Genomic DNA, 142,440 nt, shown 5'->3' with positions numbered 1-142,440 from the left:
AAAAAAAGATACCTCAGTGTGGCTGAGCTGGGGTCAGGAAGGCTGACTGGGAAATAGTCCAGATTGAATCATGTGGGCCAGTGGTTCTCAGCTGAGGGCAATTTCTCCCTCCAAGGGATGCTGGGCCATGTGCGCAGATATTTTTGGTTGTCACAGTTGGAGCTGAGGTCATGTTGGCATTTTGGCGCTGACGGGTAGAGGCCCGCGATGATGCTAAACATCTTGCAAGTTCAGGACTGCCCCTACATCAAAAAAGTGTCTGGCCAAAATGTCAGTAATGTTGAGGCTGAAAAATACTGGTGGAGGGCCATGCAGGAACTTCAAGTTTTATCCCAAATAAGCTGGGAATTGGGAAAGGAGTACATCAAGGCTGTATATTGTCACTCTGCTTATTTAACTTACAGGCAGAGTACATCATGTGAAATGCTGAGCTGGATAAATCACATGCTGGAATCAAGACTATGGGGAGAAATGTCAACAACCTCAGATATGCACATGATACTACCCTAATGGCAGAAACCAAAGAGGAACTGAAGAATCTCTTGATGAAGGTGAAAGAGGAGAGTGAAAAAGTTGGCTTAAAACTCAACATTCAAAAAACTAAGATCATGGCATCCAGTCCCATCACTTCATGGCAAATAGATGAGGGAACAATGGAAACAGTGGCAAATTTTATTTTCTTGGGTTCCAAAATCACTGTGGATGGTGACTGCAGCCATGAAATTAAAAGTCGCTTGCTCCTTGGAAGAAAAGCTATGACCAACCTAGACACCAAAGCCATCACTTTGCCGACAAAGGTCTATCTAGTCAAAGTTATGGTTCTTCCAGTAGTTATGTACAGATGTGAGAGTTGGACCATAAAGAAGGCTCTTGAGAGTCCCTTGGACTGCAAAGAGATCAAACCAGTCAATCCTAAAGGAAATCAACGCTGAATATTCATTGGAAGGACTGACACTAAAGCTGAAGCTCCAATACTTTGGCTACCGGCTGCAAAGAGCCAACTCACTGGGAAAGACCTTCATGATGGGAAAGATTGAGGGCAGGAGGAAAAGGGGGCAACACAGGATGAGATGGTTGGATGGCATCACTGAATCAATGGGCATGAGTTTGAGCAAACTCTGGGAGATAGTGAAGGACAGGGAAGCCTGGTGTGCTGCAGTCCATGGCGTCGCAAAGAGTCATATATGACTGAGTGACTGAACAACAACAACAAGCTGGGGAGTCACCTGTGGTGTGAGTAGACGGGTAAGAGAGTCTAGGTTATATTTTTAAAGTATCAGTTTGGTTTCCACATGGAGGACAGACTAGAGGGGCAAAGACTGAAGCAGGGACCTCTTAGCAGGCTTTTATAACCATCTGGGCAAGAGATACTGCTGGTTTGAACTAGGATGCTGTGATAAAGGTCAAAAGAAACAGTCTGCTTCTGGATGTATCTTGAAGGTTGAGCTGGTAGGATCTGCCGATATTGTCAAAAGGAACTGTAATCATTTAGTCTTCTTACTCTACCACCTACATGCCAAGCTTATTCCTGCCTTTGTTCTAGCTATTCCCCTCCTCCTGCCCTGGAGGAGCACATCAGAATTTGGATTTCAGAATGTCAAGTAAGAGTTTTTCTTGACCAACAGAGCACTTTCTTCTTGAAAGCTTTTCTAGTCCACGCTTCAACAATCCACACTTCAGTTTGAAAGTCACACCTCAATTTAACCCTCAGTATGCTTTCTACTGCATAAATATGTATTGAGATATCATATTTTATGGTTAAAGCTGACTGGGTGCTTGCTATCACCATTTAATTAATATTGTACTGCTGCTGCTGTTGCTGCTAAGTCGCTTCAGTTGTGTCTGACTCTGTGCGACCCCACAGACGGCACCCCACCAGGCTCCCCGATCCCTGGGATTCTCCAGGCAAGAACACTGGAGTGGGTTGCCATTTCCTTCTCCAATGCATGAAAGTGAAAAGTGAAAGTGAAGCTGCTCAGTCGTGTCCGACTCTTCGTGACCCCATGGACTGCAGCCCACCAGGCTCCTCCATCCATGGGATTTTCTAGGCAAGAGTAGCGATCAAGAAAAATGAATCAAATGTATAAAGTAGAAGCATAGGGAAGGAAGAAACAAAGTTGCCATTATTTGCAGATTACATGATGGTGCACATAGAAAATCCAACTGAATCTATATCTGTGATTAGAATTGATGAGTTTCAATATATAAAATCAACTGTATTTCTTTATATTAGAAACAATGATTTTAAAATGAAATTTAAAAAGAAACAAAAAAATTTATAAGGTACTTAGGCAAAGCCTAACAAAAACATGCTGCTGAATGTCTATCATGAGTCCAAGACACTTACGGGGAAAAATTATAAAAATTTAGTGAAAGACACTTACAAAGACCCAAACAAATGGAGACATATACTATATTTAGACTTGGAAAAGTCCATTATAAAGAAGAAATTTCTTCCAAAATCAATCCGTAGATTAAGTGTAATTTAAATATAAATCCCAAGGGTTTTTTTTTTTAAACATGACAACCTGATTCTAAAATTTATATGAAAATGCAAAACACCAAGAATAAGCAAGACACTCTTGAAGAGAATGACAATGTAGGGAAATTGTGCTACCTGTTATCAAGCTATAATCATTAAGAGAGTTTGGGTTTCTCACTGGAATATACTCTGTTCTCGAGAACCCAAGAGTTTGGCCTCTCTTCCAAAGTCTGCATTCTGTGACATCATGTTGGTAGCCTGAAACTGGTCATGGTGAAGGTATTTAGACCCCACCAGAAATCAACATATGCTGCAAGTCAGGGCTTTTTTAAGTGTACAAGAGAGGAGAGAGAAGAGCTGTCTGCTAAACACACATCAGCACACCCCTGAATGAAGCCCAGTAGGGATTCCCAGAACAGATCCACACATTTAAGAACACTTGTTACCTGACAGATGGGTATGTCAGATCAGGAAAGAAGGGACGGACATTTCATTAAACAGTGCTGGGAAAATCAGCTATCTGTGCAGGAAAAAAATGGAACTGATACCTCATTTCACACCAATCCCCCAGTTAATTTTAGGTAGATTAAATGCTTAAGTAGAAAAGATAAAAGATATAAGATTTTAGAAGAAAATCATAATTATTTCAGTGCAGGAAAGCTTTTTTGTTTTGTTTGTTTGTTTGTTCTGGCTGTGATATGTGGCTTGTGGGATCTCAGGTCACTGACAGGGGACTGAACCCAGGCCATGGCAGGAAGGCACTGAATTAAGCACTAGACCACCAGGAACTTCTAGAAAAGACTGTTTGATGTGGACCATTTTTAAAGTCTTTTTGAATTTGTTACAGTATTGGTTCTGCTTAATGTTTTTGCTTTTGTCTTTTTTTTTTTTGGCCCTGAAGTAAGTGGAGTCTTAGTTACCCTATGAGGGATTAAACCCTTACTCCTTGCATTGGAAGGCGAAATCTTAACCACTGAACCTCCAGGGAAGTCTCTAGAAAAGGGTTTTTAAATAAGAAAAGACTGATAAATTTGACTATATTAAAATTAAAAACTTTTGTCCATTAAAAGACATGATAAAATTAAATTCAAACCTTATAACTGATAAACATGTTTTTGACACACATCACCAAAAAAGAATTTGCACCCAAAATATTAAAGAATACCTAAGAACAATGAGAAAAAGGTACAACAGAAAAACAGACAATAGACTCTACTGGATTTTCCCTTTGGTGAAATACTATGTGGTCAATAAGGATACAAAGAATATTTGTATTTCAGGAAATACAAATACAAATATTTGTAATTCAGGAAATTATTTGTTATTTGTAATTATTTGTAATTACAAATTATTTGTAATTCAGGAAAATATTTGTAATTCAGGAAAATGTGAATTAAAACCACAATGAGGTAAAACTTCATAGCCATCAGACTGGTAGCAATTTTAGAGTCTGATAACATCAAACACTGGGGAGGATCTGTGGCAGTGGTTACTCACTCTGAGAAGGCAGGAGTATAAACTGAAACACCACTTTATGGAACAGCTTAGCACTTCACAGTAAAGTTGAAAACACCTGTGTGACCCAGAGATTCTACTCCTACGTACACACCTATGCTAGACCACATGTCCATCAGAGCAGAACGGAAAGATAAATGGTGGTATATTTATACAACAGTGAAAACAAACGACATACAGCCTCATCTCACCCCTGACAGATGAGAAAAACAGAAAGTTGGGCAACAGAAGCAAGACTGAAAGGAATGGATACAGTATGATTCCATTTACACAGAATTCAGAACAGTCAAAACTAAAAAGTATATTGTAAAAATAACAGTGTATCGTTTAGGGAAACGTTTATATGTCGTAAAACTATTTAAAAAAAAGCAAGGGAATACGCATTGCCACGGTTGGTGGAGTGGTATCTCTGAGCAGAGAAGCTGCATCCAGGGAGGGGCAGATAGGTGTCTCCTAAGTTTCTCTCAACTTGGGTGATCAGTAAATATCCTCACTTTATAATTACTCTTTATATCCTACGTACACGTATTATACATATTTCTGCATTAGACATTTCACGGTAAAACAAATGCACAAGTACATCCAGCGCCTGCCTTGTGCAAAGACACTGTGGATGCAGAGCTAAGACTGACTCAGATTCCATCACTACTCGGCTAAAATGACTCCCACCGAGGTCACAGGCTTTACTGTCACTCAGTCTAACAAACATGTCCATTCCTTGTTCTCCTTGATGTCTCAGCAGCATTCAGCACTGCTGACACCCCTCTCTCCTTGGAATGGTGTCTAACCTTGGTTCTCTTGAAACCACATTCTCCTGGCCATTCCTTCTCAAGATCCTTCAGTGGGCTTGCTTCTCACCACCTAACCACTCCATGCTGGAGTTTCTCAAGGATCATCTCCGGAACCTCATTTTTAACACTTCTTCTCTCCCTCTCTAGACATTCACATCCATGCTCATGGTTTCAGTTATCTTCTGTACATCAAAGATTTAGATCTCCAGCCAAGACCTCTCCTCTGAGATCTAGGCTGATGTATTCCTTATCTAGTCAATCTCTCTCTCTACTTGGACGTTCCGAAACCCTCTAAATCTTAACCTGTTGAAAGGGAAACTTATGATTTCTCTCCAAAATGGGTGTTCTTGGGTTCCCTCTTAGTGAACAGCACTGCCAGTAATCCTGGACAAATATGACACCATGAGAGTAAACAGCCCTTAGATGAAAGGCTATAGTAAACAGTAAACAGATGAGAGAACTTGCTCTTTTCTTTCTACAAAAGAGTTGAAAACAAAGAAAATTATTTTGGTTACAGCTCTAAGTAGAAATGAAACCTTTCAAAAAACAACATCACCTGGCAATTTAGGTTTCCTCCACAGAGGGAGCTCAGTAAAGTTAGTTCCTTTCCCTCTAATTACAAGCGTTTCTCAAACACAACAGTACTCCTATATTTCACCTTCCTCCTTTCAACCCATTGTACACATTTTCTTGTCTCTTCTTTTTCTCTTTAAAAAACACTATAGTTTTGTACATAATGAGTTCTTAAATAGTTTGATTTTTCTTCATTATCAGTTTCTACTTTTTTCCTGTTTGTCCTAGCGCACCTCTCCCTGACTGAATGAGAAGATGCTATTTCAACCAATAAACATTTACTGGGCACCTACTGTGTGCATTCTGGGACAGAGTGGTGAGCAAGATAAGATTCCTACTCTCATGTGTTTTTATCTGGGGCAGAAAGCAAACAATTAAAAAGCCACTCATTAGGGAATTAAAATTGGGTCACATGATTGGGTCAGAGAAGGCAATGGCACCCCACTCCAGTACTCTTGCCTGGAAAATCCCATGGACGGAGGACCCTGATAGGCTGCTGTCCACGGGGTCGCTAAGCGTCAGACAGGACTGAGCGACTTCACTTTCACTTTTCACTTTCATGCATTGGAGAAGGAAATGGCAACCCACTTCTGTGTTCTTGCCTGGAGAACCCCAGGGATGGGGGAGCCTAGTGGGCTGCTATCTATGGGGCCACACAGAGTTGGACACGACTGAAGCGACTTAGCAGCACATGATGGGGAGTGACTAGTGGCTTCATTAGGCTAGTGGTCAGGGAAGGCCCTGCGGAGGGTTATGGTTAAAATTGAGATCAAACTACAAAGACAGCAATTGTGTTCCAGAAAGAGTGAGGAGTTGGTGCAATGTCCCTAAGGCAGAAATAGACTTAGCATGACTGATGTCTACACAGCAGACAAGACAAGTGGGCCAGTGGTATAAAATGAGAGGAATGCAAGGCTTAGATCACACAGGGCTGTGTACAACCAGGGTAAGAACCTGGGGTTCACTCTTTTAGAAATATATTATTCTTACGCCTCTAGGTTCTATAGGGATTCTCTCACTTTCTTTCTCTGCACCCTCCACACCACCCTGTCATGCCACGCAGCATGTGGTATCTCAGTTCCTGACCAGGGCTAGAACTTGTACCCCCTGCAGTGCAAGCGTGGAGTCCTAACCACTGCCTTTTTATTTTCTTCATCAGTCTTCATAAGGATTTTTAATCCTATTAGTCTTTGGGTGCTTAGTAGCTCAGTCGTGTCAGACTTCTTGTGACCCCATGGACTGTAGCCCACCAGGCTTCTCTGTCCGTGGGATTCTCCAGGCAAGAACACTGGAGTGGGTTGCCACGCTGTCCTCCAGGGGATCTTCCTGATCCAGGGATCGAACCCACAACTCTCGTATTCTGGGTGGATTCTTTACCACCTGAGCCACCAGGGAAGCCCTATTAGTCTTTACAAAGCACCAATTCTTGGTTTTGCTGATCCTCTCTATGAATGTTTTCTTTTTCATTAGTTTCTGTTTTTGCCTTACTTCCTCCCTTCTACTTTTTGGGGTTTAATTTGCTGTTTTTTCCCCCTACTTCTTGAGATGGGTGAGTTTAAAGGAATAAAATTCTCTTTAACTCAACTTTATTTATACCCCAGGAGTTTTTTATATACAGTAGTTTTCATTATCATTCAGTTACTTCTAATTTCTACTGTGATTTGTTCTTTGACCCAGGGGTTATAGAGAAATGGACTGCTTAACATTGAAATATTTGGGGCAGAGTATGTGTTTTCAGTCACCCTTTTCTTATTGTTCTTAATTACACTGATGTCAGAGAGCATAATTATGTGCAGTTTTAATCTCTTGGAATGTGTTGAACTAGCTCCATGTCCAGGACGTACATGGTGAACTTTTATAAGTGCCCCCACACGTGCCCTTGAAGAAAATACATACTCTTTAGATGTTAGGTCGCTGTTGTCTAGTCGATAAGTTGTGTCCAACTCTTTTGTGACCCCATGGACTGTAGCCCACCAGGCTCCTCTGTCCATGCGATTTCCCAGGCAACTTTCCCATACTGGAGTGGGCTGCCATTTCTTTCCTCCAGGGGATATTTTCAACAGAGGGACTGAACCTTGTGCCTCCTGCACTGGCAGGCAGATTCTTTACCACTGAGCCACCGTTGTTAGGTACAGGATTCTATAAAAGTCCATCAGTGAAACTGATTGTTATTCAAATCCTATATATTCTATTTTTTAAAATATACTTATTTGGCCGCACCAGGTTTTAGTTGTGGCATGTAAGATCTTCATTGTGCGATCTTTAGTTGTAGCAGGTGGGATCTAGTTCCCTGACCAGGGATTGAACCCAGGTCCCTTGCAAGAGAGCATGGAGTCTTAGCCACTGGACCACCAGGGAAGTCCCTATATCTTGTTTTTTCGACTACTTGTATATCAAATGCTGTGAGAGAAATGTAAACATAAAACACCTCAATTGTGAATTTTTGTCCTGCAAATTCTTGCTTGCTGTATTTTGAGTCATTTTATTGGGTAATTACAAAATTTTAAATTTATATATATTCCCGATAAATGGAAACTTTTATTTTTTTGAAGTGATAACTTTTACCTCTAGAAATGTTTCCTGCCTTAAGACAGTTTTGTTCATTATTAGTATAGCATTATCAGTTTCCTTTTGGTGTATATTTTCATGATATATGCTTTTTCCATTTTTAAAATTTCAAACCTTCTGTTTATTTACGTCAGTTTCTCAACCATGGCGCTGCTGCCACTTTGGACCAGCTAATTCTTCGTGGTGGGGGCAGTCCTGCCCACCACAGTTTAGCACCACCCCAAGCTACTGCTTGTCCACAGTGCACCCCCTCCTTCCCAGCTATGACAGCCAAAAAAACCTCCAGACACGCCAGACGTCCCTTTGGGGGCAAAATCACCGTCAGCTGAGAAACACTGGCTGATGCTGCTATCTTAGGTAGTCTTCTGTAAACAGTATACAACTCAATTATTATTCAGAGTGACAATCTTTGTCTTTTAATGGGAACACTTTGTCTATTCACACTTAATGTCATATTAGTAAATTCTCAGTTTTTGTTTGCCTCAAAATATCTTTCAGTTTCCTTCTGGGATGTCCACCTGAGCCGTTTTCCTCTGCTTTGGTCCACTGACAGCGAGAACAGAAAGAACGGAAACCTTCAAAACTACCAGAGGCACGGCAGTGTGATTCTACTTCCGCTGCAGAACACTGGCCAGGCCATCTGGTGATTTTGCACAAGCTAAAACATCTCCTCTGGGCATTTGCTGCCCCCCTGGCACATGGCTTGGCAAGTGGAAGATATCCTTGTAGGAATGAGAAAAAGGCACCCTTTTTCTCTGGGCAGAAGCAGCTCAGAGCCAGGCAGCGTTCTGGTGACTGGAATGAGGACTAGACTTTTGCTTCCATTAACTCCCTGGCAGGAGGTCCTTGTAAAGCAAACCATCTGCAGAAACAATTACGGAAGTCTTGGTCTTCTGGCTTCCACTGTCGATATTGAGAAATTAGCCATCAGCCTGTCGGCTACTTCTTTGAAGATAACATTCATTTATCACAGGTTTGTCTTTGGTTGTCTGCAGTTTCACTATGATGTATTTTAAGTGCGTATTTCTTTTCATTTACCAGCTTGGGACTCATTGCTGCTGCTGCTAAGTCACTTCAGTCGTGTCCGACTCTGTGCGAACCCATAGAGGGAAGCCCACCAGGCTCCCCCGTCCCTGGGATTCTCCAGCCAAGAACACTGGAGTGGGTTGCCATTTCCTTCTCCAATGCAGGAAGGTGAAAAGTGAAAGTGAAGTCGCTCAGTCGTGTCTGACCCTCAGTGACCCCATGGACTGCAGCCTACCAGGCTCCTCTGCCCATGGTATCTTCCAGGCAAGAGTACTGGAGTGGGGTGCCATTGCCGGCTTCCTGAATCTGTGGATTGTTGTTTTATATTAGTTTGAAAGAATTCTCAGCCATCATCTCTTCAAATATGCCTCTGTCTCCAGCTGCTTCTCTTTACCTTCTGGGACTCTCACTAAAAGCATGTTAAATCTATTTAGTCTCCTATTCTATTTTGTATATGTTCTACCATTCTCTCTCCTGCAATATGGGTAAATTCTTCAGAACCATCATTCGGTTCTCTCCTCAGCTGTGTATAATCTGTTGATTAATATATTCACTGAGTTCTTAATTTTGGTGATTGTATTTTTCACTTTTGGAAGTTCTATTTAGTTATTTTTCCAATCTGTTACAACACTTTTTATAGATTCCAGTTCCTGGAGATATTTTCAAGCTCATTAAAAAAATTATTTACATGTAGTCAGAGAGTTGTTTTAAAGTCTGCCTGAAAACCACAATATCTGAAGTTTTTTGTGGGACTTTATGTTGTCTGCTGTTTCCATTGGTTATTACTCAACATAGCCTGTTATGTTTTAGAACTGATTATCTTTGACTGCTGGTTATTATACTTGGAAAAAATCATTTTTGAGGTTGAGTCCTTAGGATAATGGTACAGATTTCTATAAAGGATTTTCTTTTACTTCTGCCGGGGATCAGGGGAGATGACTAGTATTCATTCTGGCCTAAGTTGATAAAAGTGTGAGGCTCCCTGGGTCACCTGTGTCAACAAACCTGAACTGCTCCAGGGCTGGTTTACTTCCACTTTACTCTGACACTGAAGGTATAGCTCTTCATGGTCCCAGTTTATGAAGGGAAGGGCTTATTAGATTTTAAGTTTTGATTCCTGTCTCCCTTGTCCTGTAAGGCTACCAACAACCCAGTTTGATTTCACAGATATTCCTCCCAGACTAGCAAGTGTTTTTAGAGAAAAAGAGGCTTTGAGTGCTCAGCTTATATTTCTGAGTTCTTGCTTTACCCAAGATTTTGACTCAGGTCTATAAATCTTGCTACTTTGTTAGCTCTTCAGTACACTTAAGAAAATTAAAAAGAATATTTCTTTCAACTTTTATAGTTGTCCTCAGTGGTCCTAATTACCTAGCCCAACATTATCAGATATGAAAATTCCTAGATTAAGTGAGATGAGAAGCCAATAGAGGACTTTGAAATAAAGGAGGAAGGTAATCAACTAAGTTTATTTTGGTCACATTTTGTCAGACTCTGTTTATAAGCAGAAGGGATAACATATTTAAAACATTAACCAAGAAAAGAAAATAACAGTTTGAATTGTGTGAATTTGGTATTTGCACGTCTGCTTTACAGGATTGTGTGTTTTCTCCAGACTAGAAAGTAAGCTCTTGAAGAGTAAAGATCCTGTTTCGTGAGCATCCATTCCTTTCTCTAGGACAAAATAAAACGCCAGTCTTCTTGTCTTCTTTGTCACCCTCCTGGGCCTTCAGGCCACCTTAGGAAAACTACATTCTCCAATTCATCTCTTCCCTCCTCTCCTACCTCCTTGTGGTTGGGCATTAGCTGAATACTGAGAGCACTGAAAATGACTGTACATCAAGTCTGAGGATTTAATCAGAGTGCAGGGATGCGTGAATAGGTAAATACAAACACAGAGTCTGATACTGTCCAGTGATGTCCAGCTTACAATGATATCCAGCTTCCATGACTTTCCTCATATACTCATTGGAGGATCTAAAATAAAATGTTAGCAGCATCACTTTGGGGTGGTAGGATAGCAGGGTTTTTCCCCCTTGGCTTTGCTTATTCCCCACCCCACACCTTCTATAATGAAAATGGATTCTATAATAAGAAAAAGTGATTGATTATAAAATAGAGTTCTTTTCGCTTATGGATACATCTAATCCACCACCTCAGACCAGTTATTTCTGGGTCCAGTCCATCAGATTAGCAGAATAGTCTATATTCCCCTAATTCCATCCTTTTACGATGCTTAGTCCAAATACAGCCTTTCTCAGCTTTTCGGGCCACCCAGAATACAGAGGAACACTTCGTCATCAGGAGTGGGTAGGTGGGTCATAAAATATAGGTGGCTCATAGATATTTGTTGAACTGAAAGCAGCTTGCTAAAGTCAGAAATTTACCCACATAATGGTAACAGAATATCACATATTTAAAATATGATCATTTTCTACCAAATAATCTACATTTTATACTATCCTTATAGCATTATATGTTCTCTTATACCCAAACTATATAAAAATGCTTTCAGAGAATCACCACAGGGAAAGTTATGGTTATGATGGAAGGTGAGTCTGTTCTACATACTTGGCCATTCTGTGAAGAGCTGTTCAGTAAGGCTTAATGGCCTCTCCGGCCTCGCGGGTGGTCGGGGGCAGTGGATGAGACCTGCCCCCACACCTTTACAGAAGAAAAACAAATGCCTGGAATGAACTGGAATTTCCAGGAGAAATGTCTGAGCTCAGTTCAAGCCCCTGTAGGATAACTGCACTGATGCCATTTCAGTGCCGTTTTATACCTTCCTCTCCCACCCTGGTTGGCATGACTCCTCGTCTGCTTCCTCCCTGGCTCTGCTGCTATGCCTTGGAGAGCAGACTGGTCTTTGTGAATGACTGGCTCAGGGAGCATGTGTGGGAGCAGCCCAGAGCCTCCCTCCATGGGAACAGGAGAGGAGAAACTAAGAATGGGCTGAGAGCAGCGGCTGAATGGAACGGGTCATGCTGCTTCTGAAGCTGAAAAGGCCAATCCTGTAAAGGAGTCGATGAGAGCACCTCATCGGGTCTGACCCCAGGGGCCGTGTGTGCACAGAGAGGGATGCGAAACGCAGCTATGCACGTGAGCCAGGCAATGAGACCCAGGGCTGCTCTCCAGACACACTTATCCACTCATCTGTTTGATTCAATTTTATTTGTACAAAAGGGTGACTAAGGCAAAAGCACACTAAGCCTTTCGAGATCATGGGCTATGCAAATAGAACCTTAATGGAAGATTAAGTCAGCTGAGGTCCCCCTTCAGTGCTTTTCCATTTGTGGGACTGGAACTGGCAGAAGGAGGCGATGAATCACTCTTACTATATTTGAGTGGCTTCCTTACAAAATTAGCAGGTGCTATAAAAGAGCAGCCCCAGAAATACCTAGTAACAAACAATAAAGATATCTTCCTATAAAGAGAATGAACATCATATAATGGTCACGGTTAAAAAAGCAAGAATGAAAAATCAAGGCCCCAACTATGCAGGGGGGTGTTTACTGTTTTTCTTTATCACCAGATGAAGAACCAAGACTTTCTTTATCTGGAAACTTCTGCTTATCATGATTACTACTCCAAAATAATTTCTAAATACGCACAGAACTACTTCTCAACAATTGTGTGTTACCCAGCTAGCTTCAGTATCTAGTACATTCATTTCTTTAAAATATAAGATCCCGATAGAGTTAAGATACTTTTCTGTGGATTATAGGAGAAATAAATGATTAGGAAAGTCGCTCAGTCATGTCCAACTCTTTGTGACCCCATGGACTATACAGTCAGTGGAATTCTTCAGGCCAGAATAACGGAGTGGGTAGCTGTTCCCTTCTCCAGGGGATCTTCCCAACCCAGGGATCGAACCCAGGTCTCCTGCATTGCAGGCAGATTCTTTACCAGCTGAGCCATAAGGGAAGCCCAAGAATACTGGAGTGGGTAGCCTATCCCTTCTCCAGAGGATCTTCCTGACCCAGGAATCAAACTGGGGTCTCCTGCATTGAAGGTGGATTCTTTACAAACTGAGCTATCAGGGAAGCAGGAAGTCTGTGTAAGTACTACTGATATATTATCATGACATTGATTCAGATTTCACTAAAATGTATTTAAATTATTAATTATGAAGACTCAATATAATCATTTGTTTATCCCTTTGAAAGGTGTATTGTGTTGTTTAGTCGCTATGTCCAACTCTTTGAGACCCCATGGACTGTAACCCGCCAGGCTCCTCTGTCCATGGATTTTCCAGGTAAGAATACTGGAGTGGGTTGCCATTTCCTTCTCCAGAAAAATGTATTACTGTTGATTATTATGTCTTTAACATATAGCTCTATAATTGAGAGAAAATTATCCATGTTCCAGGCCAGAATACTGGAGTGGGTAGTCTTTCCCTTCTCCAGGGGATCTTCCCAACCCAGGAATTGACCCCAGGTCTCCCACATTGCACGCAGATTCTTTCCCAGCTGAGCCACATATAGCTTTATAATTGAGAAGGGAAGCCCAACATATAGCTTTATAATTGAGAGAAAACTAGGGAATAAGCCTAGAGATTTTAAATTACTTTAAGATATTGCCAATTTCCAAAAAAAAAAAAAAAAAATTGCAAGGAAATATGTGCTGAAATAGCTCTATTTTCTTGTTCTTACATTAAGAAATCACCAGGTTAATAGACTCAAGATCTGATGACCCCTACAGATGAAGATAAAGCACTTAACAAAATTCAATAACCAATTGCGACAGCTCTAAGCATACTAGGGATAGAAGAAAACGTCCTCAATTTGATAAAGGACATGTAACAAAAACCTACCACTAACATCACATTTATTTAAAGACCAAATATGTTCTTCCTAAGATTGGGAACGATTCAATAGTCTATTCAGTACGATACTGGAGGTCCTTGACAAAGTTAGGGAAAAAGGCACAGAAACTAAACAGGAAGAAGTAATACTGTACTCATTTGCAGACAACATGATTGTGTTTGTAGAAAAATCCTAAGGAATCTACTCAAAAAAACCTATTAAAGTGAATTTATCAAAGTCACAGGATACAATAACAGGAAGAGGCAATTTGACCAAGCTGCCTCAAATAGTAAGAGAGAAGCCAGAACTCAAACCCAGGCAGCCTGGCTGTCAAGTGTTCCTCTAAGCCAATATCACTGCCAGGAAAGTAGATAAGATTGTATGAATTTGGTGTAGCTAGAAAACAAACATAGAAAAACCATTCCATGATAGCAACCTCAAATGTGAAGGCTCTTTATGAAGATCATGTTTAAAATACAGAGTCGCAACACTGTTAGGCTCTGCTAATGGTGACTGCAACCTCAAACTAAAAGGTCTGTCTTTGAGTGACAAGTGGTATGGTACTAAGAATGTATCAGGTTTTTTCAGTTAAATTGGCCTCTGTGGAAAATAACATATTGTCCTCATTGCCTTATTGTTGCTTTGTTTCACTGCATGTAAATTATGAACTTTGAATTCTTCTTCTAATGAAAGACACCTATTGTCTCTCCAACTCTGTCTTGCGCCTCTTGTGGCCCAGAGTACATGATTGCAACATGAATGGCCCAAGGCTATGTTTATGGTCTATTGACAACAGAATTATGGTGCTACTGAGGGGAATATAGTACGGCATTGTGAGAGGTAGCATGGTGTGGTGGGAAAATTTGAACAAGTCGTTTGGTATCTCTGGATCTCAGCTTTTTCACTGAATACCTAATGTATAGCATCAATAAAAGTTGGAATTTATAGGGTTATTATAAAGATTAAATGAGATGCCTGGCAGATATAATATGCTAAATAAAAGTGTAAGCATGATACACCCACACTCGCTAACTCTGTTTCTCATACACACACACACACACACTCATGCATGTGCAAAGGTTAATAGCTGAGGTTGATTTATTGGCCATAATGTGGCCCAAGGATAGACTGCTATAATTGGCTTCACTTATTTTCAGTGTGGCCAGAAAGAACTTGGAGAAAAATATTCGTTCTGGGGCCAGACAGTCAGTAGTTGGTGGAAGGTCCCACAGTTCAAACACCATCAGCATTTTCTTTGACCTCACTACACTTTTGATCTTTATCTCAGCGGTTCTGAATGTTTCACTCCTTGTTTGAATGTTGGGATGAGCCGTGAAACTGAACATTTAAACACTGAAGACCGTCAACAAAGAAGGAATTTAAACAGATAGTGGGGCAGTTAAGGAGCTTATTAAAGCCAAGATGGAGCCGGTTACAGCTCTGTACAACCACGGAACCTCAGTAAATCACCATCTGGGCAGTCTCAGCTCTATTTTGAAATTCCTTTTCAACTCTCTGCCATTCTAATAACCATGAATTAGTCTCTCAATCCCCCAAACCCTATTTTGATTTACCTAGATGTATGGCTTTGTTACTTTAAGTATAGATCTTCTTTTTAACTATCCAAAAACCAAGTCTGAAGTGATGGAGTTTCTTTAAAGAAAGGACCCCAACAATCAACATGTAAAGACTCTAGAAAAGATGTTAGAGACTTTCACTTAAAAACTGGAGAAACAAGGACTCTCCTTCCTTGAAAAACTAAAAAAGTGGACAAAATACATAAAGCAATGTTTTTCAGACGCTGGCTGGCAGACGGTGCAGGCCTGTGATCAGAGAAAAGAGAAACAAAGTGAGTCCTGAGTGAACAAAACAAAGTGAAACTGCCTGGAGGTTCTCAGTTTCCAGAGAACGTCCCAAGAATGGGGAACCGAAACAGCTCAGAGCTCTCGCTGGGCTGAAGAGAGCAAGATCAGAGATCCAGGAGGGCACAATGGCTAGAATTTGTGAAACAAGAGAACCGGAGAGATGGGTGCTACACTGGAGAAGGCCAAAGAGAAAGAGGCACGCACTCCGCAGTTCTGTTTATAGACAGGCCTCCCTGGAGTCTTTGGCTGAATACAGATCTGCACAGGCATGAGAGGAAACTACTCAATTTTACTATATAAACGAGTTAGGAGACCCATTCTCAGAGTTCACACAGGGCTGGGAATAGCTGTGTTCACATCGGAGTAGATAGACCTTGTAATATACAAGGAATGAGAATCTTCAGAAGGGTATTGCCAGAGTAGTGGGAGCTATGTTAGTCCTAGAATAAAGACTGCTTTGGACCCACCATAACAAAGTTTAAAACCAGTCCCTGAAAGGATCCAACTGATTCCAGGTAACTTAACTACATTCTAAAGCAAAGTATAGCAAACAAGAATATAAAATTAACGCTGTCCAGTATCCGATAAAAACAACCAGGCAGGAAAAGAAAGTAATGAACCAGAAGAAAACAATATAAATAAAAACACAGTCAGAAATGACAAGGATGAAAGAACTAGCAGACAGGGTTGTTAAAACACCTATAATAAAAATGTTCCACATGCTCAAGAAGTGGAGGGAAACAAACATGAGGACAAGAGAAAAGAGATGCAAAACCACAAACATCTGGAGAGTAGAACATACCAGCGCAAATCACAAATACACTGAATTAGATTAACAATAGAGTAGGAACCTCAGAAGTAAATGTAAAGACACCACATTAGAAACCATCTGAGATGAAGCACAGACAGAAGACAGAATAAAAACGGACAGCGCACCAGTGAGCTCTGAGACAGCCTCAGCAGTGTAACACGCATGGAGTTCCAGAGGGAAAAAGAGATCTGGGAAGAAAGGGACAAAGAAAAACATTTGAAGAAATAATGACTAAAATTTTTCCGAATCTGATGAAAATTATAAACCCATAGGTCCAAGGAGCTCAAATCCAAGCAGAATAAATATAAAGAAAACAGTTCCAAGGAACATCATAATCAAATGGAGGAAATGATAAAAAGAAAATCTTAGAAGCAGCCAGAGAAAAGAGACACATTACAGAGAACCAAAGATAAGAATTATAGCCTATTTCTTATCATAAAGTATTCAAGCCCTTAGGAAACGGTCAGACAGCTTTAAAGCACTATAAGAAAAAAAACCTGTCAACTGATAATTCTTTACTCAGTGAAAATTTTCTCAAACTGAATGTAAAATAGAACTTTTAAAACAGAAAAACATGGATATAACTAATTCTAGCACACCTGCACTACCAAATATGTTAAAGGAAGTTCTTTAGGCTAAAGGAAATTGATAAAAGATGGAAATGCAAAGGAAAAAAGATTGTCCAAAACAGTAAATAAGTAGGTAAATATAAAAGCTGTTTCTCAAAAAAGATAATTATTTGAGACAAACGTAGTAACGTATTAAATAAAATATATGATAACAGCACAGATGACAGGAAGGGAGAAAAGGAAGGATACAGTTTTAAAGTTCTACCTTAGACATAAAGTGATATAATCTTGTTTGAGGACAAAAACATAGGCAATAAGTCAATAATCAAGATACAATGAAGTAAGAAATAAGAAACTTGAATAATCCAAACTCAGGCAAAAGAGGGGAAAAAAGAACAGATGAGATAAATAGAAATAAAACAGCCAGATAGTCAATTTAAATGCAACCATATCAATAATTACAATAAATGTATATTGTTTAAACATTCCAATTAAAAGGCAGAAATTTTAATATTGGATAAAAAGCAAGCTCCAACTATAAGCTTTTTAAAAGAAACCTACTTTAACGGTTAAAAACATATATAGGTTAAAAGTAAAAGGATAGAAAAGATACACCATGCACACAAAAAGCACAGGAAAGCTGCATTGCCGGGAGCCAGCATGAGGAACTCCGCCCATGGCAAAGGTCATGAGGAACGAGGCTTGGCATACGCAAAGGCGTGATCAAGCCTCAGGAAATCCCATTCCCGAGCATCTAACCCCAAAACCAGAGTCTGTTTTATGCTCTCACCTACACCTCTGACTTTACGGGGGGCTCTCCCCCATAACCGTTTTTCTTGGAGAAGGAGTAAACGTGCAGCTCCAAGGCAATAAAAATTCCTGGGCGTAACAAGAGTGTTTCAGCTCACGGACTCCTCTGAAGGTTATCTAGCCTGCCTGTATAGGTTCGTCTGGCCACATGTGATTGTTTACAGCCTCCCAACCTGAGAGGCATGAGATGTTTTAGACTTATTAAAGGCAAATTCTTTTGGGGAGTTGGAAATTATTAGTATAGTGGGTTGGTTAGGAATTATATTGGCGAAGGGTTTTTCATTTGTTGTGTCAATAATTGCTGCTAATACCCTACTCTGGGTGGGACAAGGATGTCTCAGGTCAAACCTCTCTGCTGACAGACTAGCTTGTGTGACAGGATTATCCATACTCCTGCCACATGATTGTTTACTACCTCTCAACCATAAACAGCACAGAGAGTTGTGGAGTATTTTGAGAGTCTTAATTAGCATAGGGCTTTTTCTTCTTGTTGAGTCAATGATTGCCGCCAGGCCTCCATATCCTTAGGCACCTGGGAATATATTAATCAATACATTTGGACTATAGAAAAGGAAATATAGTAGTTTTTGATGTTAGCAATACTAGACTTTTTGAGTTAATGGATTTTCTCTTTTGTAATAGATCACTGTACTTTGTTATAAATCACTGTGTGCTTGCTATGTAAAAATGTAACTTTATCATATCTTAAGACTAAATAGATCTTAAGGGGAACATTGGTGAAAGGATTTTCATTTGTTGGGCTGATGTTTGCTGCTAAATCTCCATGTTCCCTACCCTTATAATGAATATAACTAGCATATAGGAAGAAATAAGTATTAACCTTTAAGCATATAGGAGAAATAAGTATTAACCTTTAAGACTAATCATGTCAACCTTGGGTTAAATAAATTCCTTTCTTGATTGTAACTCACTACACCCTCACCCTATAGGAATGTAACTTTATTTGGAGGGTGGTGCCTGGTTTAAGAAAAAACACCCTTGGAAAAAATAAGTTTTTTGGTTATCAGAAAGAAAGGATCATAAAATCCCTAAGACCTTTTTATGTGAAGCGCCTGATTTTGATAAAGGTCAGGACTGCTGACCCCCCCTCACCGTGACTCTGTATTCATCCCTATGTGTAACAAAAGGTATACAAGCAAACCCCAAAATAAAGAAATCGGATCAGTTTCCGGAAAGACTGATTCCCCCATGTTGCTTCTTTCTTGCTCCCGTTTTTCTGGCTGAATTCCCATCTGGAGCATGAATGCTATTCCACGTAATCCAAGTTATTCAGCCTCTTTTTCTCCACTAATCTTTCTACTACACTATCCGTTTCTAATCTCTCTATATCTGTGATTAAATATGTATTTTTCCAAAGACGCCGACTCCGTCCCCACCTTCGAATCACCCTGGATCCACCGGGGCTGGACCCCGGCACTGCATGACCAAATCAATATCAGGCAAAGCAGGCTTCAAAACAAGAAATATTACCAGGAGAAAAAGAAGATCATTTCAGAGTGATAAAGGGGTCAAACTCATCATGAAGGCTTATAATCCTGAATGTGTATGCACTCAGCATCAGAATATCAGAACACATAAAAGTTATAATTGATAGAACCAAAAAGAGAAAAAAACTCACAGTTACAGAAATTTGAATACTCTTATCTTAGTAACTGATAAAACAAGTGGACAGAAAAATTTATAAAGGTATTAAAGTCTGGAACAACATTACCAGTCTAATTTAGTTAGACCACTATACTCAATGACAACAGAATACACATATTCTGGATCATAAAATAAGTCTCAATAAATCTGAAAGAATCAAAATCATACAAGGTCCATTTTCTGAGCATAACAGAATTATATTTGAAATCAATAATAGAAAGATATTGAGAAAATCCCTCATATTTGGGAACAAAACAACATGCTTCAAAGTAACCCATGGATCAAAGAAGAAATCAAAAGGGAAATTAGAAAGTATTCTGAACCAAATGAAATGAAAAACATTACATATCAAAATTTATAGACTATAACTTGGAGGAAATTTTGTAGCATTAAACATATATATCAGAAAAGAAGAAACATCTCAAATTATTAATCTCAGCTTCTACCTTAAGTAGACTGGAAATCAGTGAAATTGAAAGCAGAAAAACTACAGAGAAAAGTCAACAAAATGAAAAGCTAGCTTTGAAAAGATTAATAAAATTTGATAAGCTTCTAGTCAGCCTGATGAGAAAAATAAAAGAGAGGAGGCATAGATTATCAGTAATAGGAATGAAAGATTTGGCAGACATTATAAGGATAATAAGGGAATAGGAGCAATTTTGTGCCAACAAAGTAAACAGCTTAGGTGAAATAGACAAATTCCTTGGAAGGCACACTCAAGAAAACACAGATAACCTGAATAGCCCTTTATTTATTAAAGAGCCTGAATCCTTGGTTTAAAACCATTTCACAAAGCAAACTCAAGGCCCAGATGGTTTTACTGGTGAATTCTATGAAAGATTCAAAAAAGAAATAATACCAATAATATATAAACTCTTCCAGGGAATAGTGAAGAACTTCACTTTTGGAATCAGGCCTGGGTTTGAGGCCTGAGTTTCTGTCTCCATTATATATTAGTAATATTATAGTGGACAAATCATTTCACTCCTTAAAGCTAGTCTCTTCATCCGTAAAGTGGGAGTAATAAGAAGAGTATTTGCCTTGCACAGTTGTTGTAAGAATTAAATAAGAACTCACATAATGTCCCAGCATGGAGATGAGCACATATATTAGGTACTTGATAAACTGTAATCACGATTTATTTTTATGTAACAAATACTATTCTCATAAAACTCTTTCACTCTATTATAAATAGAAATATTGTCTCATCTTCATTTATTAATTTTCAGGGATAGAGGAGTATTTCCTTAGTCGCTCAGTTGTGTCCGACTCTTTGCGACCCCATGAATTGCAGCATGCCAGGCCTCCCTGTCCGTCACCAACTCCTGGAGTTCACTCAAACTCACATCCATCGAGTCGGTGATGCCATCCAGCCATCTCATCCTCTGTCATCCCCTTTTCCTCCTAACCCCTAATCCCTCCAAGCATCAGAGTCTTTTCCAATGAGTCAACTCTTCGCATGAGGTGGCCAAAGTACTGGAGTTTCAGCTTTAGCATCATTCCTTCCAAAGAACACCCAGGGCTGATCTCCTTTAGAATGGACTGGTTGAATCTCCTTGCAGTCCAAGGGACTCTCAAGAGTCTTCTCCAACACCACAGTTCAAAAGCATCAATTCTTCGGCGCTCAGCCTTCTTCACAGTCCAACTCTCACATCCATACATGGCCACAGGAAACACCATAGCCTTGACTAGACGGACCTTTGTTGGCAAAGTAATGTCTCTGCTTTTCAATACGCTATACCTTTCCTTCCAAGGAGTAAGTGTCTTTTAATTTCATGGCTGCAATCACCATCTGCAGTGATTTTGAAGCCCCCCAAAATAAAGTCAGCCACTGTTTCCACTGTTTCCCCATCTATTTCCCATGAAGTGATGGGACCAGATGCCATGATCTTCATTTTCTGTATGTTGAGCTTTAAGCCAACTTTTTCACTCTCCTCTTTCATTTTCATCAAGAGGCTTTTTAGTTCCTCTTCACTTTCTGCCATAAGGGTGGTGTCATCTGCATATCTGAGGTTATTGATATTTCTCCCAGCAAAAGGCCGTAACACCACATAAAAAAAGCAAAGACAATAATGCAATCTGCAATTCTGATATGCATATCTTTGGGGAAACAAGAAAAGAAGAGCAAAGAAAGTAAGGATTTCATAAGCCAGGAAAGGACAAGAAGTAGGGCCCAAAGAGTCAAGTGTGTGACTGAGAGTGCTAACATACAGCACTGGAGATTTGGGGGAAATGAGAGAAAATTAAGGATTTAAACAGCTAAGTCTAAAAAGGGGATACAATCTATTCATTTTCTATAGGAATTCGTGAAATGGTTGGCATCTTGCACTCTGGAGAGATGAAGGTGGAGAGGTGGGAGTTATGATGGGGACAGTGTAGTGAGTCATGAAGAGCACAGACAAGACAAACACACACCAGATGCCTTTACACCCAGACACCAGCACTGGGACTGAAGTGAAGTAGTGAATAGACCAGGAAACCTCCAAACTCAAGAAAGCTTGGGTTCAGGGCAAACAAAGCTCCGCAAGCAACTCCAAGACACAGACGGTTGTCGCCTCACATCCCCAGCAGTTAGCCCAGCGCCCTGCATGACACCAGTAAATCCGGGTTGAAGGAACAGATGTGAATATATATATTTGATAGTAAAACTACTGGCAGTAGAGAAGCTGAGCTGGAACAGAATTCCTCTTTATCCCAGGGTTCTGCCTCCTGTCTCACTACTATCCAAACCAGCCTCCACATTGGGGGTGTGATCCTTTGAAAAGAAGAATCTGATCACGTTTCTTCTAAAGTGTTTCAACAGCTCCCTGTGGCCTTCAGCACGAAGTCCAAATTCCTTGGCCTGAAAACCAGCCTTCTGTGTTTGATGCTGGCCTACTTTTCAGTTTTGTTTCTGTCCTTGCCCAACATATGTCATGCTCCCATCACATAGGACTACTGAAATCCCCCACGTGTACTACAGTCTCACATGTACACCCCACCTTTGCACATGCCGCTCTCCTCTCTGAGGTGCTCTCTCTGCCTGAGGCACTCCTCATTTCAAACGTCTCTTCCTCCAGATGGTAATACTTCTAAATTAGATCTCTCCTCTAACCTTTCAAAAAATGAAAGTGAAAGTTGCCCAGTCATGTCTGACTCTTTGCAACCTGGTGGACTATACAGTCCACAGAATTTTCTCCAGGCCAGAATACTGGAGTGGGTTGCCATTCCCTTCTTCAGGGAATTTTCCCAACCCAGGGATCGAACCCAGGTCTCCCGCATTGCAGGCAGATTCTTTACCTGCTGAGCCACAAGGGAAGCCCAAGAATACTGGAGTGGGTAGCCTATCCCTTCTCCAGGGGATCTTCCCAACCTAGAAATTGAACCAGGGTCTCCTGCATTGCAGGCAGATTCTTTACCAACTGAGCTATCAGGGATACCTTGTCTATACTTCTATTAGAGCACTAAGTACAATACCATAATTGATGTTTCCATGTCTCTCTTCCTTCATAAACTTGCAGACTGCCAGGACTGGGTTCGAGTCATCTTTGCATCCTTCGCTACTAGTATGGGGGTATGGAAGCTTCAAAAATGTTTTTTGAACAACAAAACAGAAAAGGACAGACTTTAAAGGCCAAAAGTAGAAACAAAGCGTAAACACTTGGGTGAGCAAGATGTAGCAGTGCTGCTAAGAGACGCTTGAAAGTGAAAGCCACTCTGTTGCGTCCAGCTCTCGGTGACCCCATGGACTTCTCCAGGCCAGAATACTGGAGTGGGTAGCCGCTCCCTTCTCCAGGGGATCTTCCCAACCCAGGGATCGAACCCAGGTCTCCTGAACTGCAGAAGGATTCTTTACCAGCTGAGCCACCAGGGAAGCCCAAGAGACACTTAGGGATGCACAAGTCCCTCCCTATAATTAGAAGGCTGTGCCACGGATGGCGGCTACAGTGCTCCCCTCCAATTGTCTCTTGTTACTGATCAGAGACAGAATTTGGGGCTGGATATACTGGAGGGCTGGCCCAGTATGGTACTTCTTATCTTATATTTTCCCCAACCATTTCTCACACTCATTTTGCCTTTGAGAAGGCAATTTCATTTTCATACGCGTTAGTGTCACCATTTCAAAATGTTCCAAAAGCCAAGTTCCTCTGTCATGCTCTCATTTTGTCTCTTACTGAACAGTAAGGGAAATTTCAGCACTAAATTAAGGATGAAAATATTCTGAGCCCAAACTTAATGTACAACTTTAGGGAAGTTATCCTACTCCTCTCCATTGCAACAGTCTCCTCCTTAAAATGCAATTGACCCTATATCCAGGAGGTTACAGGAAATAGTAAAGGTGTTCCCGTGCACCTTACAGGTATTAACCCATTTAACTCTACAATCCTTTGAGGCAGGTACTATTATTATCCCCATTATGCACAAGAAGATGGAGCACAGAGAGGGTGAAGACTTGAAGAGGGCTGTGAAGGTGGTGCTAGTGGTAAAGAACCCGCCGGCCAGTGCAGGAGACATGAGACACATGTTCGATCCCTGGGTCGGGAAGATCCCCTGGAGAAGGGAATGGCAACCCACTCCAGTATTCTTGCCTGGAGAATTCCACAGGCAGAGGAACCTGGCGGGCTGGAGTCCATGGGGTCGCAAAGAGTCAGACACAACCGCGTGACTAACACTTTCACTTTTCAGAGGATACAATTGCATTTATGCTTTTTCTACAAAAACATAATTTTACTTTTTTTAAAAAAGCATTAAATATGTAAGTCCATATCACCCTCCCCTCAAAAGATTAATTTAGACAAAATTTAAGGAACATCCACTATGTGCCGTAGAGTATCGTCAAATTACTATCAATCTCTTATAAGCATATTTCCTGCTGAATAAAAATATCTGTGAATAAATGAAAACTCTTTCACACATGGATTCAGAGAAGCGCTGCATTTCCAGATGTTTCTTCAGAAGGAATGGGTGCCTTATAATAGTCATGTTTCCCCTGGAGAAAATATTCATTCCCACTTCAAGAAGGACAACTCAACTCCTCAAGTCTCTGAAAAGCCTACAGCCACCTTTCTCTGTATCCATGGTTTGTACATTGGTTTCTTCCCCCATCAGAAGGAGAACACAGGAAGATCAGGTTACACTGGTGTCTTGGGCCTGTATAAATTCCTGGGAGGTTCTCTCTTCTGTTAGGAAAAGTTTCCCTGGCAACCATATTTACACACTCAATTCCCTCCCCTCCTCTGATTCGCTGGTTGGTATAAAAATTAATTTGCATTGAATCGCTGAAGCTTACAAGTTAATCAGTTTAACAGACTCACAAAATGTTAGAATTTGGTTTCTAGTCAGAGCTTGCTTCTTTCGGGGACTGTCCCCTTTCTTTTGAAATCTGAATTGCAATTCTGTTCAGTTCAAATATTTTAAAACACATCAAATATGTATGCTGGATATTTCTGGTTATAGGTAAAGAAAAGAAAATTCTCCTAATGGCATCTGGTCAATATTATTAGTTAAGGAAGATTAAGAGAGGAGGATGTACTTTACTTCTAAATTAAGCAAGATCAGCTGTGATAGAGTTAGAAGAGACGAGTCAAGGACCAAGACAAAAATGTCTGGGCCCTGTGAAATGATGAATTCAGGCCTAAGATTCTGGGTGATCAGAGCTCAGGACCTGGGTAAAGGAATGTGATATGAATATTAAGAATAAAGTGTCCCTAATTCAATCACCAAGTATTTATTAAACATCTAACAGTGCTTGGTGCTGGGAATATAGCAGTGGATAAGCCAGACCCAGGTCTTGCTTTCATAAAGTTTATAGTCGAATATTTCAATAGTGAACCAGCATTGGCTTTGGTATTGAACCAAGTATCTTTGGGCTAGGGGCCCATTATATGATTTCCTACCAGGGCCAGAATTAGTTTCAGGATGGAGCAGGAACTTCCAGACAGAAACAAGCTCAAAAAGTCCTCTTTGGAGAAGGTGAGTTGACAAGTCAAATCTTTGACATATACAGTGATTTTTTTATATCTTCAACAACAATGACACGCAAGCTTCTAGACAAGAGAGATGAAGAATGTATTTATCACAGGGCACAAAGTTAGGGACTTTGTAGTATACATACTAAAGAAGAGAGTGTACATAAAAAATTAAATAAATAAAAAGCATATAAAGGTGTCAGCCATTCTTAAGTATACTCAGCAAGCATTTATTGAGCATCCTCTATGTTCAAGAGTTTTAGGAACTGAAGCTATAGGTATGAAAAAGACAGGGTGCCTAGCAATTATAACAATGTTTTAAGTGCTATTAATAAGATGTTACAGACAGGTCTAGGTTTGTCTGACAAACCTAGACAGCATATTAAAAAGCAGAGACATTACTTTGCCAACAAAGGTCCGTATAGTCAAAGCTATGGTTCTTCCATACTCATGTGTATATGTGGGAGTTAGGCCATAAAGAAGGCTGAGTGCCAAAGAATTGATGCTTTTGAACTGTGGTGTTGGAACTGTGGTGTTGGAGCAGACTCTTGAGAGTCCCTTGGACTGCAAGGAGATCAAACTAGTCAATCCTATGGGAAATCAACCCTGAATATTCATTGGAAGGACTGATGCTAAAGCTGAAGCCCCAATACTTTGGCCACCTGATGGGAAGAGCCAACTCATTAGAAAAGACCCTGATGCTGGGAAAGATTGAAGGCAGGAGAAGGGGATGACAGAGGACAAGATGACTGGATGGCATCACCAACTTGATGGACATGAGTTTGAGCAAGCTCCCGGAGATGGCAAGGACAGGGAAGCCTGGCGTATGCCTGGCAGACCCTGTGTGCCCTGGGGTCTCAAACAGTCAGACATGACTGAGGGATTGAACAACAACAGCAGAAAGGAAGATCAGAGAGCAAGGATACAACTCATTAAAAGCAGATTGGGAAGTGCTTCTGAGATGTAATACCTTGATCTTAAAAACAGAAAAGGTTGTTGTTTTAGGCTGATACATCCGGGAATAATTGTTTAAGCAACAGACAATTACTGCAGTGCCTCATGGAGACTTTGTGAGCCACACGAGCAGGAGACCGTGGAGAACACCGGGCCACCTAGACTCTTTCCTGACGCACACTATAGGCCACACTCTGAATCTCTTCATGTTTTTAATGTCACAGATTCTTGGGCTCATGATGGGACTGGAGTGAAAGGAAGTAGCTTGTTCTGGAATGGGAACGACGTTGGTGATAAGGAAAGCGACACAACTGCAAAAGCCTGCCTGAGATCCTTCACAAAGGAATCTATGTTGGCTGGTGCTAGGACTTGGTCAAGCGGTCAGCTAGTATCAAGTGGTGTCAGGATTTGGTCAGTACCTGGTCAAATGATTACTCAGAGAGATTGGGAGCGGGAGGAGCCTGAGAATGAGTAAATGTTGTTTTCTAGAGAGCAATAACCATGAACCCAGAAAAACTTCACTTGTTGTCAGTTTCAAGTAGTGATTATAAAGTCTAAGATAAGAGACAATACCAAAACTTAAGTGTTTCTGGTTTTCATGGTCCATACAGGTAGATGAAGGAGTAGAGTGGCCAAAAAAGCCAAGAAAGGGATAGTAACGTTCATGATAAATGTGGGGAACAGGGCCACATGTTTCAAACCTGCTGGGTAGTCCCCAATGGCACCAGTCTGGTTAAGAAGTTATCAGATAAGGGCAAATACCTGTTCAACCCCAATTTTTGTTTCAGTAGGTTTTGATATGGTCTTCCCAGCTTCCTAGAAGTTGGGAACATCTCACTAAACAAGAAATAGAAATTTACTATTTCTTACTTAAATTGGGAGTAACAACAGGATCAGGACAGTAACTCGATCCAATCATACTCTCATGATATGATGAATGAGGTTCCAGAAGCCATTCTGGGTAAATAATTCCTTGCCTCTTTTTTCTTTTCATACTGGATATCTATTAATACTTGAATTTCAAAATAGCCCCCTTTTGCCCTTTACATCAGGAGTCAAAATGAAAAGACAGGAAAATGTGATGGTGTACCATGATACAGCAAGGACTTCAGGTTATGCAACCAAAAGGAATTATCAGGACAAAATGCTTTCATAGCTTTAGGAGGGAGTATTGATACATTTGGGTAGAACCACTTTCATATCAGTGCAAAATAAAAGGGCAGGTCTCCTTGATAAAAATTATCAAGAATTTCAAGAGAGCAACAACAGAGCATTCAACTGAGTGTGGGGTCTGTATAAACTCAGGGCCCCGAGAGACTGCACAGGTCACACACCCATAAAGCTAGCCTGGCCTTCAGGGACAGTATAGTATGGTCCTTTTGTAAAGCTTGAGAGTCAAAGCTGGGTCCACATCCCATCTTTGCCCTTCATTAATTACGCGATCCAGCAATTCACTTGGCCTCTCCATGCTTCTAGTAGGTTGTATGGTTGCAGTCCAGTACTGTGAGGATTAAATGGGATAATGAATAGAATGTATACAAGGTGCTTAACACAAGTAAGCACTCAATAAATGGTAGCTATCGATTATTGTTCAATGAAATGTACAGGTAATTCTCAAAGCAGTAAGTTTAAGAAATGAATTGCTGAACTGCTGTTAAGGATACGAAAGAATGAAAATGATATTTCAGGACAACTAAAATAATGAAGTAGACAGAAAAGAGCTAATCTCTTCCCTATTTATCTTTTTCCTTTTACTGTCAAACATGCAGAAGGTAAATACATGCTGTCTCCATTTCTTACCCACATGTCATCCCCTCATCCTCTTTAATCTGGTATTTAATAGCCCTATGGCTATCCTCCACAAAATTGAGGTTATTTTTTAAAAGTTACTAATGACTCCTGTTCACTAAATAGAATTGACATTTCCCACTTTTTATTTAAAATTTCATACTGCTGATCAATCCCTTCAGCTTGAAACCCTCTCTTTGCTTCACTTCTACAATAATATACCCTCATGGCCAACAGCATGTCTGATAGGTATCTATCAGGTACCTAAATAAATGGCCATGAAGAGGATGCATTTGTGGGGTGAATAAATTAGATGATTCTCTTGTTTCTGTGATATTCCTTATTTTCCACCATACTGATCCATTTCTTCTTACCTCCTTGAACGCAGGCAATCTCCATGCTTAGCCTTGGTCCTCTACACCTCTATTTCTATGCTGTCAGACCACTAAGAATCAAGCGGGAACTACACTAATCACATGGCTTTAATTATCACCTACATATAAGACTCCCTGACTTCTCTCTTTTGAACACTAGTGCCTCCCCCATCAGCTTCCAAATAATTAGGGGATGCACCCGCTTATAAATTCCAGTATCACCTCAAGATATCTAGCACTTAGCTTTTCCTCTTGTCCCCCAAACTGACTTTTCTTTCTATCTGTCTTATTTCTGTTGATCTTGTCACTCAAGTTCAAGGCTATACTTGATTCTTCCTTCCTTCTTGTTCTCCATATCTATCAGTAAGAGTACTGTTCATGCTTCCTTTATAACAGTGGTCTCCAACCTTTTTGGCATCAGGGACCAGTTTCATGAAAGATACTTTTTCCATGGACCAGGGCTGGTCGGGGGATGGTTCCAGGATGATTCTCATAAGGAACACACAACCTTGATGCCTCACATGCTAAGTTCACAGATGGGTTCAAGCTCCTATGAGAATCTAATGCCACTACTGATCTGACAGGAGGCAGAGTTCAGGCGGTAATGTGAATGATTGGGGAGTGGCTGTAAAAACAGATGAAGCTTCTTTCCCTTACCTGCTGCTCACTGCCTGCTGTGCAGCTGAGCTAATAGACCACAGCCCAGGGACTCGGGACCCTTGCTTTATAACACTTATTGAACCTACCTCTTTCTATTTTCACTGCCATCATCCTAATTCCTTCTCCCCTCACATCTAAACGATTTAAATAACCAGCTAATTGGTTGTACAGTTCTCTTTCTACCCCTTCTAAAGTTTGTTCTATACACTGTTGTTGAGAATCTTCTCAACATACTACTTTTATAACCCCCATTTCCTTAACCAAACATCTTCAGACTTTCCATCATACAGGATAAAGCCCTAACACCTTAGTTTGGCATTCAATGCCTGTTAAAATCCAGTTTCAGACAGAAAACAACAAAATACTGTAAAGCAATTATTCTTTAAAATCCAGCTTCAATCAACACTTCCAATCTTACAACTTCTATAGTTAAATCTTCTGATTTTGCCACATTTTTCAGTTTTATCAGCTGACCCCTGGAAACGTTCCTCCATGCTCCAGTCCTGTGTTTTATGAACATCTCTTCTCCTGTCTAGAAATCCCTCCCACTTTCCTTCTCTGTATATAACAAAATCCACCATATCTCTGAAAAAAAGCCTTCCTTGAAAATCATAGTCCACAATGATATCTTTTTGCAATTCTGATAATATTATACGTTTAGTACCTTGAAAATTTACGGAAGTATGCTTTATACTGAATTCTCACAAGTTTATAAAGTAGGTGGCATTATTACACACAAATAAACAACGTCAAATAACATGCCCAAGCCACACAGCAAGTAACTTCTAGAACTGGGATCCAAATCCTTGTTTAGCTGAAAATAACCCCTGGACTATACCACCTCTCTCATTTTCCTGTCTCCTCCAAAGCCCAAAGACAGCACAGTATTTACACACAAGCAGGTGCTCAGTAAACATGCTGATTGAGAAGACTGCTTAAGGAGCACCTGTGATTCTCAGCACTTACAGAATTGTCAATCTCCGCAGAGCAAATTAAGCATATCAACCCAGTGTCATGTTCTTTATGAGGCTTGATCTATAATTGAGTTCAAGAGGGGGATTTGCCAAAAATTCACCATGTTCCATTCTAAAAATAAATTTTGATTTCAGCAAAGCTAAAAGGCCCCTTCTCTGAGTCAAACATTAGGTGAGTTCCGGGGATGAGGTCTACTTGACCATCTCTGGGTACACCCTTCCTCTGTTTCCAAATGAGCAGGAAGCAAAAACAGGCTGGCTAAGCTGATGGCTTATGAGAGAAAAATGGACTATTTACAGTTCTAGAAGCAGAGGCTAAGGCAGCAGAACAGTATTTCCTCTGCTCTGGTAGCTAAGACCTCAGTAAAAGAAGCCTAATCAAAGTGAATCATGAGTGGAAACTGGATCAAAGAGGATACTGGTAAGATAACAGTAAAAAGAAGTAAGAACAGAATGAAGGAAGTACTGGAAATATTCGACTGAAGAGACGGTGGTGTCCTTTTCTTCAGTTGCTTGAAGCTGTCAGATCCAACTCTGTTGTCCAGTGCTAGACCGCTAACAGCAGGCTCTATCATCTCTGCATGACTTATGGTCTCAGTCCCAAACTGTTTGTTCTGACCCACATCACAGGCCAGCTCCTTCCAGCTTCCCATCTGATTACTCACTTCCCAAGGTTTCACAAATCTGACCTCACAGACTGGATGTTCAGCGTGGCTTCCCTGGGTATGACCCATATTGCTCCCTTACTGTGTAGTTTAGACTTGCCCTCCTGGGATGGTCTACGCCCAGTGTTCCAGTCCTCTACCTTGGAGCTATAGCAAGTGACTTCTTTCCCACCTTCATATGGTTGGACCCTTCTTGGAAAGATATGAGTGATAAAGACCAGGAGTGAAGCTCAAAAAAATGATGAGGAAAAAATGTGGGGGAGAAGATCAACAAGATGGAATCTATCACTGGAAACTGTGGTGGGAATTAGAAATTCTAGGTTACTTTGTCAAGAAAGGAAAAAGGCTATGGCTGCATTAAAGCCGTTGCCTAGAGATACCACACTCCTAAAGGATCTAGGACTTCCCTGGTGGCTCAGACAGTACAGCGTCTGCCTACAATATGGGAGACCCGGGTTTGATCCCTGGGTTGGGAAGATCCTCTAGAGAAGGAAATGGCAACCCACTCCAGTACGCTTGCCTGGAAAATCCCAAGGATGGAGAAGCCTGGTGGGCTACAGTCCGTGGGGTCACAGAGTCGGACATGCCTGAGCCACTAAACTAAACTAAAGCATCTATATTCAGTTTCCTCTGCTTCGGCTGCTGTTTCTGTTCTTTCCAATCTTCCCTGCAAGGCAAACTCCTATTCATCCTTCAAGACCTTACTTAAACGTGTTCTTTTCTGAGAAGCCTTCCCAGATCGTCTCACACAGCTATCTGCTCCCTCCTCTGTGCTACTTTATGGACACATCTATTATGCTGTTACCACTTTAACTGGCAATTTTATTTCTGTCTCTCCTACTACTTCTCTGAGGACAAGGATTAATTATCTTATTCATCTTTGCATCCCCAAGACATAGCAGAGTGCCTGGCAAACAGCAAGAATTTGTTGTTGTGTGATAAAAGACATCAAGAGCAACATGAAAGTGAAATTTGCACTTCACTTGCAAAAATCAAATTGGTTCCTGGTACTTTTCATGTGTAATTGCACTTTCCCTTGATTCAGAAGAAAGGACTTTAGACTCAAAAAAAAAAAATTCTATCGATATCACTGGTCATGTGCACTGGTGAGAGAAATAGCCGTCTTCCCCACCCCCCCCCAACCCCCACTTCCAAGAAGCTCCCAGAGCAAGCTTAGTATTAGTGGCACATGGCCCATCCTACCATTTCTATTGTAGTGAAAGCTAAATTACACTGTAAGCCTAAAGCTGCCACCATTCTTAGTGAATTGGTGGTGGTGAGTAATTAAAAAAACACACTTCTCTAGCAGACCTAATAGGGGAGTGAGGGAGGAAGGTAAATTTAATCCTGGCCTAATAAGAAATTTGTTAGAAACTCACGCAAACAGCCGCTTCCTCTGGACATGACAGACCCGATCCAGGTGTCCAGCAGTGACCTTTTCCCATGAGTGTCAGGTCATCACCCAGCACAGAAAACCAGGGCCCAGAGCCTTTCTTGGGCATCCCTCCTTCTGAAACCTGGCAAATCTTGGGGGGCCTGCTTTTCCTTTAGGGGATTGTCGGCTCCTCCCAGCACCGACAATCCCCAGATCCCTTGGCTGGTGCCCCCCAAGCACCGCTCTTGCCTTCGTCCCACTGGGGCCCCAGCTTGACTCCGGGTCAAAAGTGCCAGCGGCTGGGCTGTCAGGCCGCGGCTGGGAGGGGGCGCCGAGGTCAGGCCCGACCCCCGGGTCTCCTCGCACTCCGCGGGACGCGCGGAGTAGACGCAGGCCGCGCAAGGCCACGGGCTACTCAGGCGCGGGCCTCTGGGCGGTGGGGGTGGCGGGGTGGGGGACTCGGCGCCCCCACCCAGAGGAACCGCGCGAGTGCGGGTACTCCAGCCGGTTCCCCGCAGACCCCCGCGAGTCGCGGCCCCAGAGCTGCCCCGCAGTCCTCGCCCGGCTGCGTCCCGACCCCGAGGGCGCGCGGCGGCAGGTCGATCCGCTCGCCCGGGTTGCTCGGCCCCCACGCGGGCCCCACGGCGCGGATCCCGGGTCAGGCCGCCGCCGCCTGCCTGCCGGTGCCCACGGCAATGCCCCGCCCAGAGCGGCCCGGCCCGGCCCGGCCTTGACAGCTGGGTGCCCAAAGGGTTAAGCCGGCAGCGCGGCGGCCGGAGTGCCCCGCGCGCTGCCAGTCCGCCGCGAGCCGGCCCCAGCGCGCACGCGCCCGCCCGTTACCTGCGGTCGCGTTCGCGCTCCTCCTCCACCTGGCTGCTCTCTCCCGGGGGCCGCCCCTCAGCCCGCCCCCTCGGCTCGGCGCCGCGCACCCTGCTGGCTACTCGGCCAAGGCCTGGGGAGGAGGGGCGTGGGGGCGATTACCATATATTAGCATACCAGCGTGCGTCACGTGGCCTCTCCAGCCAATTGGCACTGTGGAGAGGCGGGGATTGGGTTGAACACGCCTAGGTGCTGCTCCGGGCCTGAACCGGTGGCCATGGCAACGTCTGGGCGGGAGGGGGTGAAGGGGGGAGGCACAGAGCATCTTCCCTACCTGAGTCGGTGTGAAGGCATCCCCACAATTCCCACCCCGTGGAAGGCGAGGCGCTGAATTTGGCTCCTTTGGCTCCTCTCAGAAGCATTCAGATTCAGCAGACATTTATCGTGCGTTTACCATGGGTCTAACACTTTTCTGCAGAATATGATTCCCTGGATAACCCTGGGATGTCTGTAACCCCACTTGGTAGAAGCGAAAGAGGAGGCTCAGAGAGGGTAGGTCACTCACCCAAAGTCACAGAGGCACACTGAATGACACAACTATAGAGACTGGAGCCCAGTTCTGACTTCAGGGCCCCCGAGTTATTTTCTCCAGTAGGGGTCTCCCAGCACCTCCTCACAATTCCAGGTATAGCAAGCAGCTGGAAGAATCTTCATAGAAACTCTGTACAGGGCTTCAATGTTTCCTTACAATGACCTTTGAGATTAGTAGGCAGAACAATGATGCCCAAATTGCAGATGAGAAGAAATGAGGCTCTGAGAGGTGACAGTGATCTATATTTGGTCAAACAGCTGTTAAGAACTAGTGCTTAATCACTATGATTTACACTCAAGCTTGCTAACTTTATAAACTTTTAAATTCAAACACGATGGTATTGCTATGACTATTTTACATATTAAGAAGCTGAGGCTTTGGGAAGTTAAGTAAATTGCCCAAGGTGGCACAGCTAGGAAGTAACAGATAAGGGTTCAAATCCAGGTTTATCTGGCTCCAAAGCTAGTCTCCTAGAGTCTCACTGGGACTAGGCTCATTTAATTTAGATTCAGACTTCAGAACTCCTTCTCAAACAGAACTTTCTCTCCTATCCTCTTAAGATGTGACCATGTTCTCTATTAATCTTGCAAAATATTACATGACAGGTGATACACATTAAGGTCACAGAGGCTAAATATTAAAGGAAAACAGAGTCACCCCTGCAGGTGGGTTAAGGACACTGTAATTCTCAGCTCTTCAATTTTAGCCCTGGGGAATGTGATAGTTTGGTGAAGGCAGAATCCCTTAAAAGAATAGGCACCTACATTTAGGCTTTCCTCTACTTCTTCCTCTAGTTTAGCTCAGAGGATCTCTAACTAATTATTGGACAAAATAGTAATACCTCAAACCAAATATACTAAACTTTATAGGCATTTTAAGAGATTAGCAAATGTAATTTTGCCTGTAAGTACATTTAGCCTTATTGGGCTGACTTAAAACCCAATTTCCTCCTAAGCTGTGATGTTTGGTGTTCAAGAGCCCAAACTTGGAAGCAGACCTAACTGGGTTAAAATCCTAATTTGCCTACTCACTAATAGTGTAACCTAGGGAAAGTTACTTAACTGCTCTGCCTCAATGTCCTCATTTATAAAATAGGATAGGAATGGTGTGAGAATCAAATGAATTAATGAACAAAAAGTATTTAGCACAAGTTATGGCTTAGAAGTAAAACCTCCTTAATTGTTAGCTGTTATTGAGACAGGAACTTGCGCAGGAACAGACAACTCACATGTACAGAATCTCTCAAGGTTTCCTAGCTGGCTTTGGAATTCTGGAGCTGTCTCTCATCCCTTGTGGCATATTAAACAGCCTGTTGTGCTGGTGAAGGCTTGTTATCTCTCCAAATGACATCCTCTCTTCTTAGGATCATAAATAATGCCTGGACTCAAAGGAGCTGGTTTCTCCTGAACATCTCCTAGCACCAAATTACCGGAGTGGCTCCTTGCAGAAAGGGATCTTGATAAACAGTGGAGCCATAAGTCAGGCGTCTTGAAACACTTTTATGAGCGCCTTAATGAGGGAGATGAGCTGTCATCAGGAACTCTTCCCGACCTTCCTGGCCACAGGAAATGAGTTCTTTGTGCTCAAAGGGTTTCCAAAGCTGAGGCGTAAAGAGTTTTCAGGAAGTGGGGCAGTGATGAGAAGCTGTTGACTCAGAGAATCCCAGGGCTAAACAGCCCCCATCCTGCCATTCACCTTATAGGGTCAAATTACTCAGGGCTTATTGCAGCAATAGCACCAAAGGGTGGCTTGCAGGGGTGGATGTTAATCCTTTCCCCGTCCCTCCATGCACACACTTCAACAGCCAATCTGCCACCATCCTGAAAGATGGAGCAGTATAGACAGGATTTAAGAGCATTGTCTCTGCAGCTGAAGAAACAAGTGTGAACTCTGCTTCCATTATTCTCTATCTCTGTGTCCTTGGGAAACTTACTTAACCTCTCTGTGTCTCAATTTCCACATCTGCAAAATGGGAAAAATACAGTGCCCACCTTACAGGCTCTTGTGAAGATAAATGAGTGACTAACGTAAGGTGCTTAGAACACCCAATAGGAAGCCCTGGAGATATGTTTGCTAATTCAACAAAATAAACATGGAGTCCAATACAAACAGTGTACTTTCTGTAGAGGCGACCGCAGCCCTAAGCAAAATGCTTTGGACCCTCTCCTAACTATATGCTGCCCCCTTCCCCTCTGACTTGCAATAGGAAGAAGATGTGCTTCAGGGTTCTACTTTGAATGTGGACTCTGCTGCATTCTGTTCTGTGAAATTGGTCAAGTTATTTTATACCCTCAAACCAGAGTTACATTATTTGTAGAATGAGACTTACTTCCTCCTGGAGTTGTTCTGAGCATTCAGTCAGATCGTATCTGGTAGGAGGTGATGAGAGCCTCCTACTCTCAGGACAGAGATCCTTCTTGATCATAATCACGTTTCTCTTTTACTGAGATATTTCTAGTGATGTCTTTACTTTCCAGTAACGAACTAAAATTTAGTGAGCACTTACACTGGCCCTGTGCTATGTATCATATATACTTAGAGTAGAACGAACACCTGGAGTCCAAGATGTGAACTTGCCCCAAAACACAGTGGAAGTCAGTGGTGGAACCAGGATTCAAGCCTGGACTATCTAATACCCAAGTCCACGCTAATGACCCTTCATGCCACAGGCTTTCCACTCCAGCTCAGCTCTTGGAACTCAGTTCTCTTTCTTTAGCATTCCTCTCCCATCCATACACACACTCTCCCTGGTGGCTAGCAGTGCCCAGCACAGTAAGTGCTCCATGTGTGTTTACTGAATGGGTGAAAGTAAATGACTGTGACATCCTCTTATAGTGATGAAAGCCTCCTTTTTTTTCTTGGACTGTCCCCATTGGGGAAGAGAAGCAGCTGGCAACGTTCCTCTCCATCTCCTAGCATCCTCTTCCTGCTAAATAATCATGTGGAAGGCTTTCCTCCCTCTCCCTGGGGGAATCAGGCTGCTGCTGCTGCTTTTTTTTTTTTCTCCCCAGAGATCTACGAGAGACACAATGATGACTCATCTTCAATGACCATTTGGAGAGATGTCAGGGCCACTGGTGCTTTTAAGGGCTCTGTTAATATCCATCAGTGGGATCATTTCCAAATAATGGCCTTGGATAAGTGTATTAGTTTACTAGGGCTGCTGTAACAAAATACCCACAAACCAGGTGACTTAAAACAACATAAAAATTTACTCTCACAATTCAGGAGACCAGAAGTCCAAAATCAAAGTGCCAGCAGGATTGGTTCTTTCCTGTGGGCGAAGAGGGAAAATCTAATCAGTGCCTCTCTCCTAGCTTTTGGTGGTTGTCAGCAATCCTTGGCTTATTCGTGTATCACTCCAATCTCTGCCTCCATTATCACACAGCATTTCCCCTGTATGTCTGTGTCCAACTTGCCCTCTTCTTATAAGGATACTAGTCCTGTTGGAGTAGGACCCACTTTAATCCAATAAAGTGAAAGTGAAAGTCACTCAGCCATGTCCACTATACAATCCATGGAATTCTCCAGGCCAGAATACTGGAGTGGGTAGCCTTTCCCTTCTCCAGGGGATCTTCCCAACCCAGGGATCAAACCCAGGTCTCCCGCATTGCAGGTGGATTCTTTACCAGCTGAGCCACAAAGAAGCTCTAAAACCTCATTGTAACTTGATTATATCTACAAAGACACTAGGTTTTTTAAAGGTGTTTGTGTTCCAAGGCTCATTACCGGTTCCTCCAAGCTTCCATAGGCTGGTCCAGTATTTGAGGGCCTTTGGAACTTCAGACAAATCTAGAACCATCCCGTCTCTGACAATCCTGCAACCTTTCTTCTCTTTAGTCACATCCATTGACTAATCTTGGAAGCATCACTTCTCTGAATCCCGCAACAGATGAGCACGAGGGAACTCCTTGGGGGCAGACACAATGTCTTGTTCATCTTTTTTGCCCCCAGTGTTAACATAAAAACCATCATAAAATTGGCTCTCAATAACCATTTGTTTAATCAATGAAAGAACATTTGCTCCGGTTAGTACAAAGGGCCATTTATTTCTCACTGTTTCTACATCTAATTTTCAGTGACAGTTGCAGAGTTGGTTTAAGATACCTGAATTCCACTCTGAAAGACACAGTTCTTTTGACATGAATATTCCATTTGTCACTACATTATTAGAAGAGATGGCATTTTGCTCCTATTATTGGTAGCTGATACAAATATTGTCCTGCCTCAAGCTGTCATCGTGTGAGATCACATCCTGGAGCAGTGAGGCTGAAAACTGGGGCAGGCTGGGGTCAGAGATGGGGTCAACCCAGCAGGAGTTGTCAGATGAGAGCAGGGGTGAGAAGGAGGTCAGATGGGAGATCAAAGTCCAGGAACTAGGCAGGTACACAGTCAATCCTGGCTCTCCCAAGGATGGTGGCCTGTGACTGGAGCCCCTTTGGAAAATGTCTCATAGGCAGGTCCTCTGAGCTGGCCGCCTGCTCAAAGGTCTCCGGAGGGTTCTTTGTAATTGATCTGGGTCTGGGTTCCCTCCTCACAAAGGGGATACAATCAATCAACATTATTTGGCAAGCCTCATGTTCATATGATCAGATAAACTTTAAAAGCCTGGAAGCAGTCTTGTTTGTTTTAGTCACATGGCCCCAGGCCTGCTGCTAATTTTTAAATTTATGGTTTTAGGTCTAATGCTGGTTATGCATCAGGATCAGCTGGGAATCCTGGCTCAAATACAGATCCCCAGGTCCTACCCCCAAAGATTCTGATTCTCTGAGTGGGCTACTGACACCTAGAAAGACTGTGCAGTGCAATGGTTCAGGGTGGAGGCTCTGGAGCCAGACTGCTTAGATTTGCAACGGTTTTGCTATTAACATGGTGAACCTGGGTGAACTTCACCTTTGTGAGCTTCAGTATCTTATCTATGAAAGAGAATAGGATAAAATAATAGAATAAAAGAGAACAATAATATTCAGTCAATTGATAGTATATGAGGATTAATGATTTAACACATGCAAAGTCTTAGAATACTACGTGCTCAATAAATGTTACTTATGATTATCTTGGAGAAGGCAATGGCACCCCACTCCAGTACTCTTGCCTGGAAAATCCCATGGGCGGAGGAACCTGGAAGGGTGCAGTCCATGGGGTCATGAAGAGTCGGACATGACTAAGTGACTTCACTTTCACTTTTCACTTTCATGCATTGGAGAAGGAAATGGCAACCCACTCCAGTGTTCTTGCCTGGAGAATCCCAGGGACGGGGGAGCCTGGTGGGCTGCCGTCTATGGGGTCGCACAGAGTCGGACACGACTGAAGCAACTTAGCTGCAGCAGCAGCATGATTATCTTTCTTTGTACCAAGCTCTGTGAGTGATTTAGAATCACAATCCTTCTCTCCCTTCCTCCCTCCCTTCCTTCTTTCCTTCCTTCCTTTTTTCTTCCTTCCCTCCCTCTTTTCTTCCTTCCCTCCCTCTCTTCCCTAAACAATTACCAAAGACTCTTCCCTACCAGGGGTTCCCAGGTGGTGTTAGTGGTAAAGAACCCGCTTGCCAGTGCACGTTCGCAATTTGGAATCAGTCCATTGTTCCATGTCCAGTTCTAACTGTTTCTTGACCTACATACAGATTTCTCAGGAGGCAGGTAGGATGGTCTGGTATTCCCATCTCTTGAAGAATTTTCCACAGTTTGTCGTGATCCACACAGTCAAAGCCTTTGGTATAGTCAATAAAGCAGAAGTAGATGTTTTTCTGGAGCTCTCTTGGGAAATAGATGGAGAAACAGTGGAAACAGTGGCTGACTTTATTTTGGGGGGCTCCAAAATCACTGCAGATGGTGATTGCAGCCATGAAATTAAAAGACACTTACTCCTTGGAAGAAAAGTTATGACCAACCTAGATAGTATATTCAAAAGCAGAGACATTACTTTGCCGACTAAGGTCCGTCTAGTCAAGGCTATGGTTTTTCCAGTGGTCATGTATGGATGTGAGAGTTGGATTGTGAAGAAGGCTGAGCACCGAAGAATTGATGATTTTGAACTGTGGTGTTGGAGAAGGCTCTTGAGAGTCCCTTGGACTGCAAGGAGATCCAACAAGTCCATTCTGAAGGAGATCAACCCTGGGATTCCTTTGGAAGGAATGATGCTAAAGCTGAAGCTCCAGTACTTTGGCCACCTCATGCGAAGAGTTGACTCATTGGAAAAGACTCTGATGCTGGCAGGGATTGGGGGCAGGAGGAGAAGGGGATGACAGAGGATGAGATGGCTGGATGGCATCACTGACTCGATGGATGTGAGTCTGAGTGAAGTCCGGGGTTGGTGATGGACAGGGAGGCCTGGTGTGCTGCGATTCATGGGGTCGCAAAGAGTCGGACATGACTGAGCAACTGAACTGAACTGAACTTGCTTTTTTGATGATCCAGCGAATGTTGTCAATTTGATCTCTGGTTCCTCTGCCTTTTCTAAAGCCAGCTTGGACATCAGGGAGTTCATGGTTCACGTATTGCTGAAGCCTGGCTTGGAGAATTTTGAGCATTACTTTACTAGCATGTGAGATGAGTGCAATTGTACGGTAGTTTGAGCATTCTTTGGCATTGCCTTTCTTTGGGATTGGAATGAAAACGGACCTTTTTCAGTCCTGTGGCCACTGCTGAGGTTTCCAAATTTGCTGGCATATTGAGTGCAGTACTTTCACAGCATCATCTTTCAGGATTTGAAATAGCTCAACTGGAATTCCATCACCTCCACTAACTTTGTTTGTAGTGATGCTTTCTAAGGCCCACTTGACTTCACATTCCAGGATGTCTGGCCCTAGGTGAGTGATCACACCATCGTGATTATCTTGGTCATGAAGTTCTTTTTTGTACAGTTCTTCTGTGCATTCTTGCCACCTCTTCTTAATACCTTCTGCTTCTGTTAGGTCCAGACCATTTCTGTCCTTTATCGAGCCCATCTTTGCATGAAATATTCCCTTGGTATCTCTAATTTTCTTGAAGAGATCTCTAGTCTTTCCCATTCTGTTGTTTCCCTCTTTTTTTTTTGCATTGATCGCTGAGGAAGGCTTTCTTTTCTCTTCTTGCTATTCTTTGGAACTCTGCATTCAAATGCTTATATCTTTCCTTTTCTCCTTTTCTTTTTGCTTCTCTTCTTTTCACAGCTATTTGTAAGGCCTCCCCAGATAGCCATTTTGCTTTTTTGCATTTCTTTTCCATGGGGATGGTCTTGATCCCTGTCTCCTGTACAATGTCACGAACCTCCATCCATAGTTCATCAGGCACTCTATCTATCAGATCTAGTCCCTTAAATCTATTTCTCACTTCCACTATATAATCATAAGGGATTTAATTTAGGTCATACCTGAATGGTCTAGTGGTTTTCCCCACTTTCTTCAATTTAACTCTGAATTTGGCAATAAGGAGTTCATGATCTGAGCCACAGTCCACTCCTGGTCTTGTTTTTGCTGACTGTATAGAGCTTCTCCATCTTTGGCTGCAAAGGATATGATCAATCTGATTTCAGAGTTGACCATCTGGTGATGTCCATGTGTAGAGTCTTCTCCTGTGTTTTTGGAAGAGGGTGTTTGCTATGATTAGTGCGTTCTCTTGGAAGAACTCTGTTAGCCTTTGCCCTGCTTCATTCCGTATTCCAAGGCCAAATTTGCCTGTTACTCCAGGTGTTTCTTGACTTCCTACCTTTGCATTCCAGTCCCCTATAATGAAAAGGACATCTTTTGGGGGTGTTAGTTCTAAAAGGTCTTGTAGGTCTTCATAGAACCATTCAGCTTCAGCTTCTTCACTGTTACTGGTTGGGGCATAGACTTATATTACTGTGATGTTGAATGGTTTGCCTTGGAAACAAACAGAGATCATTCTGTCATTTTTGAGATTGCATCCAAGTACTGCATTTCGGACTGTTTTGTTGACTATGATGGCTACTCCATTTCTTCTAAGAGATTCCTGCCTGTAGTAGTAGATATAATGATCATCTGAGTTAAATTCACCCATTCCAGTCCATTTTAGTTCGCTGATTCAGTAGCATAGTTCAATAAGCTGAAGTGAACATCTTATTAAAAAGCATTCAATAAAAGCCACTACAAAATATTTTTATAGATCTATGTGAAAACTGCCCTTTAAGAAAGAAAGACTGTCATTTATCTAAAAGACCAGCTGAATAAATGACTAAAGTAAGAACAGTCATAGTTTTAGTCTTTGCTCTCGAATACAAAAGCAAACATTCTATTTTCTCTATATCTTCTCACCTGTGAGATGCTATCTATGTTGGAAAAGGAGTTAATAGGCTGCTTCCTAACTTGAAGTTTCACTTCATAAGGTAGCCTTAATACAGAATATATGTCTTGCAGAGAACTCACAGACTCAAAAAGTTACACCAGTTCTAATGGTTGTAATTATTATCCTTGGTTTCATGCAATACAGCCCTCAAATAACCATGGAACTCTAAATGCAAGCAATGCTACAACCCCATCTACTGAAGTGAGGCAAGTAACTGAGTCAGTTTTTAATAAAGGTATCCTCTGTGAGCCTTAAGAACTAATGCCATGGAAATCCAAATAAAAATACTTCAAAACAGTAAGAAAGTCTTACATATATATATCTTTTTGTCCTGGTTTGTCAAAACATCTGTCACCCATAGAAAAGGAAAAAACCAATTTCAAGCAAAATGTGAGAGTAATACATAGATTTCCCATCCATGACACCTATTTCCTATCTTTAATAGCATTTTTTTCAAATTATAAAACAAATATATGGTTTTTGCCTAACATTTGGAAAACACAGAAAAGCACAAATATAAAAACAAAAATATCCATCTCACCTACCAAAAGCTAGCTTCTACAGACCCAGAAACTTTTTTTATTAGATACATTTTTAAATGTTTCTAATTGTATCTAAATTCATGTTTGATTTTAGGTATCTGCTATACAGAGCTTTATAAACTGCTTTCAGAATGTGTTTTTACACAGGATTAAATATTTTCAAACTCATCCTAACTTTTAAGGTTATATGGTACATATAGTATTCTACTGTGTAGACAGGGCTTCCCTGGTGGCTCAGAGGTAAAGAATCTACCTGCCAATGTAGGGATGCAGGTTTGATTCCCAGGTTGGGAAGATCCCCTGGAAGAGGAAATGGCAATCCCCTCCAGTATTTTTGCCTGGGAAATCCCATGGACAAAGGAGCCTGGTTGGGCTACAGTTCATCGGGTCACAGAAGAGTCAGACACGACTTAGTGGACCAAACAAGAACAACTGTGTGGCTAGGCCATTATATAGGAAACCACACTGAAATTAAGTTGTTTGGCTCATTTCCCATTGTTTTATATTATACATGTTACCACACGGACATCTTTGTATATGTATCTGTGCAACTGCCTTTGCTCAGCTTGAAAGACTTCATATAAAGTCACAAGCAATATAGAGAAGATGCTTTGATTAACAGCAGCAAACAATAAAATGAAAATGTGTCTCACTGAGTGCTAATCACACAGCACATCTAATTAACTACTAAATATCCATGCTGGCACGAAGATATTAATGTATTTATCGAGAATGTTTCTTCCTTTAAGTAAGGATCATTTAAACACTTCTAATATAACTCCTATTCAATTAGCATTTTTTTGAAAAATGACACCTTGTAACTGTACAGAGAGCCTTCTCCTCTGCAGAAAGCAGAGAGGAAATGTTTTTACACCAAGAATCTTTATCCCAAGACATGGCTCCTTCAGTTACCTTTCCTCCCAGCTCTGTAACCTGCGCATTTCCCTGCTGCCTCCTCGGTCAAACACCCACTTCATCAAAACTTCCTTGGTAGAAACCACATTCACCTCTGCCTCTGCCTAAAAACAAGAACACACAGAAAATGATGGTCAGATGTCAACATTTGGCACAAGTTCAACACCAAACATTAATCTTTGAAGTGCTGTCTATATACAAAGCAAGATGAAGTGAAGTTGCTCAGCCGTGTCCGACTCTTTGCCACCCCATGGACTGTAGCCTACCAGGCTCCTCTGTCCATGGGATTTTCCATGCAATAGTCCTGGAGTGGATTGCCATTTCCTTCTCCAGGGGATCTTGCCAACCCAGGGATCGAACCTGGGTCTCCCGCGTTGTAGACAAACACTTTACCCTCTGAGCCACCAGGGAAGCAGGATATCTACATTTAAATATTTAGCAAAGCCCACTGAAACTTTACTAGTGAGACCAGTAATAGCAATGACGGCAGTGAAGTAGCTAGACCACAGGAGGATTAAAAAAAAAGTTAGAAAACTGTGTAAGAGTCCCAGCTCCAGTCCTGAACAAGAAGCAGTGTCAACACTAAGCTCCTTGACAGAAAAGTCAATAGTGGAATTCTAAGATCAGTAAACCATTATGACAAATCACACTTTCTATTGGATTATTTTCAATAAAAATGGAAAATGTGAAGAGTTTGAGAAGAGAGCAGATGAAGTACAAAAACCAGGCACAAATGTTAATTTCTTTAATTCCAGAGAAAGGATAATTTAATAGGGTCAACTCTAAACTATCAATTTTGTGAAATAACTCCTTAAAGAATGTTCCACAGCAACCAAAGTCACTCTTTCCCATTTGCGCAAATCTTGGAGAAAAATATCAGGCAGCACTAAATTCAAACCACAGAGCTGGTAAGAAAGTGTGGATGCAGGAATTTATGAGGCTCCAGTGGCTCAAATGTACACTGGCCTTTACTGAAAGCAATCTGATTAGATTTATCAAAATTTGACCAAACATTCTAATTAGAATTTATCCTAATAGGAATATTTGCACAAATATGTAAATATATATATATATATATATATATATATATATATATATATATGGAGATCTTTGTTGCAAATTTTTAAAAAACAGAAACATAATCACTAAAGGACTGGCTAAGTAAATTTTGATAAAGCAATTCAGTAGAATACTGCTGCTGATGCTGCTAAGTCGCTTCAGTCATGTCCAACTCTGTGCGACCCCATAGATGGCAGCCCACTAGGCTCCTCTGTCCCTGGGATACTGGACAAGAATACTGGAGTGGGTTGCCATTTCCTTCTCCAATGCATGAAAGTGAAAAGTGAAAGTGAAGTCACTCAGTCGTGCCCAACTCTTAGTGACCCCATGGACTGCAGCCTACCAGGCTCCTCCGTCCATGGGATTTTCCAGGCAAGAGTACTGGAGTGGGGGTGCCATTGCCTTCTCCATCTGTAGAATGCTAGGAAGCCACAAAAGATAAAGTACTGTCATTAAAAGAACTCTAAATTTTTCTGTTGAATGACTAAAGCATGCCAAAGAGCAATACATATTTTAAAAAAAATTACCATGTATATAAATGGTATGACTGAATGGTTAGGATCAAGAAGGATATAAATTCAAATGCTGCATCTGGGGGCAGAAGGCTGTGTGTACTTTCAGCTTTTTATTTTCTGTGTAGTGTGAGGATTTCCCAACTAATGTATGCCATTTGTATCCAACACATAAGTTAGAAAATTGGGGGGAGGGGGGTAAGAACTGTGCCTAGGGATGCCCTTGGATTGCGAGAAGATCCTACCAATCCATCCTAAAGGAAATCAGTCCTGAATATTCATTGGAAGGACTGATGCTGAAGCTTAAACTCCAATAATTTGGCCACCTGATGCGAAGAACTGACTCATTGGGAAAGATGCTGATGCTGGGAAAGATTGAAGGCAGGAGGAGAAGGGGACAACAGAGAATGAGATGGTTGAATCACATCACCAACTCAATGGACATGAGTTTGAGTAAACTCTGGGAGTTGGCAATGGACAGGGAGGCCTGGCGTGCTGCAGTCCATGGATCGCAAAGTGTTGGACATGGCTGAGTGACTGAAGTGAACTGAGGGATGTATTTATACCTAGATAAAATCTTAGCCATTATTCCCACCTCAACTTCTCCAACAGTTAAAACCACCCAAGGAAAAATGATGAATCTTGAATAAAAGTATGAATGCATTCCAAAGCTAAATACAACTGAGTTAAATAACTGTTTCAAATATCCATGCAGCATTTCTACTTTTTAGCATCATTTATCAAGGATTGGCTCCAAATACAATAATACTTCTATATGACCTTATTATAGAATATAAGAATAATGCATAGAATTTTATGTGTATAATCTTAGAATAATGAGTACCCTCTTAACTAGTCCAAGATTCAATATCTTCACCTGTAAAATGGAAGTGAGGACTAGAGTTGAACTATAATAATCCTAAAGTTACCTTTCAGTTGTACCAACTTAACTTCAACTTCATGTCCAGTTTTCTACCTCTATCTTTAGGAAATACAGTTGTATTATTTAAGATCTATCTTAAAACAGTCTAATACAAACTGTTATGTAACACTGTGGTGATCTCTACAAAGATATTTTTAGGATGAAAGAAAAAAATTTCCTTGTCCTTTTAGAGAACAATTTTCTCAAGAAAACCATTAAGCACAAAGCACCCTGAAAAAGTATTTTATTCTGGAAACATGTGATCGTGAAAAACAGTGTTCAAAATTTGCCAGAAAAATAAGCAAACCACAAAATATTTCCTGCCAGTTATGACTAGCATTGGCACTGGTCCTCCTTATGCACCCAAAGCTTTATAAGTGGGCACAAAAAAAGAACCTGATTCTAGAGCTTTCCACTTGTCAAATGTAAGGAACACTCTTCAAAGTGCAAGGCCCATAATCATCTATAAAAGTAGTTTCCATATGACAAGAAGAATAACATGGAGAATCTTTCACAAAGTTAAATTTAAATGACTGTCCTATTGTTGTGGGGAGGGAGGTGGGAGGGGGGGTTTCATGTTTGGGATCGCATGTACACCCATGATGGATTCATGTCAATGTATGGCAAAACCAATACAGTATTATAAAGTAACATAAAGTAAAAATAAAAAGTTAAAAAATAAATAAATAAATGACTGTCCTAATCTCTGAGATTTCACCCTCTTCTTTGGGGGGATTAAAATATATTTCCTTTAATAATGATGAAGACAGTACTGACAATTGTGTAGATAATGTTTTATTTTTAAACATCTTCACCAGATAAAATAAAAAGACAAATTTGTGTTATTTCCCTGTTCATTTATTACATTTTACTGCTTCATGATATTCAGAAGTATGAAAGTCAATTGATTTACACATCAAACTTCTCTCAAGTTGAAAAGAGCCAGGCCAGTCATCTGATGTCAGCTCTGCTCATACCAAAAAAAAAAAAAGCTACACTAATCACTATTTATTTAACTAACAGGTCAAAATTAAGCAATAAGCGAAGAAAACAAAACCACAGATTAAATGTCTCATGAAAGCATTAAGAATCACAGTTGGGACAATGGTGTCAGAAGTATTTCTCACTAAGTCAGTTCATTCATTTAACTAGTTTCATGTCATCCATTCATATCAATGTTAATTAAGTCACTGTTTTTATCACAGTGTCTATCTTTCATATACGTCTCATTTAAATTCTGAATGTAAGAGTTCTATCCTATGTGATAACAATACACACTTCAAAGAAACTAAAAGGCATGAAGAAATTTGTCAACGCTTTCTCAGTTTCTTGACCTGGAATTTTTTTAACACCTATTTAGAGATTGGTTGGTATTTGCAACACACAACATTGGTGCTCACTTGAGAAATGGGCCACACTTCTTAATTAACAAGACCTCTCACCGCCATGCCCTGAAACGCACTAGAGGAAAAGCTCCCCAAGGACAACTTCTTCTCAGTGCAAGCCCACTGCAGAAAAACACAGGCAACATCCAAGGAGTGGGCCACAGCCATTCTCAAAACACCATCATCACGCCACCAAGAAGCACAGACTTCAGACGATTTCTGGAGCAACTGAACTAATTGCATTTGGGAATCTAAATGGCCTGTGAAACTTTTGAAACACACATGCTTAAATCTCACCACCCAGTATATTCTGCTGCAGATATTATATCTTGTTGAGCTTTACAGATGATTCTAACAACTCTCCAGGTTAAAAACCACCATTCTAGAGAGTGACAAATTCAGAAGGAAAACACATGGACAACTCGGTAACAGCACTCGACCTACAAGCAGAGTTTCAGTTAGACTCTTCATTACTCACAACAGCTGCTTTCCCACATTCTGAATGAAACCCCGCCGCAGGAATGCACAATTTAATACAGTCCCTATAAAGAGTGTGTATACACTATTCCTAAAGCATAACTTTAAGAAAAAAGAATTTAGATACTCCACATTCATGATCATGCCAACCTGGACAGTGCAAGCTGTTGCAAAAATTGCTTCTGTTTTTGCAGACACCCAGTTCTTCCTAAAGCACCTCTTAAAATTGCAAGGTATGTTCAGACTTCTGCTATGATTAGGCCAACTTAGAAGTAAAAGCCCAAGTAAATATTTATATTACAAATATTAAGAATGCCCTTAAGTAGCAGAAGATCAATAAACTCCAAGTAGGGAGCAGATATCAAAGAACAAATAATATCAATTATTCTTCTAAGAAAAGACACAAATCTATAAAATATAAAACTACAGATTATATAAAGGATTGTTGCATTATTTTTTCTTTCTTCTGCACCCTAAAATAGGTCTCGTACTGAGGAGATGGCTTTTACAAAAGCCTCTCTCTGGCTGGGGACGCTCCTGGCCCCTGGCCTTATATGGAGACCCAAGTCACAGAGGCCTGCAGGGCCTGTGTGCCACTCCAGCAGCCAAGGCACTTCAGGGAGCCCTGGCTCTCACAGCGTAAGGTCCCCTGGGGGTGAGGAACACGGATCATGAATATTTGCCAAAGAGAATTAGGACCATCTAGAATCATTCACACTCAAGTCTCTAGGCTCGAATTACCCTCTTCTACTCAAAACCAGGGGTTGTGGAGTAGATACACTGAGAAACGTTTCCGAAAAAAAATGTTCAGGACATTTATTATGCAGTTAATGTCAAAGGGCAGTTTTTGAAAATCAAATATCAAAATGTTTTTTAAGTGATTTATTTATTTCCCTCTCCTCTGTCTCCGCCATTCGGTTATTACTTTTTTTTACGTGAAAGCTCACCTCGCCCTTTTGAAGAACTTTGACCTCTAGGAACCCCCACCGCTGTTCCTCCTCCTCCTTGTCCTGTCAGTTGCAGGACAGCAGCGCTATTTATGGACATGGAAAAGTTTCTCTGCCAAAAAAAGAAAAGAAAGAAAGAAAAATGGATAAAACAGATAAAACTGCATGTTATTCCTCACCATCTTCCACTGCATCTATAAAATGGCATCTAATGACCACTAGTGATGGGAAACGATCACCACACAATACAAGATGTCCCAAAACCTGATTTTAGCTGAAAATTTTTAATTAACATTTCAGATCAACAAACATTAACAACCAATGCCTTACACCATGTTAGGCTCTATATGTACCCAGAAGGAGGCAAGATATGTATGCATCATCATAATAAACAGAATACACAGTAAAGGAAATCTGATTTGAAAGGGTCCTTTAGCTACTGAAAGGTGGAAATGAGTGGGAGTCACAAAAGGTCTGAATCAATAGTAACAGGATAAAGAGAAAAAATTGCTCATTTTGCCTCATGCTACTGACCAATATGAATCAGGAACTCCAACTAATGTTTAATAGAATGACAGGTATCAGGGATGGGTGGGGAAAGGGCAAAGTAAGAAGTGGATAGGAGAAGAGAATGCTTGAAAAGAACAAACAAAATCCCAATCACTTGGTCATTAGCCTACATTTGCACCCACAGTCAATTTGGAAAAGTGTTGGGAGCTGCATTAGGCATTACTGACAAAATGGAGGCATGGCCCCAGCCCCCTTTCCTCATTCTGCAGGCACGGTCCCAGGATGAAGTAGTTAAGTTTTGTGATTCTGACTTGTTCTTTAGTTTCTTCAGTTGAGTTGGCTGGAAAGAATGTTAAGGTGCTTATTGTTCTTGAGAGAAGCATGAGAAAGCACAAAGTGTTCTGCAGTTGTGCCCAGAAAATAATCTATAAAGTAACCACTGACATTTGTTCAAGGATTTTTACAAAGAGTGTCCCAGGATGAGCACATAGGCCGCAGCTTGAGGCCATGGGAAGGATTGTTATCTGAGACCTGTTTGTGAGGGAGATGTTTATGGTAAAGGAAGTTTGCTGAGTTTAGGGTTTAGGAATAATTAAGAACAGTTAGAAGCCTTTTTAGGAGATAGTGAGCTTAGGATACTAGGGGCAATCAGGATTTAGAAAGATAAGAAATAAACTGAGGAATGTGGTAGGCAGCCCAGACATCAGCATGAGTTACAATGTAATCACAAGTAAACATGATTCTGAGAGAATTGCTGAAGCAGGAACCTGTCTGAAGGGCAACAAGGAGATAATAAATCTGGGTGAGGGGGAGCTGAAAATGTAAAACCTCTGACCTAATGCTTTTGAAAAAGTATGAAAGAAGACCTGATGCTTGGAAATAAACATGTAGTCCCGTACCTCGAGTCAGAGGCTACGTCATTCCCCGCTGACACCGCTCATCCCTTCAGGCTGATTCCCTGGCTGCTGGAGCTGGACTCCGGCAGAAAAGGGTCAAATAAGACAAGAATAGTAGTGGGTGGGTGTCCTTCAAACATGAAGAGGAGACACAGGAAGACAGGAGGTCTGGGATTCAAAAATATGTTTAGTCGATACTTCTGGATAAATGGAACACACAGAGCTTAGGAAAAGGTAAAGCACGAAGCAATTACAAAAATACTGGAAAATAATCTATGAAATAGCAAAACTCTAGGCATATGAGACAATTTAATGAGAGAGTTTTAAACTCAAAAATTCTTGGAATTTATCTTTACCTGAATACTTTCTATATACTTAGGACCTAGTAAGGGCTTCCCTGGTGGCAGAGATAGTAAAGAATCCGCCTGAAATGTGGAGACCTGGGTTTATCCCTGGGTTGCAAAGATCCCCTGCAGGAGGACATGGCAACCTCTCCGATATTCTTGTATGGAAAACTGCCAAGGACAGAGGAGCTTGCCAGGCTACAGTCCATGGGGTTGCAAAGAGTCAGACATGACTGAGTGACTAGACACACAGTATATGGAAATACAACTGATTTTTGTGTGCTGATTCTGAAGCATACAACTGTGCTGTATTCACTTACTGGCGTTAATAGCTGTTCTGTGGATTCTTTAGGATTTTCTATATCATGTCATCTTCAAACAGAGATAATTTTACTTCTTCCCTTCCAGTCTGGATCCTTTTTATTTCCTTTTCTAGCCTAAGAGCTAGGCTAAAACTTCCAACACAATGTTCGATATCAGTGAAAACAGACATACTTATCTTGTTTCCAATCTAAGAAGAAAAGCTTTCAATTTTTCATCACTGAGTATAATGTTAGTGTTTTTCATAAATTCCCTTAATTATACTAAGTTCACTTCTATTCCTAGTTTGTTAAGTTTGCTTATCATGAAAGGGTGTTGAATTTCGTCAAATGCCTTTTCTGAGGCAACTGAAGTGATCAAGTGCTTTTCTTTTCTTCATTTATTAATGGGGTACGTTATATTGATTTTATGTTGCACCACCCTGGAATTCTGGGGATAAACCCCACTTAGGCATGGTGTTTAATCCTTTTGATATGCTGTTAGATTCAGTCTGTATTTTGACAATTAAAGATACACACACAAAAATAAATTGCTTAAACATACTAAATGTTAACAAGTAATTATTTCTACATGGTACGTTTATAGGTTAAGATTTCCCTCTTCATATTTTCTGTATTTTCTACAACCAATATGAATATCTTTTATAGCAAAAGAATAAGTATTTTACTGATTTTTCTCATATATGAAATATTATATAGCAGAGATGAACAAACTGAAGCCATGTGTATGAATATGAAATCTAAAAATGATGAAATCTAAAAATCATTACTGAAAGAAAAAACAAGCTGCAGAAAATAATATACAGTAAACTATCTTCAGTATGGCCTTCCCTGGTGGCTTATGTATTAAAGAATCTGCCTGCAATGAGGGAGACCTGGGTTCAGTCTCTGGGTCAGGAAGATCCCTTGGAGAAGGAAATGGCTACCCACTCCAGTATTCTTCCCTGAGTAATTCCGTGAACTGAGGAGCCTAGCAGGCTACAGTCCATGTAACATTTATAACCCTATAAAATGAAATTCTTAGGAGCAGATGGATACACAAATATGTAATGATAATATTAAGACATGAATGATGCAAATAATCTGATTCATAGTAATCCCTGGGAATGCAAAGAGGGGCACACCCCAGGCAGTCTCAACTGGATGAGAAATTTTGTTTCTTCAAAGGTATACACAGATTATTTTAAGATTAGATTTATTTGAGTTGAAAATATTCAGATCTTTGTAATAATATTCTCTATACTATTTGACATGCTTCAAATAAAAATATTTTTGAGAAAAATTAAACCAGATGTCAGATTGTTTTAAAGGAAATTTACCACTTTCGTAAAGGAACTTTCCAGCAACTACTGGAGATAGGACCTTTCCTTTCCCATGTATTCTTTATAACAGTAACACTTTTTGATCAATGAAAATATTTTCTGACACCTCTAGATGATACTGGGTTTCATGAATAAAGAATTACTATGCTGATTTTGGACTTCCCTGGTAGCTCAGCTGGTAAAGAATCCACCTGTAATGCAGGAGATCCCAGTTCGTTTCCAGGGTCAGGAAGATCCCCTGGGGAAGGGATAGGATACCCACTCCAGTATTCTTGGGCTTCCGTGGCGGCTCAGATGGTTAAGAATCCACCTGCAAGTTGGGAGACCTGGGTTCGATCCCTGAGTTGGGAAGATCCCCTGGAGGATGGCATGGCAACCCACTCTAGTATTCTTGCCTAGAGAATCCCCATGGACTGAGGAGCTTGGTAGGCTACAGTCCAAGCTGTCATAAAGATTTGGACATAACTGAGTAACTAAGCACACAGCACAGCCTGATTTAGGAGAAATCACAAATGAAACAAAATTACTTATAAAAATATGCTGCTGCTGCTGCTAAGTCGCTTCAGTCGTGTCCGACTCTGTGCGACCCCATAGACATCACCAAATAGATATACCTTTCTTAAAACTTAATGCAGGTTCCAAATAGGAAAAGGAGTACGTCAAGGCTGTATACTGTCACCTTGCTTATTTAACTTATATGCAGAGTACATCATGAGAAACGCTGGGCTGGAAGAACCACAAGCTGGAATCAAGATTGCCGGAAGAAATATCAATAATTTCAGCTATGCAGATGACACCACCCTTATGGCAGAAAGTGAAGAGGAACTCAAAAGCCTCTTGATGAAAGTGAAAGAGGAGAGCGAAAAAGTTGGCTTAAAGCTCAGCATTCAGAAAATGAAGATCATGGCATCTGGTCCCATCACTTCATGGCATGGCAAATAGATGGGGAAACAGTGGAAACAGTGAAAGACTTCATTTTGGGGGGCTCCAAAATCACTGCAGATGGTGACTGCAGCCATGAAATTAAAAGACGCTTACTACTTGGAAGGAAAGTTATGACCAACCTAGATAGCATATTGAAAAGCAGAGACATTACTTTGCCAACAAAGGTCCGTCTAGTCAAGGCTATGGTTTTTCCTGTGGTCATGTATGGATGTGAGAGTTGGACTGTGAAGAAAGCTGAGCACCGAAGAATTGATGCTCTTGAACTGTGGTGTTGGAGAAGACTCTTGAGAGTCCCTTGGACTGCAAAGAGATCCAACCAGTCCATTCTGAAGGAGATCAGCCCTGGGGTTTCTTTGGAAGGAATGATGCTAAAGCTGAAGCTCCAGTACTTTGGCCACCTCATGCGAAGAGTTGACTCATTGGAAAAGACTCTGATGCTGTGAGGGATTGGGGGCAGGAGGAGAAGGGGATGACAGAGGACGAGATGGCTGGATGGCATCACTGACTCGATGGACGTGAGTTTGAGTGAACTCCAGGAGTTGGTGATGGACAGGGAGGCCTGGTGTGCTGCGATTCATGGGGTCGCAAAGAGTCAGACATGACTGAGTGACTGAACTGAACTGAACTGAACTGAACTGAATAGAGGTCTAATGGTTTTTGGCCATGCCTTGTGGCTTGTGAGATCTTAGCTCCCCATCAGTTCTGAACCACCAAGGAAGTCTTAATAGAGTTCTTTTAATAGACTTTTCCTTCTTAATAGACTGACCTCACCATGTGAAGCATGGCAAGAGTCCAGAAAGACACCCAGAGTTGTCACAAAAAAATAATGATGAAAAAAAGTTCTGGAATTAGATAGTGGTGCTGTGTTATACAACTCTGTGCATATACTAAAAACTACAAAATTGTAAAATTTTATGGCACATAACTTAGGTCCCGATAAAGCAGTTTTTTTTTTAAAAAGAGTAATGATGATTCTTCATTTAAAGTGGTATTCTAACAAAGCTCTTTATATCTCTGTTTTACTATAATCACCACAGTTCCTTAAAGTCAGAAACTCTATTATTTATCTATGGACATCATATACTATAATAGGACAAACACAAAATCTGTTACTTTACAGCCCAAAACTTTTTCTCACAATATCATTTTAAAAGTTTGTGACAGAAAAGTATGGTTTTAAGCACACTGTGGGCTGAATATTTACATTTTCTTTCAGTGGTAAAAACTGGTATGAATTCAGGTTTAGCAGATTACTTCTGAAAAACTACATGTTTCTGAAAAGAAGCTCCTCTTCCCTGAAAAATACCCTTTTCTCTCTATTCTAACACACGTCCTTGTCTCTACATAGTACTCAACAGCCTCAGATCTAAAGCAAAATATAGTCAACTAAGAGAGGCATCCACACACCAAGAAGAGTAGAAGGAAGCAGACCTGGGGAAGGACACTCGTGAGAGCCTAAGGGGAAACCTCCTATTTTCACGTCTCAGTGGGAAGGAACAAGGGTGGGACCTGAGGCTCAAAGCTACGCACACACCTGTTCTTCTTCCGTGAAGGGCACAGGAGCCAGGGGCAGCAGGGGCTCCTCCTGTAGGGTAGGCAGAAATTCTTTATCCAGAAGGTCTGGGGGTTGGGATGCTCTGGGCCCTGGTGGGGCCAATATCCACTGGGATTTGTTTGACCAAACATATGACCATGAGGTTAATGCTCTCCCTGCGATTCTAAGAAGTCAAAACAAGAAAATATTGTTTGGTTTATCTGCTGCTAATTATCAAAATACAGAATAAAAGCTTATTCAGTCACAATTAATATTCTGACAGGGTCAAACATTAAAAAGCCCAGTCACTCACCTCGTCTTCCTTCAGACTACCACTCTCAGATTTGATATACAGCTGCTGCTGTTGATGCTGCTGGTGCTGCCGCTGTTGCTGCTGCTGGTGCTGCTAAGTCACTTCAGTCATGTCCGACTCTGTGCGACCCCATAGACGGCAGCCCACCAGGCTCCCCCGTCCCTGGGATTCTCCAGGCAAGAACACTGGAGTGGGTTGCCATTTCCTTCTCCAATGCATGAAAGTGAAAAGTGAAAGTTACCCTGATAGCTCAGTTGGTAAAGAATTTGCCTGCAATGCAGGAGACTCTGGTTCAGTTCCTGGGTTGGGAAGATCCACTGAAGTAGCGATAGGCTACCGACTCCAGTATTCTTGGGCTTCCCTTGTGGCTCAGCTGTAAAGAATCCAGCTGCAATGCGGAGACCTGGATTCGATCCCTGGGTTGGGAAGATCCCCTGGAGAAGGGAAAGGCTACCCACTCCATTATTCTGGCCTGGAGCATTCCATGACTTCCATGGAGAATTCCATGTATAGTCCATGGGGTTGCAAAGAGTCATACACAATGAGCAACTTTCACTTTCACTGACTCCGATACTCCAGAGTGCACATTTAACTCAAAGCACAAGGTGGTAAGGAGAGTTTTACAAGCAGCCATATCTGTCCTTAGCAACCATCATTAAAATTTTATTCTTAATCCATTAATAAAGTTAAACACTAAGTACCCTTAAGTAGAAAATGTTATTTCTCACTAATCACATGACAGAGTGTACTTTATACTGTATGAGTTTTGATCATTTATAAGTAACTCAAATCAGGTGTCATATTTTAAGATTTTCTCCCCACTAAAAATTTTATATTTAACTCAAATGGGAAGAACAAGAGAGGCATCTGCCCTTCTGGATCCTAAGGTCTAACTGGAAAGAAGAATGACAGATGCAATACAGAGAAGAGAAAAATGTCTCAGCATCGCAGTGGGATAAAAATAAAGGTTGTTTGGAAATCAGTTAGACAAAGCATTAAGTCCTGACCACTCTCCTGCTTCCATAGAGCTTTCTACTTCTGTGATGAAATCTTAGGTTTTCTCTAAAACATAAACAGTACATCATTTAGAAGAGCCTCTGTGAACGACTGCAGGTTTCAACACAGGAAGAAAAGAGAAAAACCACAGATATTTCATATATTAACACATAACTGTACATACTCTGAAGTTGCATTTGCAATTTTGACCTCTTTCCTACGTTCTTACCTTGTTGTCTTTAAGGAAAAGTGCTAACATTTCTTCTCTCCCGTAATGATACTCTGCTAACACATTCTTCGGCAATGCTGGAGAAAGAGGGGGATGTGATGCTCCCACCGCTGGACAGAGCTCAGAGCCTAAAACTGTAGACAGCATAGAAAACCAAAGTGTCAAACATGCTGGCAGTAAGGACTTTTTATTTCCACTATACTATATACTATAAATTTTCATTTTAGTCCTTCAAAAGAACAGAAAGGAAAAGTCATTATGTCAAGGAATCCAAGATTTTAGCTCTAATGCAATCTGCTGTAATGGCTCACTAAGAAAATAGTTTACTGAGTTCATTGAGAAATAAGTAGACAACCATGTGGAAATTCCTTAACTTAAAAATTATCATAGCATGTCCCTAAGAAGCTTAGGGAGTGAGGAGGGGACACGTTTTTCTAAATTATAAAACTAAAACATAATTAAAAGTGAGACAGCAACTTACATCACTGGATTGATAGAAATTAATAAATCTGACAGTGCCAGCTGTTGGCAAGTATGTAAAACAATGCAAATTCTCAAGTAGTACTTGTGGAATTATAAACTAGAACAGTCACTTCAAAGAATGATTTCCTAATATTTAACAAACTATTTTTTTAAATATTTCTTTTGCTCCCCAAAAGAAAATGCAAAATACAGACACTTGTAAAGAAAATGATACTTTTATATATGTCCACAATATTTGATAACTCACTTTTAATAAAACCAATTAATGATGAGTGTAGAGAATTTGAAAATGCAGTGAAAAGAAAAAAAAAAAAAAAACCCAGTGAAGGACAAGGAGAAAACTATATAAAACCCATATTTACTGCTAAGGAAAGAAAAAAAGGTGAGAATATACTTCAAGCTGATAACAGAAGTTACCTCAGAGGAAGGAAACTGGAAAAAGAGGAACACAATTTTATAACATGTTACTATTTTTAAAAGGAGCTAAGCTTCAGCAAAAAATGGCAAGCTTTCCCCCAGGGAAAACTACCATCAGGAGTAGCTGATTATCGAGGAGTGGCCCAGAGTCCTATAAAGTAACTGATAACAAGGGTAAAAGGAGCCAAAGTACGGCAAGTCAGTAGTTTAGCCCAAAGGAAAATTCAACAGAAGCACTGAAATATAGGGGACTGGAATGCAAAAGTAGGAAGCCAGGAGATGCCTGGAGTGACAGGCAAATTTGGCCCAGAAATTCAAATAAAACAGGGCAAAGGCTAACAGAGTTCCGCCAAGAGAATGCACTGGTCATAGCAAACACCCTCTTCCAACAACACAAGAGAAGACTCTACACATGGACATCACCAAATGGTCAATATCGAAATCAGATTGATTATATTCTTTGCAGCCAAAGATGGAGAACCCCTATATGGTCAGCAAAAACAAGACCAGGGTCTGACTGTGGCTCAGATCAGGAACTCCTTATTGACAAATTCATACTTAAATTGAAGAAAGTAGGGAAAACCACTAGATCATCCAGGTATGACCTAAATCAAATCCCTTATGATTATACAGTGGGAGTGACAAACAGATTCAAGGGGTTAGATCTGATAGACAGAGTGCCCAAAGAACTATGGACAGAGGTTTGTGACATTGTACAGGAGACAGTGATTAAGACCATCTCTAAGAAAAATAAATGCAAAAAGGCAAAATGGTTGTCTGAGGAGGCTTTACAAACAGTTGAGAAAAGAAGAGAAGAGAAAGGCAAAGGAAAAAAGGAAAGATATACCCATCTGAATGCAGAGTTCCAAAGAATAACAAGGGAGAGATAAGAAAGCCTTCCTCAGTGATCAATGTAAAGAAATAGAAGAAAACAATAGAATGGGAAAGATTAGAGATCTCTTCAAGAAACTTAGAGATACCAAGGGAACATTGCATGCAAAGATGGGTTCAATAAAGGACAAAGATGATATGGACCTAATAGAAGCAGAAGATACTAAGAAAAGGTGGCAAGAATACACAGAAGAACTATGCAAAAAAACTATGTCATGACCCAATCATTATGGTGTGAAAACTCACCTAGAGCCAGACGTCCTGGAGTCCAAAGTCAAGTGGGCCTTAGGAGGCATCACTATAAACGAAGCGAGTGGATGTGAGGAATTCCAGCTAAGCCATTTCTAATACTACAGATGATGTTAAAGTGCTGTACTCAATATGCCAGCAAATTTGGAAAACTCAGCAGGGGCCACAGGACTGCAAAAGGTCAATTTTCATTCCAACACATTTGAGTAATGCTCAAAATTCTCCAAGCCAGGCTTCAACAGTTCACGAACTGTGAACTTCCAGATGTTCAGGCTGGATTTAGAAAAGGCAGAGGAACCAGAGATCAAATTGACAATATCCGTTGGATCATCAAAAAAGCAAGAGAGCTCCAGAAAAACATCTACTTCTGCTTTATTGACTATACCAAAGGCTTTGACTGTGTGGATCACAACAAACTGTGGAAAATTCTTCAAGAGATGGGAATACTAGACCACCTTACCTGCCTCCTGAGAAATCTGTATGTAGGTCAAGAAGCAACAGTTAGAACTGGACATGGAACAATGGACTGGTTCCAAATTGGGAAAGGAGTACGTCAAGGCCGTATATTGTCACCCTGCCTACCTAACTTGTATGTAGAGTACATCATGTGAAATGCCAGGCTGAATGAAGCACAAGCTGGAATCAAGATGGCTGGGAGAGATATCAATAACCTCAGATATGCAGATGACACCACCCTTATGGCAGAAAGCCTCTTGATGAAAGTGAAAGAGGAGCATGAAAAAGCTGGCTTAAAACTCAGCATTCAGAAAACTAACATCATGGCATCTGGTCCCATCACTTCAAGGCAAATCGATGGGGGAACAATGGAAACAGTGACAGACTATTTTCTTGGGCTCCCAAATCACTGCAGATGGTGCCTGCAGCCATAAAATTAAAAGATGCTTGCTGCTTGGAAGAAAACCTATGACCAACCTAGACAGCATAGTAAAATGCAGAGACATTATTTTGCCAACAAAGTCCATCTAGTCAAAGCTATGGTTTTTCCAGTAGTTGTGTATGGATGTGAGAGTTGGACTATAAAGAAAGCCGAGCACCGAAGAATTGCTGCTTTTGAACTACGGTGTTGGAGAAGACCCTTCAGAGCCCCTTGAAATGCAAAGAGATGAAACCAGTCAATTCTAAAGGAAATCAGTCCTGAATATTCATTGGAAGATGCTGAAGCTGAAACTCCAATAATTTGGCCACCTGATTCAAAGAACTGACTCACTGGAAAAGACCCTGATGCTGGGAAAGACTGAAGGCAGGAGGAGAAGGGGATGACAGAGGATGAGTTGGTTGGATGGCATCACTGACTCTATGGACATGAGTTTGAGCAAATTCTGGGAGTTGGTGATGGATAGGGAAGCCTGGTGTGCTGCAGTCCATAGGGTCGCAAAGAGTCTGACTAACTGAACTGAACTGACTGAAATACGTCCCCAAAATTGCTAAGTTGTATTGACAAAAATAAAGGACTGGTCTACAACTTGTACATTAAAAAGTATGAAGGCCAAGCACAATAAATACTTGCAACTTATTCAACAATGGCAGAAAAAGTAGCATGTTCATAGTAAATATACAGAATGTGTTTACACGTAGAAAGCAATACCAGAATAAAAGTAAAATAACAAAAAGGAGTATGTATTAGTACAGTAAGACCAACAAGGTTTTTTTATTTCAATGTTTTACTTATTTTTTTAATGTTTTATTATGGACAATTTTGAATGTATATAAAACCACCAAGAAGAAACTCCCCCGTACCCATCAGCCGAGTCTGCAGTCCATCTGACTCCTTCTACAGCCCCATCTAACCCTCCTTTAATGTTATTCTGAAGGAACTGTTTGGCTTTCAAGATTTTTAAAGGAAATTATTTTTAAGTTTGGAGAAAATTCTTTTAAGAAAAGTTATCATTTCATCTGTAAATATTTCAGAATGTTATCTCTAAAAGACACAGGTTTTTCTTATAGGAGTGGATTTTCTTATAGGAGTTTTTCTTATAGTATGGATTTTGCTAACTTTATCCCTGTGATATAGTTTACTACGTTTCTCTGCTCTCTGCATTTCATGTAAATTGGTGGCTGGACGTAGAGGCCTGATCAGACTTGAAAAGACTATGTACATGTGGTGGTATGTCATCCCACCACGAGGCACGCACTGCCTGGTGCATTTTACAAGGCTACGCAGCCCCTCACGAGCCAAGCTGAGATCCCCAAATTCACTAAGGTTACAGGCTGACTTTATTCTATCATTTCTTCTTTATTTACTAGGTAGAGTAGTTCTACAAAGAGAAACTTCCCTTTTATACTATCTGATATTACCTAATAGAATATAGCTCATTTAAGAAAAGAAAAAGCTTTCATTCTTCCTTTTCGTTTATTAGTTTTCATAATAATGACTTGGTTCGTGAACAATCCTCCAACAGTAAAATTATATTCATTAATGTATTTCAGTTCACTGCAATTATTCTTAACAATATTCAAACTATCTCATCTTTGCCTAGGGGAAGAGGCTTCAGGTTTGCTCCCAAGTCCTTCTGACCCAACGCTAGTAGTCTTTGAGAGCTTCATTTCTATCTGGTATGTCAAATGTTCCCAAACCAGCTTATTTCTTGCCTCAGACGTGGAATCAACCATTTCACCAGGGAGCCTGATTCTCTTTGGTAATACACATATTAAGATTACAGTCTGGGTGCTAGAGGTGTTCACTGCTATTGGGTTGGTCTTTTGTCTTCTTTCCAATTATTCTTGGACTTAGAGGTCATTGAGTCCAACTCCTATAAGACAGGCTAAACAAGTCAGTAAGAAAACAACATGCTCACAAAAGAGGACCCAACCACTGCTGAAGGACCTGCCAGTACAGTGGTTCACATCAAATTCATGGACATTTGGGCTCTTCCCTGAAAACGTGGACTTAATATCCACTGAGAACTGAAACTGGGAATGTTACACATACTCATTTAAGTTTCACAACCACTCCCAAAATAACAGATGAGAAAAACAAAGCCAAGGAGTTAAGCCGTTTACCCACAATCACAGTCAGCAGAACCAAGAGTCAAAAACTAGGTTTTTCTGACTAAAAAGACCAAAATCTTTCCAACAACGAGGTCTCAAATTTCTATTTAAAATAGTCATCGTTCAGTCTGCCAAAAGTTAATTTTAAAATATACATCTATGTAATTAGAAATCAGTTTAAACCATCTTATACTGAATCAGTATGCTCCCTAAGACTCTCTACCTCTAGAGGGCACATCTAAGCTCTCTTCCCTTTCCTAAGTGAAAACCATCCCAGTGTCTGCAATTACTAAGTCTTACTAGAGGCTTTCCCACTCACTGCCCAACACCCCTAATTTCTTCATCTGCTCCTCACAAGGTTTCAAATCCATCCACCAACCCTCAGAGAATGAGATGGTTGGATGGCATCATCAACTCAGTGGACATGAGTTTGAAACCTCTAGGAAATAGTGAGGACAGGGAAGCCTGGCATGCTGAGGTCCATGGGGTCACAAAGAGTCGGACACGACTGAGCAACTGAACAACAACCCCCAAGGGCTTTCCATGCCTAGGAACTGAACACTTCTCATAGGTACCAAACCTAAAGAGTAACATGACCAAGAATGCATACTTAAGAGACTTCTCCAGCTACTGTGAAGGCAAGCTAAGTGTAATGCAACCTAGAGAAGATGGTAGCCTGAACCAGGAGAATGGTTGTGCTCCACTCAATAATCAGCAAATCCTGTCCCAAGTCCTTCTTCACCTACAAATATCTGGAAAAGCTGAAACATATCTGGATGACGTCCTTCCTTAAAAACCCACCAGAGATCTTTGCCTCCTCTAGAGCTGTGCTCCATACAGCCCTCTCTTCTAGAAACTCAGTCCTTCCCTATCAGCGTTCCTTCCCTATCATCCTTCCCTATCATCTCTGCTGCTAAGTCACTTCAGTCGTGTCCAACTCTGTGCGACTCTGAGGCACCCCACCAGGCTCCTCTGTCCCTGGGATTCTCCAGGCAAGAACACTGCAGTGGGTTGCCATTTCCTTCTGCAATGCAGGAAAGTGAAAAGTGAAAGTGAAGTCACTCAGTCGTGCCCAACTTGAGCAACCCCATGGACCGCAGCCTACCAGGCTCCTCCGTCCATGGGATTTTCCAGGCAAGAGTACTGGAGTGGGGTGCCATTGCCTTCTCCCTATCATCTCTAAGTATATCTAATACTGATTTGCTTAAAAGTCCTCCAGTGCAGCATCCCTCTCTGGCGATGCAGCACTGGTCATCTTTCCTCTTCATTTCAGAGACATCTTCACCGCCTCACATCCCAACCACTTCAAGACCCAGTGCAACCTGGCTTCCCCTGCACCACTCTACTGCTCCAGAAAAGTTCAACAATCTCAACACTAGGCCCAGATGAAATTTCCCTCTCCTTATCATCTTCACCTTCCTGGCCATATGGAGATCTCGTTAACACAGGAGGCCCAGTGCTACTCCCAGGAGTACTAGTAGTACCTGACAGGCAGCAGCAGCAGGGCCTTCTAAAACAACCCTTCCCCAATAACCACAATCCTCACTTCTTAACTATTGTTCAAAATCCAAGCTTCAGCTTAGAATGTCCCTGTAGATATGTGAAGATGTACAAATCTAATAGCACTTCTCTGTAAGGCCATGATTCTCAGTTCCAGGTGTGAACTCTCCCCTACAAAGCAAGGCTTTCTTATCCAACCACTCACAGCCCTACTTATCAAAACCACCTTCATTACCTGTATTCCCAAAGACAGGTAAGGATACCATCATCTACTGAGCGAATGGATTAAGAGTCTCGGAATCATTCTTTACTCCTAAGCGGATCATCTCCCATACTCAATTACCACATTCTATCTGTTTTAAGGGGTTCCCTGGGGGCTCGGTGTAAAGAACCCACCTGCCAATGCAGGAGACATGGGTTCAATTCCTGGGTCAGGAAGATGCCTGGAGAAGGAAATGGCAACCCACTCCAGTATTCTTGCCTGGGAAACACCATGGAAAGAGCAGCCTGGCTGGCTACAGTCTACAGGGCCACAAGAGTCAGACATGACTTAGCGACTAACCAACTGTTTTAAATCCTAAATCTCTCAAACCATCCTCTGACCAAGTAACCTACCATTGTTCACACTCATTACCTCAACTGCAGTCATTAATGCACCTTAATGAGCACCATGCTGCAACTGCAGCTGGCCCACAATGGAAGTTGTATCCCAGTTGTCATTATGCGCACAAGGATAAACTTGGTCAGAGCTGCTCATTATCATCATCTTCTCAATTGTGTTGCTCCTAGTAGCTGATTTTAAGGACTGCTTACAACGCCTTCAGAAAGATTATGCTATGATTCTAAATTGAAACATATTGGAAAAGACTCTGATGCTGGGAAAGATTGAAGGCAGGACAACAGGACAACAGAGGGTGAGATGGTTGGATGTATTACCTACTCGATGGACATGAGTTTGAGCAAGCTCTGGCAGTTGGTTATGGACAGCAAAGCCTGGCGTGCTGCAGTCTATGGGGTCGCAAAGAGTCAGACACGACTGAGTGACTGAACTGACTGACAGATACAGGGGATTTCATCACAATCAAGATGTCTTAAAATACATTCTTAGTGGGTATTTACCTATATGTCCCCAGATGTAATATTTACTTCTGAATAGTGGAATTATGAGTAACTCTTTTCCTAGCAAGATACTAATTTTTGTTTGAAACAGAGATAACACTGGCCAAATTAAAAAAAAAAAAAAAAGAATGGAAGAGTTCAGAAGTTTCAAATATTGAAGTAAAAAAAGAGAAAGGCTGGAAAGTCTTCATTGGCTTCCATGATAAAGTCATCGGTGACTTGAAGAGTACAATCAAAGAAGTTTGGGGGGGACAGAGCCAGATTTCAGAGGTTGGGAGGTAAGAAAGGGAAAACTACAAATGCAGTCAACTTTTCTAGAATCTTAGCTGCGAAAAGTGAAGAGAGATGAAGCAGAGTAGAAAGAAAAGTTCCACTTTCATTTTAAAGGAAAATATCCTAAAGGAAAAGTATTAGTACAATCAAAAAGTGAAGAAACAGTTTAGGAAAAATATGATGGAAATGCAGCTCTCAGAAGGCAGGCTGGATGGGGCTTCAAAAAACAAATGGGGGGAAAAAAAGACACTCCATGCTTATCCACTTGTGACAAGAGCGAAGTATGTTCTAATGACTGAAGATATCTGCAGGCTTTTTGTGGTGGACTAGCAAGTGGTGGGGAATTCACATTCAATGGCCTCAGTTTTCTCGGATAAGTAGGCAAATGACAGTAGGTGGCAGGGTAAGGTTCGAGAAGAATGCAGAAATGGTAGCTGCTGTATCTATAATAGTATTGTTTCTTTTAAAAAAATAAACTTTATTTAGGAATAATTCTGGGTTTATAGGAATGTTACAAAGATATTACAGATACTCTCTCACTTTCCCCTAATATAAACAACTTACATTATCATAGTACACCTGTCAAGACTAAGACACCAACATTGGTACATCACTAGTAACTATACTCAGACTTAACCTGTTTTTCCAACAATGTCCTTGTTCTGTTCCAGGATCTAATCCAGGACAACACACTGCAGTTACCGACAGTAGTTCTGAAGGCCCAGTTAAGATGGAGATGGCACCTACCTGCATGGTTGTGGGCTTCTTTCTCCAACTTAGCCTAAGAGTGAGCTGACAACATGATTGAATCTGGGTTAGGATTTTGTCATCACAATAAATGATGAATACGAAGGCAAAGGGAGGGTACTGGCAAAAGTGTGACTGAGGCACAATGAGGAAGACAGTAAAAACAAAACAGTTTACAAATTTGCTGGTAATGTCAAAAAGCAGGTATAGTGGAAATAAAAAGGAAAGCACTAGAAGAATAAGAGGTGGGAGGTAAGTGGCAGAATCAGGAGCATGAGAAGACAGGATGGGTCATCCCATGGACCCTGAAGTAACCTCAGGATAATGGCAGAGAGAAGAAAGAAGAAAATGAAGGATGATGCCACAGGGTCCAGATCTGGTGATAATAAGGGGAAGAGATAGCTGTACTGTCAGACAGCATGAATATCAGCAACCAGCTATTCATATCTTAGCCAGACCCGGATTAGCACAAGATTAGCTCCATTTCTGCAAATTCGTTCAACCCCTTCAAAAAACCGTTTAGCAGTTATCTATTACATCGAAATATACACCTATTCAGCGACCCCACAATCCACTGCTAGACATACATTCACCAAAGAAAATTTCTACCCAGAGATGAGTATAACATATGCATAGTAGCTTCATTCATACCTGACACATGGCTATCATGTTTACCAACACAAATGCCCATCAACAGGTGAATGAGTAAGCAAATACACGGGAGCTTCAGGGCTGGTGAAGATGTGGGGAGGATGGCATAAAGCACTCTGATGTGCCCTTTCCCACACGCCTTGCCCTATGCATCCCTGCCACCCGGGTGTTACTGACTTAGGGAACATCACTAATGATGAGACAAACTAGCACCATGTGCCTTCTGATGAGATACACTGAGAAGGACACAGTATCATTTATGTTATATTCCTAACAAAAATGCATAAACTGAAATTAATTTAAAAAAAATCAGGTAAGTCCAAATTGACAGACACAAAATCAATCTACCATAGTCACCAAAAACACCAGTGTCACAAAAGACAAAGGCTGAAGAATGATCCCAGATTAAGGGAGACTAAAGAGACATAAAAACTAAGTGTAAGTATGATTCTTAATTCTATCCTGAACAAGAAAAAAAATGCTATGATACATTAAAGAGATAATTAGAACAATTTGAATAGGAAATATGGATTAGACAGCAGTATCATACCAATGTTACTTTTCTATGATTCTGACATTTTTATTGTGACTATGTAGAGGAATGTTCTCATTCTTAGAAAATAACACTGAAACGTTTGGAGGAAAAGGTGCATGAGGTCATGTAAGTCCATTTGAGGACTCTCAAATGGAACAGAAGAAAACTACAAAAATTTAAAATTATATAGATATACAACTGCACATATGGAGAAAAAGAAAAAAATTAGAGGTAAAGGAGAAAGAAAAAAAAATTAGAGGTAAAGCAAATATGCTGTTCAGTCCCTATGAATCGTTACGTACGACTCTTTGCAACTCCATGGACTACAGCATGCCAAGTTTCCCTGTCCTTCACCATCTTCCGGAGCTTGCTGAAACTCAGGACCATTAAGTCAGTGATGCCCTCCAACCATCTCATCCTGTCGTCTTCTTCTCCTTCTGCCCTCAATCTTTCCCAGTATCAGGGTCTTTTCCGATGAATTGGCTGTTCGCATCAGGTGGCCAAAGTATTGTAGCTTCAGTTTCAGCATCAGTCCTTCCAATGAATATTCAGGCTTGATTGACTGGGTTTGATCTCCTTGCTGTCCAAGGGACACTCAAGAGTCTTCTCCAACACCACAGTTCAAAGGCAGCAATTCTTCAGTGCTCAGACATCTTTACAGTCCAACTCTCACACCGTGCACAACTAATGGAAAAACCACAGCTTTGACTAGATGGACTTTGTCAGCAAAGTAATGTCTTTGCTTTTTAAGACATTATCTAGGCTGTCATAGCTTTTCTTACAAGGAGCAAGGGACTTTTAATTTCATGGCTGCAGTCACCATCTGCAGTGATTTTGGAGCCCAAATACATAAAGTCTGTCACAGTTTCCATTGTTTCCCCATCTATTTCCCATAAAGTGATGGGATCGGATACCATGATCTTCGTTTTTTCAATGCTGAGTTTTAAGCCAGAATTTTCCACTCTCCTCTTTTACCTTCTTCGAGGTTCTTTAGTTCATCTTCGCTTTCTGCCATAAGGGTGGTGTCATCTGCATATCTGAGATTATTCATACATGTCAAAGAAAGTTTGTTTCTTTTCAACATTAACTCCTTTTAAAAAAATAACTTCAAGGTACAAAAATAAAATGACATTCTCCATCTATGAGAGCAAAAAATACATTTTCCTTCTGCACCCACCTGTATGACAATACCAGGTATCCTCATTTTTAAACATGCAAACTTTTCAAAATAATTCTTAAAATATGATCTGTTAACACATCTACTAATGACAAAAATTCATGAAGTAAAATTAGGCTCCATTGCTAAATATTTATCCTAAAGAACTAACAAGGAACTCCTTCCCCAACTCCCCAGGAAAACATCATAAGTCAAAGTGGTCTACATCTCTCTGTATCACACATTATTGTATGAAATTTCACAAAATGCTATTGATTTCTACATTAATTATACTTTTATGACATGTCTTCAAAAATACTGTAGATGCTCTGTTGGGTTCTCTCCTCATCCTAAAAAGAATTTAAATTCAACACAGAAGTCATTAAGAGGAATTCTTTACCATTAAAAATGTGAGTTAAAACATTTCTTCCATTGAAAGGAGGAGATACGTTACACAAAAAAAGATGCGTGAAATCTGCCTTCAGAGAGTTGGGCTCGCATCTCACTATACAACTGCAAGTCTAAATTCCCTCTGTCCCCAGAATCTCATGATAAGAATCAGTCTGGGGTCTGCTCTCCCTGCGGTGAGAAAAGATGGCCAGCCTTCTCATCATGGTCACTTTCATTTTTCAAGGCTTTCGTGAGAACAGATGGCTTTGGGGCCTGGGGAGCTTCAGCAGTTTGCATCTAGCTCCACACGCTTCTTAAAGCCAGGTAACTTGGCCTCAGTAAGCACACAGCCTGAAATGGCTAGGGAAAATAAATCTGCGCACTGGGTGACCAAGGAATAAACCCAAAGAATTCTTGCTCATTCCTCCAGGGGTGGATAAGCAGGGCAGTTTTGAAGACAGGAAAGTCACTGGCTGGGCTGGATCCTCCCTTCTTTATTCAAGAATATATCTTTATTTATTTAAAATGCAATGAATCGTACTTCCCTGGTGGTACAGTGGATAAGAATTGGCCTGCCAGTACAGGGGACTCAGGTTTACTCCCTGGTCTAGGAAGATTCCATGTACCGTGGGGCAACTAAGCCCGTGCACCACAACTACTGAGGCTGTGTGCTGCAGCTACTGAAGAGCCAATACTCTGCAACAAGGGAAGCCACAGCGATGAGAAACCTGCCCACCGCAAGGAAGAGTAGCCCAGGCTTGCTGCAACTAGAGTAAAGCTCGAGCAGCAATGAAGACCCAGCACAGCCGAAACAAAATAAGTAATTTTTTAAATGCATTGAGTCCATCAACAGAGGAATGGATAAAGAAGATGTGATACATATATACCATGAAATATTACTCAGTTGTAAAAAAAGAACAAGACAATGCCATTCGCAGCAAGATAGATGAGCGTGGAGATTGTCATAATGAGTGAAGTCTGCTGCTGCTGCTAAGTCACTTCAGTCGTGTCTGACCCTGTGTGATCCCATAGACAGCAGCCCACCAGCTTCCTCTGTCCCTGGGATTCTCCAGGCAAGAATACTGGAGGGGTTGCCATTTCCTTCTCCTTAAGTAAGTCAGAGAAGGACAAATATCACTTCTATGTGGAATCTTTTAAAAAAAACACAAATGAACTTATTTACAAAACAGAAATAGAGTCACAGATGTAGAAATCAGTCTTAGAGTCAACAGGGAGGGAAGGCAGGGAAGGATAAATAGGCACTGAGACTGACATATACACACTACTACTACATATAGAATAGGTAACTAGTAAGGACCTGCTAGTGGAAAAGGCAATGGCACCCCACTCCAGCACTCTCGCCTGGAAAATCCCATGGACGGAGGAGCCTGGTGGGCCGCAGCCCATGGGGTCGTGAAGAGTCGGACATGACTGGGCAACTTCATTTTCACTTTTCATTTTCATGCATTGGAGAAGGAAATGGCAACCCACTCCAGTGTTCTTGCCTGGAGAATCCCAGGGACGGGGGAGCCTGGTGGGCTGCCGTCTATGGGGTCGCACAGAGTCGGACACGACTGAAGTGACTTAGCAGCAAGGACCTACTATATAGCACAGGGAACTCTAGTCAATATTCTGTAATGACCTATATGAGAAAAGCATCTTTAAAAAAGTGGAGATATGTATTATGTTTAACTGGCTCACTTTGCTGGACCTCTGAAACTAACACATTGTAAATCAAATATACACCAATAAAAACTTTAAATCTGAACCAAAACCAAAACAAAAACTACTTCTTCCAGGTTATATTTCTTAATGATCTGTGTCTAAATTCCAAAGGAAATTAATTTCTCTATATTTTCAAATAGTCTGAAGTATTTCAAAGGCCCTCTTCTTAGAAAGCAATTTCTTTTGAAAAATCCTTTTAGGCAGTTCAGTTCAGTCGCTCAGTTGTATCCCACTCTTTACCACACCATGAACTGCAGCACACCAACCCTCCCTGTCCATCACCAAATCCTGGAGCATACTCAAAGTCATGTCCGTTGAGTTGGTGATGCCATCCAACCATCTCATCCTCTGTCATCCCCTTCTCCTCCCGCCTTCAATCTTTCCCAGCACCAGGGTCTTTTCCAATGAGTCAGTCCTCAAAACAGGTGGCCAAAAATTGGACCTTCAACTTCAGCATCAGTCCTTCCAATGAATATTCAGGACTGATTTCCTTTAGAATGGACTGGTTGGATCTCCTTGCAGTCCAAGGGACTCTCAAGTCTTCTCCAACATCACAGTTCAAAAGAATCAATTCTTCAGTGATTGGGGTTGAGTAGACTTGGTGTCCATAGTTGGATCTGGGCCAATCATCTTGTGACTCACCGTAGTGTGTGCCCAATCCAGAGCCCATTCGCAGTTCAGAAAGCTCTGCATCATTTACAAGCGGACTCTCCGCACCAGAACTTTCCCACAGGTTTTTGCATAGCATTTCCCTGCTCATTTGCCATCCTAGAGAAAACAGGGGCACAACACACTGGGGAGTCAAAAACTGAAGGAAAACTGAAGGCGGGGAGCCAAAACCTGAGGGAAGATCCTAGAAACACTTTACAGTTTAGAAAGATGATTCTAACTCAGGGCAAAATGAGGACAAGGAAACTACTTATGAGGCCACTGTCGGTTCCCAGGAAGGAACCAGTGAAGACCATGACCACGGAGCTGAAGGTAGGGGTCCTGGTGGGGCAGGTGGTCCTACTGTGTCCCTTGTCCCTACGGATGGGGTCTGGAGCCTCCACCCCTGGGGTCTGCCTGGAAGGGTTCCCCCCCCCACACACACACACTCATTTGACAATATTTACTGGGTATCTGGGATTCCTTGCTGGCTCAGATGGTAAAGAACCTTCCTGCAAGGCAGAAGACCCAGCTTCGATCCCTGGGATGGGAAGATCCCCTGGAGAAGGGAAGGGCAACTCACTGCAATATTCTTGCCTGGGAAATCTCATGGACAGAGGAGTCTGTCAGGCTATGATCCATGGGGTCGCAGAGTCAGACACAACTGAGCAAATATGCACACATGCACACACTGGTATCTACTATATACAGACACAGTCATAGGCACCTGGGCTGCTAGCTCCTGGTGGTAAAAACAATTAAAGCTCCCAATCAGCCAACATTTACTCTGTGTTGCACATGGCACTAGGAACTCCTCATTTGATTTCGCCAAAATCCTGAGGAGTCTTATTTAGTCTTCCCATAACCTGGGAAATACCCTCACTCTAACCAGAATCAGGATCCCTGAAGATGGAGTCAGGATCTCTATTTTAGAAATAAGATGTTCTGGGGTGTCCCATGTTTGGAGTATAACAAGAAGGTGGATCTTGCGACTCTAACTTTAAAGATGAGGGTCTGTGCAGGGCAGAATTTGCTCAGGGCATCACCAGCCCTATGAGTCTCCTCACTGGACCCGCCCCTCGGAGGGGAGAAGGCAGGTGAGTCATGAGCCTAGGAGGAGGGACAGTGTGGGGACCCCCTTCACTACTGTTCCAGGTGAGTCCACTGTGGACTTCACCCACATCCCAGGGTTTCAGGTGCCGGGGTCCAGCCCCGGTGGATCCAGGGTGATTCGAAGGTGGGGGGACGGAGTTGGCATCTTTGGAAAAATACATATTTAATTACAGATATATAGAGAGATTAGAAACGGATAGTGTAGTAGGAAGATAAGTAGAGAAAAGAGGCTGAATAACTTGGATTACATGGAACAGCATCCATGCTCCAGATGGGAATTCAGCCAGAAAAACGGGAGCAAGAAAGAAGCGACATGGGGGAATCAGTCTTTCTGGAAACTGATCCGATTTCTTTATTTTTAGGTTTGCTTATATACCTTTTGTTACACATAGGGATGAATACAGAGTCACGGAGGGGTCAGCAGTCCTGACCTTTATCAAAATCAGGCGCTTCACATAAAAAGGTCTTAGGGATTTTATGATCCTTTCTTTCTGATAACCAAAAAACTTATTTTTTCCAAGGGTGTTTTTTCTTAAACCAGGCACCACCCTCCAAATAAAGTTACATTCCTATAGGGTGAGGGTGTAGTGAGTTACAATCAAGAAAGGAATTTATTTAACCCAAGGTTGACATGATTAGTCTTAAAGGTTAATACTTATTTCTCCTATATGCTTAAAGGTTAATACTTATTTCTTCCTATATGCTAGTTATATTCATTATAAGGGTAGGGAACATGGAGATTTAGCAGCAAACATCAGCCCAACAAATGAAAATCCTTTCACCAATGTTCCCCTTAAGATCTATTTAGTCTTAAGATATGATAAAGTTACATTTTTACATAGCAAGCACACAGTGATTTATAACAAAGTACAGTGATCTATTACAAAAGAGAAAATCCATTAACTCAAAAAGTCTAGTATTGCTAACATCAAAAACTACTATATTTCCTTTTCTATAGTCCAAATGTATTGATTAATATATTCCCAGGTGCCTAAGGATATGGAGGCCTGGCGGCAATCATTGACTCAACAAGAAGAAAAAGCCCTATGCTAATTAAGACTCTCAAAATACTCCACAACTCTCTGTGCTGTTTATGGTTGAGAGGTAGTAAACAATCATGTGGCAGGAGTATGGATAATCCTGTCACACAAGCTAGTCTGTCAGCAGAGAGGTTTGACCTGAGACATCCTTGTCCCACCCAGAGTAGGGTATTAGCAGCAATTATTGACACAACAAATGAAAAACCCTTCGCCAATACTCCTTCTCCGAGAGAAACGGTTATGGGGGAGAGGCCCCCCGTAAAGTCAGAGGTATAGGTGAGAGCATAAAACAGACTCTGGTTTTGGGGTTAGATGCTCGGGAACAGGGGGTTCCCTGAGGCTTGATCACGCCTTTGCGTATGCCTAGCCTCCTTCCTCATGACCTTTGCCATGGGCGGAGTTCCTCACGCTGGCTCCCGACATTCAGGAGACAATGAGCTCTTACAAACTTTTAGTTACCAATACTCTCTTCTATACAAGACAAACTCGAATATGGGTTTAAAAGTGAAAAAGTCATTCAGTCGTATCTGAGTCTTTCCAACCCCATGGACTATTCGGTCCATGGAATTCTCCTGGCCAGAATACTGGAGTGGGTAGCCTTTCCCTTCTCCAGGGGATCTTCCCCACCCAGGGATCAAATCCAGGTCTCCCAAATTGCAGGAAGATTCTTTAACAGCTGAGCCATAGTGAGTTCAGTTCAGTAGCTCAGTCGTGTCCGACTCCGCGACCCCATGGACTATAGCAAGCCAGGATTCCCTATCCATCACCAACTCCCAGAGTTTATGCAAACTTATGTTCATTGAGTCGGTGATGCCATCCAACCATCTCATCCTCTGTTTTCCCAGTATTGGAGTTTCAGATTCAGGATCAGTCCTTCCAGTGAATATTCAGGACTGATTTTCTTTATCATGGACTGGTTAAATCTCCTTGCAGTCCAAGGGACTCTCAAGAGCCTTCTCCAACACCACAGTTTAAAAGCATCAATTCTTCCGTGCTCAGCTTTCTTTATAGTTTGTACATCCACATAGTCACATCCATACATGACTACTGGAAAAACCATAGCCTTGACTAGATGGACCTTTGTTGGCAAAGTAATGACTCTGCTTTTGAATATGATGTCTAGATTGGTCATAGCTTTCCTTCCAAGGAGTAAGCGTCTTTTAATTTCATGGCTGCAATCACCATCTGCAGTGATTTTGGAGCCCCCAAAATAAAGTCTCCCACTGTTTCCACTGTTTCCCCATCTATTTGCCATGAAGTGACGGGACCAGATGCCATGATTTAGTTTTCTGAATGTTGAGTTTTAAGCCAACATTTTTACTCTCCTCTTTCACTTTCATCAAGAGCCTCTTTAGTTCTTCTTTGCTTTCTGCCATAAGGGTGGTGTCATCTGCATATCTGAGATTATTGATATTTCTTCCAGCAATCTGGATTCCAGCTTGTGCTTCATCAAGCCCAGCATTACTCCATGTAAGTTAAATAAGCAGGGTGACAATATACAGCCTTGACGTACTCCTTTCCCTGTTTGGAACCAGTCTGTTGTTCCATGTCCAGTTCTAACTGTTGCTTCCTGATCTGCATACAGATTTCTCAAGAGGCAGGTCAGGTGGTCTGGTATTCCCTTCTCTTTGAGAATTTTCCACAGTTTTTTGTGATCCACACAGTCAAGTCAATCCCCGCCTGGCAGGCGATTTTAAAACTGCAAGTGCCACCCAGTGGTGGCAATGAAGAATCACCGTGTCCCTACACAGCTACAAGAAATTTGCTAGGAGAGTAGAACTTTAACCAAGAAAGAAAGAAAGAAAATTATGTGAGGTGATGGATGTGTTAATTAACTAGAAGGGGAATGCTTTCACAATGCATACATATATCAAATCACCGCAGTGTACACTTTATATATGTCAGTGAAGTCGCTCAGTCGTGTCCAACTCTTGCAACCCCATGGACTGTAACCCACCACTTATATATGTCAACTATACTTCAATAAGGCTAAAATTCAAAAAGATTAGCTGGTTGACATGAAAAATCATGGACTTTCAAAACTGAAAAGGGCTTTAAAGAACACCTAATAAAGAGTGTTGGAATTTTTATGGGAAGCAGTTATTAGTAGTTTATTTGCAAATCACTTTGATCTTTTAAGACTTGTTTTTAAGCTCTTTCAAGGTTGGTTTAGCCTTTCCTCTATGGCCAATTCAACCCACTTTTAAGGTGTGGTATGTCTGGACTCTCTACCCAACACCGTATGCATTCAGTGAAATCTCTTCACTTTGGCTGATGGGAATAAAATACAGTTCCTGATGTTTCTGAGTTTGGGGAACTGTTTGGCTCTGCAGTAATTGTTTCTGCCCTGGAAGTGTTTTCATCTCCCTCATGGCATTTCCCCCAATGTGTGTACAATTCATATTTACCCAAAGACTCGGGGGAACCCCATGCAGAGCTCTTCATCTGCTCTCCCTCTGCCTGCTTGCTCTGTCCTGTCAGTTCTGGTTGTCTTGACCTCTGCAAATTTCCATCTCTGACTCTAACTCAGTGAGATTACTGGGCTCTGCTTGGGTTTCCCTTCTTTTTGCCAGTTTGGATTTTCCCTTCCAGGCAGAAAAAGAGAACAAGAAAAGAAAAGAAAGTGTTAGTCGCTCGGTCGTGTCTGACGCTTTGCAATCCCATGGACTGTAGCCTGCTGGGCTCCTCTGTCATGGAATTCTCCAGGCAAGAACACTGGAGTAGGTTGCTATTTCCTTCTCCAGGGGATCTTCCTGACCCAGGTAACTAACCCGTGTCTCCTGCATTTCAGGCAGACTCTTTACCATCAGAGCCACCATAGAACTCACCTCATTTCTTCCCTCTTCTCCTGTGATGGCCTGCTTTCCAAGGCCTTTTGAGCATTTCACCTAGTTATCCAGCTGTTTCTGACAGAGTGCATGTGTGGACTGTCTGATGCTCTCAGGGCAGGAAGCAGAATATTCTAATCTTCACTGGAGCTGGCAGCCCCATCCTCTAATTGTTTCAACATTTTAAGGTAAAATAGCTTCAAAGTTACAGAAAAGCTGCAGGATCAGGACAAAGAACTTCTGTACCTCCTCTGTCTTGAGGAACAATGGGAAATAGGAAGCTGGAGATGAAAATGATAGATTTAGCTGGAAAAGTCCAAAGAATCAACCACCCTCTACAGACACACACACAGTCACACCCTACACACTCAAGAAACGTTAGAACTAATAAGCTAATTTTCAGCAAAAGGTGATTATAAAAGAGAAACGTACAAAAACGATACTTCTTCCCTCCACTATATTATTAGTTTAAAATATAATGAAAAAAAATTCACAGTAACAGTAAGATATAAAGTATGAATTACACGAATGACTTTAACAAATATGAATAGAACCTAGATTTAAAAGTAAACAAAAATAAAACTAAACAATAGCACTTTGCAGAGAAACATAACAGACTTGATTAGAGACAAATATACACTATGGCCTTGAAAATAATATATAATGTTATTAAAATATTTAGATTTTAATTCCATTAATTCTTTTTAATTAAAAATAAATTCTAATACATGTATGAAAATAGTCAAGAAAATTTTTAAAAGTAATGTGATAGCAGACTTTCTTACAGTTACTAAAATGTATTTTTAAACTATGGTTATTAAAACTATGTGTATAGGCATAGAAATAGCCATTTAGTGACAAAAAACCTTGGATAGTTTTATTTGTGTTTTTGCATATTGTAAATGCAGTATCACAGCTAAGAAAAAATAAATCGTTTCTAAAGGTAAAAGAAAAACAGAGAAACAATCATTCATACCCAAGGAACTTAACAGATAATCCATAAGTGGACCCATGAACAGTGTGCTTTGAACTGTGGTGCTGGAGAAGACTCTTGAGAGTCCCTTAGACTTCAAGGAGATCAAACCAGTCAATCATAAAGGAAATCAGTCCTGAATATTCATTGGAAGGACTGATGCTGAAGCTGAAGCTCCAATACTTTGGCCACCTGATGCTCAGAGCTGACTTATTGGAAAAGACCCTGATACTGGGAAAGACTGAAGGCAGGAGGAGAAGGGGATGACAGAGGATGAGATGGTTGGATGGCATCACCGACTCAGCGGACATGAGTTTGAGTGAACTCCAGGAGTTGGTGATGGACAGGGAGGCCTGGCGTGCTGCAGTCCGTGGGTCGCAAAGAGTCGAACGCTATTGAGCGACTGAACTGAACCAAACTGAGTAAATGTTTCACATACCTTGGTAGTAAAAATGTTTTTCTGAGTGAGATGATGGATTTTTCTAGATCACATCATCCCTTTTTGTACTTCCTGTAACGGAGCAGTTTTAGAGTTACAAGAAAATTTGAGCAAAAGTTATAGAGAGTCGCCAGATCCTCTCTATCACCCTCCCCAACTTCCCGTATTTTTCACATCTTAGTTAGTGTATTTGTCACAACTGACAAGCCAGTATTGGTACATTATTATTAAACGAAAGCCCATGCTTTACATTAGGGTTCACTCTTGGTGTGGCACATCCTATGGAGTTTTACAGTTTGTATAATAACATTACCCACTCTTAAACAGTATCATACAGAAGAGCAGTTTCACTGCCGTAAAAATCCTATGTCCCCCCTCATTATTCTCCCCTCTCCCCTGCAACTATTATTGTGTTTTGTGTGTTTTTTGCTGTCTCCATAATTTTATCTTTTCCAGCATGTCATGGAAACACATGGTATGTAGCCTCTTCAGACTGGCTTCTTTCATTTAGTTCTATGCATTTAAGTTTCCTTCATGTCTTTTCATAGCTTGATAGTTCATTTCTTTTTATGTTACTTAAAAACATCCCTCTGTATAGATGGAGCAGTTTGTTTACCTATTGAGCACGTATTAAAATAAGTAAAAAAACACCCTTTCTTAGAAAGGGGTATAAAGCACATTCAAGGGAAAATGAGGCTGTGTGGCAGAGGCACCATATGATGGTGCTGTGGGCTAGGCACAGCCGGGCATTCCAAGGGGCAGGCGTCAGCTTGCCTGGGCTGGAGAAGGGACTGCGGAAGGAAGGGCACCGGAGGAGGTGCTTCGCTGGAGCCCTGGGCTTCTGGGTCCTGGGAGAGGGTGGAGGCATGACAGGTGCTGGAGCAGTTAGATCTTATGTTGCTTCATGTTGACCTGTGTCTTGAGGAATTTCCTGCCCAGCTTATGGTGGGTTTCAAACCACTCATCCTACCCCTTCCTAGCAGCTGCAACCTGGAAAAGCTCACCACTGAGCCGTCAATTTATAAATATGCTGTAAGAATTTCCCAGGAGGCCAGAGGCTCAGAGCCTGGACATTTAGCGCCTTCGTGGCCAAACTGGCAGGCTGCTGGTTGTCACTGGTGCTGGGGTGTAATTCACCAGCTAACAACAGGCTGAGAGCCTGACGTCATTGCCTCTCTAGAAGCAGGGTGGCTATAGGAGTTGGCAGAGAAGTTGCTCCCTGAATTCTAAGACTGTCAAATGGATCCCAGGGATGACTGTGGCCTTAAAGGCCATCTGGTCTACTCTGGAATGGGCCATTGGAATCTTCCCGGTAAATCCCCCAAATACATGACCTTCCGGCCTCTGCTCGTTCACCTGCGCTGGCTGCACCAGTCACTCCATCTATAGACAGCTCAAATTATCAGGAAGCTTTTCTGAAACTGAAAGACTGTCTCTATCTACCCAGAGGTCCTGGTTCCATGGCACAAGGCCATTTTTCCATAGTCAATGAGCCATTTGAAGCCATTCACCTGTCACTGTTCCTTTCTCCAGACTAGAGGACTTCTGTGGCCACCCGCCTTCTCCCACCAGAGCCACCATCTGCAGTAACCCTGCATGTAGTTAGCTAGAGTCTCTCTTCTTCCAGAGAACTGAATTAGGTTTCTCTTTCTGCAGTTATCAGCATACCTCCTATCTCCTGCCTGGCTTAGTGCTGAGCATCCATATTTCTGGGCTCTTGTCTGCTCCCATGCTGCTGGGCCCACCCTTTCCATGTTGGGGAGACAGTTCGATTTTCCTCTGACAATACGATCCCACACCAATTGGCCCTTATTCTTTCTATGCTCTGATCATCAATTAAATGTTCCTGTCTGTTGCCCGTGATGTTGGCGGGCCTGTGCTCATTTCGGACTTACATCTTATCAATGGTTGTTCTAGAGGTCCAGTCTTGGTATGGTGCCCTTTACCTGCATTTCCCCCTGGTATGGTTTACCTGTGACCGCCTTACCAAGCCTTAGCTTAGGAGAAGACAGTCTTACCATTGGCCCGTCAGCCGGTGGGGTGCCCCCTTCCTTTTGGCCTCCAGCCCCCTGCCTTGTGTGGCTCACCCAGAGCCCGTGCAGGGCTGGTGGGGGGGATCTGTGAGGCTCCTTGATGGGAAGGGCTCTGCCTCCCACTCCTGGGGCTCCCACTTTGTCCTTTCTGCTGGTCCTTTAGGAGCCACACCTGCTCTCTGGGGCCCCTTTCTTTACCCTCTGCTCGTTTGGGTCTTACTGTTCCTCCCCTCCCACTGTGGTTAGGGTTGGGGGTGGTCCTGTTCAGCTTTATAAGCATTTTTTAAAATCTGAGCTCATGGAACTATTTCCCTTCTGTCAAGTGGGGCTCATGTTGATTTACTGTCAGGCTGGAAACCTACAGCAATTGCGGGCTGGGTGGTGACTTAGGACAGACATTGGGGAAGGTGGAGGCTGGTGGGTGGAAAACAGGCAGTTTCCCTGAGTAACAGGCCTGCAGGCATTCCCCCTGGTGCTGGCACTGATGGAGCTGCTGGAACCTGCTCTGGGAAGCAGAAACCCAGGTGCCGCCATACAGCAAGGTCTGGGCGTTCAAATCAAGCATCGCCCAGGAAACTTCTTGGGTTTCTTATATTGAAATAATTTTAGATTTATGCAAGAGTTGCTGAAAATTCCCATATACACTTCACCTGGCTTCACCTAGTATTAGCATCTTATATAACCATGGCACCCTGATCAGAACCAAGAAGTGAGCATTAGTACACTGCTTTTTTTGGGAGGCGGGCATGCATGTGGCATGTGGTATTTTAATTCCCCTACCAGGGATCAAACCTGTGCCTCCTTCAGTAGAAGCACAGAGTTCTAATCACTGGATCCCCAGGGAATTCCCTGATACATTGTGAGTGTGCTAAGTTGCTTCAGTCGTGTCTAGTTCTTTGCTACCCTATGGACCGTAGCCTGCCAAGCTCCTCTGTCCATGGGATTTCCCAGGCAAGAATACTGGAGTGCATTGCCATGCCCTCATCCAGGGGATCTTCCTGACCCAGGGATCGAACATCTCCTGCATCTCTCTTACATCGCCTGCATTGGCAGGTGGGTTCTTTACCACTAATGCCACCTGGGAAGCCCTCCCTGATACATTAATTACTCTTTACAAAACTTCAGGCTTTTTTCAGACTTCCCCACGTTTTCCATTGGTGTCTTCTTTTTTCTTGCCCAAGATTCCACATTAATCAGTCATGTCTCCTTCCCTTCTCTCAATCTGACAGTTTCTGGATCTTTCCTTTTCTTTCATGATGCTGACCCTTGGGAATAGCACTGGTCAAGTGTGTTGGTATTTTGTAGACTGTCTCTCAGTGTGGATTTGTCTGATGTTTTCTCATGAGTAGACAGGTTAAGAATTTGGGGGGAAAGACATCAGAGATGAAGTGTCCTCGACACTTACCACCACACATGGCGTCAACATCACCCAGTGGTGCCATGAACCTGGATCACTTGGCAAAGAGGCTCTCTGTTAGGTTTCTCCACTAACAGTTACTATTTTTTATTTTCCACACATTCCCTCATCAGAAGGGAGTCTTTTCTTCTCCTCCTTATTCTTTTGGCACCACCTTGCAGCTTGTGGGATCTTAGTTCCTCGAGCAGAGACTTCTACTTTGGCAGCTGGCGGACCATTGGATTTCTCCAGCAGGGTGCACTTGAGTGCTGGAGGAGAAGGGATGAGCTCTGGCCTCATCTCAGTGGTAGCAATGTGTTCCTGAAGCTGAACAAGCTCAAGCCAGTTTTGTTCCACCCTCAGACACCAGCACCAGGTGAGCGGCATCCACCCCGAGGCGTCTCCTTAGTTTTGTCACCTTTAGGCCTTTTAAGTGGCTGAGTCAACAATTCGATCATATTGTTAAAATAACTTGCCTGGTTTGTGTTTCTACTTGGATCATGACTAATAGACAGGAAATTTATATTGAAATGCAGTCTCAAAACTACACTGTTTTAAATCTTTTGTAAGGCTCTGCATTAAGTTTCATTGTCCCCTGGTATTTCACATGAGCAATGGCCACTGGAATGCGCTACATGCCCACCTTTGGGCTAAATAAAACATTCCAGGCTAAGACCCAGGGTGGTTTCTTACTTCCGAATCTAAATCTTTGAATTCCAACACACCTCATTCCAAATTCAGAATTAAAATTAACTATATTTTGGTATTAAAAATGTAAATTAAGTTTTGGCAATGATTAATATCAATTAGAGAACAGCTTTCTGATATTACATTCATGTAAATGATACTGGCAGTGTCTGGACTCTTACACATATTTTGTTCTGCAATGCACTTAGAACAAAGACTCATGTGCTGAACGGCAGAAGCAGGAAGTAAACACTACTAGTACCCCCATTTTCCATTCTATTAAAGAGTCCACAACCAGGTTCTTGCTGATATTTTCCATTTATTACTGCAGTAGACAATTGCTCTGAAAGTGCAACACTAAATCACTCTTGTCACAGCCTCTGCTCCTCCACTGGAAAACACTTGGAAATTCATTCTAGGAGCATTGTGGACCACAACTATCTCTCCGGGTGGAAAATTGTCACTGCCAATGTCACACGGCAAACACACACACACATGAACAGGAGGGTAAGAGAAGAGCACTGGCAAGGCGTGGGGCCAGTTTCTGGGGGTCCTGGGAACAGCCCACCTGGGCACACTGGATACCCGCCCTCCAGCAGCCACCCAACACGTCTGCTAGGTTGGCAGATGCCTGGTGCACCTTTCTTCCTTTTTCTCTGGAAATGGTGATACCATAACTGCAACTGTGTCCTGTCTCAGTTGTTAGGAATTGAAAAGACCTCGCAAGCTAGTGTGAAAAACAGGTGGTTTGGAGAACTGACTCTTTAAATCTCTGATTTAAAGCTGTTAGGCAGAAGATCTGGAAATTCTAGGGTAAGACACTGCCTAGCAAAAATAACACTTGTTCTAGCCTGCATATTTTTGATGGGGAAAAAATAACTTTCAAATACTGCAAAGACAAAGAGGAAGGCAGGGGATGGGGAGTGACATCAGCAGCTCTAGAAAACACAAGAGACTAAGAAATTAAAACGAGACCCCCCCCCCCCGCCCACCCCCAAAAAAACAAATATGGACAACTAAGCACTCGATCTGACAAAACCTTCACTTGTGAACATGTAACAAACATATGCACCCACACACACATGCTAACAGTCAGTCAGGTGGATGCCCAGAGGGCAAATCCAAACGTCCGCTCTCTTTGGGATTTTCATGGCAAATCTGAGTTTAGGCAAAAGTGAAGACCTCCCTGGGGTCTAAACTCAGGAGGCAGCGTTTGTCCCCTGCTTGGGCCAACGTTGCTCCTGTATTTGTCTGAGCCCTTCACAGCTGTCTGGGCACTAGAGTTTATTCTTCATACTCCTGGAGTTTAAATCGCTGCTAGACCTTCTCTGATCTAACTTCACCTGCAATGGAAGCACCTCCCTTTTGGCCCCATACGCCTCTGTTCTTTTAGGAATAAGCACCCCAAGACAGTGGTAATGAGAGTGTTCAGGAGCTGGAAAGTAGGAAGAGTTAATATAAACACCAGAAGGAAACGCCTGTTACTCTATGATTTCTCTGAGACCAGGTGGCCAAGGACCCCGGCCTGCAAGGATAGGTTTCAGGGGAGGCCTTAATTTAAGGTACTGCAATCTGTGCTCACAAGAGCCAAGTAAGATGGCGCTCCTCGGAGGCTGCTGAGGACTGGTCCTTGGTACTTAGTTCCAACCCTAGGTGTTCTCTGACCTCTCTGACTTCAGTCCTTCTGGAGTCAGATCACCCGGCTTCTCCTGGCATGTGCCTGGTCATTTTTAGAGCCTGCCTGCAACAGCCCACAAGGTTTGTGTTGGGCTTCCTGGATGAGCACACACCAGCTAACACATTTACCAGGTGATGAGGACTGACAGCAGATTTCTCTACCACTGCAGACAGGCAGAACCATGCAGAGAAAGCCGTCCATCACGGTCACCTTTTCTCCAGATGTTCCAGTTTTGAGATCACAGAACTGACCATGTTAACACCTGGCAGCAGCCAACTTCTGCTTCCCTTCCTCCACAAGGGGAATGCAAGAACATACAGCAATAGGCTGGACACAACAGGTCCTGCCCGTTTGGGAACCTGGGTCAGAAACTGCCCTCAGCTCCAAATCCTGCCCTTGGAACCTCTAGTACGACCTTGCTCCTCATCAAACTGCAGTTTGGTGCAGTTTAATTTACAATCATACCTTCTAAGCCGCCTAAGTGAGACCCGTGTGGCCCACTGGTTACAATTCTAAGTGCAGCAGTGCCTAAAAGGAAAGAGTCCCACAGGAGGGCATAAGGGAGGAGACTACAGAATCAGTAACACACCTTCCGAAAGGGTGGCCTTGGGGGACAAGGGGTGTGAAATAAACAAAATGTCCCAATAATTTAGTGGCAGATCTAGAAGAGAGCGTTTATAGCTATTCTGGGACTCTCCAACAAAACGCTTTTCCTGGATGCACAGACATTCATAATACTGCTCACTCTCAGTCGACAGCTCTGGCTTGTACACGTGGTCACAACCCCCTACGTACAGCAGAGGCGAGCACGACAGAGTGCCCGGGAGGCACCTGGACAGCACACAGCAAGACAAAAGGCTGAACTCCCCCCCACAGAACCCCGTTAAAAAAAAAGTCTGTCTATTACAAAGTCACGTGTTCCGTTTTTTCCGCTTTATAAAGTCAGCGACGCTGGAGGGTGTCTAGCGGAATCTGTCCTCCAGGAATGAGTGCAAAAGGGGAGCACGCGGCTCGGGGACGTCCCTTCGGTGAGCAGACGGAGGGGCCAGCCGGAGGCCTCCCATCCGCTTCGGACAAACACACACACAGAGGAAAGGATTATTGCCAGCTTGTGTACTCTCACAAGGTGATTTTTGTATTTCGAAAGCTTGAATTGTCCCTGAAAGAAAAAATGGGAGAAAAGAGAGCATTCAATACACAGTGTCATCTCCAGGCAACACACACACACGGGGGAAACTGAGCTCGGCAGCTCTGGGGCCCACCTGACACCCTGGGATCTTCCTTCCTTGCTCATCTAATGCCAGCATGGCCATCTGCCCCACAAGTCCCTTCAAACGCTTGGACTCAACTGGCTTTAATAGCTAGAGGTCAGAAACAACCCAAATGCATGTAAGCAAGGGACTAAATATTAATGATACTGTGCAGCTTTTAAAAAGGGAGAAAGAAGCTCTCTACTGGGACTTCTGAAAAGAAGCCTTTCTCCCAGAGAGACCAATAGGGTAAGGTGCAGAACAGCATGTGCACGTGACACGCGACTGTCTGTGTAAGTAGGGGTGGAGGAAATAAGGTTTTTATTTGCCTCAAGTTAAGCCATACATACTGAAACGCTGTAAGGCTCCATGGGAACCAGTAACAGTGGCTAACTGGGGCGTGTGCTGGCAGAGGAAGGGGACTCTGGAAACTGGGCCTATGGAGAAAGAGTGGAAGGCAAACCTCTTGTTCTGTTTTCTTACACACACATGCACACAAAAAATGTTTTAAAAAACTGAATCATCAATTTGTATTATATACTAAAAAAAAAAAAACCAACCAACCAAAAATCCCTTGGTTCAAAACTGACAGCTGCTTACAAAAGGATATTCCAGGAGGTGAAATCTGGACACCCTTCACTTTAAAAACTTGGCATGTACATCCATGTGTGTACGTGTGTGCATATGTGCATGTAACAGATAACAAGATATCATCTTAGTTGCCTTCTAGGGGATGCAGACAGGTTTGGCTGCCCCACTAGTAACCTCTCCTGTTTCAGCCTAGAAATCCAACACCTTAGCCATTTTAATCCCCAAATCTCAGGGCTAGAGGGGGCTTTAAAAGTCACTGCACCTACTGCTCTGGCCCCAGGCTTCGGACTTAAGTTTGTGTGAACTTTTGAGACATAAATTCTCATTAATCTGATTTTGGAATCATTTCCTCCATTTAATTTAATTTAATTTTTTATTTAATTTTTTTCCTCCATTTAATTTTAATGGCACATTCTAGAAGCTTTGGTTTTCACTGACCTGTTGGAGAATTGCTACAATTGTCTGGGTATCTGGCAACTGGACTGGAAAGAGTTAATACTGACGAAAACATATGCTCAGCCCAGCCAAACAGCAGTGTCTTCCTGCCAATGGCTAACCAAGTCTCCCCTGTGATGGTGGCAGGCTGACAGTAACTTACAGCCCTCACCACACGGACAAGTAACTGCAGATAAGAACGCCGAGAGGGAAACTGGAGCTGGCATGGGTGAACTCTGGCTGGGAAGAAACTGATATTATCTCAAAAGCCCACTGGCAATTTTGTAACTGACACGCATGACCATGCAGTTCCATGATCAATGCTACTAGCATTTGAGTGATCCCTATCTAAGGAGCTGACTGAACACAAAGAGAACTTAGTGGAGTGATCATCTTTTTAAAGGAACGTCTAATAAGACAGATCCCCCGTGAGGTGCCGCAAATAGCCAGCGAAGAAGGAGGCGTCTGATAGTAAGACAGAAAAGCAGGAGTCAGAGGTGTGCTAGTTGAGTGGCCCCAGGAACACCGTGCTGCAATACTGAGGGCTGTATGATGGAGAACACCTCTAAAAACAAAGAAGTGGTTGGGAAGGAAGGATTTGTTTGGCTTCCTTCTTCCCCTTTGATGCCATCTCGATCCCATGGGCCACCTGGTGGCTCAGATGGTAAAGAATCCTCCTGCAATGCAGAAGACCCAGGTTTGATCCCTGGATGGGGAAGAGCCCCACAGATTAACTGGATCACAAGTCAATCAACAGGGAGACCAGAAAGGCAGAACTTCGGGAAGGCAGAATCAGAGAATCTTCTGACTATGGGAGAAGGATCTGTCTTGAAGTGGGAGAGATGGCAGCAAATATCTGGACTCAGTCCTTTCACAGCTCTTTAGTGATGTAAAGAAGAGCATTCTCAGGATTAATCGTCCCCGTGAGCAGGGCATCTTATCTTCTAGGAGAACTCCTGTGCTGTGCTGGAGCTGGGGCTGAAACAAATTCTCTCGGGTGGCAGGTAAACTAAGCTCTACAACACGTTCCCATTCAGAAAGAGGTAATACTTAATTCTACTGTCACAGATCTCTTCATAGAAATTCTAAGAACTCAGAAGCATTTTAAAGTTTATTTGCAAAAGAGAAATGAGGAGGAACAGAGTAACAGAGCTAAGAGAATCAAGCTGTTTTTCCTCCAGAATCTGATATAAAAGAAAAATACTGAGGAATGAGGGTGGGCAACAGGCTCCTGATGACAGGCTGAAGCAGGCTGGTGGCAGTGGGCCCCTCAGGTCCAGCCTTTGTTTAAAAAAAAAAAAGTGGGTTGAGAACAGCCTAGGGCCAAATTTAGTCTGAGGAATGTGTTCACCTCAAAGCAGCTGGGAACTAACCCTCAGCTGTCCCTCACCCCAGGCTGCAGTGCACAGAGAGATGAGAAGACAGGAAGGGAGAAGGTAGACAGGAAGTGGCAGAGGCCACAAGCAACTTGTTTTCCCCCTAAAGATGGGTTTCTGTTCTTTTAAAAGCAAATTAAAATTTAGACAATTAAGACTGAGCACTGGAAAGTTAGACCCTACAGGCACCTTGTGATGGGCAGACTATTGGGAAGGTTTATTGGTTTTGTTTTTTCAGTGGTTTTCAATAATATAAAAGAGTGTTCAGAAGGAAATGATAATACTTTTTACATCATGGTCTTCAGGGAAACATTCTCTGGCTATTCAACTGCCCAGCCCAGGCCAGCTCTGGCTTCCTCCTCGCTCCCTCCCTGCATAGTAAATCAAACGGCAAACCACCTAGGTTCACTCGGATAAACTTCAATCTCTCATCTCTGCCAAGTGACCACATCAACTTCAATCCCTATCAGTAGAGACCACTGCTCTGCACATGCCAGTCTAGACATACAGGGCCCCAGAATCTCCGCCCCTATCCCCCAGCGGCTAACCAGGACTTCTGCTGAAGCTATGGTTAACAGTGCCATGCTTATTTGTAACACTAATAGAGGTCACATGACACAGTCCTAAAATATCAGCAGCTACATGGAATGGCACAAAACAGCAGATAAATTGAGGAGAAGTATTTGTGGTTCAAGAATTATTTAACTAGCAGTTTATTCCTTTTACTTGGTTGGAGAAAAGGGAGGGAAGACAAGAAGGCTAAAGTCTTAGGGGGCCTCTGAAATGGCAGCTGGTATGTGCACCTTCTTGGAACACCCAGTTAAACACTTTTAAGGTAAAATAAAAAAACATGAAATAAAAAAATCCTTCTCAAGTCTGCTGTGACAGGGAAGTGAGCTGGGTTTTTTTGTTTAGACTCGAATACTCCTCTCATTCTCCCAAGTCTGTGCTTCAAGAATACTTAACGCATTGAAGGAATGCACCCTTCAAGTCTGCCCCATAAAAATGATATGGGGGTGGGGTGGGACAACAAAAAGAACAAAGAGCCTACAAAATGGCAATTATGCAAATATGACTGTTCAAAAAAAATTCAAAGGTATTTTTCCTGGGGAATCTAGTGCCAGCTCTAGGGAGAGGGAATAATTTTAAGTTTTCTTCTGTCTCTTTCAACTTCATTTTAAAGCCCCCTCCCATGCTCCCATGGAACCTAAGACGCTGTTGAATTTTAAAGGTACCATCATTCTATGTACTTTGAGAGGTAAACACTGCCATTAAACTATGACAAAAACCTTTCTTATCACATTCAGTGTAAGAATCCCAATTTTAGGGATCTTCAAAGCAGGAAAAAAAGGAATTTTATATATGCAAATGCTGTTAAAGCAAGTCCTGTATCGTACCAGGACTCTGGAAATTTAACTTACGGATGTATTTTGAATGTCTGCTATTTTCCAGCCTACAAGTCAACATGTTGGTATTAAAACTAATACATGTTTTCATCCCTCTTTGATATACTAGCCACCATCTTAGAATTCTATATTGAGTATACTTTACAGAGAATCCCTTTGAATTTCAATTCTGAAAACCTAGTATTGTCATCTAAAAACTGAATTTGTGATGAATGAATTAAACTATTTGAAAAAAAGATATGAGTGGCACGAGTGTACAGGAATTCCAGGACTGTCTGTTCCTCAGACCCCAGCCACTCGCTCTGACCCTCACAGGGTCATACTCTTTGGCTCATCTAGGGAAGAGGGCAGGTCTCCTTTCCTTGAAAAAGTCTCCCTTGCTTCCTGTTCTGAAGCGGAGTTCTGAAACAACTACTACAGCGGGCATGTTCTCTTCCAATTTTACAAATTCTCCATTTCTTAGGGATGGGGTCAGGGGGCTGGGGCGGGGATAGTTAACGTCCAGGGATATGCTTTTGGGCCAGGCATATGCAGACCCTGTCCCTGTAGCCATTCCTCTCATCCAGAATAAATTCATCCAATCCCTTCTGCTAAAGAGACAGACATGGACTTGGAAGTCCCTTAACTGAAATATAAATATTCTTAAAATGAGTGGTTCGCTGACCCGGCCTTTGCTATCCCAGGGCCCCTCTCTGCCAGCAAACACGTGTTGGTCTCACCATAATATAACCTGGAACCACGCTTCCTACACAGCCCTGAAATCTCCCCCATCCCCCACCATTCACTTTAGCCTTTGAAACTTGGAGGTTCCATCACTGTTTTCTCACAACTGACAAATACCACCAGCAAACGAGACACACCTCTCGTCAAAGTCATACAGGGGCCAGAGGAACTGCCCTGTTAGTCACAGGACACTGCCAGATAGCTTAAACATGGCCATGTCTGGGAATTTAAAAAAAAGAAAAACACCTCTGGCCCATTTATAGTCATGAAATGTCAGGATCCAAAGAGACCAGAGATGTTAGTCTGTGAAACCTCATTTCCCAGATCAGAAAGCAGAGGTGCAGTGAGGCTCATCAACCTGCCCAGGGGTTCACTGGGAGACACATGACCCAGGGAGGATGATAAGTCAGCAGCTCTGGACTCAGTGTTTCCCTCCAAGACGGTGGGTGCCTGGCACAGGCTCAGTGTTGGCAGAGATAAGCCTGGGGGCAGATGGGGAGGGGCAAGCCCTTGGGAGGAGGGTCCTACGACTGGGAGGGACATCACAGGGTTACGGAGTAAGATAGACGAGGCCCTACCCTGAGTGTGAGAGACAGAGGGGGAGCGTCCGATCAGCGGCCGCTGCTGTTCACCAGGCCATGAAACTCCTCCCAGGCCCTGGCAAACCAGAGACAAAAAACACAACAGCACATTCAGATCAGAGGCTTTTTAACAAAGAGAGCAGACAAGATAACCCCACACCCCAATTCAGATATCCTCAAGGTCAGGTGGGGCCCGCTGAAACCTGGAAGCACAGGAGTGAGGGTCCCCGCCCAGACTTTCCCGTTAAGCATGGGGGCTGGCACCTTTCAGGGGCACCTGGCACCTTTCAGGGGCACCTGGCACTTCTGGCTCGTGCTACTGCCCATCTGGCCCTCACTGTCCCCGAGCGGACTCTCACGTCCTTCCAGCCACTCCTTCCACAAATCTACTGGGGAGGCCACGGAGGTCAGATTAAGTTCACCCACCGTGGGAGATACTTCCAATTCACCAAGGTGAGGGGCAGCGGCGCTTTCTGTCTTAGGGATGTGAGGAGAGGAGGCAGAAATGATTTTTCTCCATCAGGCCTCACCCTGAGGGTAAAGGCAGGTACCCAACAGCATTAAGATGCTGATACAAAGACGCAGTGAGGAAATAAGACTGCTTCATCTGCTTTCATACTTCAAACCTTCTAACCCTTTTCAACTCAGACCCCAAATTCATGTCAGGTTCCATGCGTTTACTGGTAATACCCAAGTAACGATTATCTTAAAAAGTTTTATGTGCCACAGCATGTCCAAGGGCCAGACTCCTTTGAAATTCCCCAGGACCGATGCTCAGCGCAACTTTAATGCATATTACCTAAATTAAGAAACTGGAGCTAGGGATAAGGAATGTGACTGAAGGGCAGAGTCTTTTGGATGACGTTCCACAGAGAACGAGCCTTGGTGGCTGCAGGCCAGACACCAGGAGAAAGAGGCTCCCTCGTGCCTCCGAAGCCCTGACCCACCTCAAGTTCTCTGAGAGGAGCTGACGTCCTTCCTTTTTGCCTGAGCCATTTTTCAGCCACTTAGGGACAAAGTGTCAGGAAACTTCCCTGGGAATTATACATAAAATGGGTAATTTGGTGCCTTTGAATCTAAATCCCTTACCATCAATTATTCCATTTGCAGCTTAAAGGGGTGAAATATTCATGGTAACAACATATAGGGTTTAATATGCTCAATTATTTGCTCACTGCTGCTGCTGCTGCTAAGTCGCTTCAGTCGTGTCAGACTCTGTGTGACCCCATAGACAGCAGCCCACCAGGCTCCCCTGTCCCTGGGATTCTCCAGGCAAGAACACTGGAGTGGGTTGCCATTTCCTTCTCCAATGCATGAAAATGAAAAGTGAAAGTGAGGTCACTCAGTCGTGTCCGACTCTTCGCGACCCCATGGACTATAGCCTACCAGGCTTTTCCGTCCATGGGATTTTCCAGGCAAGAGTACTGGAGTGGGATGCCATCGCCTTCTCCAATTTGCTCACTACAGGTTTAATATTATGGCCACTAAACTACACTTCATCACTAGGTCTCCTACTGATAGCTTTTCTTCTTTTTTCAAATAGGAAGGGATGAAACAAAGACCTGGCCCAGTAAATTCATTCTTCCACGCAATCATCACATCAGTTTCATTAGTTATTTCCCTTTTGAAGAGCAACACTTATAAGTTAATGATGTAGCTCTCAGAACAAGAGACTGATCCACAGTTAATGGTTTCTTCAGAATATCGCCAAAATCCGGATACATGTATGTTCACTGAATGGAAGAAAAACGTTTAGAACATCCAGTAAGCATGCGTCTTGTCAGTTCACAAACTCAGTTTCCACGGAAAGACATGTTTCACAGCTCTTTCTGGAGAGATGGTAACGTGATGAACTTTGAGAGTCCATCAGTGATGGCAGGAGATCATTTCACTCTTCACTCCAAATGAAGATAAAAAGAAAGCAAAATCTGACACCCAGGCAATGACCCAGGAAACCCCCCTTCTCATTCTAAGAGTGAGGTTTAAGTTATATTTAAGCAAGTTAGGTGTCAACGAGAAACTACATAACTGTGTTGAAGGTTCACCTCATTTATCCTTTAGTTTCCAGAAAGGCCTACACTAGTCCAAACGGAAGTTCTCTATGTTAAGAACTTACAGAAATAGGGATTTCAGAGTTCCCCTCTAATCCAGTTTAGCATTAAACTGCCCTCCTATTTTCTTCAGCAGTATATTCTTTACATGGAAAACTTCAACATGAAGAATCTGGGCAAAGAAATTTCCTCAGGTGGATTCAGTGGAGATAAAATCACTGCCCACAGTCATTGGTACAATCACTGGTTCTCAATGCTTGACTAAGTAAACCAACCGCCTAAAACTAGGTGCGAATGTTCTGGCTATTTTTCACCTGGCATCCCAGGCATATATGTAATTTTAAAACTTGTTTCTTTGAAAGGTAAACAAAGAACAAGTTAAATGTTATATCTGTCATGTAAACTGAGTTTCCTAAAAACATTTTTTCCCCCTATTATCCTAATACAACCTATAGGGAATTCTAAACAGATTCAAATGACAGGGTAACAAGGAGTCCTTTCAAGATCACTTTTTACCAGCTGGCTTACCAGAGAGCAAATTCTAAGGGCAGAAATCTCATCCCTTAACTCTGCATTTGCCCCCACTCTGGCCCAGCCTCACTTCACAGCCTTGCCCTCAGCTGGCTCTCACACTCACAAATGAGTTGGGCCTCCTGCTGGTCTGGGCTTTACCTTGCACATCAGTGTAGAGGGACATTTCCCAAAAGCAAAGCCTGGCCAGCAATGATGCTGGGTGACGCGGCACCCCCAGCTGTGATTTAGCTGTGGCTAGAGAAGGGATGGTTGGTCCCTGCCTACCAAGTTCAATATTTAAATACAATGAAATCTAGATGTGGTGGAGTCCCCATGATTTGACCCCTTTCTCCTCTAAAACAAATGAATAAAGACAAGTCACCTACCCTCAGCTGTCTGTGCAGAGGGGCCTGGTCTGTCTTCCCAACACTGTGGCCACCGAGTGCAACAGGCCCTGTCTTCCCCCTCCCATCCCAGGCCAGAGGCACAAAAGGACTCAACAGACTGTTCCAAAGAGGAATTTCCTCACAAAAGACACTGCTGTTTTATACGGCCCTGTGACCCAACTCTTCTCCTGGTGGTCCCATGATTCTGGGGTGCAAGTCTGGCTGTGTTATGAGGCTGTCCACCTGCAAGGACCCAAATCTCTGAAACCTCAGCCACACACCTAACACTTGATTTAACCATTTTCCCACTTCTCAGCGGGCCTGTGCACCCTTAAGGGACTGACTGTTAGCAGTAAACAAGGGCGTGAGGCAGCAAGCAGTGTTCCCTCTGCAGCAAAGCGGCTCACCATGCCCCTTGCGCAGTGGCAGCGGTCACCTCTTAGCTCAGCAAGGGGTGCCAGCAAGGAGTGCAGCAGGAACAGGCAACAAGCAGTGTGATGAAGGAAGGCTGGGGAACAAGACACTTGAAATAGGACTTTGGAGACTGGACGGCAACACAGCAAGGGGGAGGGACACCTGCCTGAGACAGCTGAGTACCCCTAGAACACTCTCCTCACCATTTCCAGGACCCCTCATCTCCAGAGTACGCGGGAGAGAGTAAGAGTTGGCTCTTTCCTCCTCACGTCCCTTCAATTCTCAAGTCCCAGCAGTTGCTGTTCCTTGGCTCAAACACAGCCACGCCTGTGGGACAGCCACAGGGGAAGGACAACGCAGAATAGTCCTGGCTTCCATTCAGGTGTGGCAAGGCTCAGAGGGGTCAAGGTCAGTTCGATGCTTTCCAATCAACTCTTACACTGGTAGGTGGCATCAGGCTCAACCTCTGGACCAGCTATATTAGCTGAAATTAAGATCAATACATGTGGACATCACAGCGGAAGGCAAGAGGGAAAGGGCCATAGAACTTCATTCTTTGACAAACACTGAAAACATAGAAAATATGTATTTCCACACATCAACCATCTCCATCTTTCAGGAACTTTAAGTAATCTGGGGTAAGTGATCACAAAAAGCAGCAATGACAGAGCCACCTCCAGGATGCTCAGCCCATGTGCTAGTCCTGATGTGTGCTCTGTGGGATCCCAGGCCTCATGGAGACAGATGGGCAGTCAGGATGGCACAGCTCAGGGCGTCACTGCCAAACTGGAGCAGCACAGCCACTTTGGAGAACTCCACGCTATGCCCACAGCCACCTTCACAGATGCTATCAGGCCACCTGGCCTAGTGTGGGCAAAAGTGGTTTATTTATGGTTTGGGTGGAAGCTCTAAAGAAAACCTAAATTCACATTAAGCTTTGCTAGATTTCTCCATGCAGGTTAGGGGCCTGAAGGCCAAGTTGCAGCACATACATGCCGAGCCTCAAAAACACGTGAGGGGCTGGGCCATGCTGTGGTCAGATGTCCTAAGGGGCAAAGTCACACAGGACAAAGACACGTCCCCACCCCCAGGTCCTGATGCACGACAACCCTAGAGACTGGGGAAAGGGAAGGGCTAGAACTTTGCCAAGTGTCTGCAGGGTGAGCTCAGAGAGGAAGATGAGCTGGCTCCAAGGGGAGAGCAGAAGGGGAAAGGCTGGCAGAGAGCTTGTGGTTGGGAGGCTTTGGCCAGTGAGGAAAGCCCACTTACACAAAGCAAGGAAGCTCTACACACACAGTGGCAAACAGATGGAAGCAAGGCTTTACCTCCAAGCAAGAGATGTCTTTGAAGTAAGACAAATGAAGTCAGCCAAGCGAAGGTCAAGGATCCCCCTTTCCAACCTGATGGACTTTTGAGCCGAATTCTAAATCAGAAATCACTTTGTTCCTGTCCTCCGCATGACTGGTGGAAACTTAAATACCAAAAAAACTGGGGTCTCTTTCTGAGAGCAGATGTCACCTCAGTGTCGGACCTCAGTGGAGATGGAACAAAATACCGTGTGATGTGATACCATGGGCCTATGGAAATGAGGCTGCATTCCCCGGACAGCCCTCCACGGAGCAGTCTGTGCCATTCCTTACTATGGTGACAGTCAGTCTGAAAGGCCACTTCTCTGATGCACCGTAAAGAGCAAGAGCATGAGACAAGCTAGTTTAGCACCATTTATTAAGTGATCTCAGCTGTTGTTGTAGCTGCTGCATGTCAGCCTGTTCTTAAAACAGAAAATGCTCTTCCAGTTCCTCTTGTCCGGGACGGAAGGATCTTCCAGGTAGCACACCAACAGAACAAGAGACTCCGATGACGCCGGCTTCAATGACGGTGCCATCCAGAGAGGGAGAGGGTCATGGCACATTCAACCGCGGCTTCCAGAGGTTTTGAAAAAGGAGCCTTTGGGAGCCCAGCCTGCCTGGCATTCTAGTGGAAGTGCAAAAGGTTGGCATGTTGGGAGAGAAGGAGAGGGAGCCACGAGGGGAAAGTGGCATCTAGGTGTCAAGGAGGGGTTTCTGGCCCCTGTGGCTGCAGGGCTGGAGGACTAGGCAGACCTCTGATAAAGCAGCAAGCAGCAGACTAAGGCACCAAGCCCCAAGGCTAGCCTAGACTCTATGGACCTGTATACATGGCTACAGAAGTCAGGAAGAGCTGCTTTGGGGTATTTGAAAGGGAGAACAGTGGAGAGGTGGGAGTTGAAAAATATCTCTTTCCCTTTCCTATCCGGGTGAAAAGGTTGCTTTGGGGTGGGGTAGGGGAATGGGGGGCATTTGGGAATACTAAACACAAGAGTCCTAGGAAAAGCAGGGTGTGGATCTCTCCAGCCTAGACTGAGTCTGGCTGGAGGGCAGAAACTACTTGTATTCCAGAACAAAGAATAAGAAAAATCTGCCAAGAGAAAAACAGTGCTGACCCAGGGCTGCCAAGGCAAGTCCTCAGGGTCGTAATGGCTAATAACTGCTGGTGGCTGTGATGAGCCACACCCAGCTATTTCAGACAGACCACCTCCTATGGCAGCATTCCCAGTTAAAAACTGGAGCTTAGCTGGTATGAGCCAGTTCCACCCACAACATGATCTGTAAATGCATGGGAAAAGATTCCCAAACGATCTGCCTGCTGAGTGCCATCGTTGGGCTCATTACTATAATGCGTTTAATAATAGCGTGATGATGTTATTACTAACGATGATGAGAGCAATAATCCTTGACCCTGTGAGAGCATTCTCCATCTGAGGACCTTTAATTACAAACACTGAATAAGCCTCACAAACAACCCTGCTCAGTAAAGCACTCTTACCCCCCACTTTTCCGATGGGACAGGTGAAGCGGAGTGGCAGGTACTTCAAAGGCATGCACTAGTATCTGAGTCAGAGGACAGAACTACACCTATAGGTCCTGACTCCTAGCTGGCTTGCTCTCCCTTCACATGTGAGAAAACTCTTAATAGCCACTCCTCACAACATATCTATGACACCCTGCGTTTATTTATGATCTTCAGTCACTGAAGGAGCAACCCTGGCCAGTGATTCTCACTTGTGGACGTCCAGCTCCACTCCCCTGAGTCTCAGGTAGACTGCTGAGCTAACTTCCCCTCTGGCATCCTGTTCCCCTTAGAGTCTACTCTCACACACACACTGTTCTGCTTCCACTTCGACTTCAGCTCTGCACACAAGGAAATGGAGTCATCATTCCTGTAAAGAAGTCAGTTTCCCAGGACAAAGAGAGCAGACTGAAGCTAACAAGTTAAAAAGACATGCAAAAGTGGAGTGAGGGACAGACAGGGAGGAGGGCCTCACTGTTCAGTGAAATTATTTTAGAAACTGCAAGAAAAAGATCACTTTGTCTTTCATTTTAAGACAGTGGTTAGTGAACGAAAGACAAGACAGCCTGTGTGAATACAGCAAGCCCAGGTGGTTCAGCTAGGACTCTGCACAAGGGATCTCTCATCCAGAGCACCCAGCGTGCAGGCAGGCAGAGAACCGCACCAGCAGAGAACTGCTATGAGTGGACAGAAGCACTGGGGGAAGACTGGTCTGTCCCTTCTCTTTAAGTCAGTCTCCTGGAAGACCATATTCCTCTGGACCCGACTAAGGACCTACTTTTGCTGAACTCAGGGACACACCCCACACCCGCCCCCCAATCCCCCACAACACATACTTGATGCTGTCGGTGTGGGTTTTGTATTCCATAATGGTGTTGGGAGGTAGGTTAAGCACTCGCCGAAGCGTATCCCGTATGCGGGCCGTGGTGGCTTGATCGCTGGCAGTCTTATTCCATATGGAAATAATGTCCTCCTACAGGAGGGACGACAGAAGCATTCATCAAAGGAAAGTGAGGCAGTGAGAAGAGCGGAGGTAGCACGCGTGAACGCAGCCCTGCCCGCAAGGCGGCTTACCTGGAAGCGGACAGAGACCACAGCCCCGCAGATCTCCTCCCCAACCATGAACTGCTCCCCCAGCATAGCCAAGATGAGATTCTCCCAGCAGCGGGAGGCCAAGCCCTTCCGCAGTCGGATTATCCACTTTCCGCCATTTTTATTTGCATCATCCTGTAAAAAAAAAAGTATTAAAAGTTAACATATGGTCTTGTAGCATTAGGGCCAAGGATCCGCGATCACTGAGAAGTCTTGCTGTTTTCCAACTATTCAACTCTATAGGAAAATGCGATAGGACTACAGGCAGAAGAAACGAGAAAAAAGAAACACAAGATGGGGATCCTTGCAACCAGCCATTAAAGAAAAACAGCCAAACAGACCCTTTAAACTAATCCTCTTTTGGGAACTCCCTGGCGGTCTAGTGGTTAAGGCTCAGCACTTTCAGTGCCAGGGTCTGGGTTCAATCCCTGGTCGGGGAACGAAGATCCCGCAAGCCACACAGTGTGGCCAAAACCAACCAACCAACCCACCCTCTTTTTTGAAAACTACATTAAAACAAAATAATGTCAGATTTCAAACACAGATCATTCCTTACTTCATTTGCTAAAAGTTTATCAAGTGTCACCATGTCCCCAAATACAGACATGAAGTCACAATCTCTACTCAGATCCAGTCTAGTGAAGCAGACAGACAAGAAAACTAATTACAGTAGTATAGTCTGACAAGTACTGCTGTAACAGAGATACATACAGGAAGTTTATGAAGAACAGGACAGTCAGAAACAACCAGGAAAAGGAAAACATTTCAGCTGGGTTGTAAGGGACACAGGAGCTAGCCAGGTGAAGGGCTCTGTGGGCTCTGGGAAGGACACGGCTATGTGCAAACACTGACTGTGAGGCAGAGACCCAAAGAGGAAGATCTAGCTACACTGAAGGGCGGGTCTGGAGAGGACAGGTGACAAGTGCTGAAAGGTCATTAGGTATAAGATCATGTGTGCAACAGAAAACTGCATAAGATTTTTCATTAAGGTGTGTTTGTGTGTGGCAGGGGCGGGGGTTCCCTGGTGGCTCAGATGGTAAAGAATCAGCCTGCAATGCAAGAGACCTGGGTTCGATCCCTGGGTCAAGAAGATCCCCTGAAGGAAGGAATGGCTACCCACTCCAGTATTCTTGCCTGGAGAATCCCTGTGGACAGAGGATCCCGGTGGGCTACAGTCCATGGGGTCGCAAAGAGTCAGACAGGATGGAGTGACTAATGACTAAGCACAGCACCGCATGTGTGTGTGTGATCATGTCTGTCTTCTGGAAGAATGCTCTGGCATAAGAACAGAGAAGACGGACTACAGCAAAGAGATCACAGAGCTCAGCTCTGGGTCTCTGGTGACTGCCCCTAAGCTTATTTTTACTCACATTAACCATATGTATCCTACGGTAATATATCACATACACACAAAACCAGTCTATGGGAAGAATAATCCAAAAAAAAAAAAAAAAATCCTTCAATGTTGCTATAGCACCATGTTAGTGAGAAAACAATCTTTGAAAACCATCCACACAAACAATGGAATCGGGGCTTTTTCCTAGAGTTCCCATTTCCAAAGATATATCAAACTGCTACGCAGCTTTCAAAGAAGACTTTAACCAACACCTGGCACTAACCCCCAAACCAAACAAAGAAACCCAAAAAACAGAAAACTTCCTCAGAAAAACAGTCTAAGGCTCTCAGTTCTCACCTCCCACATGGGTTTAATTCCTTCTTTGAAGAGATGGAAGTCGCTGTGGCCTGTCAGGTCCCCGGGACGCACCATGTGGCTGTAAAACCTCCAGAACTGCTCCACCTGCAGAGAGAGCACAGCAGAGTCAAGAGAGGCGCTTTCTTTTTCTTTGAGCGAATGGGAGATTTAAGAGAAGAGCATAACCACGGAAGACACTCTGCTAGAGGCTTTACTTTCTGGAGGACAGATGTTCATTCTGGGGACTGTGGGGGAAGAACAACATGCTGAAGGGAAGCAGACTATCTACTTTGATAGAAGAATAGTGTCATACTGTCAACACAAGAATAAACTCTTCAGGTGAGAAATGCCAGCCTCAGCCAGGAGCCTTAGTTGGTAAAATGTCAATACGCGTCCTCCTGTGGAAACCGCAGGAGAATCACCACATGCTATAGGAGGACTTTGTTTTACACGATAAAAACCACTTAGGTTTGAGGTATATTCAGGGCCACATAACCTCAGCTTGAACCAAATCACTTAAAAAAAAATACAGTATTATTAACATTGTGAATTAACTAGTCATTGTGCTCTACAGTACATGCCCATGACTTATTTGTAACTGCAAGTTTGGGCACTTCTTGATCAGAGGTTTACTGTCAAAATACAGCATTAGCTACACCGAAGTACACTTTATTTCTATAGAAACAGTTACTGAGCTTTAAGTGACAGAATCAACCGCAGGGACTATTCCATACCATGGTGCCCTTGCTAAGGTCCAAAAACCAAGCAGGCTTCCTCACTCAGGGTTTAAGTCTCTCATCTTAGCTATAAAATTTCTCTTTGCTCCTCCTTCACAGTCCTGTTAGAAAATCATACATATTTCTCTATAAAATGTATGCTTATTTATATTTATCACACTATTTCTGTTTTTCTCACTAGTGATTTGATAAGAAGAAATTACTTCCCTGTATGTAAGCATGCATTCATGCTAACTCACTGAAGTTGTGGTCAACTCTCTGGGATGTTATAGACTGTAGCCCACCAGGTTCTTCTGTCCATGGGATTGTCCAGGACAAGAATACTAGCTTGAGTTGCCATGCCTTCCTCTAGGCAATCTTCCAGACCCAGGCATCAAATTCACATCTCTGACATCTCCTGCATTGGCAGGCAGGCTCTTTACCACTAGCGCCTAGTGGCGCTTCCCAATTGGGAAGCCCTTGATTACTTTCCTATTCCTCTGCAATTCACAGAGAACACCTACAAAGTACTGGAAAGTCAAGTGCACACTTTACAAGTAAAGAAAAAATGTGAAACAGTCTGAAGCAAACAGCTGGTATTTGCCAAGAAACTGCTGAAGAGGCTCTAAATAAACATGAAGCAAGATTCCATAATGTGCAGGTAAAAACAGGTACCATGCAGACAGATTCAGGTCACACTCCCAGATCTGGATAGCAACTGAGGAGAAACCCTAGACTGTGTGAAGTGGCGGTGCCTCTCAATCCTCTAGAGCACAGAAACATGGGCAACATCTCATGTTATAAGGAAATTAGGAACGAAGCCATCTGCAGGACTTCACCTCAGCCAGTGCCATGCTTAATGGTACCCAGGGATCTGGGTCAGTGAATGGTCCTATGCATACAACGAGCAATAATCTTTTCCCCACTCTAACACAGTGCAAAGGAGGACCTCTCTGGTGGCTCAGACGGTGAAGCGTCTGTCTACAATGCGGGGGACCCAGGTTCGATCCCTGGGTTGGGAAGATCCCCTGGAAAATCCCATGGACAGAGGAGCCTGGTAATCTACAGCTCATGGGGTTGCAAACAGTTGGACATGACTGAGCGACTTCACTTCACTTCAATTCAACCCAGTGCAAAGAAATGAAGCTCACCTTCTAGAAACTGTGGCTCATTGTGAATAAGGACTTGACAGAAGTGGTGGGGACAGAGCATACCAATCACCCCCAATCCTCCGGTGGGGCACTGCTTTATTAACAGTTTGGTCTCCACCAATCTGAGAGCCATTCTCTACAATCTTATAGCCAGAATTCTAAACCCAAATCACAACAGAGATGAAATAATAGGCAGGTTGAGAAATAGTATTAAACCTTTTTTTTTCATTCTCTTACGGCAACTTTCATTTTTAAAACTTTCAACTGGAACCAAAAAAGAAATGTTTAGATTCAGAACATGGAATGCAGAAAAGACTTTAGAAATCATCTCAACTACTTTCTTTGCTTTATAATTGAGAAGACGGTTTCAGAACTTGCCCCAGCTCACAGTCAAGCAGCAGAATGTCCAACGCTTTTTTCATTTCAAGATAGTTTTCTTAGTCACCTCAAGAACTTTTGAAAGTGAAAGTGAAGTCGCTCAGTCATGTCCGCCTCTTTGCGACCCCATGGACTAGTAGCCTACCAGCTCCTCCCTCCATGGGATTCTCCAGGCAAGAGTACTGGAGTGGGCTGCCATTTGCTGTCAAATACTAGGATCGAGGACTAGTGGGAAATACTACTTTAGCATCATTAGCTTCAAAATGTAATTACTTTTCTGTGAGGAATATTGTGGGACACTTCCCAATGCCTTGACTTACATGCATTGGTGAGTATAAAGCAGCATTAACCCAAGATGATGCTGATGATAAAACTGTTCAACTTAGCACATGTGTCCAAAGAAAACAAAAGCTCTCCTTGTACAAGCTGGGAACATTCACACATGCTTTCTTTAAGCGGGAAAGAAAAACGCTAGAAATAGTTACAACTATGCTAAAATAACTGAACAAAATCCTGAATGAAAACTGACTCCCCAGAGTTCAGTTTCTTCTCTGATCCTAAGTGCTTAATCAGTTGTTCATAACATAATGGCTGTCATTTTACCTGAAATGTCTAGCAAGCTATCAAAATTTTAATGGATTCAGGAATGTTAGGATGACATGGATAGTTTTTAAAATTCTATTGTTCTCTCTTCCAAGAATTCCTTCATCTTATCACTTGTTCAAATTTTCTGAATTCAATCTTAAACCCATCTCCCTTCGAAAGAGGCTTCTCCAGGCTGAAATGAATCCCTTTACTCTGAACTGCAAGAGCACTCTAGCTATTTATGCACCTCCTAAACTGCCTCCCTGTATTAGAAATTCCTGGGCATGTCTTATTTCCCTAAGGGCAAGGTTTTTTAGTCATTTTAGAACCCTATTATGCCCCAAATTCATTCAACAAACTTTTCTTGAACCAAATATGTACCAGTGCACAGTTACTTTTAATAATTCAAAAAAGTCTAAATTTAACAGTAATAAGAGAACACAGGCCATCTAATACAAGATCTTTGCTTGTGGCTGAAATATCAACTCAACATAGTCAGATGATGTGATTATCATTATATATGCATATCTGATGAATAAACAGATAAATAAATACAGCCTGTCTGGTAAACAAACACTTTGAAAAACTGGAGCATCCTGGCATGCATTTTGGTATACAGAAGACTGAAAGAACGCAGGCTTTGGAAGGTGGTTTTTACAGCCTACCAACTGAGTCTCAATACTGGTTCCTCCACTTAATCAAGTTAATTATAACTGACTTGAGACTTCAGATCAGATACTTAACCCAAGTCTCATTTTTCTCATTTGTAAAATATGGATAACATCACTGACCTCACAGGGCTATCATAACGATCAAAGGAAACTATACAAAGTGACTATCACTGCGTGTCCTTCCTCTTTACTAATTTAAAGCTTACTGTCTACTATAGTTTCCTTTTCCAGTGTCTGCATTTTAAACAGAACGAATACCTTAACAACGTCAAGAAAATAACGAATCCTGCATTTGACTCTGCCCACAGATCAATTGTACAAAACACATAACAATCTTCACCAAACAAGACTGGGTTTAGTCGCAGACAAGCCTCTCACGGTTTACAACTCTAGTTTTCTGTGAGGAAGATGAGACAGTGCGTGGGCTCACTATACTGACAGTGCCCACAAAAAACAGAGACCTCCTTTCCCTTCTGAACACAGAAGAGAGACGCCAGTTTATGCGTAATCATGGACATATCCAAAGCCCGATGTGAGGTTATTAAAACAAAAACTTTTAAATTTTATTCTCAATTTTATTGACAAGCTTCATGAGGACACCACGTACTATAAAATTTTGTATCTCCCATGATATTTTGCACACAGAAAGGACTCCATAAATACCTAAACAAACCAGTGTTTCTGTATTGTTCCCATCTGATCAATTCCACAGTTTATGCACTTATTGATTCTGACATATGTTGCCTATGGATATATAATGAGAAATAAAAGAATGAGCCAATTTAGCTTTACAGATTCAGGTTAATCAACTAAGGAAACCAGAATCCTATGTAGGTTACCAGGAGGGTAGATAAACACAACAATGTAAATACAGGCAAGAATGTACTGGCAAAGCTACTACATTAAACCACCAAGTACTCACAGAGGCGAAGGTGCCAATCTGCTTGATATTCTGTTCATAGCTCTGCGAGCTGGTGGGACGGCCGGGGGTTCTCCTAGAGTACCAGAAAGTGTAGTTATACTGCAGGGGGTGCTCGGCCGGCCCAGGGACGACAGCCTGTGAATCAAAGGAGGCGTGTTAATATCTGGGCATTTTCCACATGCTCTGAGACTGAGAAAACATTTCCCAGTGTCACCCCTTACCACCTCCATTAAAAAGGATACATTCTCAATTACCTGCAATGGGCTCAAGATTCCGCTTACATGGTAAATTAGTGGTTAACTCTAAGTTCCTGTAACACTTTCTCTGTTCTTAATGCTTTCATAACTTTCTACCTCCTACCATGAGTATTATGCTTCTATCTCATCTCAGCATATTCCCAGGCCAAACACTGCCTCCTCTATAACACCCTATCACTTACTGACTCAGGACACTGGGCAAGTTGCTTAACCAGTTTGTGCCTCAGTTCCTTATCTGTAAAATAGGGAAAACAATAATGACCACCCTCATGGGGCTGCTGAGAGGATCAAATTAACAGATGTGAAGTGCTTAGCACCATGCCTGACACATAGGAAGTACTCAAATGACAGCTCCTAGGATTACTGCTACTGTTAAATGTAAGGGTCTTGATTCACACTCACTCATCTGTGTCGTCTAAGCATGTAAAATGCCTGCATTTGGAATGTACTAAATATTGTGTGATAAATGAATTGATGATTGTTTTAATATTTCAAGAAAGAAACCGAGATCTCTTTCTCATTCTCTAAAATTCCTCTCTTCCAAGTCACTTTCAGCCTGAATTATTACTGACTAAAGAGTTGAACATTCTAAGTGATGGGCAGGATTTGAAATACCAAGCAGCAGCTTCTGAAGCAACTGACACCCTTACTAAATTCCAGGATTAATCTCCCGCACCTCAGGCTAGGAGAAGGTTGGAAAGTGAGGCAAGAACTCAAGATCCTGTGGCAAGGGGAATCGTCAAAGTCCCAAGATGAACTCCAGTGATGCAACAATCTTTTTTGAGAAAATCAGATACTACAAAACAGGGTGTCATCAAGTTCATCCAGCATCCTTCAGATTTCACAAGATCACCAAGTCCCAAGTCCAAAGGCAACGACATCTGCCACAGCACAGAACTCACCTTCCTCTTGCTGCTGCTCTGACTCTTGTCTCGTTCCGCTTTTTCCTTCTCACCATCTTTCTGTGTGCTGTTTTCTTCATTCTGATCATGGTCCCCACTGTCATCATCTTTCAATCTGAATGGGAAGGCAAAACAACAGTACCCCATGATTGAGCTGATTCTTGCTTATCTAACAAGGCCACCAGGTCAGATGAACCACCATGTAACCAACCAGAAGTCACTCAAGTCACTGGCAATGAGGTGCCCACAAAAGAGGGAAAAGGAAGAAGAAAGGCAACTGGGAGGATTAAGCAAAATGAAAATGCCCACCAGCTAATCTGTTAATTCCAGAAAGCACCATATTCTAGTTTTCTAAAAGTCTGCACAAAAAAGCAAGAGGTAAACAGTGTAAGGGGTTGTTTTCTATGCCAAAAATAGTCAATAACGAAGAGAATTTCTTGATTATATAACTGTTTTGGCATTTCAAATGAACTTGAGAAACTTCCCTTTCTATCCTGCCACTTCTAACTATCTTTCCTACTGTTCCCCACTGCTACTGCTAATCATTTAATTTCCAAGCTTGGAACTCTCCACTGTCCTGCGTCCTTCCATGCCCACCACGCAGGATATAATACAAGGAAATGTAAGATCCTCTACAACTCGACCATCAACTGGCATCCTCTTTCCCTCTCCCAGCCTCCCAAAGCAACCCAGATTCCCATATCTGTGCTATATGCAAACACCACCCCTCAGCCTAAGGCACCATTCCTCCCACATCTGTTTTTGCTACCAGATAGAGGGGGCCCTAGATTGGTGTCTTATTAACCTTTGTATCTTCAGCAACAATGACAAGAAGATGCTGGATTGATGTTAAATGAAAAAGAAATGAAAGGAAGGAAGAAATGTCTTCTAGTCTGGTAAGTTCAGTCAAAAGTACATCAGGTGCCACCCTTTCAGGAGCAGTGCAACTACCCTCAGTGCTGTGTATTGGTTTGCTATGACTTCAAACTCACTTATTTATGACTTAAATGAAGATGCTGTTTTGAGATAAGAATGAAGTGTCAGTTCAGCTCAGTCACTCAGTCGTGTCCGACTCTTTGCAACCCCATGGACTGCAGCATGCCAGTTTCCCTGTCCGTCACCAACTCCTGGAGCTTCTCAAACTCATGTCCATCAAGTCAGTGATGCCATCTAGCCATCTCATCTTCTGCCGTCCCCTTCTCCTCCTGCCTTCAATCTTTCCCAGCATCAGGGTCTTTTCCAATGAGTCAGTTCTTCCCATCAGGTGACCAAAGTATTGGAGCTTCAGCTTCAGCATTAGTCCTTCCAATGAATATTCAGGACTGATTTCCTTTAGGAGTGACTGGTTGGATCTCTTTGCAGTCCAAGAGACTCTCAAGAGTCTTCTCCAACACCACAGTTCAAAAGCATCAATTCTTTGGTGCTCAGCGTTCGTTATGGTCGAATTCTCACGTCCATAGATGACTACTGGAAAAACCAAAGCTTTGACTAGACTGACCTTCGTCGCAAAGTAACGTCTCTGTGTTTTAACATGCTGTCTAGGTTGGTCATAGCTTTTCTTCCAAGCAGCAAGTCTTTTAATTTCATGATGGCAGTCACAATCTGCAGTGGTTTTGGAGTCCAGGAAAATAAAGTCTGTCACTGTTTCCATTGTTTCCCATCTATTTGCCATGAAGTGATGAGACCAGATGCCATGATCCTCATTTTTTGAATGACGAGCTTTAAGCCAGCTTTTTCACTCTCCTCTTTCACTTTCATCAAGAGGCTCTTTAGTTCTTCTTTGCTTTCTTCCATAAGGGTGGTGTCATCTGCATATCTGAGGCTATTGATATTTTTCTTGGCAATCTTGATTCCAGCTTGTGCTTCATCCAGCCTGGCATTTCACATGATGTACTCTGCATACAAGTTTAATAGGCAGGGTGACAATACACAGCCTTGACGCATTGCTTTCCCAATTTGGAACCAGTCTGTTGTTCCATGTCCAGCTCTAACTGTTGCTTCTTGACCTGCATACAGATTTCTCAGGAGGCAGGTAAAGTGGTCTAGTATTTCCATCTCTTGAAGAATTTTCCACAGTTTGTTGTGATCTACACAATCAAAGCCTTTGGCGTAGTCAATAAAGCGGAAGTAGATGTTTTTCTGGAACTCTCTTGCTTTTTCTATGATCCAACGGATGCTGGCAATTTGATCTCTGCCTTTTTCTATACCCAGCTTGAACAAATGAAGTCTATCAGGATATTATGTGTAGTCATTCATATGCACTAGCAGGTCAGTAGGCGAGTAGCCCCTGCTGGGGGCTTATCAGCAAAAACAGATAAAGGAAGCATGGTGAGAGGACATTTAGACTATAAATACTGAGTGTTGTGTGAGGAATATCCGAGTTTCCACCTGAGCAAAGCTGTCCTTTGCTGATCTTGCCCTCTGAAAATCGTGAGCCACTCGCTCCTGCAGTGACCAAGGCGACTCTGGTGGGCAGTGGTGTCAAACCCTGCAGTGTAGCCATCTCTGAAGAGAAGGGACATTAGCTCTGCTGTGGTAAAGCTGACTCCTTTAGCAGCGGTGACAAATGTTTAGCGGCCCTGCAAAGATCAGCCTGCCCATCACCACCAGTGCTGGAGTTTTCTAGCAACAACTGACTTTTATTTTTGAGCTGGTAGCTGAACTTCAGTTCCTGATTGGCAAAGCCTTCTCACCCAGTGCCAATTCATATAAAGGTACACCTGGAACGAAATTTGGACTGTATTCCTTTCATCTCCCTGTGCCTGGAACAATACTGTGAGTAATCTACCACTGGTTTGGAATATGTTATTTCTTTACTAGCATCAGCAGGCTACTGCCTTATGAAATTACTATAACTCCCACAGTGGACCTGTGTTAAATAAACTACTGGCAAAGAAAATCTGCCCCTGAGCATATTCTGTCACCCTCCAAAACAAAATACTAAGGCTCTCAGTGAACCTAAAATTCACTGGATCTAGACAAAAAGATAAATGGAAGGTGAATTCACAAAGATAGTAAGAATGCTGTTTAGTCTAGCGCTGGACCATCAACTTACGGATCTTTTCTGAAATCACTTTTCTGGCCCTACCCAGTCACACAGAATTTGGCAATTCTCAGGATAGTTACTAGAAGTGGTCAAACTGTAACTCTGACACAGGAAGACCCTGGAGCTATTGTGGGTTTGATTCCACATCACAGCAATAAAGCAAGTATCACAAGAAATGGAGTCACACAGATTGTTTGGTTTCTCAGTGCATTTAAAAGTTAGTTGACACTACACTGTAGTCTATTAAGAGAGCATTAGGAATATGTCTAAAAAAAGTATGTATCTTAATTCAAACCTTAGAGTGGACAAACTACGTATGTGCTGGAGTGCCTGCTCTGCCCACTTAGGATATACTCCCGAGGTCGTGCACTGCACCACACCCTGGTTGCCCAGCATGGCCAATAACCCATGCCTCAGTGCCTTCCTAACTCCACCCTCAGGTCTTCATCCAGGAGGTGAAAGATCTTACAGATTCAGGAGCTGGGCAGTCAGTCATATGAACTGCATGTAAGAAAAGCCATGAGGGAATAAAGACAATAAGCAAAAGCAGAGAAGGCCAGGAGGGGCAAAGGGGATGGAGCAGATGAGCAGAGAGGAGAATGGGGTTTTTCGTGACGCTGCCATCTCTTTGGCTTCCCTGGACGCCTGGGAGACCTAATGGTGCTTACAATAACTCCTTCCCCGTTATGAAATTTGAGTCCGCATGGTTTCCTTTTGAAGCAGGGCCTGTCCTAGCATCCAAGTCCCACAGCATTACCAGCACACTGTGTGTATCAGACGCTATGAATACCTGACACCGTCCTTTCCCTCCTTTCCGTCCAGTAGTACCAACCTACCTGCAGTCCCCAGCCTCATCCCTCTGTTGTGCTCATCATCTGGTCTTTCAAGGAGCTCCTCTTCCCCTACTTAACTTGTCCTTTAGGGCCCAGACTAAGGGCCACTTTCTCTTGAAAATATTCCCTGATCTCTCTCTAGGCTGAGTTGGGACCCCTTCTTTTAAACATCCCATATAAACGTTTTACTTGTCCTCGCTATACTGTCAGTTTTTTTGTCTCCTGATTACAAATATTTCATGAGTCTTTGTTTCTTTTTTCTTATTGCTTAGGTCCAAGATAGCTCCTAATTCTCTTCTTTAGGGCATACCCAGGGACTCAAACCATTTCTCTCTTCTCAGCCCCCAACTTCCCACTATACCATCTGGGGTCCTTTCCCTTCAATCTTGGTTGAAAAAGGGCACAGTTGCTCTAGTACCTCACATTTTGCTAGCTCCAAGAAAAGCATGTTAAGTTCCTTTTTTTTTTAGTGCTTTTACTGCTAACCACTACTGGGAAACAGAAAAATAATAACAAGAATAATTATGTCAGAGAAGAAACAATGCTACTGTGACCCTGGTCCTCAGCTCCCAGCTCCCTTCTAAAACAGTAACTGGAAACCCTAATAGACCTTCATCTAATGCTGTTATTTCTTGAGGGTGGAGCTCTGCTCTCTGGGACAACATTTAAGTCAAGTCATTCACATCCTATCTTCAGAGGCTACTCTTCCCAGCTGGATGCTGGATTTGAGCAAAGATACTATCCAGGTGGAAATATCAGTGCTCCTTAGACTCAGGCAGGCAATTAGCATCTGAAGCTATCCATCCTGATCAGCTCACCAAGCTTCTCTCCAGGTATGTCCACATACAATTCACTGCAGGTAGGAAATTGGGCTAATCCACCTTCACACGTCCAGTATCAGGAAATGCGGGCAGAAAAGAAACAAGTTTAACACACGGATTTCTAAAATCAAGGCAATACAAGGCAGAATAATAAGTGCCAAATAAGTGGTTCAGAGAGTAGCTAAGAATGGGCCAAAGCTAACAAAGAGAACAGGGACAAAATAAAATCTGGCACCTGGATTTGAAAACCAAGCTCAACCCAGTAGGGACTGCAATACTTAGAAAGCATCTTAACGGTTTTACATTTGAATAGGATCGATAGCAATGGCACCTACTGACTTGATGGGGGTCGGGGGGAAGGAGGGGGATGTGGGGGTACATTAGGTTACATATGAAGGCCATACAGAAAAGGAGACTAGAACTCCTCTGCAATCTGAGCCCATCAGATTAGACTAGAATACTCAAGTCCAGGCACTGGACTTGTAGGACTCTGGCAAACCGAAACATGTCCACCTGTCCTTAGGAGCCAAGTGGTGAACCATATAGAGACCAAACAGGCAACCAGTGGCCTACAAACTGTACTTTTTTGCATTAAAAAAAAAAAAACAACCCTAAGGGTTGGAGTGCTTTCTTCAATTGCTAATTTCAAATGAAAGGGTTTTTTTTTTCTCGTGGACAGATGTTCAAACAAATGTGGCTCAGTATAATGAATAGTTAATAACTGGAACTAATTAAAACTGAGCCAGGTTAGGGACTTCCCAGATGGTCCAGTGGTTAAGATCTCACACTTTCAATGTAGGGGCCTCAAGTTCAAAATCTGGTCAGGGAACCAAGATCCCACGAGCCAGGGGCACAGCCAGAAAAGAAAAGAATCCGGGTTAATTTTTGTCAAGATGTGCTTGAACCAACGTTAAAAACAACCTGGATATGAATCTCACCATATGTGGCCCTCCCTGTTGTGGACAACTTATTTCATCTCAGAGTCTCATTTTCCCTATTTGTAAAACAAAGTAACAAGATCCCCCTTATAGGGTTGTTTGAATCAGTTAATATGTGAAAAGCAGCAAAGTGCCTATAGAAGCCATTATTGCCATTCTCAAATTAGTGTACTGCAGACCAAAAAACTGAGAAGGAAATGGCAACCCACTCCAGTGTTCTTGCCTGGAGAATCCTGTGGACGGGGGAGCCTGGTAGGCTGCTGTCCATGGGGTCGCACAGAGTCAGACATGACTGAAGTGCCTTAGCAAGCATGCATGCATTGGAGAAGGCAATGGCAATCCATTCCAGTATTCTTGCCTGGAGAATCCCAGAGACAGAGGAGCCTGGTGGGCTGCTGTCTAAGCAGTCGCACAGAGTCGGACACAACTGAAGCGACTTAGCAGCAGCATCAGCAGATCAGGAAATGATGTGGGTAGGAATAGGCCAGATGACCCCATAACGTGTCTTAAGATGAAATTTTGATTTCTTCAGTTTGGTGAAGAAAGGAGTATAGGGTTGGCAGAAAGCTCCACTGAGACAGGACTCCGATCTAGAGCTAAGGCTTGCAGGGCTTAGGATGGGATTTTTGTTGTTCAGTTGCTAAGTTGGGTTGGACTCTTTTGCAACCCCATGGACTATAGCCTGCCGGGCTCCTCTGCCCATGGGATTTCCCAGGCAAGAATACTGGAGTGGGTTGTCATTTCCTTCTCCAGCGGATCGTCCTGACCCAGGGATCAAACCTGCATCTCCTGCATTGGCAGGTAGATTCTTCACCAGTGAGCCACCAGGGAAGTCCCTGAAGATGGGGGGGTGGGGCAGTGGTAATCAGTATGGGGATGAGCTCAGCTACACAGTGGGCTACAGAACCAAACTCCCAAAGACTTTTTTCAAGTAGTAGAGCCCTCTCAGCAACCAGGAAACATTCCTGAGGAGCTGCCAAGAGTGCTGGAATCCAGGACCTATGAATTTGCACACCAGCACTCACTGTCCTGGAAAAACTCCAATTTCCCCTCAGCAACAGTGGGGCACAAACTAAACTAACTGTAATTCCACTTTACACGTATATCTCTCTATTTAACACTTTACAAAGTACCTTTAAGCATTGCTGAATGTGATTTGATCCTTATCACACCCAGTGCAGCAGCAAGACACTAATCACTAATGCAGTTTGGATTAACAGAGGCTCAGAGACTGGGTAACTTTCCTGTTGTCAAATAGCTGGTAACTGGTGGGTCTGAGGCTGGAAATCTAGGCCTTCAGAAAAGACAGATTTACTGCTAGACTATTAGAAGAAAGCCAAGAACAAAAATCTACCTCCAGATACAATCGCTGGAGGGAAATGTGCAAAAATATTACCCATTTCCTTTCTGCACCTCCAAACTGTTTGATGCTGGAACTAGGGCTCAAACAATAGATAAGGTTCACCCGTTGGGCAAGAAACTGAGTTCTGGGAGAGTGTGTTGGAAGAGGGCGAAAAGAGGAGGAAGAAGAAAGGAAGTAGGAAGGAGTCTCAGGAAGATGATGAAAATTCCCTAACAGAGCAGCCGCTGCGCTAAACGCGGCAGCCACATTACCTCACTGCATCCTCGCAACTCTATAACATGGGCTCTGTTACGGTCCCTACTTTGCAAATGAGAAAACTGAGACTCAGAGGAGAGGTGACCTGCTTAGGCCAGAGAGGTGTGTGAGAAAAGCTGAATTCAGTGGCAGGGCGGCCAGTCTGCGGAAACACCCAAACGGCCGAGGTCTCCGCCCCTCCACGCCGCGGGTAACCCGCACTCGGGCGGGGCGTTCTAAAATCTCCTTCCGGGCCGCACGGCCACCTCCTGCCCCCAGGACACCGCACTTCGCCCTGGGTCCGTACGACCCTGGGGTCCCCGAGACCCCTGCATCCCTCGTCCCTAACCCCGTCATCCCCGCTGGCCGCCCAGGGCCGGCCAGACCGCAGCCCGAGTCAGAGATTGTGGCCTGTGCCGCAGTTTGCGCCGCCTGCAGTGCGGGCGGGGGTGGGCGCAGGGAACAGTTGGGGGGAAGGGGCCCAGGGGGGCGGCCACGCGCCACTCACGCGTCGAACTTGTTGTTCATCCTCTCGCCGCCACCGTCGCCACTGCCTCACGAAGTGACTTCCGCTCCCCCAGGTCCCTCCGCCTTGGGTCCGGCCACTTCCGGTTGCTCAGGGCACAGCGGAACGTTGGCGCTTTGGCCGGGTAGGGGGCGAATATCCCGGGACGCCTTCCTCCTGAGCTGAGGCGCTCAGGTTTGGCGGCTGTGTGGCGTGAAGTTGGGCCTCGGTTCCTGTCCCGGTCCTTGTTCCTGCCTGCCTCCCGCTCGCCCGCCCTGCTTAGCCGAGGGGGGCTCCGAGAAGGGCAGCTCCGAGTCGCTGAGGGAGCTGGCTCTTGCTAAAAATCCCGACTCCACCTGCAGTGGAGCTGCGCGGTCCTGGACTCTCTCCTAACCTCCCTGACGCTGTTTCTTTGGTAATGACCGTCCTTTGATATACCACCCGTATCTTCACGTTGCCTTGTGGATTGATCGAGATAATCAGTGTCAGGCTCTACACAAAGTAGCCCTCAATAAACGGTAGCGATTGTTCATCTTTGCTTACTTGTGCCAGGAGCTACAGAGCTCCTCTCCACCTTCCGAGGCAATCAGAGAGGGTGAGAGACTCACCCCAGATAGCTGAGCTTGTAAGAGGCTTACAAGAACCAGCAGTGGTCCCTTCATCGAATTACCTGCTGCTCCAAATACACAGCAGTGCGTGCAGCGCACACACACGCTCTGGAGTAAATGCAGTGAACCTGCTGATGACTGATTCCGAAAGCCAGCAACCCTGGCTATTTCCGGGGTCTTGCTCCCCGACCCCCAACAATGTCCCGTTGTCAGGATACTGTAACATTTTTTTAATCTTCACCGGCACCTTTGATCCTGTGATGAAGGTAGATAGGAACTGATATCTGTGCCCATATTTACAGATGAAGACACAATTTCAGGAAGCACAAATGTGCTTGTGTCTTGTCACCAGTAGAACTCAGGGCTCAGGCTCCAGCCATATTCTAAAAGCATGGCCTTCCCCAAAGACCAGCTAGCCTCTTTGTTTCCTGACTAGGGCCAAGAGAGGCTGGTCAGGGTCTCCTCTCAGGCTCCCTACTTCCCTCCCTAGCTCTTTCTTGTCGTAACCATCCCTTCAGACCAGTGCAAATTCCCTGGCCTTTGAGAAGAGAAAGAAGAGGGGTCCATTTTCCAAGCCATAGAACTTTCTTAGAATGTCTAAGATTGGGTCAGAGTTGGGAATTCTGAACTCCAAACCTTATTTATCCACCATTGTTCTGGCAAGCCCCTCTTACTCTAGGCCCCAATTTGCCCAACCTAAACGCAGGGGAACAGTGACTCTTACTTATCTGTAATGCTATGAGGAGCTTTTGAGAATGAAAAAAGAGAATAAAACTCATAAAATGTTTGGTGCCTACAGCCCCCATAAAGCAGGCAGATGCCACCTGGAGTCGGCTGCCTCCCTTTCAAGAGAGCATTGGCCGCCACTCTTCACTTCTCTCTTGACTCTCTTCCTTCAAGAGGCTGCAGGGAATTTGTAGAAGGGAAGAGAGGCCCAGGCCTGAAGGGTTAGGAACTTGTCTAGCTGGGGATAGGATAAACAGAGTCCTTAGGGCTTCAGAAGTGATGGGAGTTGACAACACTTTGCTGAAATGAGGGGAGTGCCAGGACAAGCAAGCCAGTGCCACGTGCATGCTGATTCCACTAGCGCACTCTGCCCACATCCCAGCCCCAACCACTCCGGGCTTCCAGCTCTGTCTCTTTATTTCCCCCGCTTTTCTCACATATTCCCCAAGAGTGTTTCCCAAAGAGTATACTCATGACCCCAGGAGCAGAACACAGCTGATAAGACTCCACGTGGCTAGCAGTGATCGGTCAGCTCAGTCAGAGGAAGGCAGATAGGAGCGGGGGTCCCCAGGAAAAGGCAGGGCGGGCACTCGGTTGTAGTGGGCCATGAGGAAGATGCCAGCAGTGCCACAGACAAACAGCGAGAGCATGGCCAGGAAGCAGACTCGATCCAGCACTCGGCCCACCAGGAACCACTCCTTGTTCCCCTGAGGGTGGAAGGCAGGGTAAGAGGTGACCAGAGGTGACACCAAGGCTGGATCTCTGAAGCATCCTTAGTCATCCAGCAGGCTTCTGCTCTTCATTTCCTTGAGCCCTGCTCACCTACTTCAGGTCTGACCCTAGCTTTCTCCATGGCCCCACAGCGCCACTCCCAATTCCACATTTTCCATGCTATTGCCGTACCATGGCCACCCCACTCATCCTGCCCCCATCTCCTCAGGTTCAAGTTTGCACATCAGGTGTGCAAGCCCCACCGCACTCCCTGCTGACTTACACTGTCAAAGTGAGTCTGCTGGTGCCGGGCACGGGCAATGAGGTTGCAGGCCTCCACGCAGGCCTGGATGGCCGGGGCGGCCTGCTTCAGGCTGCCACACCACTCTGGGCTCTGCCCTGACTCCGGGCCTTTCTCTGTTGATGAGAAAGGGTAAGGTTTAGGAGTAGAATGGGGGAGGAACAGTCTGAAAAAGTGACCCCCACTTTCTTAGGGACCCCAGCCCCTCTCTCCCCAACCTGGATGTTTGCCGACCCCTCATCCACTGTGCCTGGCACCTTGGTCAACAGATGACCCTTCCTGTCCATCACTCCCCCTGCCTTACCGAGCTTCTCCAGCGCTGCCCTCACCAGCCCATTGTGCTGGTGCTGCCGGAAGAGGAGTTCACTGCGGGGCAGGCAGAGGGCCACTTCCTCCCCAGCTGTGATTGGGCACCCTGAAGAGGATCCGTTCTGTAGCCAGGGGCGGGCATCCTGCACGGCCACTGGGGCCAGTGGGCGAACATGCATCCGCAACAGCTGGGGCAAGAGCCGCAGGAACACCTGGAGAGATGTGCATGGCTTAGCCTGGTGGCTAGCAGACCTTTCTGGGTGACCAGGCTTGGGAGCAGAAGGTAACAATTGGCACAAAGAGTTCACGTGATGGGGGCCCCGAGGCAGCCTGCTGGAAGGGGCAGTGGCTTGGCCCTGCTACGGCTTACCTGTTTTGAGCCAGACACTGACCCAGAGCCCCCAAACTTCTGTGCATGTCAGAATCACCAGGACTCTTGTCAAAAACACAGATTCCTGGGCCCCAGCTCTGACCCAGGATGTCTGGGGCAGGCCTGGGAATCTGCCTTTGTAACAAGGGTCCCAGCTGACTGCTGCAGGTGGGCCACAGCTCACACAGGCACTGGCGCCACTCAGCCGGGGCAGAATCCTGCCTCATCCGCTTTCTTGCTGTGTGACCTCGGCTGGGCTACTTAACATCTCTGTGCCTCAGTTTCCTCATGTATAAACTGGAGATGAGACCAATACCCATTTCACAGAAGTCTTAGGAAAGTTAAATAAGTTAGTATATGTAATATGCCTACCACAGAGTAAGCACTGTATATTATTCTTGATCCATCTGGGCATGTGCTTCAAGATACACATGAGGCCAGTTTGTTGCTGAACTTGGTGAGTGAGGAATGTGCCCAGGGCCAGTAGGGCATGTGAACAGACAGGGCAGGAAGAGGCTGAAGTAGGCAAGGGTAGGAAGCTTGCCTTGCGGACCCCTCGGGCCATGGAGTGTGTGTGGGGGGACCGCAAAGACACGTTGAGTACGACTACAGCGTTCACGACAATGAGGATGGTCACCACCAGGAGGAAGGTCAGGTACCTGCAGGGCGGGATAGGCAGGTGGTGGGGCTGGTTGCTTCATCACCAGATACCAGTCCCACCCCTATTGGCCAATTCCCCCAGATCCCTGGGATTGAGGATGGTAGGGAGTGGCAAGAGGGCAGTACCCTGTGTTCCTGAGAAGGGAGGAAAGGAGGTGGGCTCAAGCATGAGAGCCAGCCTTACTTGCTGATGAGTGGCACCGCCTGGGAGGTCTCAGGCACCTTCTTAGCCACGAGGAAGAGGAAGACGGTCTGGGCCAGGAGCACGTTGATGGCGACGGTACACTTCTGGCCCCCCGCTGCCCATGACCAAGAGGCCCTCAGAGCAGATCTCAACCTCCCCACCATGGGGCAGTCCCCTCCCCACAAGGAGTCCATGCCCCTGGTGCCAGGTCACGGTGCCATTCTGCCCTCTCTGCTCCCTGTGCCGCTGGCCGGGCCATAGCCCCCCTCCCACCAGCACTAGGTACCCTTGGCAGGAAGGAAGTAGATGAGGATGGCCACGGAGGAGATGAGGACACAGGGCGCGATGATGTTGATGACATAGAAGAGGGGCTTGCGCTGGATTAGCAGGTAGAAGACGACCTTCTGGTGGCCTGCCTCCTCGGCTGGGGCCGTCTCGTCCAGCAGCATCTTGGCTGGCCGGTGCCGGATGGCCCACTCCCCATTTTCTGCGGGCAGCAGGCAGGGGTGGGCACAGGGACAGGGGCCGGGCCGATCCCGGCAGCCCACGGAACCCAGTGCCCACAGGAGCAGCACTGTGCGGGGAAGGATGCTTGACGCCCCTCCCGCCAAAACCAGAGTCACTATCAATGAGGAATATCAGCTTTGCTGCGCCTTTAAATGATATGCATTTTATGGTTTACGGGAGCTTTCACCTTGCGCGACACGGGAGGGGGCGTGGTCTCGGTCTGGCCCCGCCCCCACAGCCAGGTCCTGCACGGACCTTGGATGGCGATTACCTGTGAAGGCCTCCGGGTCGATGAAAATCCATTCGATGATCTGACCGTCTTCCTGGCTCAGCTGCAAATTGATCTCATTGGTGCTGTAGGTCTGGGACCTAGGAGATGGTGATGGGAAAGAGGATAAACTGAAGTGTGTGTAGATTCACCCAGGAAGTCACGCAGACTATCTCCTGAGGGCAACTGTGGGCAGTTTTGCCTCAAAAAGCGTAGTCAAGAATTTCTGAGTTCTCCGCAAAACCTTGGCATGAGATGGGACGCGGCAGGGCAGAGCAGGGCAGGGAGTCCAGCTCTCGAGGTCTGGGAAAATTATAGATTTTAAGGACCAGGAGGTTGTAGACAGAGCCGAGGGCCACCTCGGGTCCCTTCCTTCCATTGCCTCCAGGGCAGAAGGGGCCGATGGTGAGAACAGGAAATACAGCCTGTACCTCTCTGATCTGTTTTTACTGAAGAGGTTCTCCCGACAGGTTCCCTTATTAAACAACAAAAAAAAGACTGCTTCTCTAAAATACGGGGAACCCCTCTCACAGACCACCATCCCCCCACTGATGGAGGAGGACACTGAGATAGCCCTGGCTTCTCTGTGGGTCTGAGGGTACAGTGGTCTAACGCGTGTGTGCATGCGTGTATGCACGCATGTCATGGGCATGTGTGTGCCTTCTTGCCCACCCACCGCAGTCCCTGATGGCTGTCTTTGGTGGGGAAACTGAGGCAGTGAAGGAAGATGAGTGAGGGGTCTGGGGCTTAGCAGGGAGGGTCGTGGGCATCTCCAGACGTCTGGGCCACACAGAGGTGGAGCCCATCTCCCCACTCCCGGCCGGAAGCCTCAGGTCCCCACCCGGCCAGGACCCCTCTTTGATCCGCTTGGAGAACCCCCCCCCACCCCCATGCGCGGGTCTCCTCACTGGAAGATGAGGGAGCAGTTCTGCCAGTCGAAGGGGAAGTAGGTGACAGAGACGGGGCAGGAGGAGCGGAAGATGGCCGGTGGCAGCCAGTACACACAGCCGTCGGGAGACACAAGCACGTTGCAGTAGAGGGCCACCTCGAACACGCCATCCACACTGAGGACAGGCCAGGTTGTGGGGCTGGGCGCCCGTGCCCCAGCAGTCCCTGCTAGACTGAGACACCCCCCCACACACACAACCCTGACCAGTCCTCTGCCCCTAGTGGATGGGGCCCGGGGACACCAACCCTTCCCAGCCACCATGCCCCTGCCTGGTCCCGCCCTACCCCAGCCTCGGGGACCACTGCCTGCCCCAACAACCTCCCGCAACATCCATGCTGCAAGGCTCCCTAGCCCCAGCTCTCCTCCATACGGGTCATGACAATGACCGATAGTGGTTAAGCTCCCTGCTTGTCCTGTGCCTCCTGAGGGAGCTGTCCTTGTACCCACGGTAGCGGGGAGTGCAGCCACCCAGGCGGCCCAGCCCTGAGGCAGTGGAGTCGGGGCTGGATCAGTGCTGCTGGTTCCCGAGCCCCACCCTTAGTGCCCATGCCCTGGCATCCTCAGGGGCCCCAGCTGCACCCTCTGTTCACCTGTCTCTTTCCCAGAGGCCCCCTTGTCCTGTGAGCCCTGCCCTGCCTGGCCCCCCTCCTCACTTGTTCTCCAGCACGATGTCTGGCTGCCACACCATGGTGGATGGCACCCGCAGCACCCACAGGCCGCCGTAGTCTCGAGGGTCCCAGCGAAGCCGGTAGTCACACCACTGCTGCAGGGCGAGGGGCTGCCAGACCCCATCCTGCCCCCAGGAACTGGGCCCCCTCCCAGGGCAGGGAGCGCAGAAGAGGCAGGATGGGGTGAGAGGGAAACAGGCAGCTCTAAGGAGCCTCAGGGGCCCAGAGTGGGGCTGATGGAAGGAGAAGGGCAGTCTGGCAGCTTCTTACCATTTCTATCCAGACGTTGGTGGTGAGGGCCTCCTCTCGCTCATTCTGGGGGTGCAGAACAGAGGGCAAAGCCCCCATCATGGACTGACTCCCCAGACATCCCTACAAGACCCCAGCCTCTTGGGCAGCCCCCATGGGAGTTGGCCAGCTCTCTGGTGGGCTGCCCAAGCCCTCTCTCTCTCCCCTGTGGGCCCTGCCCGTTCCTGCCTGCTGGAGCCACCCCTTCACTCCCCAGCAGGGTTCCAGGGGAGCAGTGGGCTGTCATCCCTGCCTCCACCCCCAACACACACACACAGGCCTGTGCTCACCAGGGAGATGAGGTTGGTGAGGGTGAGCTTCAGGCTGACGTTGACCACGTCCGAATCGTGCTCAGCGGGCCTCAGGTGGGGGTTGTAGCCTTGCATCAGGTCCCCGAGCAGACGCTCCTCCTGGTTCCGGCCCTTGGCCCCTGGAGCGGACAGCGGTGAGAGCCTGGGACACGGCCTCTGGGGCAGATTGGGGCAGGGGGCAGGCACGGGAAGGGGTGACATGGAGAAGTGGAGAGCTGGGGGGTGGGGGAAAGGCCTCGGTAGCACCCCTCCCCAGACCCTCCATTCCCTGAGGCCTTGGGCTCCTGCTCCCGGCCTCCCCAGGCCCCAGACCCCCTGTGTCCACACCCAGGCAGACAGCCAGCAGCGGCAGAAGGAACAGTGGCCTCTGGCCCCCGCACATGGTGCCACAGTTCTCTGTAGGGATGGGGTGGGACTGCAGTTCCCCCTGGGGCTGGGGGTGCAGCCTCCAGGGCTCATGTAACAGCCCACATTCTCCCACCCCAAGCCACCCCGGCCAGCCCAGCCCAACCCCACCAGCTGTCTGACCACAGCGCTGTCAGCTGTCCCCGTGCGGACACAATGCCAGGCTCAGATTACCCAGGCTGGGGAGGACAGAGGGGTTCCATCTGCCCAGACCATCCGGCCTCCGTCCCCACTCTCAGGCTCAGTTGACCCAGTCCTCTGTCCTTGTTCCAGCCGGGGGCTGAGGACAGAGCTGGGGATAGATGAGCATGGGACAGAAAGGCGGAGCGCTGAGGAAGGGTCCCGATCGGGGCTCCCTCCTTCTGCTCCCTCCAGCCTGGTTAGGATTTGGGGAGGTGGGAAGGCCGATGGGTAAACACGTTTGGTGCTTGAGTTTCTGTGTCACATGGTTGAGGTCCCCAAACTTGAACGTAAATGAGAGCACCAGGTGTCAGGGTCCCCCGGTCTCTGAGGCAGGGAACTTGGATCTGGTGAGCTTTAAAGGAAGGGGGACCAAGGAAGATTTGGGACACAGGCCCTAGGAAACAGGACAGTCCCTGAGTAGGGGCTCCTTAGTGGGCTCTCAGCATCTGTGAAATCATCCATTCATGGAGTCCCCAGCTTGTGGGGGGACATAGCGAGGCCAGGGGGACCCAGGGATAAGCCTGAACTGCTCATGGGAACTCATGGCCCAAGGTGGGGGCAGGCAGGCAAGATGAAGGCGGTGGCCCCTGTAGAGTCTGATGAGGGGACCCAGAGGGCCCAGAAGGGCTTCCCTTATAGCTCAGTTGGTAAAGAATCTGCCTGCAATGCAGGAGACCCGGGTTCGATCCCTGGGTGGGGAAGATCCCCTGGAGGAGGAAATGGCAACCCACCCCAGTATTCTTGCCTGGAGAATCCCCATTGACAGAGGAGCCTGGTGGGCTACAATCCATGGGCTCCACAAGAGTCAGACATGACTTAGCGACTTAACCAACCAACCAAGAGGGGCCAGAAAACCAGCCCCATCCACACTGTGGATTGTGGTTAGTGGGAGGCTGGGCTGAGGCTGATCTAGGCACCGAGGGCCCTGCTGGCCAGTGAGCCACCTGTCTTCTGACTGGCTATTCCCAACAGACAGCTCAGCGTGACCCAGTAGATGGGCAGGTTCCCAGATGTGCCGCCCACCCTTCGGCACGCTGGGAGAAGGGTGGGGGAGGTCTCTGAGGGCTGGAGAGAAGGCACCATCAGAGGATGTGTCCCCCTCCCCCTGAGCGAATGGTGTCTCTGGCCATTTCAGTGTGTGACAGTGAAGCAGAAGTCAGCCCACGTGCCCCGTCCTTGGAGATCCAGGTGAGGTTGGCTCAGACCCCAGCCCCCCACATCAGGCCACAAGGCCCTCCTGTCCTTGCCAGGACTTTGGGGTCGCGGGGTAACAGTAGCTGCCCCTGCCTTCCCTGAACTACCTCGATCTCTCATTTGGTGCTGCTCTGGACCCTGCGCTCGGTTTTCCTGGACGACCCTGTCCCCAGCCCGAAAAGCTTCCCTCTCACCACGCATCTAGGTGTGTGGCCCATTTTCCCTGGAGTTTACCAAGCCAATGGCTCCTGTTCCCCACTTCACCCCCGGTCCCCCCAGACTCAATTCCGTCACCTGTTTTGCAAAGCAGTACCTCTCCTCTTCTCTGTGCTGGGCTAAGTTGCTACAGTCATGTCTGACTCTGTGATCCTATGGGCCCCAAGTTCCTCTGTCCATGGGATTCTCCAGGCAAGAATACTGGAGCGGGCTGTCGTGCCTTTTCTCCAGGGGATCTTCCCCACCCAGGGAACGAACCCATGTCTCTTAGGTCTCCTGCATTGGCAGGCAGGTTCTTTACCACTAGTGCCACCTGGGAAGCCCACCTCCTCCTCTCTGCTCACCTCCAAGTTGATGCTTTGCCAAAGATCATTAATGGCTTCTTCCCCATAATCATGGACCACCTACTGCCCGCCCTCCTCCACCACCCTCAGGGACAGACGGTCAGCTGATTCTCGACATTCCTGACTTTCTTCCCTACAAGTGTCTGGGAAGGAAAAGGAACACTCTGGAGAGTGACTTCCTTCTGGTAGGACCTGTATCTCCTTCTTCTGGATGCAGATTTTAACTCCTGGTTTTTCCCCTTCTCTCTGCACTGGGAGGTCTCCTTGGTGATCTTGGGGCATCTCTGAGGAGTGGCAGTTTCTGCCCTGGAGGTGTTAAGGTCGGGGTATGGGAACCATTGGACTTCCTGGCAGCTTAGTGGTAAAGAATTCACCTGCCAATGCAGGAGACTTGGGTTCGATTCCTGGGTCAGGAAGATCCCTTGGAGAAGGAAATGGCAACCCACTCCAGTATTCTTGCCTTGGAAACCTCATGGACAGAGGAGCTCGGCGGGCCACAGTCCCTAGTGTTGCAAATAGGCAGACACTACTTAGAGCTTAAACAACAACAGCTTCAGTTTAGTCGCTCAATCGTGTCCACTCTTTGCGACCCCGTGGGCTGCAGCATGCCAGGCCTCCCTGGCCATCATCAACTCCCAGAGTTACATGTCCATTGAGTCGGTGATGCTGTCTAGCCATCTCATCCTCTGTCGTCCCCTTCTCCTCCTGCCTACAATCTTTCCCAGGATCAGGGAACAACAGCTTGGAACCCATTAAGAGAAAGCCTACTGTAGTCCTCACTAACTGTTTAACAACTGTGCCACCTTCTCCTCCAGAGGCCTGAAAAGCAAAATGTTCATTTCCCAGGCTCCCTTGCAGGCGGGGCAGCCATGTGATGACCTCTTGACCGATGGGGTGTCTGCTGAAGTCAGCCGAGTGGTTTCAGCTTTTTCTTCCTGCTAAAAGGGTCAGAAAAGGCTGACCCCTTTCCTGTCTTGAAGATGATGTGAAATACGGAGCTGTGGCAGTCAAGGTGCTACCCGAGGCTTCAGGCTGGAGGACAAAATCAGCACGTGAAGGAGGGAGGGCTGGGCAGAGAGCACAAAGCCGGGTCCCTCACAGCTTGGTGGGGCAGCTGAGCCAGGGAAGCAGCTGCCGTCTCGAGATTCTTCCCATATGAGAAAGAGGAAACCTTGATGTTTAAACCATGAGTCTTGGGGATTTTCTGTTCCTTACAGGCCGGCACATTTTCCTGATGGATTTATCGCCCTTTGAGAAAGGGTGGGTAGCTGTGCTGGCCTGGGGAAAGTTCGTAGGGACTCCCTCTGGCTTCATGGGAAGCTGGTCCCCTGTTGGTGTCACTTCCTGGGGAGGGAAGGAGATGGGGTTCCATGCCACCTGGAGGGTGAACCAGTCCTGACAGCACCCTGGGGCTGGAGTGCTTGGCTAGTGGGTGTTGTTGGGGGACCCACTGTGACCCTGGGAACCTGCTCAAGAGGCATCCTTAGTCAGGTGGGGCATTTGGGGGTTGTGGCTCAGCTGGTAAAGAATCTGCCTGCAATGTGGGAGACCTGGGTTCGATCCCTGGGTTGGGAAGATCCCCTGGAGAAGGGAAAGGCGACCCACTCCAGTACTCTGGCCTGGAGAATTCATGGATTATATAGTCCATGGGGTCGCATAGAGTCGGACACGACTGAACGACTTTCACTTCACTTCTCTAGAAGGTTCATAGCCAGGCACCTGAGCAGGCTTGACACGCTGAAGCCTTGCTATTGCATTGTGTAAGACTTGCTGCAAACAGAGCCACCATGTGGCAAAGAGAAGCAACAACAGTGGTCGAGGGATCTGATTTCAGCCTTTCCGCCCTCACACATCTCTGCGTGCGCTTCCCAGGTGGCTCAGTGGTAAAGCATTGCCTGCAATGCAAGAGACACCAGAGACGGGTTCGGTCCCTAGGTTGGGAAGATGCCCTGGACTGGCAACTCACTCTGGTACTCTTGCCTGGAGAATTACCATGGACAGAGGAGCCTGGAGGGCTGCGGTCCATCGGGTCGCAGTCAGACATGACTGAGCACACATACACTACTTAGACATCGCTGTGAGTGAGACAGAGACCCTTCCCGAGTTGGTGGCCAATTCCAGGGAAGACCCAGACTCCCTGCTCATCTGAAAGGTGTAAGTCTAAGCTAGTTTTCCTATTGAGAGGGGGAAAAAACCTAAAGATGTGTACCTTGAATTTTTGGAAGGTTCATATTGGACAGCAGAAGTAAGTAGGGTCAGTTTTGATTCTAAATGATTTCTCTTCTCTTCAGTTCCATGGAAAGATTAAACATCTTTCCTTCTATATACCTAAGCTCACGAGGTCACTGATTCCCTCTGAGGGATGTGGGCTCAGCTGTGAGTCTCAAGCCTGCACATCAAGGAGGTGAAGAATCAGGTTTTCCAACCTGCCTCAGTCCCCTCTCAGTTACCATGCCAGGCCTGGACATGGAAGGCCCCTGTGAGCTCCCAGGGACCTGTTCTTGGTGACTGCGGCCCACAAACGAGGAATGAGATAAACAGCCACCGCTTAAATTTGCAGGACACACGTAACTACTGTGACTCCTACTAGCAAATTTGATCTTCAGAACTCCTCATGAGCCGGACTTGAGACACACTTTGAGAAAGCTGCAACTGAGAGGTGAGGGCTGGTTGGCCCAAGGTCACCTGCTGGTGCAACTTACAACCCCCAAAGGTTGTCTCTCGACACAACAGATGTTTACTGTCTCACACAGTTTCTGAGGGTCAGGACTCCAGGAGCAGTTGAGGGGGTGGTTCTGGCTCAGAGACTTTCAGGTTCATCCGAAGGCTCCACTGTGACCGATGGGGCCCCCTCGGCCAGAGGATCCGAGGTCATTCACAAGGCTGTTGGCCGGAGGCCTCAGTTCCTTGCCGCGAGGACCTCTCCATGGGGCTGCTCATCATGCCAGCCGGCTTCCCCAAAGTCAGAGAGCTAGCTGACCGTGAGTGAGGGTGTAAGAGCAAGCGAATGAGACTGTGCTGTGATGTCTTTCACTATCTGCCCTCAGAAGTGACACCCCATCACTTCTGCCTCAGCCTAAGGGTCACAGAGACCAACCTCAGCACCGTTTGGGAAGCGCCACACAGGGTGTGAGTACCAGGAGGTGGGGGTCCCTGGGCCACCCTGGAGGTAGGTGACCACACAGAACCACATCCTCAAAGAATTTGGCCCTTGGGATAGGATTGGTGGGGGCTCCCCTTGGGGTAGAGTTGTCAGATTTAGTCAGATGTAGCAAAATAAAATACAGCGTTCCTAGTTAAATTTGAATTTCAGATAGGCAATGAATCATCTTTTTTTTTTTTTTTTTTTTAGTATATGTAGGTCCCAAGTCTTGCCTTGACAACCCTACTTTGGGAGGAGGAATAAGTACCCGTCCCTGGGATGATGGCTGAGTCCTGAGGCTTTCAGATGGTGTGTCTGACCTGAGCTGGACAGGCTGATCTCTGGATTCCGTGGATGCTGAACCTGACCTTTCCATCCCCGTCCTCAGCTTCCCAGAGGGACCCAGAGACAATGGCCGAGGCTTAAAAGCCTGGGGAAGGCCATTCTGCAGTCCTGAGGCTCCCATGCCTGCTAAGAAACTCCTTCCTTAGAAGACCTGGAAACAAAGGCAGCCCCAAACTCGGCTCCAGGTGGGGCCTCAGATGCCCAAGGTTTAGGGGTTGGCAAGGGAAGGTGCTGGAGGAGCAGGGGAGGAAAGGTCCAGGATCCCACCTGCTCCACCCCCCACCTGGGGGAGGGGGAGGCTAGAAGCTGCCTCTGTCTCTCTGACCCCGCACAGAATGGCCCAATAGGCCGGCTCCAGTGCAAACTCCCTGGTCCCTAAGCCAGCCCCCTGCAGGCGTGTGTGCTAAGTTGCTCAGTCCTGTCTGACTATTTGCAACCCTATGGACTGTAGCCTGCCAGGCTCCCCTGTCCATGGGGATTTTCTAGGCAAGAATCCTGGAGTGGGCTGCCATGCCCTTTTCCAGGGGATCTTCCCAGCCCAGGGATTAACTTATGCCTCTTGCATCTCCTGCACTGGCAGGCAGGTTCTTAATCACTAGTGCCACCTGGGAAGCCCAAGCCAGCCCCCTGCCTCCCCACAAATTGCCTTGCCCCACCCCCAGCCGATGTCCATGCTCAGACCTTCTCCAGGGGGTCCTGGTTTTATTTGCAAAAGAACCACTGTTGAGATGTGGGCTCCCCGCTCCAATCTGGGACCTCAGCTGTCTCTGCCCCAGCCTTGCAGGGACCAACTGGGCTCGGGTCTCAGGGCCGAGATATAGCCACCTCAGGAAGAACTGGTGGTCTCTCAGACACCCCTGTCCACACAGCTACCCGCCCCACCCCCACCCCCTGCAGGCCCATTCCTTTCAGGCCAACCCCTTCCCCTCACGCCCAGAAACAGCCCTGGTTGCTGGGCTGGCCAAGGGCTCTAGACGAAGCGCTTGTCCTTCTCGAGGTAGGAGAAGGGGTCCCCAGGGAAAGGCTGAGGTGGAGGCTGGTTGTAGGCGCCCTGCAGGAAGATCCAGGCTGTGCCCACCGCCATGATGGGTGTCACCACGAACAGGCAGAGTCGGTCCACGGTGCGAGCGACCCGGTTCCAGCAGTCCTTCTCCTGGGGCCAAGGGTAAGAGACAGTGGGGTGAGAAGGGCCCCCAGACCACAGACTCCCACCCCAAGCTGGGGCCCAGTGACAGACGCACGGCCTCAGCATAGCTGTGGGGGCTACCTCCGGCTTGCAGCAGATGGGAGGTGCTGGCGTGTCCACAGCAAATACCCAGCCCCCCTCCCCTGCTTCCCAGCGACTGGCAGGGCTTGGTTATCCTATCTGTCCAGGAGACAGAGAGCAGGGCCATGGCCTCCCCCAAGCCACGCAGTGCTGCCACAAGCCTGTATGTGAACTGAAAAAAGTGCCCCTATTTCAAGAGAGAATTTTTACAAGTTGTATACACTAGGGGTAAAGAACCTGCCTACCAGTGCAGGAGACCTAAGAGACCTGGGTTCGATCCTTGGGTCAGGAAGATCCCTTGGAGGAGGGCATGGCAGCCCACTCCAGTATTCTTGCCTGGAGAATCCTATGGACAGAGGAGACTGTGGCGGGCTACCGTCCATAGGATCACAGAGTCAGACATGACTGAAGTGACTTAGCACATATGCACAGGTACAATACTGAATAACCATATAAGGCAGTCTTTTAAGTGTCTGGCTTTGTCTGGAGTTTCAGGCTTGGAGTTGAGCAGGGACAGAAAATGATTGGCAGCTAGGAGAAAGAAGGGACCTGAAGGGAGGTCCAGAGCATGGCCCCAACAGGGCGGAACTGTGCGTTTGTGTGTACACCTGAGTGTGTGCCTGGCCACACACACTGCTATGAGGTTATAAGCAGGAGCTCCCGCTCCCTTACAGGCCTGGAATCTGCACTCACTCTTCACTCCTTCATCTAAGTTGGCAGGTATCTCGGAGAGGAGCTGTGCCCCCTTAAGATAGGATATGCTTGATTAGTGCACTACTTGAACACCTGTACATGGGAACACCGTGGCTACTCACCTCATTGTAACTGTTCTGGTCCTTCATGTGGTTGACGATGAAGTTGGCCCCATCCACAGCTGGTTTCAGCTCAGTGAAGAGCTCCTGCTGGGCCTGCTCGGAGCCTGCTGGGGGCTGGCCTGTGGACACCAGGCCAGGGGTGGGCATGAGGTGTGCCCTTACCCCACCTCCCATGGATGGGCCAAACTCCAGCCACTGGAGACTCACGTGCTGTGGTGAGGCGCCGGGCCAGCCCATGCCGCTCTGACTGCTTCTCAAACATGAGGTCACTTCGGGACTTGAGTGAGAAGTACTCCTCTGCCTTGGAGATGTAGCCCAGGGAGCTGCTTCTCCGGATCAGGGCTCCAGGGCTGGGCCCGTCCTCCGCTGGGCGGGACATGTGCAGGATCTCGGGAAGGGTCTCCAGGAAGAGCTGGGTAGGTCAGAGGAGCCATCATACAAAGTGGGTCACCTTCACTCATCCAAATATTGGGGCTTCACCCCTGGCTGCCTCAAGGTGTTCCCCAATCCATCATTTATCCCCCCGACCCCTAACTGATGGACACTTAGGTTGCTTCCAGTTCTCCCTCACTGCTCAGCATAGAGAAGAACTCATTGGTTGAAAATGAATTCCAGGTGAAAAACGAAAAGTCAGAAAAATGCCCCGAGTGCCGAGCTAAGACTAGAAAAGTTGCTAAACGACCCCCCTCAGCTGTCCCCAAACCACCTGGTGGCCCTGCAGAGGACGAGAGGCAAGGAAAGCACCCCTCCTGGGGACCCTGCCCCCACAGTTCTTTGTTTGGAATCGAGGTATAACCAATACATAATAGAATCAACAAACCATCCTCGTGTAGCCAGGTGAAATTCTTCAGAAGCATTTCGCTGTGTAAACACCTCTCAGATAAGAACTTTATCTAAGATGTTCCCTCCTTCCTGTGTGTGTGTGAGTTGCTCAGTCCTGTCCGACTCTTTGAGACCCTATGGGCTGTAACCCACCAGGCTCCTCAGTCCATGGCGTTCTCCAGGCAACAATACTGGACTGGGCTGCCATGCCCTCCTCCAGAGGATCTTCCCGACTCAGGGACTGAACCTAGGTCTCCTGCACTGCGGGCACAGATCATTTATCTGAGCCACCAGGAAAGCTCCCCTCTTTCCTGCCTGGCCCCTATCAATTCCTACGCAGCCCAAGAGGGAATCACCACACCTTGACTTCTAGCACTAAAGACTGGTTTTGCCTGTCCTTGAACTTCACAGAAAGGAAATTTTGCAGTCTCCTTAAAGTCTGACTTCTGGGTAACATTCAGCCTGGGGCGAGTCGAGAAGCAGGGGTAGCAACCTCCCCACCGTGTGCATGTGCGCATGCGCTCCACCACCACTGGGTACCGCCCCCGCGTGCCGGTGCGTGTGTACGCATGCGCCTCGCGCATTCCGCTGCAGAGAGGCACTGGGCAATCTCCAACTTTTGGCTACTGAGCCCTCACCTTCTTCACCCGCTCAGACAGCACGTGGGTGCTGGGTGTGCGGAAGTGAATGTTGAGCACGATGACACAGATCACCACGACCACGGTCACCAGCACCATGCCAAACAGCAGGAATCTGTGGGCGCAGGTGCAGTCTGGAGCCCCTGCCCAGGGGGGGGCGGGGGTGGGGCGGGGGGGGCGGTCGGGGAGGGCTGCTCACTTGCCGATGAGGGGGATGGCCATGGACGTGGCTGGCAGCCGCTTGGAGATGAGCAGCAGGAAGACAGACTGGGCCAGGAGCACCGAGATGGCCATGGATGTCTTCTCGCCACCTGGGGGACCCTGTCCTTAGCCCTGACCTCTGGCCCAGGGCCTAGAGGGTCGCACGGTGGCCCCTGCACTGCTGTCCACAATGCCATGGTGCCCAGAGCTCAGGAGCTAGAGCACTTGGGTTCCCATCCATCTTTCCCCTTATTGCTAGGTGACCTTGGACAAGCAGCCTAACCTCTCTGTGCCTCAGATTCCTCAACTGTTAAATGTTGGGAGGACAGAGCGAGAGAGTGTGTCTCAAATGCTCCGACTCTGCCTGGCTGTGGGTGAGAGCTCAAGAAACAGTTGCCATCCTCGTCAGCCAATCCCCTGCCACTCAGCCCCTCTAGACCACAGATCTGCGTAGAAGCCCCAGGGTGTCCTCACAGACCCCAGCCCAGCCCCGCCCTGCCTTGCCCACCTGACCCCTGAGAAGTGCTGTGGGGTGGGCCCCGTGGTCACAGACCCCTGGCCCCCCGCCCCACTGCCCCTTCTTGGCCTGCAGTGTGCCTCACAGCCTGGCTCTGGTTCCCACCCCACCGCCCCCAGGCTATACTCCCAATCCTGTATTTTCCACCCTGTCTGCCAGGGTCAGGGCTGGATCATATTTGTCTCTGGAACTCACCGTGCCCTGCTCATAGTAAATGTTCTGGAGCCAAGTGACCACAGATGACATGTGACATGACACCTTCTAGAATGAGGTGAGTATAGACTGCATGTCTTCTGCCCTGGCTTCCTAGAGACCCCGTGATCCACCCACTGGCTCCACAGCCAATGTCTCCCCAGCAGAGGGAGACTGTAGTGTTCTCCCTAGGGTCTTTGGGAAGCCCAGCATGAGAGGCAGAAGTGAGGTCCAAGAGGGATGGAGCCTTGTCCTCTTATGGGATATCCCACAGGGTCACAGAGCCCTGCCCCCGACAGGCCATGTGCTCCTCATACATGGACCCTGGGCAGGGACCCCCAGGAGTGGTGACGCCCCCCCACCCCCGGCCAAGCGGCTCCCAGGGAAAGTGAGGGGCAGGGCTGGGGCAGCTGAGCTCAGGGGCCCTCGGGAGGGGGTGCCGGGTGCTGGGCTCACAGTCGGCCGGCAGGTAGAAGACCAGATTGATCATGAAAGAGATGAGCACGCAGGGCACCAGGATGTTGATGACATAGAAGAGTGGCTTGCGGCGGATAATGAGGTAGAAGGTGACGTCCTGGCGGTTGGGACTGTCCAGCGGCGCACTGGGGTCCACGTTGACCCTGGCCGGCCGGTGCACTATCTCCCATTCCCCGTTCTCTGAGGGGGACACGTGGATGCCTTGGGGTCAGGCTGGGCAAGGTGGCCAAGGAGAGGCTTGGTGCAGGATGGGGGGGGGGTGCTAGCGGGGACTGAGCCGGCCCAGGGGCTTAGCCAGGCCTGTCTGCAGTGTCCTAAGGGGGCTGGGGGGTGGGGACCCAGAGGAGGGTTCACGTTCTGTTTGTGGGTGTCTTTCCCTGGGGCTTGGGATGAACATTTCACTCTCCAAGGGCAAAGTTTTCCTCTGGGATGGATTTTTTTTTTTTCTCCTTGGGAAAAATAAAAGCTGAGGCCATATGTGGTTCAAATAAGAGCCTTGGGGAATAACAAAGCAGTCAGAGGAATCACTACCCCCACCATGATGTACCAGCCTCGGGACGAGCGGGATGCGGTCTCTTCTGACAGACAGGGGCAAGTGGTTGGGCCCCATACAAGGTCTGAGCCTGGTCACAGACGGGGGAGGGGGGGCGTTGGGAGGGGGCAGCATACACACCGTGTAGACGGCACACGGCACACACATCAGATGACAGCCAAAGCCCCAACCACCCCCCGGGCCCTCTGGGGATGGGAAAACTAAACCACCCCTCTCATCCATCGGCCAGATCGACCCCAGGGACCCTGTCCCGACGGGGAAGGGTCTGTGTCCACCTGCACGTCTGTGTACCGGTGTGACCATGCCCTGTGTATGTACACACACGTGCAGCTCTGTGACTATCGGTGGGCAGGTGTCCAGGGGAGCCTGGCCACCCAGGAGCTGCTGCTCCCGGCACCTGTGAAGCCCTCGGGATCGATGATGATCCACTCCACGGGGTAGGAGCGGCCGTCTTCTTCATCCTGCTTCAGGCTCAGAGTGATCTCCTTGGTCGTGTACTTGAGCGAACTAGGGAGGACAGAGGGCAGAGGGTGGGTCTCAGCCGCTGGCCGGCCGGGGCCACGGTGGGGATGGGGCCTCTGCCTGGGGTTGGGGGAGTGTTTGCCTCCCTCGGCCCCTGGTAGGGTGCCCTGGTGGGGAGGGGCGGTCGGAGAAGTGGGGGCACCTGAACTTGAGGGAGCAGTTCTGCCAGTCGAAGGGGAAGTAGGTGACAGAGATGGGGCAGGAAGAACGGAAGATGGCGGGCGGCAGCCAGTAGACGTAGCCCGAGGGGTAGATGAGCACGTTGCAGGGGTAGGAGATCCGGAAGGAGCCGTCATTGCTGGGGACACGGACAAGGGCCACAGTGAGTGCTGGCCAGCGTGGGGGAGGCAGAGGTGGGAGGGCGGCGGGAGGCGGGGCAGGCTGCAGCTCAACTTGTTCTCCAGCACAATCTCTGGGCGCCACACCATGTCAGCGGGCAGACGCAGGACGCTGATGTTCCCAAAGTCTTCAGCATCCCACTGCAGCCGGCTGTCTGTCCAGCCCTGGAAGCCCAAAAGCAATGTCAGCACTGTGACAGTGTCCCTTGAGATGAAGATCCTAATTCACCAAAGGCTCTATCTGGGCTGTGGTGGCAGTAGCTGGTGAGAAGGGCAGTTGGGTCTGGGGTTTCGCGGGAGGCAGGGGCCAGTCTGTCCTGGAGGACAGTGTCTGAAGCAAGCTGGGGATCCCCCAGCAGAAGCAAGCACAGGGGTATTTGGGCCCTGCATCCTCTCTGCCACCCCGTGGCTCTGCGTGGGGTGTTCTCCTTACCTGCTCGATCCACACATTCGTGGTGAGGGTCTCTTCAACTTCTTTCTGTAATCAAGCAGGAAGCTGGTGCCCCAGAGGCCAGTACACATTCCCCAGGTGCCTTCTCCCAGCTCCCACCCGGGGGGAGACCACGATGATGACCTGTCTCCAGCAGTCAGGAGTGGATGGACAGACCAAGAAGCAGGGAGAGCACATGGCCTCTTGAATGTGTCATGGGTGCAAAATGGGGTGGAGGTGGGGGAGATCCCAGAACTGAAGCTGGAGGGGAAGGGGCATCACCTGAGGTCTGCAGGCAGTACGGACCCTGGAGAGGGCCTGAGTGCATTTCCAGGGGAGAGGGCCTACTGGAGCTGGGGCTGGGGCCTTGACCTTCCTCCCCATGGCCATCCCAGCCGGACCTCCAGGAAGCTGTGGCTGCTGCCCTTCCCCCACCAGCCAGGAGTGGCCACTCACCAGGGAGATGAGGTTGGAGAGGGTGAGAGCCAGGGAGATCTCCACGCTGTCCTCTTTGTGTACTGCGGGCCGCAGCTCCTTGTTGTAGGCCTTCTCCTCAAACAGGTGCCGGATCAGCCGCTCCTCCTCGTTCAAACCCCAGCTGCCTGGGGAGGGTGGGGGACAGGGGCCCAGGGAGGACGCTGCCCTGAGGTCCTGCTGGGCATGCAGTGGGACCCCGGGGGTCAGCCCCTCCAGGGAAAAAATGGCCGTGGGAGTGGGGAGGTGAGCCTGATGCTGGGAGAGGGTGTCCCGGGTCGGAGGAGGAGAGAGGAGACCGTGCAATGGGGACGCTTTGGGGAGGGTGATGGCCATTCTTACCGCACACGACCAGGGCGGCCAGCAGCCCCACTGTTAATACAGACCCTTCCATCCTGTTCCTCTGACTGGGTCTTGGGTCTGCCCCTCCGGTCGGCAGGGCTGGGGAGTGTGGGTGAGTGCCAAGAGGACAGGTGCAGGGTGGGGGCGTGGGGGGGGGGCAAAGGAAAGAGGCAGCCGGAAATGCAATCTGACACCTCTAGGCTCTGCGGCAGGGCAGAGAAACTGGGGCAGGTGATGAGGGGGTGGGGACAAGGACTGGCTGGCCGGGGCAGGAGTCGAGGGACATAAGGCAAAGGGACTCCCCACAGCTACCAGTGAGGGTCGGGGCCGGGCGGAGAGGCTGAAGGCTGGGGGCAGCGCTGGGCAGCCACGGACAGGGCAGTGGGGACAGGCAGGTCGGCTGCTGCCATTTCTTGGAAGGCAGACTGATATCCTGAGATGGGGGGCGTTGCAGCTTTCCTCCAGTGTCTTTGTGACCTCTATCAGCTGAATCTGGAGGCTGGGCCCTACCCGTCCATCCACTCCAGTCCCACCCTAAAGAAGCTCTAGAGTGGTCTTCGTGGATCATAAATAATGTTTATTAAAGCAGCTGTGATTTTCTGGTGGTGCATCTGAGAAGACACGTGGAGCCCTAACCTCCCGCCCCCACCCCACTCTGGCAGTGATGGTTTGTCATCGTGCTCCTTGATCCCCTCCCAGGGCCTGGAGCAGTGGTCCTGATGGGGGTTGGGAGACAGGGAGTGGAGTGGAGACCCAGCTCAGGGCCACCTGACTGGGGGCACGTGAGGGCTGAATGGGTGGCGCCCCTTCCTCCCCAGCTCTCGGCCCTGCCTTGAACCCTTGCGGGCTCCCTTGGGCTCTGCCTGTGCCAGGGCTGCCAGGCGGAAGGCCTGCAGGGCCTGCAGCAGCAGCCGGGGAAGGCTTCGGGCCAGCGTGGCTGGCTCCAGACCCACCAGGCCACTGAAGACCACGTGCCGGCCCCCCAAGCCTGCCCAAACCCAGGCTCGGAAGAGCCCAGTCAGTGTCTTGGAGCCCAGGTCTGCCAGGACCTGCAGAGGGGAGAGGTAGACAGCTCAGGGGCCCACAACCCCACTCCTGGTCCCCCTCCTCCTTGCTCCAGAAACTCACAGGCAGAGCAACCCTGTCCCCATCCCCTCCCGCTAATCCAGCACACTTCCTGCTCACTTGGACATGCCCACACTCCACTCCCACCTCCTCTCCACTCCTTCACACCCACCCAGCACCCAGCTCACATTCAGCTGCCCTCCCCATAGCCGTTCCCCCACCCATGGATACCCTCCCCCACCTCCACCCCAGGCTGTTGGGGAAGGGTCCCTTCTGTTCCCCCTCCCCAGCAGGGCTGACCCAGGTTAGCCTTCCCAGGCCACTGTGAAGGAGTCTGGGAAGCCTGGAGACCCACCTCGTTAAAGTCCATGGCCAGGCGCTCCGGGGGCACCTGCAAGATCCAGGCGTGGGTGCCCTGAAGGGTGGCCAGCTTCTGCCACAGGGGCTCCAGCCCAGGGCAGCCTGCAGGAAGAGGAGAGACCTCAGGAATAAGAGAGAGCTGACGCTAGTATGGAGTCGGGGTAGTATTCCACCAGAACCTCGGGACACCTCCCAGTGTGCAGACCTCCACATGCTGGGATGGGGCAGCTGAAGTTGAGAGGGGTTAAATGGTAACACAAACCCCAGCCTCTGTGGACACTGGAGCGGGCCCAAAGTCACAAGTTTCGCGCCCCCCCCCCCCCCACAAAGAATCATGCGTCCTGCTGCAAGTGAGGGCGAGAGCGGGTCTGACCGCTGCCAAATGGGGTGAAACTGCATCCCAGCACAGACAACCCCAAGAGTCCCCTCCTGGACACAGCCTCCCTTGGCCGGCTCCTCTGGCGGCCGCCGGTAGGGGGCGTCATTACCATTCACTTCACTGCGCCGCTCCGACCTCCGCTTAGAGAACCGAGCGCCAGTAGCCCGGGGAGGCGATCCTGGGGAGACGCAGGGTTAGGGGAACGGCGCGGTAGCGCTGGGGTGGGCCGGGGCCGGGCTGCGAAGAGCTTGGGGTACCTGAGTGCAGCCGCTGCTCGCGGGAGGGGTGCCTGGGAGGATCCCGGAGCGACGGAGCGGGGCGAGCCGGGGCTGGGGCCAGGCGCCGCACCCCCAGGCGAGGGCCGAACAGCTCCTGGGCCCCCCGCAGCAGCTCCAGGAGGGTGTGCGCCAGCGAGCGCAGCTCTGCGGGCGAGACGAGAGTCCGAGCGGCGGTCAGACGTGGGCCAGACCCTCCCCGGCCCAGCCCCGGGAACCGGACTGACCACATCGCCGCCGGCGCTGCAGACACTGCTGGTGCGCCAGACGGGCACAGGCGCCCGCGGGCCCCAGGCATAGGTGGGCGTAGAAGGCGCAGGGTGGGGCGGCCTCTGTCTGCGGTTCCTCCGACGGGTCCCAAGCCAGAAGCTCCCTGCAACTGGGCTCGCGGCTGAAGGGGGCGGCTGCGGGGGGCTTCGGGGGTTAGCTTACCACCTTCCCCTAGCTTTAAGTCCTAGCTCCCCAAATCCCTGCCGGGAGGAAAATAGGCTTTCCCCACGCAGGAGCCTGGGGGCCGGTGGGATGGAAACGGGCTCGCCCCAGGGAACTTATGGGGCACTCTGGGCAAGGGGTGGGGGGAAAGGTGCTCACCGCTCATCTGCTCCTGGAGCCAGTCCTTGAACACAGCCACGCGGGTGTAGACTCCAGGCTTCCCCGGCTCCCCACATCCGTCCCCCCAGGAGGTGACCCCGTAAAGGACCTCCCTGGGGCGGGGGCCAGGCTCAGAACAGGTCAGGGGGCCTCCCGAGTCACCCTGCAAGGACCAAGAGAGAGAGGCAAGAGAGAAGGCACTGTATGGACCCACCTTATCACCTCCCCCCACCCCAATGACACCCTTACAGGCAGCTCTGAGCTCTACTGGGGTTACCACTCTTGTACCCATTTTACCGATGAGGACATAAAGGTGCAGAGAAGTTGATGAAGTTCCCTGATTGTAGCAGGGAAGGAGGCAGTCCCGCCGCCGGGGAGTGGCCCACTACTACCCTCTGATCCGGCAGGTCTCATACCTGGCACGAGTCGATGCCCCCGGCCAGGTAGCCCGCACAGAGCATGCTGCTGGGGCGTAGCCCTGGTCCCAGGGCCCTTCTGCAGGTGTCGGCGCTGAGCAAGGGCACACGGGCCTCCCTCACTGCCTCGGCCTCTGGCCCATCTACAGGGAAGCCGTGGAAGGGGCTCAGGCCTGGATGGCAGGGGTTCTGTTTTAGGGTTCCCCCTTCCCACTGCCCTCCTTGATTCTTCCCCACTTGGCGAGATGGGCATTATTTTGCAAAGACAGCTGGGCGTAGGTCAGAATCCTTCCACCCCAGCCTTCCCAAGCTCCATCACTCCAGACCCCCCTTTCCCCCACGCCCCCGCGTGGCTCACCCAGGCCCTGTCCTGCCTAGTACCTTCGAAGAGGGCACCCCAGCCCGCGATGGCGCAAGGAGTGCCTGCGGGGGGCTCCTGGGGCTCCTGGGGCAGGCACACGGGGCGCGCCGCCCCTGTCGGGCTCACCGGCGTCCACAGCTGCACCAGGGCCAGGTCATTGTGGAAGGTCCGAGGGTCAAACTGGGGAGGGGGTGGCGGCGCCGTGTAAACGAGGCGTGGGCTGGGGGTGCTGTTCCCAAGTCTGAGGGCCTGGGGCTGCCCTCTCACCTTCGGGTGGGGCACGATGCGGTTCACCTGAACCTCCTCCGCCGGTTCCCCCTCGGACCCCTCGGCCAGCGTTACCGTCCACAGAAGCTCGTTCGGGGCCCTGCGGCGCGAGACACGCAAGACAGGAATGCGAGAAGCTTCCCCCTGGAGACCCTGCCTCCGCCCACGGGTGCCCCCCAACCCCCAGCTAGCCAGAGGCCGCGGACAGTGCGCCGGGGGGAAGACTCCGAGGCGGGGAAGGAGACAGCCGCCAGGGGGCAGCAGAGACCGGGCCTCGCGCGCGGCGCCCCACCCCGACAACCAGGGAAGAGTTGGAGCCCCGCGCTGGGCATCCCGGGGCCGGGGGCCCGACGTACCCCGCGAAGCAGTGCGCCGCCGTGAGCACCCAGGACGCGGCCACCAGGACGCCGCCGCACAGAGGCTGCCCGCCGAGCTGCAGCCTCACCAGCCAGGGCCAGGCCCCCGGTGGTGCTGCGTTGCCCCCAACAATGCGGCCGTGCGCCCGCGTCACGTTGACAGCGCCCGGGCGCCTCTCGCCACAAGGCCCTGGAAAGGCCGAAGGGGCACAAGTAAGGAGGCACAAGTCCCAGTCGTCCTAACCATCGAGACCCCTCCAGGGTCCACCCTGCGCTCAGCCCTGCTCCCCTCCCCTCTATCCCCCAAGCCTTTGCAAGCTCACCTGGTTCAGGTGAATCCTTCAGGAGGGGGGCTTGAGGCCTGGGACGCCCAGGTGCTGCTGAGAAACACACCTCTGAACCTCACGGCCACCCTTCCCCTCTTCTCCACTCCAGGCTCGGCCTGAGCCCTCTCTCCGCCTAACGGAGCACGCCAAACCACCCCCCTTTACCCTGCCCAGTAGTGTGTGTGTGTGTGTGTGTGTGTGTGTGTGTGTGTGTGTGTGTATGACTCAGTTTCCGACTTCTTGCGAGCTCATAGGCTGTAGCCCACTAGGCTCCTCTGTCCATGGGATACTCCAGGCAAGAATACTGAAGTGGGTGGCCATGCCCTCCTCCAGGGAATCTTCCCCACCCAGGGATAGAACCCAGATCTTCCTCATTGCCGCAGGTTCTTTGCCCTGTGAGCTACTATGGAAGGGTCTATTTCAGCTGCCATAAACGGCTCACTGTTCACCAGATGAGCCCAGACTGTGCCAGCCCTCCTGCCTTTGCACCTGCTGTGTGCCCAAGCCTTTCCACCTGGGGAGACCCTCCCCTGCCTATTCTTGGTTGCAGCCCCACCCTATCCGTGTGTGTCCCCAAGAGGGGGTGAGTTCTGAAGGGAGTGATGAGGTGGGCAGGAGAAGGGGCCCTGGGGTAGTCGGGGCGAGCTCACCGGGGCATGGGGTGGTGTGGTTGGCACAGCTCCGGCACTCGTGCAGTCTGTGCTGAATCTCCATCACCACCCGATTCACCGCCCACTGGGCGCTTCTCTGGGCAGCCTGCAACACCTTCGTCCCCTGGGCAGACAGAGCTGCGGGGGACAAGTCCCTCATGCAGGGTTGGGGAAAAGCCCCAGGCTCGTCCACCTTGCCCCAGCTCTGAGCCCTGCCTTGGGAGACCCGGGAGGGAGGCAGGGTGGGCTGCCGGAGTCCTGGGAGGGAATGGCACTCAGAGCAGATAGGATCGGATGCTTGGCCTGAGATAGCTCTGCGATTTCAACAGGGCTGGGCTGGAGTCCTTATAAAAGGAGGGCCTTTCCTTAAAAAACCTTGAAGGGAAAACAGGACCCCAAAGGTGCAGATATTATAGGACACGGGCTTACGGACACAAAATGACCATGGTGGGTTGTGTTGCCCACCTTGGGGCCCATAGAGCCAAGGGGACACTGCCCTGGGTCCCTTCCTCCCTGCTGGACCCAGAACCTTCCGGAAAGCACACCTTTCGGCAGTGCTTGCCAGCTGCCCTCCCCCTCCCCCGCCTCGGTATCCTCTTTCCTTTCCCACCTGTGTCTCATTTCTGGCCCCTTCTGCCAGCAGAGAGGGGCGACAGGGACGCAGAAGGCACCAAAGGGCCCTGTGAGTGGAGATAGCAAGCTCAGGGGCCCCCTGCCTGAGACCACCCCTCCTTCCTTGGACCAGCTCACCTTGCAGGGTGCTGGGGGGCACGCGCATGTACAGCGGGTGCCCGTGGGCAGACCGTGGGTCTGGGAGGGGCGGCAGCAGCAGCAGCAGCGCGGCCAGCAGCATGGTGACCCTGTCCCCGCACTCTGTCCCCCTCGGGTCCGCCCTCCAGGCGCTTATCCTTGGTGCCTGCCTCCTGGGCACTGAGTTCTCGGCCCTCAGACCATCTGACTCTGTTCTCTCACTTCAAAATGACCCGCTTCCCTTGGCCCGTCCCTCACCTGGCCCTTTACTCCCAGGAGCCCACAGGGGGAAATGGGGCCTGGGGCGGGTAGGGGGGGCGCTATAGAGAGGACAGACTGCGGGATGGGGGCCGGGGTCGGGGGAGGGAACGGAGTAGTGGGCTCACCTTTGAAGTCTCATCATCTGGGCTCTGAGGCCCCCCCTCCGTCTGTCAAAGGAGCCCTTGTTTCTGCGGCTCCATCAAAGGGGCCTGGACAGGCCAGAAGAACTGACCGTTGGGCTGGGGGCCAGGCGGAGGGGACTGGTGGGCAGGTCCTATCTCCAGGGCGAAGAAGAGGGGAGATTCCTATCCTCCTCTATTCCCTGAGGAGTTTACGGCTATGTTGGGGAGGGGGGTGTGTGTGTGTAGACGCTCCTGAGGGGAGGAGGCAGGGGGTGTATGAGGGTCTTCTGCAGTCCCGCCCCCTGAGGAGGTGCCCAAGCTCCCAGCCTCTTTGCCCCTAATTGCTTGGCAGCGTCCCTCCCCAGTGTGGCCATTTCTAAAGATGATCAAAGCGCCCTAATTAGCGCAGTAATTGCCGCCCTGGGAGGAGTGGGGTGGGAAGAGACCGAGGCAGGCGGATGCTGCAGTGGCCCCGAGGGGAAGGCAGGAGATGAAAGTCCCCCCCACAGTGGCCCAGTTCGGGAAGGACAGGCCCCAGCAGCCTCTGCCGCTCTCCCAGACCCCCTGCCCTGTGCAGGGCCCGCTCGGGCTGCCCGGGCGGCATTGTTCTCAGTTGCTGTGACCCTGATCTGGCAGGAGAGTCTTCTGGTGTCTCATGGGAAGGGCCACAAATGGGCAGCTCTCAGGGGCCCACGTCCCCCACCTGGGCATTGAGGAGCTGCCCTTCTACTCCACAGAATGTCCTGGGACCCGAAAAAACATCCTGGTGCCCCCATTCATTCTGGTGACCCCAGGGCACCTTTGGCCCGGCCTGGTGCTTTTTTCAGAGTAGATCTGTCATGACATCTGCTCATTAACATTGTCCTTTCTTCTCCAGCTTTTGCTCCTTCTGCATAGGTGAACGCAGCCTGATGGGAACCTGTCCCACCTTTGACAAGACAGAACCCCAGACCTGCAGAGATAGCCTGAGTCAGGGGTCCCATGGGGTTGATGGGTAAGAGGCGGAGAGGGGGCAGCCGGATCCAGCAGCTTCTCCAAGTTCCTCCTTCTGTGCCACTGTGGGCAGCAGACAAGAAGCTTGATTTCTTTGTTTCTCCTTGAAATTCTCTTCCCCGGGAGTTTGCAATGCCCCATGAGTTTGGTTCTCCCCAGCCTCTCTGGGGCACTGATCACAAAGAGGCTCCCAACCCCTGGAACTCCAGTCTGAGTCAGCTCAGCCCTGTCCCCGAGAGCCAGTCGCCAGCATCTCTTCCCAAGTCTGCATTCGGTGACATCGCTTCTGTATCTTGAAGTCAGCCCTGGTGGGAATCAGTGAATGCTAATAATCAGAGCTCTTTTTCCCGGGAGGGCCAGTGATTTGGCATTTGCCATCACACCACTGCATTGTTCAGTTGCTAAGTCGTGTCCAGCTCTCTTTGACTCCCATGGACTGCAGCATGCCAGGCTCCTCTGTCCACCACTATCTCTGGGAATTTGTTCAAATTCTGACCCATTCAGTTGGTTATGCTATCTAACCATCGCATCCTCTGCCACCCCCTTCTCCTTTTGCCTTCTGTCTTTCCCAGCATCAGGGTCTTTCCCAAGGAGTCAGCTCTTCCCATCAGGTGGCTAAAGTATTGGAGCTTCAGCATTAGACCTTCCTGTGAATATTCAGGGCTGATTTCCTTTAGGATTGACTGGTTTGATCTCCTTGCAGTCCAAGGAACTCTCAAGAGTCTTCTCTGGCACCACATTTTGAAAGCATCAATTCTTTGGCACTCAGCCTTCTTTATGGTCCACCTCTCACATCTGTGCCTGACTATTGGACACTGCACACGTTTTCCCCCTGATTACCATCACACCTCATAAAAATAATACCTCTGATTCAGGAATACCATGAAAATACTGAGTCTATTTACTGTCTCCACCTCCCCTTAGAGTAAGATCCCCACCACTGCCGAAGAAAAATTAGGGAGCTCACCGCATGGACTGCAAGTCCGCTCAAACCCCAGCTCACCCTCCTCTGGCTCCTCTGCCACTCCTGTTCCCGTGGCTGGATCACGAGCCCTCCCCTCTCCTGTGTCTTGACACCACCCCAAGCCCAGGTCAACTTCATTCACTTCTGCAGTTCACCTCTTGAGAGCTTATGTCTACATCCACATCTCATGAAATGATTCTATTATCGGTGATGGGTGCACATGTTCCTTACCTGCTTCTCCTGTCGGACCACGACGGAGAAGACTTCCGGCCACTGTTCCAGCAGGTCTACCTCACTCTTTTATAGTTTCTTCAGAGCAGTGACTTCTCTGTTGCTGGCTGTCCAGTGGGATTCTACTTTTTAAGGGGCTCAGTCTCCATCTTCTAGAGTGGACAGCTCCCCCCTCTCCCCACCCCACTGCAGGGCTCACTGCTGCACTCTTGCCAAAATCCGCGGTGCCCCCCCCAGGCCCCTCCTCTGAGTGGACTGGATAAAAGGACAAGGGAGAAGGGCCTTTGGGATGGCAGTGTTGGTGGACAGAGTGTCTTCCCTCACAGCTCCAGCCAGGTAGGAAGGAGGAGTGGAATTCCTAGAGGAATCAAGGAAACCCTTGCTCCAGAATCAGGGAGCTGGGAGAGGGAGAGACTGGCATTCCAGTGCCCAGAGGAGATCACCTCAACCAGAGGACTCGCTGTCCAGCTGAGGCCTCTGGCAGTGCTGAGTGGGGAGGGGCCCACATCCCCCCACCTCCGAGGTGTCTGGTCCCTAAGCATTTACAGAGGGTCTTCCACGTGTGTCCACAGGCCTGAAAGTTGGCACCCAGTGCAAATGAGACTGGTGGTTTTTGGAGAAAAAAGGCAGTGCAGTTAAGACGCTGCCAGCCCTACGTTGCCATAACGCATGTCTGGCAGGCAGGACAAGCTCCATAAGGTGCCGGGGTCCCTATGCAAAATGAAAACGCAGGGCCCCTTGTTCAACAGTTGTTAAGAGTTTCAAGATCGTGATATGTTGAATATTAAACCAAGTGTGGGGCCTTGCAGACCAAGGGCCCTGTGCCCAAGGGAGTCACCCTAAGAGAAACCTCCGTCCACTGGCAGGTTGGGCCCCTGGCACTTCTCATTTTCAGTGAAAAGGAGCTACAGCAGCCTTAGGGCCTTGACTCTGGTTCTAGGGCTCCCTGGCCCAGGTGAATCAGAAGCAAGGGCCTTGTCTTTCTGCCAACGCCGACACTGAATCTGGGCTTCCCAGATGGCTCAGTGGTAACGAATCTTCTTGCAGTACAGGGAATGGGGGAGATGCGGGTTTGATCCCCGGATCAGGAAGAGTTGCTGGAGGAGGGAATGGCTACCCACTCCAGTATTTTGTCTGGAGAATCCCAAGGACAGAGGAAGCTGGTGGGTTACAGTCCATGGGGTCACAAAGAGTCGGACTTGACTGAGCTACTGAACACACACACACACCCCCCAACACTGAAGAATAAAGCGGGAGGGGAGACCCCTACTCTCCCTCCCACCACCCCATGATAGATCCTGGAGCTCCACTTACATTTGGGAAAGGGAAAAGTGAAAGTTGCTTAGTCATGTCCAACTTTTCGCGACCCCATGGACTATACAGTCCATGGAATTCTCCAGGCCAGAATACTAAAGTGGGTAGCCTTTCCCTTCTCCAGGGGATCTTCCCAACCTAGGGATCGAATACAGTCTCCCTCATTGCAGCTGGACTCTACCAGCTGAGCTATGAGGGAAGCCCGCAGGAGAGGGAGAGGAGCTTTAATCAAGTGAGAGCCTGGAGTCTGCATGGACAAAGCCCAGGAGAAGGCTCTAACAGGGAAGGTGGAGAAGGCTCAGAATCTGGCCGGATGTTGGGACGAGAGCTGTGTCCTGCAGTGACAAAGGGGCCTCTGTCCAGCACAGTCTCAGGAAGGCCTGAAAAACTTAAATTGATTTAAATCTACATCCTGCTGTGTCGCGGTTCCCCGATAAGCTGGTGGGAGCCACCTGCGGTTGCAAGCTCAGTTCTTTGATGTCTGTCTGCTACCAGGAGGAGGGCTTTCTGCCTCATCCCCATGGTGTCCCCAGCACCTAGATCAGAGCCTGACACTCTGTATTTGCTAAACAGGTGAAGACATGAGCGCTGGCCCGTCTTCTGGCTCCAGGGACTGGCACATCAGCTTTAATCTGTCTGAAGCCGTCCAGGATCTCTAGGTTCCCTGGCCCCTGTGGGCTCTTCCCCATCAGCTGCCTTTCATTGCTGCTGGGTGGGGCCTGGTCTGCTGTCCCCTCTTGTCTGGGCCCACGTTCACTCTGCGTGGTCTGTCCTCTCCTCTGGAGTGTGGGTCTCCCTTGGAGTGCAGGTCAGTGGACCAAGGCAGGGTTGGGGGTTGGTGGGAACCAGCATTTTCCACGGTTATCTCTGAACCAGCAGGTGGCAGAGCTGGGGTCTCCCCCTCACCTCCTCCTCCCGTGTCCTTCCCTTTTTCCTCCTGATTTTTCTGGGGCTGGGGGCAGGATCTTTGTCCAGGGTGCGAGACGAGGAGGGGCTGTTAGTGACACCTGTGGCCCCTGCTTTCCCAGCCTCCCCTCCAGGCCCCAGGCTTCTGCCTGTGAGGTGAGCTGGCCTTGTCTGCTGACCCTCCTGCCCTGGGTGCCCTCTTAGGCCATAGCAGCTCCACCTCACCCCTCCTGCAGGTAGGAGCAAAGTCTCAGCCCCAGCCTCCCACCTGCAGAAGAGGGAAGGAGAGAACCTTGGACCGTTTTGTTGATACCTCAGGAAAGCCCCAGCAGGCTCGGGTCGGGAGGCCTCTGTGGACTCTGGTGACCTGGGCCAGCCCTGCAGCCTCCCTGCTGGTACCAGGCCCTCTCTTGTATTCGGAGGAGGATGGGAAGGGGACCGTGGCCTCTGGAAATGGTGAGGAGAGACCTAGGCACTTGCCACCCTGGACAAAACTGCCTCTCCAGGTCACTACACTTGTCCTCTGGGGGTGGACCTTTCCCACCTCCCCTGTCAGGCCCCTCCAGGCCATGGATGTGCTTGCTCCCCCCTTACCCCAAACCACCCTGACCTTCTGGGCTTGCCAGGGGTGGACAAAAGTGCACCTGGGTTGGGGGGGTGGGCAGTGACTAACCCACAGCTGACCAGGCCACCTTTGAGGGCAGTGTCCCAGGACCTGAGGGTGGGACCCACAGCTATGCCAACTTCTCGGGTCAAACACGGCCGGCTGGATACAGAAGCGTCCACAAACCGGCTGCTGACATATTGAAATATGAGGAGAGG

General features: G+C 46.3%; 4 protein-coding genes across 8 annotated transcripts; all 4 read right to left on the bottom strand.

Annotated features, from left to right (window-relative positions):
* Positions 1-80,685: 80,685 nt before the first annotated feature.
* Positions 80,686-110,835, bottom strand: EIF4E2 (eukaryotic translation initiation factor 4E family member 2). 3 transcript variants are annotated; one of them, XM_052654298.1, is made up of 8 exons: positions 110,758-110,835; positions 103,015-103,129; positions 101,856-101,990; positions 97,433-97,537; positions 95,722-95,874; positions 95,484-95,620; positions 88,413-88,491; positions 80,686-83,212 (listed from the first exon to the last, which is right to left on the bottom strand). In XM_052654298.1, the coding sequence occupies exons 1-7, from the start codon at positions 110,775-110,777 to the stop codon at positions 88,446-88,448; spliced, it is 711 nt and encodes a 236-aa protein (XP_052510258.1). In that variant the 5' UTR covers positions 110,778-110,835; the 3' UTR covers positions 80,686-83,212; positions 88,413-88,445. The 3 variants fall into 3 exon arrangements, with proteins under 3 accessions (XP_052510258.1, XP_052510259.1, XP_052510257.1); XM_052654299.1 differs by lacking the exon at positions 88,413-88,491; XM_052654297.1 differs by lacking the exons at positions 80,686-83,212; positions 88,413-88,491 and adding an exon at positions 93,488-93,753.
* A 1,771-nt stretch (positions 110,836-112,606) lies between these two features.
* Positions 112,607-118,003, bottom strand: CHRNG (cholinergic receptor nicotinic gamma subunit). Its single transcript, XM_052635623.1, has 12 exons — positions 117,942-118,003; positions 117,594-117,733; positions 117,286-117,330; positions 117,001-117,110; positions 116,307-116,462; positions 115,402-115,499; positions 114,910-115,110; positions 114,624-114,738; positions 114,324-114,438; positions 113,405-113,621; positions 113,083-113,216; positions 112,607-112,795 (listed from the first exon to the last, which is right to left on the bottom strand). The coding sequence occupies exons 1-12, from the start codon at positions 117,994-117,996 to the stop codon at positions 112,622-112,624; spliced, it is 1,560 nt and encodes a 519-aa protein (XP_052491583.1). The 5' UTR covers positions 117,997-118,003; the 3' UTR covers positions 112,607-112,621.
* Positions 118,004-124,393: 6,390 nt separating this feature from the next.
* CHRND (cholinergic receptor nicotinic delta subunit) lies at positions 124,394-131,113 on the bottom strand. Of its 3 annotated transcripts, XM_052635444.1 has the most exons (12): positions 131,032-131,113; positions 130,672-130,817; positions 130,219-130,263; positions 129,841-129,950; positions 129,590-129,745; positions 129,323-129,432; positions 128,352-128,552; positions 127,185-127,296; positions 126,986-127,100; positions 125,733-125,937; positions 125,526-125,644; positions 124,394-124,596 (listed from the first exon to the last, which is right to left on the bottom strand). In XM_052635444.1, the coding sequence occupies exons 1-12, from the start codon at positions 131,081-131,083 to the stop codon at positions 124,414-124,416; spliced, it is 1,554 nt and encodes a 517-aa protein (XP_052491404.1). In that variant the 5' UTR covers positions 131,084-131,113; the 3' UTR covers positions 124,394-124,413. The 3 variants fall into 3 exon arrangements, with proteins under 3 accessions (XP_052491404.1, XP_052491405.1, XP_052491402.1); XM_052635445.1 differs by lacking the exon at positions 129,590-129,745; XM_052635442.1 differs by lacking the exon at positions 131,032-131,113 and having other exon boundaries at positions 130,672-131,025.
* Positions 131,114-131,789: 676 nt separating this feature from the next.
* Positions 131,790-136,930, bottom strand: PRSS56 (serine protease 56). The gene is made up of 13 exons (XM_052653584.1): positions 136,828-136,930; positions 136,105-136,215; positions 135,425-135,478; positions 135,102-135,291; positions 134,746-134,845; positions 134,499-134,658; positions 134,118-134,260; positions 133,702-133,864; positions 133,338-133,514; positions 133,093-133,257; positions 132,945-133,013; positions 132,452-132,558; positions 131,790-132,080 (listed from the first exon to the last, which is right to left on the bottom strand). The coding sequence occupies exons 1-13, from the start codon at positions 136,928-136,930 to the stop codon at positions 131,790-131,792; spliced, it is 1,833 nt and encodes a 610-aa protein (XP_052509544.1).
* Positions 136,931-142,440: the final 5,510 nt, after the last annotated feature.

Source organism: Budorcas taxicolor, chromosome 2 (genome assembly GCF_023091745.1).
Source record: "Budorcas taxicolor isolate Tak-1 chromosome 2, Takin1.1, whole genome shotgun sequence".
Lineage (NCBI taxonomy): Eukaryota > Metazoa > Chordata > Mammalia > Artiodactyla > Bovidae > Budorcas > Budorcas taxicolor.
The sequence above is the reverse complement of the archived record's forward strand: the minus strand, read 5'-3'. Positions and strand labels throughout refer to the sequence as shown.

What these genes read in the sequence shown, in the direction of transcription:
- EIF4E2 (XM_052654297.1), bottom strand. Translation starts at nt 110,777, where the DNA reads ATGAACAACAAGTTCGACGC. An exon ending in AGATTGGCACCTTCGCCTCT is followed by an intron (nt 97,538 to 101,855) that starts GTGAGTACTTGG and finishes CTCTCTCTGCAG; the next exon opens with GTGGAGCAGTTCTGGAGGTT. An exon ending in ACCCACACCGACAGCATCAA is followed by an intron (nt 93,754 to 95,483) that starts GTATGTGTTGTG and finishes CACTTCCACTAG; the next exon opens with AATGCCAGGCAGGCTGGGCT.
- CHRNG (XM_052635623.1), bottom strand. Translation starts at nt 117,996, where the DNA reads ATGTGCGGGGGCCAGAGGCCACTGTTCCTTCTGCCGCTGCTGGCTGTC. An exon ending in GCTGCTGGCTGTCTGCCTGG is followed by an intron (nt 117,734 to 117,941) that starts GTGTGGACACAG and finishes TGTCCGCTCCAG; the next exon opens with GGGCCAAGGGCCGGAACCAG. An exon ending in GACATCGTGCTGGAGAACAA is followed by an intron (nt 116,463 to 117,000) that starts GTGAGGAGGGGG and finishes GCCTGTCCTCAG; the next exon opens with TGTGGATGGCGTGTTCGAGG.
- CHRND (XM_052635442.1), bottom strand. Translation starts at nt 131,025, where the DNA reads ATGGCCATCACCCTCCCCAAAGCGTCCCCATTGCACGGTCTCCTCTCT. An exon ending in GAGATTGTGCTGGAGAACAA is followed by an intron (nt 129,746 to 129,840) that starts GTTGAGCTGCAG and finishes CCGTGTCCCCAG; the next exon opens with CAATGACGGCTCCTTCCGGA. An exon ending in CCGGCGCCTCACCACAGCAC is followed by an intron (nt 125,645 to 125,732) that starts GTGAGTCTCCAG and finishes TGGTGTCCACAG; the next exon opens with GCCAGCCCCCAGCAGGCTCC.
- PRSS56 (XM_052653584.1), bottom strand. Translation starts at nt 136,930, where the DNA reads ATGCTGCTGGCCGCGCTGCTGCTGCTGCTGCCGCCCCTCCCAGACCCA. An exon ending in GAAGGATTCACCTGAACCAG is followed by an intron (nt 135,292 to 135,424) that starts GTGAGCTTGCAA and finishes CGGCCTTTCCAG; the next exon opens with GGCCTTGTGGCGAGAGGCGC. An exon ending in GCGGCGCACTGCTTCGCGGG is followed by an intron (nt 134,846 to 135,101) that starts GTACGTCGGGCC and finishes CTCGCGCCGCAG; the next exon opens with GGCCCCGAACGAGCTTCTGT.